At 36.0% G+C, this 144,179-nt stretch overlaps 4 protein-coding genes across 11 annotated transcripts in view; 2 read left to right on the forward strand and 2 right to left on the reverse strand.

The window, feature by feature from the left end:
- Nucleotides 1–1,218: 1,218 nt before the first annotated feature.
- Nucleotides 1,219–71,621, reverse strand: LOC128224159 (uncharacterized). Of its 3 annotated transcripts, none has more exons than XM_052933879.1 (25): nucleotides 71,319–71,621; nucleotides 69,633–70,243; nucleotides 66,520–66,638; nucleotides 65,942–65,998; nucleotides 64,632–64,791; nucleotides 63,666–63,784; nucleotides 63,380–63,436; nucleotides 58,929–59,088; nucleotides 57,310–57,434; nucleotides 56,190–56,298; nucleotides 52,194–52,304; nucleotides 48,857–49,010; nucleotides 47,825–48,031; nucleotides 47,286–47,355; nucleotides 46,346–46,426; nucleotides 44,986–45,129; nucleotides 20,423–20,583; nucleotides 16,535–16,649; nucleotides 13,806–13,888; nucleotides 13,442–13,510; nucleotides 12,909–13,011; nucleotides 11,890–12,296; nucleotides 9,366–9,484; nucleotides 7,072–7,208; nucleotides 1,219–3,940 (listed from the first exon to the last, which is right to left on the reverse strand). In XM_052933879.1, exons 1-25 carry the CDS (start codon nucleotides 71,489–71,491, stop codon nucleotides 3,428–3,430), a joined length of 4,164 nt encoding a protein of 1,387 aa, XP_052789839.1. In that variant the 5' UTR covers nucleotides 71,492–71,621; the 3' UTR covers nucleotides 1,219–3,427. The 3 variants fall into 3 exon arrangements, with proteins under 3 accessions (XP_052789839.1, XP_052789840.1, XP_052789838.1); XM_052933880.1 differs by having other exon boundaries at nucleotides 7,132–7,208; nucleotides 52,164–52,304; XM_052933878.1 differs by having other exon boundaries at nucleotides 52,164–52,304.
- LOC128224161 (E3 ubiquitin-protein ligase TRIM56-like) lies at nucleotides 30,695–42,504 on the forward strand. 4 transcript variants are annotated; one of them, XM_052933881.1, is made up of 2 exons: nucleotides 30,695–31,126; nucleotides 38,400–42,504. In XM_052933881.1, exons 1-2 carry the CDS (start codon nucleotides 31,042–31,044, stop codon nucleotides 40,664–40,666), a joined length of 2,352 nt encoding a protein of 783 aa, XP_052789841.1. In that variant the 5' UTR covers nucleotides 30,695–31,041; the 3' UTR covers nucleotides 40,667–42,504. The 4 variants fall into 4 exon arrangements, with proteins under 4 accessions (XP_052789841.1, XP_052789842.1, XP_052789843.1 ...); XM_052933882.1 differs by lacking the exon at nucleotides 30,695–31,126 and adding an exon at nucleotides 33,249–34,301; XM_052933883.1 differs by lacking the exon at nucleotides 30,695–31,126 and adding an exon at nucleotides 36,631–36,770.
- Nucleotides 71,622–73,995: 2,374 nt separating the features above from the next.
- On the forward strand, nucleotides 73,996–77,698 carry LOC128222912 (tetratricopeptide repeat protein 19, mitochondrial-like). Its single transcript, XM_052932086.1, has 2 exons — nucleotides 73,996–74,119; nucleotides 75,548–77,698. The coding sequence occupies exons 1-2, from the start codon at nucleotides 74,001–74,003 to the stop codon at nucleotides 76,560–76,562; spliced, it is 1,134 nt and encodes a 377-aa protein (XP_052788046.1). The 5' UTR covers nucleotides 73,996–74,000; the 3' UTR covers nucleotides 76,563–77,698.
- A 17,043-nt stretch (nucleotides 77,699–94,741) lies between these two features.
- LOC128224130 (regulator of G-protein signaling 3-like) overlaps nucleotides 94,742–144,179 on the reverse strand; it is a 59,288-nt gene continuing 9,850 nt past the window's right edge. For 2 of the 3 annotated variants that reach the window (XM_052933818.1, XM_052933817.1), the window contains 5 exons: nucleotides 110,707–111,438; nucleotides 107,021–107,154; nucleotides 103,094–103,251; nucleotides 101,663–101,826; nucleotides 94,742–99,506 (listed from right to left, as the gene is read on the reverse strand). In XM_052933818.1, coding sequence (XP_052789778.1) covers nucleotides 99,321–99,506; nucleotides 101,663–101,826; nucleotides 103,094–103,251; nucleotides 107,021–107,154; nucleotides 110,707–111,438 — 1,374 coding nt within the window. In that variant the 3' untranslated portion in view covers nucleotides 94,742–99,320. Of the gene's footprint in view, nucleotides 99,507–101,662; nucleotides 101,827–103,093; nucleotides 103,252–107,020; nucleotides 107,155–110,706; nucleotides 111,439–112,368; nucleotides 112,505–144,179 lie in introns of those variants that run through there. The other variant, XM_052933819.1, reaches the window with a different exon arrangement.

Genomic DNA, 144,179 nt, shown 5'->3' on the forward strand with positions numbered 1-144,179 from the left:
AGGCCTTCTTAATGAAGTGGACATTTGTGGTCACTGTGTCTGTCACTGTCACAGTACTGAGAATGGCAGTGACCCTTACATGTGGCCTTGACCTTTGAGTTACAAGTCTAGAAGGCCTTAAGGTAGTGAACATTTGTGGTCACTGTGTCAGTCACTGTCTCAATATTGAGAATGGTAATGACCCCTTACATGTGGCCTTGACCTTGAGTTACGAGTTTAGAAGGCCTTCTTAATGAAGTGAACATTTGTGGTCACTGTCCGTCACTGTCTCAATATTGAGAATGGCTGTGACCTCTTTCATGTGGCCTTGACCTTTGAGTAACAAGTCTTGAAGGCCTTCTTAATGAAGTGAACATTTGTGGTCACTGTCCTTCACTGTCTCAATATTGAGAATGGCTGTGACCTCTTTCATGTGGCCTTGACCTTTGAGTAACAAGTCTTGAAGGCCTTCTTAATGAAGTGGACATTTGTGTTCACTGTGTCTGTCACTGTCTCAGTATTGAGAATGGCAGTGACCCCTTACATGTGGCCTTGACCTTTGAGTTACGAGTCTAGAAGGCCTTCTTAATGAAGTGAACATTTGTGGTCACTGTCCGTCACTATCTCAATATTGAGAATGGCTGTGACCTCTTACATGTGACCTTGACCTTAGAGTTATGAGTCTAGAAGGCCTTCTTAATGAAGTGAACATTTGTGGTCACTGTCCGTCACTGTCTCAATATTGAGAATGGCTGTGACCTCTTACATGTGACCTTGACCTTTGAGTTACAAGTCTAGAAGGCCTTCTTAATGAAGTGAACATTTGTGGTCACTGTACGTCACTGTCTCAATATTGAGAATGGCTGTGACCTCTAACATGTGGCCTTGACCTTTGAGTTACGAGTCTAGAAGGCCTTCTTAATGAAGTGAACATTTGTGTTCACTGTGTCCGTCACTGTCTCAATATTGAGAATGGCAGTGACCCCTTACATGTGGCCTTGACCTTTGAGTTACGAGTCTAGAAGGTCTTCTTAATGAAGTGAACATTTGTGGTCACTGTGTCCATCACTGTCTCAATATTGAGAATGGCTGTGACCTCTTACATGTGACCATGACCTTATTAGTTATGAGCCTAGATGAAGTGAACATTAAGTAGAAGCAGGATTAAGAAATAGTTTAGATGCTTTAGTCAAAGGCAACGTACAATTGGAAAGAAAATGAATTCGAACATTTTTAATTTTTATTAAAAATTCAACAAACTTTTCAAAATTCTTAACATGTGAGTATTCAATGATTGACTCCAACTGTTGCAAAATACGCCTGACTTATTTTAAGCATGCAATGTTTCGTGTTTATTGGTTTTACATAAGCCAAATTAAGAACAGATACTGTTAATATGGTTTGTGCCAATTTTGTGATGATTGGACAAAGGCTGCTCGACAAATTTTAGAAAATTTCTGTAGGCCACAGGTGAAACTCAAATACTTTTGATCTATGAAGGGGCTTATAAACATAGCACTATTTTCAACATTATCATCCGAGTGCACTAACAGGATTAACACAGTCTCACTGTGGAACAATTACAATTAAAACTAAAAACAACATAACAGTGTACCAGCACATATAATACATGGTAAAAATAGGATTGAAATGAAAGACAATGATTAACTACTGCTATCAACAAAGTAAAAATGTGGACTAGCTTTGTCCTAGCATGAGGATTAGCTAAAAGATTCAAGAGCAGGAGGTAGTTTACTTGAAGATTCAAGAGCAGAAGGTATTTTGTTAACGTTTCAAGAGCAGGAGGTATTTTGCTAAAAGATTCAAGAGCAGGAGGTATTTTGTTAACGTTTCAAGAGCAGGAGGTATTTTGTTAACGTTTCAAGAGCAGGAGGTATTTTGTTAAAAGATTCAAGAGCAGGAGGTATTTTGTTAACGTTTCAAGAGCAGGAGGTATTTTGTTAACGTTTCAAGAGCAGGAGGTATTTTGTTAAAAGATTCAAGAGCAGGAGGTATTTTGTTGAAGTTCCAAGAGCAGGAGGTATTTTGCTAAAAGATTCAAGAGCAGGAGGTATTTTGTTAAAAGATTCAAGAGCAGGAGGTATTTTGCTAAAAGATTCAAGAGCAGGAGGTATTTTGTTGAAGTTCCAATAGCATGAGGTATTTTGCTAAAAGATTCAAGAGCAGGAGGTATTTTGTTAACGTTTCAAGAGCAGGAGGTATTTTGTTAACGTTTCAAGAGCAGGAGGTATTTTGTTAACGTTTCAAGAGCAGGAGGTATTTTGTTAAAAGATTCAAGAGCAGGAGGTATTTTGTTGAAGTTCCAAGAGCAGGAGGTATTTTGTTAAAAGATTCAAGAGCAGGAGGTATTTTGCTAAAAGATTCAAGAGCAGGAGGTATTTTGCTAAAAGATTCAAGAGCAGGAGGTATTTCAATAATGTTTCAAGAGAGTAAGACCAAAAAAGGATAACTTAAAGCTGTCACAGGAGAGGCAAAAACTACTTCCCTACTACCCTTAATCATAATTTTTTTACATTTGTAATATAATTTGAAAAAGGCATTTAAGTGGAACTTGCCCTGTAATGGTTTTAAAGATGTGTACCCAAAACTATTGGAATCCATAATTCAAAATCAACCCACAAGCTCACCCTAATATACCCGGAAACTTTGATGGGGAATAGTGATACGTTGGTAATATCTGTAATGTTAGCTTTCAACTCCTTTTATAATGTAAATATGGTCATCAATTTTAGTTTTATTCAAGAAATGTTTTGTTATGCAATACTAAAAAACAGAAATGACAAACATAAAAGATAAACTAACTAAAAAACAACTGGATTGTCTCTTCATCTTTCCCAATCAAGATAAACACTTTAAAGCACATTTGAATACTTTCAAACATAAAAATCACAAACAATTTAAAAACAAATGACGACTATCAGATCGTACAAAGTGATAAACCCATGATATACAGGTCTTAGACCATATTAAAAAAATAAAATTTCCTGTTTTATTCTGATTCAAGTTAAACTTAAGGAAACTTAAAAAAATAACACACTAACAAAAAAATGGTTAAAAAAACCAACACGTGTGCATACATACAAATGAAGAACAAACTTAGAAGACATTCTTTCTAAAAAAATATAATGATTCCCTGAAGTCATGGTTTAAATACTTCCATAGATACATCTTATTCCTGGGGCTATATTTCCAAAGCATCCAAAGTTAATCTTTCATCAAAAGTGACATTCTCAGTTCTCACAACTGTTGTTTTCAACTTACATTTTTTATCAACTTTGTTGAAACATGTAACAGTAATCATTTATTTGACATCTTGTTTTTGACAGTTTTTTGAAGCAATTTAGTTAAAAATTATTTGAGGATATTCCGCAGATGCTTCTTGAATACAACGCCCAGGTTCACTGAACAGATCTACTGATCATGATTGTTACATTGGTGCTCTGGGTGCCCCGCTGCCACCCTGTTGCCATGGCAGGTTCTGTACTGTGGGAATTAATCCTGGCAAGATGCCAACATTGGCCATAGGCTGACCCCTACCAAGAGGTGGCAATGGGCCAAACTGACCAAAGTTCAATGGCATGGAAGGTATCAGCTGACCATTGAACATGGTTGGTATTGGTTGAAACATTAGTGGGTTCATTTGTGGCACAAGTCCCATGTTCATCTGTGGCATAAGTCCTGGATTAGCACCAAAATTGAAGGAAGGGATAGGATTTAAGTTAGCGAACACAGGATTCATGGCTGGCTGACTAGCCGGGACAAGATGGTTAAAGTGGATGTTATCCATGCTTCCTGGAATACTTCTTTGAAGTCTTGTTGTAGACTGGGTCATCATGGGGAGTCTTGACTGGCTTGCTGACTGGGTAGAAGTCATTGGAGGAGGAGTGACCACCATTCTGATTCTTCTTGGCTGCGACACGATGTTGGCTTCAGCAATTGGCTGAAATAGGTTACTCACAATATACTTATTTTATTTTTTAGGTTAGTGTTTATTACCTGTCTATTAAACAATTAGGTGGCATTTGTTACTGCTAAATAATTAATAATTGCTAAATCACCCTCTTAAGGAAAACAATTCCATGTAAGCCTTTGGCCTTCTCCTCAATCCTTTACATGTACATTCATGTTGTAAATATTTCATATGTTAGAAAATAAATACTGTTTAAACCAATAAAGTCATTCAAAGACAAAACATGAATAGGACATTCAAAGACAAAACATGAATAGGACAAACAGCTGTGTCAGTAACCTAAATTATTAAAGTGACACTCGTATTCAAAATCAATGCATACACATGTATAACAAACATCAATTTTGACTGATAAACCTTTAACTACTTATTAAACAAGCAAATTCGTTGAATTGATATCCCCCTCCTGATTGGGCTAAGTCAAGGAATGGAAATCAATTGTTGATGAAATATATATATATATGAGTTTGAGTTTGATTGCAACTGTTTGCAATAAAAAAAATATATTGTATATAATGTAACATTTAGAATTGACCAAGAAACCTAATTTATGACTCCATGTTACCCAGTTCCAAACAAATCTAAGATTTCATCAAGGCAAACATTCTGATCAAGTTTCATGAAGATTGGTCCAGATATATGCAAAAAATATAGCCTCTAGAGTGTCCACAAGTTTTTTTTTTAAGATTTGACTCAGTGACCTCATTTTTGACCCCACATGACCTACTAGTTTCAAACTATTCCAAGAATTCATCGAGGCATTCTGATTAAGTTTCATGGAAATTAGAGCAGATGTATTGCCTCGAGTGTTTCCAAGATTTCTGTAAGATATGACCTAGTGACCTAGTTTTTGACCCATATGACCCACTTTTAAAACGCAGTCAAAATTTAACCAAAGAGAACATTCTGACCACGTTTCAACTTAATCAGACCTCTCACCACCATAAAATAGTTTTGGACAAGATTCTTGAAAGATTTGACCTAGTGACCTTATTTCTTATCACATGTGACCCAGTTTAAAACATGCCCGAGAGTCCATCAAGGAAACATTCTGATCAAGTTTCTTGAATATAAGACCATACATATTGCCTCTAATGTGTTTCAAAGATTTTTCTAAAATTTGACCTAGTGACCTAATTTTTGACCTTAAATGCCCCACTTTAACAAGCGGTCCATATTTCATCAAGGGGTACATCATGACCAAGTTTGAACATACTCTGACCAATCATTTCCATTCCGGACAAAAAATTTCAAAGATTTGACCTTGTGACCTAATTTTCGATTATATGTTACCCAGTTTTAAATAAGTCCAAGATTTCATCAAGGAAAACATTCTGATTAAGTTCTATGAATATTTGACGATGTATAATGCCTCTAGTATGTTCTAAAGATTTTTCTAAGATTTGATCTACTGACCTAGTTTTTGACCCCATGTGACCCACTTTTTAAAGTGGTCCATATTTCTTCAAGGGGTACATCATGACCAATTTTGAACATAACTTGTCTAATCATTACCATGATATGGTTCTGGACAATTTTTTTCTATGATTTTGACCTAGTGACCTTATTTTTGATCATATGTGACCTACGACCAAGACTTCATCGCGGAAAATATTCTGATTAAGTTTCATGAATATTTGACCATGAATAATGCCTCTGGTATGTTCCAAAGATTTGACCTACTGACCTAGTTTTTAACCCCATGTGACCCTCTTTTTTAAGTGGTTCATATTTCTTCAAGGGGTACATCATGACCAATTTTGAACATAACTTGTCCAATCATTACCATGATATGGTTCTGGACAAGATTTTTTCTAAGATTTGACCTAGTGACCTGATTTTCGATTAACCCAGTTTTATTTAGGACCAAGAGTTAATCAAGGAAAACATTCTGATAAAGTTTCATGAATAGGAAAACATTCTGATAAAGTTTCATGAATATTTGACCATGAATAATGCCTCTAGTATGTTCCAAAGATTTTTCTAAGATTTGACCTAGTGACCTAGTTTTTGACCCCATGTGACCCACTTTTAAAAGTGGTCGAGATATGATCAAGGGGAACATTCTGACCAAGTTTGAACATTTTCTGATCAATGCCTACCAAGATGTGGTATTGGACGGACGAACGGAATGACGGACGGACAACCCCAAAACAATATCCCCTTCTTGAAATCTTTGATTCGGCTGGGGATAATAATGCATTTATGGAAATTATTAATTACTGATAACAAGTTGTAACTGTGTATTTAATAGCTGAAAGCCCAAAAATATTAAATGATTGGTGAGTGCTAGAAGATTTACTGTGGTCTACTTTAGTCTCATAAGGTAGAAACACTGTGTTTTCTGCATCTTTGAAATAAAACTCGGTATCCTTCATAAGAACCAGTTTTCAACATTTATTCCTCATTTTTGGTATATTCAAACATTTGTAATAATTGTGGTAAACCTTATTAGGGAATAAGAGTGCATGTTTAAATTCTATTTCCTTCGGACGTGGTGCCATTGAGGAGACATGAGCATAAACACTAGACACATTGAAATGAGACTGGGAAGAACTGATTACAATCAAGTGAAAATGACTTAAACAAAACCTGTCACAGCGACAGCGCGCTCGACTATTCCGCCACTTTAAAGATAAGAATTGCAAAGATTTAGTGAACCATGCATGGTCACTGTAAAATAAGATTAAATGCAAAACCTTATCCAGACTTTCTAAGCCAAAAAAGGCCCATAATTTGCATTATATTCAAATAAGTGTTATCTAATTTGATTCAAGTAGGTTGGATAGTTGGGAATTAATATATTAAGTTTCAATGCAATACAAGATGCATTTGCTGAGATAATGACCTATAGGTGCTTACATGCAAAACCTTAACTAAGGTGTGATGCCGACGCCTTGGTGAGTAGAAGAGCTCTCCTTATTCTTTGAAAAGTCAAGCTAAAATCAAATCCCTGAACTTTATGCTAGGGGTCCAGCCTGTGTGATAACAACTCTTGGCAGGTCTAGTGCAGTGCCTTGGTGAGAATGACAGGGACACCCCCACCCCCAGATATTGGATACAAGCAGTTTATTTTTCGACATGAGAAGTTCAATTCCTACTTTTCTAGATGAAGCCAAGATGTTTCTTATGTGTCTCTGATTCTCCTCATTCTGTGCTACCTGTCTCTGCTGCATCTCAGAAACAGTTGGTCTGGTTTCTCCATTCCGGTCTGTCCTGGACTGGTTGGGTTCTTCTTCTGAAATATGAATGCAAAACTTGGATAGCAATACTTGTAGCAAAAATATGATAATTTTTTTATGCCAAGATGAATTTTGCCAAGCATTATCACATTATAGTTTGTAATAATGCAGAGATAAGACCTTCATTCTCAAGTGAAATCAGATCAGATTTTTATTGATTCAATGACAATGTGTACTGGAAAAATTCTAAGTGGTAGGAACCACTTTGCATCTAGTTTTACTTGGTAACAAAATGACTTGCATAAAATCTAGGTTTGACTTCTTTTTTCCATTTGAATGAAATTGGTCAAAATTGCAATTGAAGTGAAATTTATGCCTTAAAATTGAACTACAGTTGAAACTCATTGGCTCGATATTGTATGGCTCGATATCCTTGTTGGCTCAAACCGGATTAACAGGACCAATATTTTTTTTAATTTATGCTCATATAAAATTTGATCAGATGGAGCGATATCTTGAGGTTTGATATTTTCCACGCTCAATGTCATTTTTGCGGCCCCTAAAAGGAATTTCACACTTTGTTTTGTTTGCATGGCTAGAAGTTATTTTCACGGACTTAGATAAAAAGAATTTTACACCTTGATCTGTTTGCTTGGCTTCCTTTAGCACAATGCGGCAATCAATTAGATTTGCTTAGTTGGTATCATAATTACTATCAAATTAAAATGGTTTAACAGTTTTTAGCAAACATGCCATCACTTTAATTTCTTTCTTTAATTGGCAGGAGTTCAAATGTCAAAATTATGTGCATTTTTATAAGGCATCATTTACATAACTAGAACTCTGCGAGTCGGATGTGTCGATTGACAAATTATTTACTGTCAACACTATAGCCGTTAGTTTGGCATTTGATTCATTTATAGACAATGATGTTGCCATTTAACTTTCAAGTGTAGGTGGCATATGAAAGGGCAGTAACTCTTAACATACAGATGCAAGAGTTATGGTTCTTGTGCACTGCACTTGCCCTCAATGAAATCTATCTAGCTATAAAGTTTCAAGTGGATACCTCTTATATTCTTCAAGATATGCCTCGGACAAAAAGCATGAAAATTAACAAAGTGCAATAACTCTAAAACTAAGAAAGGAACAGTTACTGTAATTGTGCACTGCACTTGCCCTCAATGAGATCTATCCACATAAATTATGAAGTTTCAAGTTAATAACTCTTATATTCTACAAGATATGCCCCATACAAAACTTGCACTCTCACAGATTGAACGCTTTGACAACCATTTTAACAACTTTTTTTTTTTTTGTCTTGGAACGAGCCGATTTTTGCGAAAATCCATTGAAACCAGTTATAAAACCAGCTGACAAAAGGTAAAATCGCAGATTTTTATATTTAAGTTAAAAAATAAGTGTTTTTTGCATTTTTCTTAAACCGTTAGTAACGGTTTAAGCCATGAAACATTAGTTTTCGAACGGAAATATGAAAATCTACGATCTGATTTTTTGTCAGCAATCTTATATCATTGGTTTGCATATATTTACGCAAAAATTTGCTCTTTCTAAGACAAAAAATAAAAAAGTTGTTAAAATGGTAAATCTGTGAGAATGCAGGTTTAACAAAAGGCAATAACTCTAAAAATATGGAAGCAAGAGTAACAGTTCTTGTGCACTGCACTGGCACTTGACCATCTATCTTCATATGAAATTTCAAGTTGATACCACTAATAGTTTACGAGATATGCCCCGTACAAGTGAAATTGGGAAAAGGACGCCACCACCGCTGAAAAAAGTAACCCCTATATGTTGCCTAATCAGGCGACACAAAAATATTGCACTGAATGTTTCTCCAAATGGAAGAGTTTCACTTTGTGTTTTCATAGCTTTCGTTTTATTGGTTAAATAAATAATAAAAACAATCAAATGATATTTTCATAGTATTGAATGTGTCATGTTGCAAACTGTATGATAACTATGTCCAATAAATACTCTTCTCTTGCGGAGATATCGTAGCAAATAACAAATGATGTAAACAAGATATTCTTTAAGGTATCAAAGAGAAATACACATTCAGTAAGCAATCCCGCTTGGCTTGATATTCTCGAGGCTCAAAGTATTTCGGCCGGTCCCTGGAATATAAAGCCCCCCTACCAAGATTTTTCTCGTAATTCTGTGAAAGTGAATGTAAGATTTCTCTCCCCTACCTCTGTGGTTAGCAAGCGCTTCTCTAGCAACCACAATCCGTTCTTCACAGTCATTGAGTTGGTTGACCAGCTGCTCTGTAGGACTCGAGGTAGTCATTAACTGGTCAAGAAAATGCTTCCTGGAATGAGACATTAAGGATTTACTAGAGATTGCTTTTTTGACAAAGCGCTTGTCTCCCCTATTGTGTGCTCGTATCTGAGAAAAAATAAATGATGGACATAAAATTTGTAATTTTGGACTGGAGATAACCGACAGTGTAGTTTGGTTTATTCACCCGTATTAAATACTGAATATCTACTGTGACCTTGACCTTTGACCTACTGATCTCAAAATCAATAGGGGTCATCTACTAGTCATGACCAACTAGCATACCAAGTATGAAGTTCCTGGGTGCAAGCATTCTTTAGTTATTGAGCGGAAACGAAATGTGACGTACGGACTGACTGACGGACAGGGCAAAAACAATATGTCTCCCCATGAACGGGGAAGACATAATTATCTAAGTGGATAAGCACAAAAAGGGAATGTTCAATTTAAAAGGCTGGCACCTATACCACTGGACTACCTTGCTCTTACACATATCAATATATAACCACATAGATGAACATCAAAAGGCAATGCTGCACACATCATGCTCATTCTTTCAGATCTTTTTCTGTATAGTATGGAGTATGGTCTGTTTCCCCTCTAGGCTGATCTGTGGTAACAGGCATTTCACTTCCATTCTTCTACCCCTCCCCTCTCTACCCGCTCACCCAACCTCTTTTTCTAAATAGCCTGCAGTATGATTTGTTCCTCCTCCAGTGAGATCTGTGGTACCTAGTATTCAACTTCCATAATTACCCCCACCTTATCCCCTAACCCTTTTTTCTGTACAGCCTGCAGAAGGGTCTGTTTCTCCTCTAGGGAGATCAGTGGTACATCAATATCCGCTTCCAATTATCCACCACCTCCTTCTAGACACACCACCTCACCTGATAACAAAATTGTCATACATCTCCCTCTAGCAACACACCTCCTCACCTAACAACAACATTTTCCAACATCTCCCTCAAATGAACCCCCTCACTTGACAACATAATTATCCACCATCTCCCTCTAGTGACAACCCCTTCCCTTTACCTGACAACAATATTATCCACCACCTCCCTCTAGTGAAATCCCCACCCCATCACCTTACAACATCATTGTCAATTACCTCCCTCTAGTGACATCCCCTCCCCCTCACCTGACAACATAATTGTCCATCATCTCCCTCTAGTGACAGTGACACCCCCTCCCCCTCACCAGACAACATCATTGTCCATCGTCTCCCTATAGTGAAACCCCCTCCCCATCACCTAACAACATCATTGTCAATCATCTCCCTCTAGTGACACCCCCTCCCCCTCACCTGACAACATAATTGTCCATCATCTCCCTCTAGTGACAGTGACACCCCCTCCCCCTCAACAGACAACATCATTGTCCACCGTCTCCCTCTAGTGACATCCCCTACCCCTCACCTGACAACATCATTATCCACAATCTCTCTCTAGTGACAGTGACACCCCCTCCCCCTCACCTGACATGATTATCCATCATCTCCCTCTAGTGACACACCCTACCCCTCACCTTACAACATCATTGTCCACCATTTCCCTCTAGTGACACCCCCTCCCCCTCATCTGAAAACATCATTGTCTACAATCTCCCTCTAGTGACATCCCCTCCCCCTCACCTGACAACATAATTGTCCATCATCTCCCTCTAGTGACACCCCCTCCCCCTCACTGGACAACATCATTATCCACCATCTCCCTCTAGTGACATCCCCTCCCCCTCACCTAACAACATCATTTTCCAAAATCTCTCTCTAGTGACATCCTCTCCCCCTCACCTGACAACATCATCGTCCACCATCTCCCTCTAGTGACACCCCCTCCCCATCACCTAACAACATCATTATCCACCATCACCCTCTAGTGACATCCCCTCCCCCTCACCTGACAACATAATTGTCCACCATCTCCCTCTAGTGACAGTGACACACCCTCCCCCTCACCTGACAACATGATTATCCACCATCACCCTCGAGTGACATCCCCTCCCCCTCACCTGACAACATAATTGTCCACCATCTCCCTCTTGTGACACCCCCTCCCCCTCACCTGACAACATAACAGTCCACCATCTCCCTCTAGTGACACACCCTCCCCCTCACCTGACAACATAATTGTCCACCATCTCCCTCTAGTGACACACCCTCCCCCTCACCTGACAACAGAATTGTCCACCAACTCCCTCTAGTGACACCCTCCCCCTCACCTGACAACATAATTGTCCACCATCTCCCTCTAGTGACACCCTCCTTCTCACCTGACAACATAATTGTCCACCATCTCCCTCTAGTGACACCCCCTCCCCCTCACCTGACATCTTAATTATCCACCATCTCCCTCTAGTGACACACCCTCCCTCTCACCTGACAACACAATTATACACCATCTCCCTCTAGTGACAGTGACACCCCTTCCCCCTCACCTGATAATCCCAAGAGCAGTCAGCATAGTCCGTTTTTCTTGTAGAGTGTATGGAGTATGATCAATATTCAAATCAAAGATTCCTGCGGTTGCCCCATTCTCCATAGAGAACTGTGGTCTATTGTAATCCACTTGTACATTTCCTGCGGTTGCCCCATCCTCCAGAGAGAACTGTGGTCTATAGTTATCCTCTTGTACATTTCCTCTGGACGCCCTTTCATCTAGAGAGAACCCTCTAGTCGCCCCTTCCTCTGGAGAGAACTGCAGTCTATTGTTATCCACTTGTACATTTCCTCCGGTTGCGCCTTCCTCCAGAGAGACCTGCAGTCGATTGTCAAGCACTTCACCAATTCCTCCAGTTGCCCCTTCCTCTAAGCCATCATCATCCACTTCCATGGCATCACCTCTCTGTAGAAGACAGAAAATGCTATGACTGATATCATATCAATACAAGACTTCACCAATCATGGGCTCGTCATGACCAACCTCCCTACCAAGTTTGAGAACCGTAGGACCAAGTGTACTCCAGTTATCAATCAGTCAAGCTTTTTGTGCAAAGGTCACCACAAGTCTGACCTTTGACATCAAAATCAATAGGGTCATCTTCTGGTCATGACCAATCATCCTTCCAAGATTGAGGTCTTTAGGCTCAAGCCTACTCTAGTTATCAATCGGACAACCTTTGGTCTACCAGCCCACAGATAGACATGTACAAAGCAATACACCCCAACTTTTTGAAAGGGGGCATAAATAAATATCTTGAATGGTTTTTTATGTAATGGCCAAAGTTTTTGCACTAAGGATTACACAAAAACATGCAGTTATGCTATAAAAGCAGAGAATTTAAGAGAAGAAATTGATTATGTAACTGTAGATTGCTTAAAATTTCTGCTTATATAAGGCCAGTTTTGGAATGTCAAATAATTGCAACCCCATTATGCAATGTTAAATTTGAAACCTGATAACTTACAAAAAATCTCAAATATTAAACCCTTGCAAAATTAAACCAGGTTACAGTACCTGCTCTAAGGCCCCGCTGGGATCAAATGCTTCCACAAACTTCTGGACAGCCGTCATCAAGACCTTGTCCTTACAATGACATACTTCCAGAATCTCGGGCAAGCTGAAAGTAAGTTTTACACAAGTTATGGTTCTGGTCAAACTTAGCCACAATCTGCTGGACAGTGGTACTAAGGCCTCATCTTCACAGCCAATTATCTGCAGGATACGCGGCAAACAAAAGGGTCCATGATTCTGGTCAAAATGGGTGAGCCAAAAAGCCCTGCTTGGCGGTCATCAGCACTTAATGTCAAAACATCACTTATCCACACAAAAGGTGTATGAAGAGTTAAACAAAACGACACATCAGCAGACAAGAGAGACGTTGTATGTCTTTCATACATTCTGTGAGGGCAACAAGAATACAATTTCAGGTACATACAATGAAAAAGATTAGAAATATATTAAAACAGTCTCCCAGACACAATACCCCTCTTGTATTTTCTTCCACAACCAACAAGCTCAAGTTGTTTTCCCAGTGTTTGTATACTTACTCATCTAGCTTGTAGAGGGTGAGATACTGCTCTTTAAAGAAGATGCTCTGTGGGGCGACCACCTTCATCCTGCAGCATATGGATGTGAAATTAAAACATGACCTTCATTGAACTAGGGTCAAGGTCAAATAATGATCATTGAGTTGTATGTGGCACATAAACCCTAACTATTACAATATTTGAATATAGGACTGAACAGTTATCATTAACTTTATAAGCGAGGTGTTATACTCTATATTTACCATAGAAAAACCTTATAAATTAAATTAAATATGTACCAGTACCAGTACCCATACGAGATTCAAATAGCAACTTTAATTTTCAACAAAAAAGCAATTACTTCTGAAAGGAAGTTATATCTTACTCGGTCAACTCCTTGAAGAGGTTCTTATGTTTGTCACTGCAGATGATACGTTTAGCCATTGTTTTAATGCCCCATCTTTGTAGCTGTAAGAGAGGCAACAAGACGGAGTTGTTGGATTATGAATAACTTTGGTTTGTTAAAATAAATCTGTCAAATTCTGTACTAAATTTTAAAATAAATGGTAGTATTTTATTAAATTTCTTGTTTACAAATCTTTCTTTCAAAGGAAACAAAAACATAACAATAGATGCAAAATACAGGTTGTTTTTGGGAGTGGTGCTGTGAAGTAAACACACTTTGGGCCTCGATTTTCCTTTGGGGCAATACCTTTTTTATTATTCCACATGCCTAAATGCTCTCAGTTTCAAACTGCCTAAATGCTCTCAGTTTCAAACATCATTTTAAGCAGACTTTGATACAAGCAAATGTTCTACTAATTGGTTTGTTATTTTGTGTCTAAGAGAAAATTCTAATTAGAGCATAATAAACTAGAAGCGCCGCAATGCGACGAAACCAGGTTTTTGTTATGGGCAATCAGAAATTATAGCCAATCAATTTGTGTATGAGCAAGTTCAATCTGCAGCTTCATATAAGCTATATTCACACCAAGATTCATCACTATCCATCAATTCTAACTAAGTTGTTGGGCAGAAAAATATTTTTCTATTTTTAGGAACAATGACCTTGACCCATCTCCCAAGCTAGCTCTTCCATAGAGCGAAGGTCGCTACCTTCGCTCTAAGTTTCATCAATATCTATCAATGCTAACTAAAGTTATTGGGCAAAAACAATTTTTCTATTTTTAGTAACAGTGACCTTGACCCCACCCCCCTCAAAAGAAATTCCAAGCTTGCTCTTCACATACATGTAAGCTACTAGTACCTACTCACAAAATTTCGTCAATATCTATCAATCCTAACTAAAGTTATTGGGCAGAAACCATTTTTCTATTTTTAGTAACAGTGACCTTGACCTTAGCTCCACCCCCCTCAAAAGCAATTCCAAGCTAGCTCTGTACATAAGCTACCTACACACCAAGTTTTATCAATATCTATCAATGCCAACTAAAGTTATTGGGCGGACACCATTTTTAAATTTTTAGTAACAGTGACCTTGACCTTAGCCCCACCCCCCTCAAAAGCAATCCCAAGCTAGCTCTTTACATAAGCTACCCACACACCAAGTTTCATCAATATCTATCAATGCTAAACAAAGTTATTGAACAGAAACCAATGTTTGACTCCCGCCCGAGAATGACAACCTCATTCTAATAACCCGGTTTTCGTTGAAAACCTGGTTAACAAACAAGAGGACCAAGATGGCCCAAAATTGCTCTCCAGCAGTGTGTTCAGTAAGGCAAGTGTTTACAAAAAGTTTGCAAACGTTTTGTTTTGTATCCCTCTTGCAACACAGCACATACACTGCAAGCAGGGAACCAAACAGCAAATGTTCGCCGCAAACATGTTTACTGAATTGCATGGCTGATTGGACAAATGGTTCTTAAGTTATTCATTGGACAATAAACTGGACACCGCCCACCCAAACATTTACCCGTATAAAAACATGAAAAAAGGTTATTAGTTAAAAGTTACAAAGCCCAGAAACATTTCTATGAATTTTTTTTGAAATTGGTCAATGGTTTCGGAAAAAGATTTTCGAAGTTTTCCATAAAGACATATAGTGGAAAATAACACTGCTCCTTGAAAACATGTTTTTTATGAATCAACATGGGGTGAAGATATATGACGGAGAGTTAATTTTACATCTAGAGTGTTAACAAGGTTTTTCCATATTTGTGCTCTGTGACCTAGTTTTTGACCCCAGATGACCCATATTCGAACTTGAGCTAGAAATCATGGAAACAATTTTTCTGATAAATTTCCAAGGTATTCGGGCTGAAAATGTTACCTCTAGAGTGTTAACAAAATGTTTCCATATTAGGGCTCTGTGATCTAGTTTTTGACCCAAGATGACCCATATTCAAACTTTAGTTAAAAATCATTGAAACAACATTTCTGACAAATTTCCAGGATATTTGGGCTGAAAATATTACCTCTAGAGTGTTAATAGGGTATTTCCATATTTGGGCTCTGTCACCTAGTTTTTGACCCCAGATGATCCACATTCAAACTTGAGCTAGAAATCATCGAAACAACCTTTCTGGCAAATTTCCAGGATATTTGGGCTGAAAATGTTACCTCTCTAGTGTTAACAATGTTTTTCCATATTTGGGCTCTTTGACCTAGTTTTTGACCCCAGATGACCCATATTCGAACTTGAGCTAGAAATCATCGAAATAACCCTCCTGACAAATTTCCAGGATATATCGGCTGAAAATGTTACCTCTAGAGTGTTAACAAGGTTTTTCCATATTTGGGCTCTTTGACCTAGTTTTTGACCCCAGATGACCCATTTTCTTAAGGTAAGCTAAAACTTAACATGGGGTAGAGAAATATGATACAGCGTCACTTAAAGTGACTCTTATTCAAAATCAATACATACACATGTATAACATTTATGGAAAATGTCAATTACTGTTAACAAGATTGTTACCGTGTATTTAATAGCAGAACATGCAATAATATTAAATGATTGGTGAATGCTTAAAGTTTTACAGTGACCTACTTTAGTCTCATAAGGTAGAAATATCTTGTTTTAAGCACATTTCTTTCCAATTAAACTCAATATCCTTCATAAGAAACATTGTTTTCGACATTCTCTTAGGTTACCTTGGAAGTAAGAATGTCATCTTCCCATAATAAGGCAGAGATCTCTTGAGAGGCAAGATAACTCGTCATCTCCATACATATCACGTGGATCGAATGGTCCGCTGTCAGTCCCTTCCTAAAGAAAAAATACTGATAATATAGTATTAAGGGTACAATTCCTTATATTTAATCAGTATTCAAGGTATAATTCCTTATAATTATACAGTATTTAGGGCACTATTCCTTATAATTATACAATATCTAGGGCAATATTCCTAATAATTATACAATATTTAGGTCGCAATATCATATTATTAAGGCACTATTCCTTATAATTATACAATATTGAGCTCACAATTCCATATTTTTTATGCAGTATTTAGGGAACATCATATTTATGCAGTATTTAGGGAACATCATATTTATGCAGTATTTTGGGAACATCATATTTATGCAGTATTTAGGGAACATCATATTTATGCAGTATTTAGGGAACATCATATTTATGCAGTATTTAGGGAACATCATATTTATGCAGTATTTAGGGAACATCATATTTATGCAGTATTTAGGGAACATCATATTTATGCAGTATTTTGGGTGCAATTCCTAATATTTGTACAATATTTAGGGTACAATTCCTCATAAAGATACAGTTTTTAGGGTACAATTCCTCATAAAGATACAGTTTTTAGGGTACAATTCCTCATAAAGATACAGTTTTTAGGATACAATTCCTAATATTTATACAATATTTAAGGTACTCGTCTTCTAATCATTCAGTATTTAAGGTACATCTACCCCTTCTCCAAAAAAACCCCAGAAACTAGAACTCCGCGAGTCGGATGTGTCGCCTGACGAATTATTTACTGTCGACATTATAGCTGTTAGATTGGCATTTTATTCATTTATAGACAATGATGTTGCCATTTAACTTTCAAGTGTAGGTGGCATTTGATAGTTTACGAGATATGCCACGGACAAAACCTAAGCAAGAAAATTAACAAAGGGCAATAACTCTAAACATATGGCAGCAAGAGTAACGGTTCTTGCGCACTGCACTTGCCCGCAATGAGATCTATCTAGCTATGAAGTTTCAAGTTGATACCTCTTATATTCTTCAAGATATGCCCCCGACAAAACTAACAAAAAGCAATAACTCTAAAAATATGGCAGCAAGAGTTACGATTCTTGTGCACTGCACTTACCCTCAATGAGATCTATCTAGCTATGAAGTTTCAAGTTGATACCTCTTATATCCTTCAAGATATGGCCAGGACAAAACTTTAAGCATAAAAATTAACAAAGGGCAATAACTCTAAACATATAGATGCAAGAGTTACGGTTTTTGTGCACTGCACTTTCCCTCAATCAGATATACCTACGGAATAAGTTTCAGGTTGATACCCCCTATAGTTTACGAGATATGCCACGGACAAAACCTAAGCAAGAAAATTAACAAAGGGCAATAACTCTAAAAATATGGCAGCAAGAGTAACGGTTCTTGTGCACTGCACTTGTCCTAAATGAGATCTATCTAGCTATGAAGTTTCAAGTTGATACCTCTTATATTCTTCAAGATATGCCCCGGACAAAACTTTAAGCATGAAAATTACCGAAGGGCAAATACTTTAAAACTAAGAAAGCAAGAGTTACTGTTATTGTGCACTGCACTTGCCCTCCATGAGATCTATCTACATATGAAGTTTTAAGTTGATAACTCTTATATTCTACAAGATATGCCCCGGACAAAACTTTAAGCATGAAAAATAACAAAGGGCAATAACTCTAAAAATATGGAAGCAAGAGTAACAGTTCATGTGCACTGCACTTGCCCTCAATTAGATCTATCTACATATGAAATTTCAAGTTGATACCACTAATAGTTTAGGAGATATACCCCGGACAAGCGAAAATGGGACGCGGACGTCGCCGCCGCCACCGCCGCCGCCGCCGCCGCCACCGCCACCGCCGCCGCCGCCGCCGCCACCGCCACCGCCGCCGACAAAAGTAACCCCTATATGTCGTCTTTTCAGGCGACACAACAAGAGCTGTCACAGTAGGTGACTTTTGCCCCCGAATGTGACATTGACCTATGAACAAGGTCAGTACATGAAAAATTAATGATCAAACAAATACATATGGCAAGTTATTTTAAATTGCCTCTGAACATAAAAAATACCACCCATACTTGACAACCTACATTCTTATGTCCTTATATTCAGCATTCCATTGTGAATAAGCACTAAGTGTATCTTTCACCTTAGAGGTAGGGACACGGGTCTTGCACGTGACACGTCGTCTTGGTATGTCGAACACATGTGGCAAGTTATTTTAAAATCTGTCCATACAAGAAAAACTTACTGCCCGGACACAACAACTAATACTCTGTGTCCTTATATGCAGCACTACATTGTGAATAAACACCTAAGTGTGACCTTGACATTAGAGGTAAGGACACGGGTCTTGCACGCCACACGTGGCCTTGGTATGTCGTACACATGTGGCAAGTTATTTTAAATTCTGTCCTTACAAATGAAAGTTGCAGCCCGGACACGACAACCTATACTCTATGTCCTTATATGCAGCATTCTATTGTGAATAAACACCTAAGTGTGACCTTGACCTTAGAGGTAGGGACACGGGTCTTGCACGTGACACGTTGTCTTGGTATGTTGAACCCATGTGGCAAGTTATTTTATAATCTGTCCATACAAGAGAAAGTTACAGCCCGGACACGACAACCTATACTCTATGTCCTTATATGCAGCATTCCATTGTGAATAAACACTAAGTGTGACCTTGACCTAAGAGGTAGGGACACGGGTCTTGCACACGACACGTCGTCTTGGTATGCCGAACACATGTGGCAAGTTATTTTAAAATATGTCCATACAAGGGAAAGTTACAGCCCGGACACAACAACCTATACTCTATGTCCTTATATGCAGCATTCCATTGTGAATAAACACTAAGTGTGACCTTAACCTTAGAGGTAGGGACACGGGTCTTGCACGCGACACGTTGTCTTGGTATGCCGAACACATGTGGCAAGTTATTTTAAAATTTGTCCATACAAGGGAAAGTTACAGCCTGGACATGAGTTATTGAGCCGGACGCACGCACGGACGGACGGACGTTGTGATTTTAATATGCCCACCTTTGGGGGGCATAAAAATCCACGTTTAATGCAGATTAAATGTGCTTTAACACAGAAAAAAATTTGCTTTAAACGCAGGAAAAATGCGCATAAGCGCATTAATGCGCTTTTAGTCGAAAATAAATAGGCTTCAAGTTTAGAATAAATGCGCTTCACTCAGAAAAAAAATGCACTTTTTTAGTTTTTAATTCACTCATTAAGAAAAATATGCTCAAAATATGTAGCCAATACCACTGTGTTTAATGCAGCTTAAATTGGCATTCAAGACACTTTTTTGAGAAGACTGTGATTTGGTTGCTTTTCTTTTGGGTGCTCCACTGCTGAATAGAGCATGATTTGTTGTTAAATATATCTTTATATGATGGTAAAACGTTCAAATAGTAATATAATTTAGCAAAGTTCATCATCAATCCTTTTCAAGAAGGAAAGTAACAATGAAATGAAGACCGAGTCTGGAGTCTGAACTCAACCTTGAGACTGTACCTAATTACTGCTCTCGATGCTTTGAAATTAATCTCTCAGATTAACTGTCTCTGAACTCCAATGCTCTTTTCATTGGTAAGAACTCTGCAGTTAAATCCATTTGCTAATTTTTTATTTATTTTTATAGCTCAGAACTTGTAAGTGCAACAATGTTATCACAGACGCTACATACAATTTGTGAATTTTCTGTGAAAAGCATTCAAGACTTTATTATTCATCATATTATTTTCCTTTTCAGTATATAAGCATAATGGTCTGTTATATACCCTCTGATGCAAAATGGGGGTTCCCTTTCAACAGGTGTGGATTTTGACATATTCCCAAACTGCTGTGTCTGCCTAACAAGTTTAACCTCGTGGTTTGCCACCTCCGGCAACCTCGGTGTGTCATAGTAGTTCCGGCCAAACACATACTTGTAGTCTGGTGCCTGGAAATACATAAATTAATACCATGTTAAAAGAATTACAGAATAATTTCAGAATTTTTCACCAATCCTCATGTCCGCAAAACCAAACATAACAAGATTGGAGCAAATGCCAATAACAGTCTGTTGTATTGTTGCTTTTCAAGTTAAACAAGGGGAGTAACTAAACAATAATTAAAGTATGTAGCATGCTTGACGCATGTATTTTGTCTCTGGCAACATGTTTGCCAATATCTTGAACAGCTTTTCAGTTATGGCCAAGGTAGAAGTTTTTTTCACAAAGGTACTACCTCAAATGTCTTCAAGGATATAACAATACCAACAAGAGCCATCGTAAGACAGCGCGCTTGACTACGGCGCTTTGACTTAGAATACAATAACGATGTAATAATACCAAGTTTGGTCTCTTTATGTCAAACCTAACTAAAATTATTCGATACATAAGGTGACGTTGATGCTGCCCTCTCACCAACCCGCCCAAACAATGATGCAAGTCATTCAAATAACTTGATTTCCCATTATGAAAATGTGGTTAAGAATATACAAATATGCCTTTCAAAGGAAATTGAAAAAAAAAAAAATTGAAAAAAAATCAATGGCCATAATTTGTATTTAGGCTTAAAACGGAGTTATGTTTCTTGTTGTAAGATGGTTGTAAATAATTTTGAATTTTATTAAGTGCATATTATGAACGGTATTGAAGTTTTCTTATTGAAATCCCAACTTGCCCTTAACTTTTACTTGCCTAAAACTTAAACCTAAGTTAATCAGGGGCCATAACTTGTATTAAGGATATGGAGTTATGTAACCTCATTGGGTGATGGTCCTGAACAATTGTGTGAAGGGTATAGAAGTTATTAAACAATAACCAAACCTGCCCTAAAACTTTAACCTAAGTTCCATAGTCAATCAGGGGCCATAATTTGTATAAAAGATAATGTGGAGTTATCTAACCTCATTATGTGATGGCTCTGAACATCTGTGTGAAGTATTAAGTCAATTGAATGAATGGTATTGGAGTTTTAAGTGAAAATCCCAACTTGCCCTAAAACTTTAACCTAAGTCAATCAGGGGCCATAACTTGTATTAAGGATAATATGGAGTTATGTAACCTCATTGTGTGATGGTCCTGAACAACTGTGTGAAGTATTAAGTCAATTGAACAAAGGATATAGAAGTTATTAATAAATATTCCAACTTGCCCTAAAACTTAACCTAAGTTCCATAGTCAATCAGGGGCCATAATCTGTGTAAAGAATAATATGGAGTTATCTAACCTCATCATGTGATGGCCCTGAACAACTGCATGAAGAATTAAGTCAATTGAATGTAGGGTATTGGACTTATAAGTGAAAATCCAAACTTGCCCTAAAACTTTAACCAGACGCCGACGCGAGTAGTATAGCCCACCTATTCTTCGAATAGTCGAGCTAAAAACTAGTTTTGTTGAAGATGTTAAACAAGAGCTGTCTTAGTATGTGACGAATGCCCCCGAATGTGACATTGACCTATGGACATGGTCAGTACATGAAAAGTTGATCTTGCCTTTAAAGTTATTTTAAATTGCCTCTGAACATAAAAAATATACCACCCATATTTGACAACCTACACTCTTATGACCTTATATTCAGCATTCCATTGTGAATAAACACTAAGTGTATCTTTCACCTTAGAGGTAGGGACATGGGTCTTGCACGCGACACGTCGTCTTGGTATGTGGAACACATGTGGCAAGTTATTTTAAAATCTGTCCATACAAGGGAAAGTTACAGCCCGGACAAGACAACCTATACTCTATGTCCTTATATGCAGCATTGTGAATAAACACCTAAGTATGACCTTAACCTTAGAGGTAAGGACACGGGTCTTGCATTCGACACGTCGTCTTGGTATGTCAAACACATGTGGCAATAATTTTGAAATCTGTCCATACAAGAGAAAGTTACAGCCTGGACATGACAACCTATACTCTATGTCCATATACCCAACATTTCATTGTGAATAAACACCTAAGTGTGAGCTTGACCTTAGAGGTAGGGACACGGGTCTTGCAGGCGACACGTCGTCTTGGTATGTGGAACACATGTGGCAAGTTATTTTATAATCTGTCCACACAAGAGAAAGTTACAGCCCAGACACGACAACCTATACTCGATATCCTTATATGCAGCAGTCCATTGTGAATAAACACCTAAGTGTGACCTTGACCTTAGAGGTAGGGACACGAGTCTTCCATGCGACACGTAGTCTTGGTATGTGGAACACATGTGGCAAGTTATTTTAAAATCTGTCCACACAAGAGAAAGTTACAGCCCGGACACGACAACCTATACTTGATATCCTTATATGCAGCAGTCCGTTGTGAATAAACACTAAGTGTGACCTTGACCTTAGAGGAAAGGAAACGGGTCTTGCACGCGACACGTCGTCTTGGTATGTGGAACACATGTGGCAAGTTATTTTAAAATCTGTCCATACAAGGGAAAGTTACAGCCCAGACACGACAACCTCTACTCTATGTCCTTATATGCAGCACTCTATTGTGAATAAACACTAAGTGTGACCTTGACCTTCGAGGTAGGGACACGGGTCTTGCACGCGACACGTCGTCTTGGTATGTGGAACACATGTGGCAATTTATTTTAAAATCTGTCCATACAAGGGAAAGTTACAGCCTGGACACGAGTTATTGAGCCGGACACACAGATGGACGGACGGACGGTGCGATTTTAATATGCCCACCTTCGGGGGCATAAAAATGTTACAGGTTTGCAGTTACTGTCCAGGTAAGCATAACACATCTCTGCCAAATCTGAATAAACAAATATGTTTTTTGTTGGGCACCCGAAATTTTTTGTTGGGCACCTGAAAACAGACTTCAACACAAAGTTATACGGGGTTGGATAAAGAGTCAAAAGTAAAAAAACAAAACAGGACCAGTGACAGAGCTGTTCAGTGACGAAGGTGAAACCTTATAGAAACCAAGTACTTATGGATCCCATTTTGAGAGGCTATGAGAAAGAACCCCCTGGTGGGAATTGAACCCACAACCTCTTGCGTGAGAGGCAGACATCTTTGCCACTAGATAACTCTTGCCTAAGATTTTTGTAGATGCAGAAAAAGAATTCAGAAAAGGCGAAACTTCCTATGTCAAACTCTGTTATCTTGATGATCTGGTTATGTCAATCTTTTTTTCAAAAGTGTAAGGTTTGGTAAGACATGTTTTATATAGAATGTTGAGTCGTTATCTCGAAGTATTATTTCCCAAGGTCCCAATGACTTCAGTGTAGCCAGGTTTGACTATATACCAAGAATTGTGTTTAACACCTTGATAGATGATGTAACAGATCTTGAAATTATGACAACCTTGGGCCTTTTGCCATTCATTCTAGACAAAAATATCCAACTGAGGACAGTTATGACGAATAGGTTCTAATTACAAAGGAGAACGAAATGAAGCGAGAAGCCATTCCAAAATCAAGCAATCTTTCATAGCAATAATACAATATAATCAAACCCAATAAATCAATGATGTTATGTACTGTAGATTGTTTCATTTTAACGAGGGATTCATTTTCACACTTTTTCATAAGTTGATCATGTCTCAAAATCAAATGATTAAATCCACTGTTCTTTTCCATTGTAATATAATGGTGTATCAAATTTTATTCTCTCAACTTGTTGACTGAAGCTAAAAAAAAAACACGAAAAATAAAACCTCACAAACTAAAGCTATCTGCTGTACTTAGTAGAGTGATACACATAAAAATCATCAGCCAAAAACAATTAATTAATTTCTGACGATTAGACAGATACCACGAAAAATAAAACCTCACGAAACTAAAGCTATCTGCTGTACTTAGTAAAGTGATACACATAAAAATCATCAGCCAAAAACAATTAATTGATTTCTGATGATTAGACAGATACTACACAAATATTTCTTTTGTGCCTCTGTGAGATATCAAATGTAATGACTATTTGACATTAAAACTCCTTTGTTAGGACAATCTTAATCAGTAGAAAACTTTGCTCCAAATTAACTTTAAGAAAAATATACTTTACAGAAAAGATAGACGTAATTATTAAAGCTAATATACAAATTCACAGATAAATTCAGTGGCCAATGCCAGTGTGTGTATACCACATGATAAAGTATCTTCACTATTTCTCCACCATTATTAAATAAAACAATAGCGCTGTCTACTACGCTTACTGAGCCCTGCCTTCAGTCTTATACCAGAGTTTCCTTGAGAATTTAATTTCTTAAAACACTTCAACAAACCTTTTCACAATACGGCTGTCTGACGGAGCACTGTCAAAACATTATTTTGGAAAATGGTTTGTCTAAGTGTTTGATGAAACAAATCACCTAATCAAACTTTGGTAATAAAACGAAGGCGGGGCTCTTTAAGCGGCATTGACTGCCCTTTGTTTTATTTATAATGGTGAAGTTAAAGGAGAGTTGTCTTTGATTTAAGTCTTCATTTTAAGCAAAATGTTGCCTTCCAATTTAGCATATATGACGTAATTTATCACGTGGTATATACACACTGAATGCACTCCCTTCACACCAAGTTCTTTGTAATGCTCTCATCCTTTGCTCATTTCTAGGTAACAAATGTAACAGAACAAACTCAAGCAAAGTGAGTTCAAAAGCCAACCGAGTTCGACTGTATAGACTAATAGGAGCATCCTTTGAAATTTTGTACAACATTTTGACCACATTATAGAAATTTTCCAAAGAAATTGAGATATGTATATAATCAGATGTTTTTCCTTGTTTCCGGTTTATTATAACCATCAAATATTTTTTGTATTACGCATGTGATAACAATAGCACTCTCACAAACAATTCAATTGGGAACAATAATTGCTTAATTGGTAAAATTCCAGCAAGATATTAATAATAAACAATAAAAATGTTTAAGTTTGTTCTGTTTCATGATAAGGGTTTAATTAAATAAAGTAGTTCATTATCCATTTCAATAACAGTAAAACATGATATTTCCTCTGGATTCTTTGAACGTTCATCACTTTCTGTATTTCAAGAGGAAATGACAAAAGTCCCCAAAATAAGGCAAATTTTGTATAAAAAAAATGGGAGTTTTTGTTTTGATATTTACTGGATATCATCTTAGTATTAATGGAATTAAAATTGTCAGATATATATTAAGATTTAAAATAGTTTGAGTTCTACATCTCTGCAATGCATGTAGTGCAAGAAAAGACATTGATTTTGGGTATTCAGCTCATCATTAGCACAGGTTAAACAGGTAGGTCTTCTCTTTTTATTACAGAAACAAATCATGTGATAAAAAGAATCTGACACTCGTCATTATATAATGCACTCATCCAGGAGATTGTAAAAAGCCAAAGGCTCCACATACTAACAAATTTCCTGAACTGATTTAGTGTATAATATGATAACACATGACATATCCCATAATTATGTAAATAATGATATTTCAATTAACAGCACATTCAGTAGAAGTCTCACTCTTCAGCTAACTGGTAATTTGACAGGTGCTTTTTTTGGTTATATTCAAGATGTATAGCAAATGCAATTCAAGCTGATAAAGAGCGCTAAACAATGACATACATGGCTCAGGAAAAGTGATAAACAATATTGACTTTTAACAAGTTTGATGTTTCAATTCTCATGTTGTTCAGTAAAAGACAACACACCATGCCTTTCATTCAACAATGCACTGAAAATATCCCCAAGACACGAAGAACATCCCTGCCTATATCATGACTGATTTTTCACTGTAGTATAGTCACATATCCAGTGCTTCGGCACTATTTGCCGCTATTTGTAGACAATTGCCTGACAGTTGTTAATAACACACTATCTGAGCCCTCACATCTTTACAGGCAAAAGTCGCATTGTTATTGAAGGAGGTTTCTGTTTTTGGATTCCTCTTTTGTATTGTGAGAAACAAACCTTTAGTAATTATTTTAATTAGACAATAATTGCATGTGTGTCTAAATTTATACTTTTGAATTATTCTTTGGACGTTAAAATTAAAATTTTGTTTCTCACCAATACTCAGAGCATACTATCAAAGAAAACATTTAAATATTTCTTAAAAGCTGTGAGATAGGCTTTAACATAGAGACATGGTGAGTGATTTTCTTAGTTAACATTTATTATATGAAAAAAATTCATTTCCATCAGCAGTTTGTTCGTTTTAAATACATTTCAAAGGGCAGATAATTATTGTTTATTTAAAGAATACTTAGTAAACAAATTCCCAAAATAAAATGTATAAAATGTTGACTTTCAAACCACTGTAAGTAAATATTCAACGATATAAAAGATGTTAAAAAAGTTTGAACTACAAACACTTGAATATAATTACAGCCATTAACTAAAGCTCATCCCATTGTTAGGTAGGGAACTTGGAAGAAAAGCCATGTTTACTCTTGATAATTGAAGTACAATATCAAAGTCAGGACCTTTTAAACTAAATGTTAACTACAAACACAACTTCTGCTAAATTTTGTAAAATGTACACATCTTCCTTGCAAATTATAAACTGAATAATGCATTCAACAAGACAACCTTAAATAAGAACACTGCAAGCAGACATATTTGTCTATTGTTAAAGGGCCACAACTCAAAAGTATTATAACCAGAGTGATGGGCCTTGCTTTACATTACACAACGCCATTGTGAATTTTATGTCTTTTTTGTATAAATGGTAGACATAATAATGTCTTCATTAATGATGGTGTCTAGATTATGTTCAGAGGTCAAAATATAAGATTCTGCACGCAAGCAATGCACATATAAAATTCTGTTTTCCAGGCTTGCTTAAATTTTGGATTTTATATAAACAGGCTTGTTGAAATAGTTTAGGCCAAACACAAATGTCAGAATTCAAGCTTGCTCATTCAAAAGTCTAATTATAATGAGATCTAAAATTTCTCTATGTTTATGGCAGCAGTGTTCCACCAGGTAGGGTCAGGTTGCACAAAACCGAGGATTACTGTATATGTCCACAGTGTGGAGGGGGGTCATTTCGAGGGTATATTTTATGCTCTGGACAAAGTTCTCACACGCGCCCCATGCGTCTAATACATTTACGGTATTTTCTTTAGGCCATACTAGATGTACTCAAATCTTAGAGCCAAGCAACTAAGTACAGAGTTGCATTGGCCTCAATGTTCTTTGACAGTAGCAGGGTATTGAAGGCACAGCCACAATCTATCAATATTTTCTTGTTTCTTGTGAAATTGGCACAATAAAACTGGTGAAAACATTTACTCACATTGGATAACAACTTTTAAGAATGTATTGAAGGCTATGATCATATTTGCTGACCAATTCAAAATTGGTCATTACATATTTGACTTATCTAAAGATGGTTATTATAAGGAATTAAAATGTTTAAACTAACATTTTACAAGGAAATCATTTATAACACAACAGCTAATTCAATAAAGATTAAATATCAATTTCTTGAAAATGGATATTTATAACAGCAAGTGATGAAAAGGCATAATGATGTTACGTCTGCTTATAATGGACCTTAAATATTTTTAATAAAATATAGGGTAAGTTTTTGCATTTTTAAGCATCAATAAATGGTCAAATACTAGTAAAATATTAACACAGAATTATAAACCATATTTTTCAATAGTTACATCGTAGCCAATGCAAAGGCTAGGATAGTTTTTCACATAAAAATATGGAGTCAAAACACAGCTATTTTTAGCAATCCTTCACAGATGGATTTTGATATATTTTCTTGACGATATACAATAGACACTACAGGCCAGGGGCCATGATTACAGAACAATTTCAAGTCTGAGTTTGGACTCAAGAGACAAAACTGCAAATCTTCGTCTCATTATAATTATTTAAGCTTGCATGATGAAATTTGCTGAATTTTATAACCACTTGAAAATGTACGATTATTCACACTTATCTATGTAAAACCAAAGGCATAAAGATGATTCTTTGCAGCTTAATAAAAGTGCTTTTCTGAGTCAGGTCATGAGACTGTTCATAATCATTGCTCCAGGGTCCATTATGAAAACGCCAACACCTGTCTGTTCCTGTTTGAGTTCTTTTCCAATTAAGCAAGGGGCATAACTCATTAATCATTAAAGCCAGAGTTATGTTCCTTGCCATACATGTGCATACAGTCTCCTGCAACATGTGAACCAATTTACATTTTAATACCTGAACATTTATTTAGTTATGGCAGGTCTTTTAACAACAATGCAGCCTTCAATGGCACCATGGCTATGGCATTAATTATCTCCATTTTTTAATTTCTTTAAAAAACAGACAAGCTAAAAGACCAGAGAAAGACACCACATTATATACGAGGTTTGAACTTGTATAGGAACCACCTCAGAGGAAAGCAACAATGGGTCTTCTGATATGCTGACAATATAAAATGTCAGCGTATAATAAATGGTCAAGTTTTTATCTCAATATGACAGGTTTTTCAAGTGGCCAGAAGCCGGCAGTTTACCAAGACTTATATGTCTCTTGGTTACATGATAGACAATGTGTTGACTTGCCTTGTTCAGAAAGATCTTGGCTTAAACATGGGACTCAGAGAAATGATTATGGTCTCCCAGGGGTTAATTCAATCTAACACACAGATTTAGTGGAATATTTCTTTTGGAAATGTTCAGTACCAGCCTTGTTTGTGATAAACCCTTCTAGTGGTCATTTATCAGTTTAGTTAATCTTTCTTATTTTACAACAATTGTGAAATTGTGAAACTATTTAACCATTACATAAATTTCTTTTGTTGGCACATTGTACAATGTTGGCACATTGTTACGGAAGACTGTGGTCTTTTTATTGTGGGGGGAAACCCCATGGAACCTATCTGTCTGGCTTGGTGACCACAAACCAAACTCGCATACACCCTGAGTGGGAATAAACCCAAGCCACCACGGTGAGAAGGGAGGGCCCTAACCCCAGTGCTACAACTGGTAATAATAATAATGGTGCCATATAACTGGACCTTGTGCAAGTTGTCTTTTTCCTTGGTCCGTATGCAGACTCAGAGAGCAAATCTTTATATTATTGTGTTAGTGCTCAGTCTGAAACGTTTATGGTGAAAACTGCTGTTTATGTGACAAATAGCATGTGGAACAATTATTGACACATCATTTAACAAAAGATTGATTTTTTAACATACATTAAAAATTATGCAATTTCGATCCTCACACTGACTCATGACATTAGTGATCATGAATGGGATAGTTTCATGGGATTTAGCTTTGTCAGTAAATCATACACATGAAATTTACATTTTATCATGACATCTTAATAATTAAAAGATATGAAGTAAATGACTGTACATGGCGTTATCAAAGGACTAGTATTACAAGCAATGAATAATAATAAATAGTCAGTACTGTAACATAATTAAAATCAATATCAAGCAAAAATTAAATCAAACATCTAAGTAAAGAAAACACTTAAAGAATGCCACAGGGATTAAACATATTTCAAACTTAAATTTCATAAAAGCATATTATTTTTCAGGTCTGGTTTATCATTGTTCTTTGAATTTGTATGAGATTGGATACATCATGGGAATATTTGGATGCATTAGGATTAGATCTGTGACCATCATTGCGTTGGACCATGCATACCTATTACTGAAACTAAGATGAATACATTAGATTTTTTTATAAAATGTGTATCATTATTACTTACAAGAAAGCTAGAAATGAACACCGAGGCTTGTCTGTTATATTAAAATAGTAGAGCAAGGGGAATAACTCAACAATTATTAAAGCTAGAGTTATGGGCCTTGCTATACATGTGCACCAAGTTTCATTCAAATATTTTGAAACCTTTTTTTGTGTGATGGTCCAGGTTTTTGGCACTGTGACGATAATGACACAGACACATTACAGCCATCACAACACCTCAATGCTTTTTCTTCGAAGCTAAAAAGGGATGAAAAGGTTAAGAACCTGTGTGATTTGTTTTTGCAGATGTTGTACAGAGGATTGCATGGTGAAGAACAGCATGGAACTGTGTTTTGGAAAGGTGAAAATTGAACTGTTACAGAAGCCTACATAGTGAATGCAGTCTTTACAACTTCTGTTCCTCCTTTTCTTGGGAAGGTGGTGTCAAAGTCCTGTTCCAAACCTCACTCAAGTGCAATTCTATCAAAACATTCAAAGGAATACAAGACACAGATTTCAAGTAAAGATGTGCTAGATTCAAGGCAATTAGAATTAACTTTGAAGGATTTTAGTGTTAAGGGCGTGTATTTGAACTACAAGCTAAAGAAATCTCTCAAAACTCCACAGAAGCCAATGAATTTGGGTGATTTTAATTGCACACAGGACCTAAGAAACACTCAGTTCACAACTAGAACCTTAAAAACCTCTCCCGACTCTTGGGAAGTCAATGAATGTGTGAGGAATTTAGTGCACAAATAAATAAGAAACCTCTCCAAACTCCCCAGTATGTCATCCCGTGACCAGGCATGGGCCACAGGAAACTCGGGACTGAAGATCGGGGATTGGAAACTGGAAAAGAAGATCCGAAAAGGTGTGTAACCTTTTTGTAATACAGTGGAAACTCATTAAACCGGACAAGGTCCGGACTGGGCAAATATCCGGTTTAGTGAGGATTCCGGTTTAGTGAGGATTTGATGTACGGAGTAAGTTTACTCAAAATTTAAACTGAGTGAACCTTCAAAGGGAAGTTGAAAACTGGAATTAAATAAAAACACATAATTTAACGTAATTAAAACAAATTTAATGCTTGTTAAGTATGTTTGATAGTTTAATTAACGCACCACTCTAATTTAATTCAATCATAGAAGTCTTTAGAAATAAAGGAAACTTGAAACTTTAGATAAAACAACCCTCCAAAATGATAACTTAATAACACTTATTTTCGGCAACAAACAAATTAATGGTTTAATTAATTTTCTTTTCACAAGTTTGATTATCGCGCGACAGTCAATCCACAGCGCAATCATCATTATCGATTATCGAGTTAACACAACATCACAGGTGCAATATTTAACAACGCACCGGCTGTCAAAACAAAGTGACACGCGAATTCCTAATACACAAAATCATTTTGACATGTTTGAACAAATATACGTCCGGTTTTGTGAGGTAAAATTACGTTGACAACTAACATGTTTTCTCGATTTTTTTGTCCGGTATCCGGAATTCCGGGGTTCCGGTTTTGTAGGGATCTTTTTACATTGAAAATAGATGGGAAAAACCGGGACTCTGAAAAAAGTCCGGTATTCCGAGGATTCCGGTTTTGTGGAGATTTTCAATTAATAAAAAATAGCCTTGGCCAGGGTCCATTTCAGTATGAGGGATTTATGCTTCAAGAACAGAAAAGGGGCAAAGATCCCTTTTTGAAATGGTTTTCAAAGGCATTTATATTCATTTCAAGGTACTTCCTAGTGAATTTGATGCAAATATCCGAGAGAGAGAAAATCAACCTTTACAACTGTACAATAGCCTAGAGTTAAATTAGCTCTCTATCCTGAACTTTAGAACATGGCAGTCTCAACCATGGCAATAAAACAGGCAGGGTGAAGGTTATCTATAAAACTGCTTACATTCAACCCTATGGTAGTATTACTATGTCAGTGAAAATGTTAATATATATATGGAGTGTATATATTGCAATATGGAAATACGTAAACATAGTTTTAGTTTTTGTAAATATCTTGTCAATACCTTACTTTCTAGAGGTGAACTGCCGTTTCTTAGTAATCTATGGACGTTTGAATCCTGTGGACATTCAAGTGTGCTTTAACTTCTCAAAAACTCCCCTTCTCTTTTCGTTGTCAAGCTGATTCAGGGTGAAGTTAACACATGCAGAGATGGCCATTATTAATGTAAATAACATGTTCAAGTTAAAACAAGCAAATATTGATGTTCTGATCTGCTCGGTTCTGTTCTATCATTTCCAGATTATAATGCATTTAATAAAAAGAAGGGAGATAAGCAGAACCATGATAAACCCTTCAACCACCAAGATATAGAGTTACTTCCCTTGATTATATATGCAGCACTTTACTTTTATGTCTCTTTAACATGACATGACAAAATAAAAGTCAAAACTAACGTCTGAATTTCCATATAAAAAGTCTCCTTGAAAAGTAATTTGATATTCTTAATATTGACCTTGATGGCTTGCAGAAAATTGGAAATGAAAAGGCACTGACACAATTACTGAATTAAAACTTAATTAGCCTGACATGTATTGGAACTTTTCAGACCATAACTTGCACAAAGTGTCTTACATTACGAAAATGAATTGGCATTTACTTATATTTACTTTTGATTCCATAATAAACCAGCCATAGAAATAGATACATGTTAGTCTCCTTGATAATTGAATACAGGGAACAGTTAAGTGAATGTACATTATATTGAGATCAAACATCAGATTATCCGACAATCTGGATTAAATTGCAACTTTAGTCAACGTTTAAGGACAAAGCTTACATAATATTAAAGGATTTCAAAGGCTTAACAAAAAGTAACAACTATAAAATCATGTAAGAAGGTTGTAATAATAATAATTGGATTATCTTAATAAAAGGATTACAAAGCCTGCACAAGTTAAATCCAGTCTGGAAATTCCATTGATTCAATAAATTTCATTCAAAGACAGCTTAGAAATTTTACAATGCTGATAGAAAGAAATGAAATCAATTAAAATCAAATTCAAAAGGAATTATCGCTGTGTTTCTCACCTATGGAAATAAAATTGATTTAATAAAGAGGAAAGACTGCAAATTCAAGCCAGGTACGGCGGCAAGCTCCACTGCAGCCATTTTCTGCTGAATTGTTAAATGTATACACATATGGATTTCGTGAGAAGAAAAGTTATGAAAAGTGTTCTCAGTTAACAGATAACAACTCAGCCCTAGTGTGATCATAATTTATGCATTACCAAATTAAATACAAAATGTAACTCTAAAAGATCAGCAGTGCCATACAAAGACTGGATGAACATTTTATACAGAACATTCAATACAGTTCAATGTGACAAGAAATTTTACGAGCTGGACACATCAATAATCTATCATTAAAAGGCTTTCCGCTCCAGAGGTCTGACAGCCGATGTTAGAGACGCTGATTGATGTTAGTCCCGTAATATCCAGAAACATATCCAGGAGCATGGTGACAATCACAGGCGTCACTGGGTCGTGATCTAACGGCACCATAGGCTGGTGATGTGGAACTGTTTCAGATTTTAATGTTAGATAAGGAAGCGAAGAGGAAATTAATTATATTGACTGGAACAAAACGATAATAAAATAGACCTTTCACTATCCACATGTGATAAATAATAAAGCTGCAAGTCTATAGACAATTTAAGTTACAAACAATATTCAAGAGCAATTTCAGTCTAAAATCAAATATGTACAAGAACTGAATACCATACAAATATAAAAGAGGCACAGATTGCAAAAGCTGATAGAAACATTTAACAGCAGTTTATATTTCAAATATGTTGCAATGACAGATAGTTATATCACAGACTAATCACTGAAACATTTACATGACAATTACCATTCTGAATATATACATCTTAAACCAAACCTCATAGTCAAAAAGGGGCAGTAGTACATAGCTTAAAACCAACAAGGCTAAGCAGATAAACAAGCACAAATTCAACTTCATGATCCAAGAGTTGCTTAAACCATCAAGACTTATGAAGGAAAGTGCTGAAAGTGAAGGTAGGTGATTAATTTGTTAAAAAGTTACATCTCTCTCCAATTAGGTAATCATTGGGAACATTTAGTGTTTATGCTCATGTCTCTGCCATGTGATCGTGGGACTGAGGCTGATTTAAAATTATTCAGAATTTTTCCTCTTAATCAACCTTTGATCATTAATGTTACTATAAAGTGTGTGATTCTCTTGCATGCGTGCTTGCTCGGATAAAGACCATGATTTGCAAAAACACTAAATAATAAAAATGATGTTATTAATCATTTTTGCTTTTCTAAACAAGTAAATTGACAAGTTGTCTGCACCCAACTACTTTTTATTCAATGGCTTAAAGCTGCACTCTCACAGATATACCGTTTTTACAACTTTTTTTATTTTTCGTCTTGGAAAGGTCAAATTTTTGCGTCAATATCTGCAAACCATTGATAAAAGATTGCTTACAAAAGATCAGATCACAGATTTGCATATTTCCGTTCGAAAGTTAATGTTTTATGGCTTGAAATCAACAATAACTTTTACATATAATACGAATATGTACATATAATATGAATATGTCTATATAGACACATTCACAATAAGATTGAATCATATCTTACATAAAAAAACTTAGCAGAGCATATAACTGACATTGTTGAAGCCTAACTACAGCTGCAGTTAGTTATCGAGGTACCTGTAGGCTAGACTGCTATTGATCGGCACTACTTAAAGTCACCAGATTAAAATCTGGTCACACCAATCATAATAATATCAACCGTCAAAGCTTAGATTTCAAGGAGACAAGCAACTGAACTGTTGAAATTTTAACCTTTCCAAGGAGTGATCTTTCTTGGATGTATACATTGCAGATTCATTTCTTGATTTTCTAAACAAGAAACTTTTGTTTTACAACAAACATAATTCTAAAAAAAACATGAAAAATAACCATTGCCAAAACCCAAAATTTGTGGCGGCCAATTAAACTAGACAATTTTCAATAACTGAAAGTGATGCACTTATGTATATTTCAAGGTGCATCATTCTAGCAATAATTAAACCAGAGTTCCATCACTTATTTTGGCCAGCTTTAAGAAATTAGTCATAGTTGGAACAAACAAAAACACCCTTTCACCTACAAGGACAGAAACGGTAATTGAAAGAGATGTTTTAATGTATAAATGTGCATCGCTCCGAGAGTTATTAAACCAGAGTTTTACCACTAATTTTGGCATGCTCCTTTTAGCAACATTACCAAACTAGCCTTACTTGGAACACACAAAAACACCACCTATAAAGACAGAAACGGTAATTAAAAGATGTTCAAATGCATAAAGGGGCATCACTCTCGAAGAAAATTAACCAGAGTTATGGGCAGCACATCATCTGCAACATTACAGTACCATATTTGGAACAGAAATGTATGACAATTCTGTTTACATCGTATGTCCAAGTTATGAACACTCCACTTCTCATGGCAGTGTTCCAACCTATTTTGTTAGCATTCCAACAAGTTGAGAATAAACTTTGTTTGCAAAGCAATGATGAATAGATCAATCAGTTTAAATACCCATTCAGAATGCAAACACACCAAAGGTCTAACCCCTATAAGGCACAAAGCATGGCAAGATAGCATTTAAATTTGATTTTAGAACCGCTTGCAAAGTCAGTCCACCTTGAATTTTGTAAACAATGAGACATGTTATTTCATTTTTACATACCTTCAAACATGCATACAAAACAACTGAATAGATAGATTATCCCCTATAAAAGGTTGCACAAGATTTGACGGACTAAGAAAGTAAACCTTCCAGCTTGCATATAAAACAACTGAATAGATAGGTTATCCCCAGTTAAAATTTAACTTTTTGCAAAAAAGATTGATCAAACATAAAGATATTTTTTTTTTTTTAATATCATTGGCAAGATAATAGAAGTGAGTGATGGGTCAAATTGGCTTGCAATTTATTTTCATAATGAAACTGTGAAACTAAAAAGGTCCTATCACCTTCTTCCTTAAATGGAATCTTTTGGAATCTGTTCATTCCTGCAGTTCTTTTTGAAAACTAATCAGCTGCAAACATATTCAATCCCATTTGCAATCCAATCGGCTGAATGCAATTATCGCAATCCTTCACTTTTCAATAATCGCCACCCACCACTGGGCTGCATCAATAAAACCGTGCTAAATCATTCAATACCCGCAGGTCATTACATCGGTATTGCATTATCTATAGATTAAGGCTGTTCACAAATATTTGATTTCTAAACTTTCATCCAGCGCTCAATACTACCTAGCGGAATTCTTGCCAATCGCTGTCACAGAGCATACACCACTTAAGCCTGTTTATTCATCTTATATATCTTTATTAAAATTTCCGATATGATACGCACTTAAAGCTTTAAAGTAATGTACTCTTCACATGAAATTTAAAATGCTAAAACTTGTGGATATTTAAAGTGTGTTGATTAAAATCGGAATGTATGTAGCTGTTTGAAAGGTCAGTGCTTTAAAAGCTCTTACATTTGATTTTCTTGTAACTGAAGGAGATAAATTCTCCTATATTTTAATAACTTACAACGCATTAAGGCTTTCAAAAGGCTTTTTTTTTCAAACTATTTAAAGATCTATAATCTGTCCAAAGCTTTTTGCATAGAGATAGAAGCTGTTTCCTACTGTAAATTATGTTGAAAGCTCTTTGTAATCAGCAGTACATTGTCGTAAGTTCTTTCTAACAGTCAACAATATTAGCAACTGTCAAACAATTGACCAGTCATGCCAGCAGTTATTGCAACTTGTTCAAATCATCTACCATATAATTGTTTGTATCATTTGCAAAATGGCCAAAGATGCCAATTTGCCAATAAAACTTGCAAACTTGTATCCGAAGTGTCAATCCATTTGGTAAAGCAATGCTTATACATTTACAAGTTACTGGTCAATGAATTGCATAGCTATATTAGCAACTTTTCAATGACCATTTATTTGGTATAAGTACGTACTAACAATCTTTTTAGTGGTCTACATTATACTGTGTAAAATTCCCACTAACTGGACCAGTCACTGTTTTATATCTACCGCTTCACCCGATTAAAAATCAAGAACGGCTGACTGCTGATTAACTGAATTAAATGTTTTGGAAGATTTGAGAAATACTGCCTTCTAAACATTTGCCATGAATTTTATCAGTTCTTTTAAAAGGGCATGGCAATATGCGCAGCTTACAGCCCTTTGATTACCTTAGGAGATCAATGTTGAAATGACTATTAAAGGTCGGAACTTACAACCACCTTTTATTTTCAAACTTAGAAATCATTGTTTATTGAGCTAGCAGACTTTCAATCATTTTGGTCAGCTGAGAAATCAATGGAATGCACTTAAAATGCGTTATTTCCAAACTTTGTATATTTAGAACCTTTGGTCAGCAAAGGCAATTAATTTTTAAGTGACTATATGTCAAATTAACAACAGCTAATTTCTAAACTTTAAAAGTAATAGTTGTATATTAAGCTTGCTATTTAAAACATTTCGTCCACCAAGGAAATCAATATTAAAGGGAAAATACAGGTTAAACTGACTATGTGAAATTTACAAACTTAGTAATCGTAGTATAATATTAAGCTAGTTCTTTTAACAATTCGGTCAGCTAAGATTATCAATGTTAAGCAACACTAGGTCAACCCTGCAACACATAATTCCCAACATTATCTACCCAATATTTCCTCAGTGTGAAGATTCAACAGGGATTGTCCATTGCCTTCTCCGATAATTGAGAAATCATCCCTTCAATTATCAAGACTATCGGAAATATAGAAGGCATTATAGTCCTGTCAATATTTGGATAATGACTTTTCTTCCATTGTTGTATCTACTGTTTACTATTGAAAAGTGTTTCCAAATAGAACCTTCAAAATTTGTTATGTTCCTGTTATGGAGTTAAATATATAAAAGTAGATAAACTTGCTGGAATTTAAGAATAAACTGTCAAATTTATTGTGTTTGATAAAGTTTTAAAAGTATTGTGCTGGATAAAGACAGTTTACAGTAGTTATTACAAAATATATATATTTTTTTTTCGTAATTATATTCAAAATTAAACTTCACAATAATCAACATTTTCTCGTTTCAGCGATGATGGACGTGCAGAGTGAGTGTGAGGTGATTCCACGTGATTTCCTCTGTTGTAAACTCTGCGAGGAGGAGTTCCGGCAGCCCAAGTACCTCACCTGCTTCCACTCTTTCTGTCAGGCGTGTATCCAGGGTTACGCCACCCAGCGTGGAGGAGCTAACGATGGGAACGAATCTTACTGGTGCCCTGTCTGCGGTACAGAGACGGCCGTTGATGATCACAGCATCAATGCATTGCCAGATAACATTCTCGCTCAACGGCTTGGAAGCCCCTCAACAAACACCCAACAGAAGGACACGATCTGTACTATTTGTAAAAATGGCGGGAATTTCATAGACGCTAAGAATTATTGTTTAAACTGTGAGGAGTTTCTGTGTAATGAGTGTACTGATGTGCACCTTGAGCAGGCTGACACAATGGACCATAACCTTGAAACAATGGAGGAGTTTGGTATACGATCTGAGTACGAGGAATCAGCAAAATCTGGGCATGTAATTCCACGCTGTTGCTCGTATTACGACCCTCTTGATATTGGAGCTTTATTTTGTGTGGACTGTGATATAGCAGTGTGCGGTGACTGCCATCTCTCGTACCATGAGGATCATAGGTGCGCAGAAATGGTGGCAGTGGCTGAGAACTTTCAAAACAAGATCAAACAACCACTTGAAGAACTCCAGAATGATGCTACACAACTACAAGAGGCCATGATAGATTTGCAAAAAGCTGAGACGAAAACCATTGAGCAGCAGAAGGAACTACACAAGAGCGTAAAGAACAGAACCAAGTATCTGTACGAACTGATAATGCAGTACGAGAATGTACTACTGGAGGAAATCGACCGCAGACATACGCAAAACCTTGACGACATTCATGAACGCAGGAAAGAGCTTCAGATGCATTTGGCAGCCATTGATGGTGTCAATGACTTTACCGAGAAACTAATGACGTACGGATCATGTGAGGAGAAAGTGTTAATGAGAAAGAAAGTTGGAAAGCGTGTAAGAGAACTATGTGAGGAACCTCTTCTTACAGATCAGTTGAGTCCTCCAAATGTCACCCTGACAGAGCCCAATGTAGCAATCCCTACAGTTTGTAACATGTTCGGTGAACTGAAGGACCCTGATATTACCAAGATTGACAATGACATTGTTGATGTAGTCACTGATCAGGTCAATGTCGATTCTGGACATGAGAGCGAACCACATGAAAACAATGAAGTGGAAACTAACGGTCATGTTCTTCTGAAGAGAAGTAGTACAATTGAGAGCGAGTCAAGCATTCTTGGATCAACCACTGAGAGCGACGTAAAAATGCTCACAATGAGTAACAACAGTGAAACATTCCGGGGAGTAAAGTTCAGTGATGAAGTTGAAGAGACTGAATACATAGCTGACAATGTCTTCACTTTGGAAAATCCCAGAAGGGAAATAAATCTTCCACTGACAATTCAAAAAGAGTGCCTAAAAGGAATCGGTGTGAATGAATTTGGGGACATTATTATTGGGGCCGCTGCGAGTAATTATCAGATGGTGTATCTGTTGGAAAAGCGTGGAATTATTCGAGGGCAGATTCCCGTGCAGGCAGGCTGGAACATTCACACCGTTGCCTGTGATGGAAAAGTTGCACTCACCATTGCAAGGGGAGATAACCGATACAAAGTGAGAATCATGAAAAATGATGGTTCTGGAAAAATGCTTTGCAGCATGCAGATTGAAAACTATGGACTCAATTTTGTAACTGCAGACAACACCGGGAACTTGATCGTGGCCTCGAACCGCTACTCTCATGTGACAAACTCGGGCAAAATAACTTCAAAAGCTGGTGGCAACATCAGCATCTATGACCAACGTGGGATGTTGAAACGCCGAATCACAAATGAGGATTACCAAGATCTTGGCATGTACATCCTAGAAAAGCCCCACTGTATTGTTGTGGACAAAGTGGGCAACTTCTTTGTAGCCGATCCAGGTAACCACAATGTTACAGGGTTTGACAGTTCTGGAGAACTGCTGTTTGAATATGGAAACAATGACCATGAACCAGAAATCTACGATGGTCCTGATTTAGTGTGCACGGACACCAAGGGGAATGTTATAGTTGCTGATAAGCGCATGGGAAAAATTGATGTGATTTCTATGAAAGGGGACCTGAAGAAATCCCTCTTCACCGAGGATATAATAAAATACATAACCATCACCGCTGATAAACTACTTATGGTTTCAACCGCTGAAGGTAGCATCAAGTTTTACGAATACTTGAAGCTTTAAAGAGTGATGGCAGATGAGTAAACTTGTTTTTAACATTACATAAAAATATACAATTTTTCAAAAGAAAATATAATGAAAATGTTTGAAATAGTCCAAAGAGTAACAGCAAAGACTGCTCTAAAAATATTTTTAAAACCACATGTTATGAACAAAAAGTACTTGAAATTGTGAACAATTTGTGGCAGAGCGGTAAAAAACAAACTGAGATATTGACAGATATTTTCATAAATGTAGTTTAGCTCCATGAATAAGTGAATAAACAAGCGTTCTGTTGATAATGTGTCATAAAATGATGAAGTATGATCTCCCGTCGGAGGCGTATTTACTTAACTAATATACATTCAATATTCATATCGAAAATTACAGTGTTTCAAGAAGAAATCCAATAAAACTTGAAGTAGTGGCAGTAAAACTGAGTTCATCATGATATTTCAAAACTGTGTCATATGGGTATTATAAAAGGCATTTATTATTTATGATATTGTTTAATTCATCATGTTGTTTGCTATAAAAAGCTTGTTGATGACTTTATTTTTCTACAGCATCATTAGTTTTGTAATATACAATTTATTGACTTGTAGCAATTCTTGTTAAGGATTAGTCAATTAGTATTTAGAGGTAAGAATGGTCTAGTGTTATGATATAAGCCTCTCACCAAGAGGCCGTAGGCTCCATCCCCAATGGTGGGAATTTTCTTATGGCCCCTCAAATAGGACATAGTACTGGTTTCTTCCCAGAAAACAGACTTTAGAGTTGTTCTATAAGCTAACTTTTCCATCACACTCATGCTAGTTAGAATTTGCTATATTATTTATTGGTGGGCTTCATCTTTTTCAACCTCTAAACATAATGTAAGGTAGATGCCAGTCATTTCAATCATCACAAGAGATCTGTGTGTCAACATCATTGTTTTCATTTTTTATCTCCTGAGTAAGACCAAATTAAAAAAAATCTTTGATTCCACTAACATCTCAAAATGAAATAGAGTTGGTTACAACGTAGGCATACTTTTTTTTCTTTTTTTTTGAGAACCCGGATTATAAACCATACTGACCTTTATCAGGGTATATCATTATTGTAAAAAATTAAAAAAATGGTCAAATCTTAACATGTTCACTCAAAAAATGCACATTTTTTAGGAATTTACAGGAAAAAAATCCACACTTCGGCAAAGAAAGCAAAAGGGTGCGATAAAAAATTAGGGTGGTTGGATTAGTGGAAAAAAGTGCCTATTGATTTTTTTTGCATTAGTCAGCTGCAGCACTGGAAATTTTACTAAAATTATATTTGCTCTGTTTTTATCATCCCAAAAGAGAACTATTTTGAAGAGATCTGTGGTAACTTCATATTTTTATCATTTTTCATCTCAAGTTTTGTTTCAGTATGCACTGTAAATTTTATCAAAATTGTTTTAGCTCAGAATTTCCCTCATTCTGACCAGTAAGCATTTACATATTTGATATTTTGTTCCATTTAACAAGTTGTTGTTTTTACAAGAATTATGGATTTAGCAAAAAGATGACTAGAGAAAACACTATCTTTTTTGTTCCCCTTAATAATACAACTATTTCAATAATAGAAATAATTGAGAATGATTTTACAAACTCAGCTTAACCAGCCATATCATACTAGAACTACTTGTAGTCAATATTTTGCTAGATTGTACATGAAATTAATTCCCATAATAATTACTTTTCTTATAGAAACTAAAAAAATGAGCTGTATTACTATTAAACGGTGTTTGCTTCATACATTTAGCTGTTCATGTTTTAACAGTACTATTATAACATTTTTCATAAACCCTTGTTAGTTTTTATCTTAATAAAAGTTGAAATTGAGTAGTTGATTATTTTCTTGTTAATTGTTTGGATTCACAAAAGACGATCATTATGTTGGTAAATCTTCAATGGTGACACAAAAACATTGCTAGGATATAATGAACACACTGTCCATTTATGGTAGGTATAAACAAAGAATTGCAAATGGAAACAAATATTTAAATATTAACAATAAAGCCAACAAGCGACCTATGATTGGCAATCGTCCAATGAGATATCAGGTGACAAAACAAACGCTACTCATATCTTGTTACAGACAAAGATATTGGTCCAGATTTGGACTCTCAACTGGCAAACAGCCAATCACATTGACAGATCATTTTTCAAATTATATTGGCAATTGCTTACTCCAAATCTATGAGAAATATACCTTCACACCTATATAGGAGATCACAAAGACATCAATGTAGTTGTCCTATTAGCGGTTAAATTGACACCAATGTGCATTTAATTTAATTATAATATTGGTATTGATCAGTCGTCAGAAATCATAAAAGGAAACCATAGTGCAAAAGTTTTTGAATTTATAATTGCTACAAGACAGCATGCTTTCAAGTGAATCAAATTTAAGCAACAAAGTTATGTCACTTTATATACAAGCCAGAACCATTGAGACAAAAATTCCCAATACTATACTAATTGTACTCTGCAAAATTCCGATGAACACTGCCTATAAACATGCCATCACAGACCAAACGCCTACACCACTTTATTGTTGTTGTTAGTTCAGCCAAATAAGAAGCATAACACAACATTTATTAAAACCATCTAGCATTGAGTCTTGCATTGCATGTGTATCAAAGGTTCCATTTGAATATCTTGAACTGGTTTACGTGTATGGCAGCTTTTGCTCAGAACAATGACGCTGACAACAACAGCACCAACACTATGTGACAACAACAGCACTAACACTATGTGACAACAACAGCACCAAGGCTTTGTGACAACAACAGCACCAAGGCTATGTGACTACAACAGCACCAACACTATGTGACAACAACAGCACCAAGGCTATGTGACAACAACAGCACCAAGGCTATGTGACAACAACAGCACCAAGGCTATGTGACAACAACAGCACCAACGCTATGAGACAACAATAGCACCAAGGCTAGGTGACAACAACAGCACTAAGGCTATGAGACAACAATAGCACCAAGGCTATGAGACAACAATAGCACCAAGGCTAGGTGACAACAACAGCACCAAGGCTATGTGACAACAACAGCACCAAGGCTATGTGACAACAACAGCACCAAGGCTATGAGACAACAACAGCACCAAAGCTATGTGACAACAACAGCACCAAGGCTAGGTGACAACAACAGCACCAAGGCTATGTGACAACAACAGCACCAAGGCTAGGTGACAACAACAGCACCAAGGCTATGTGACAACAACAGCACCAAGGCTATGTGACAACAACAGCACCAAGGCTAGGTGACAACAACAGCACCAAGGCTATGTGACAACAACAGCACCAAGGCTAGGTGACAACAACAGCACCAAGGCTAGGTGACAACAACAGTACCAAGGCTATGACATTACCTTGACCTTTCTCTTCGGAAAACTGACAAGCTAAAACTATCTTTATTTCTAAGTTTGATATCAAATAGATGAGCGTCAATGTTTAGCCCTATCCCTGCCTTGAAGGCACGAGTATGTGGCAGAAAGTCTGATTAGAATTTATTTTTAAAATCAATATTTCCGTGTAGTTAGAATACCTATTTCCTAAGTAAAAATTGCATTTGTCAGTTCAAACATTATTTATTTCATTTTCCAAGCCAAACGTTCTCTTTAATTTATAACACCACTTTCATATTGAACTGACATTCTTGATCATGCAATATTTTTAGTCGTCCGCACGTGGATAAGACATGTCCATTATTAAGATGGTTTGTCCAGTTAGCACAATGGTTAAGCAGTCCTAGGTAAGAATCGTGGCACTGGAGCATGTGTTTTGGGTTGGTGGTTGCCAAGGCAGACAAGTGTGTTTTCTCTGTAGTTTCCGGTTTCACCAACATCACAAGATCACACTCTCTCAACATTGTGTCAACAAGAGTGATATAGAGTATGTTAAAATAAAATTTTCTTCTCAATTATTGTAAAATAAACAAGAGATGTTTGTCAAACATTATGGAACCCTATAAACAATAGGGATTATCTACTGGTCAGGCCCAACCTTCACATCAAGATATCTGTACGTCCAGGAATTGTTGAGTTATCACTCGGACAAGCTTTGGTGTACCGATGGATCGACCGACAGACCGACCAACATGTGCAAAGCAATATATCTTTGAAGGGGGTCATAATAAAAATGTCTATTCTCCCTACTAATTCTGGTCCATAATCCCTGCTTCTCCATTAGATTTGTCAACAGGGAGCCCTTCAAACATGAGTATATAGTTCAAGTGTTTGTCGATGCTGAGATAGTAAGTGACTAGGGAAAATAACTTCTGCATAAGACTTCAGTGCACATACCTCTGTGAACACTTGGTCCAAGAGCTCGGTGTTTTTATCATCAGGTTTGTTAACAGCCAGCCCTTCAAACACAAGAATGTCATTCAAGTGTTTGTCAACGTTGGAGTCACTTGTGTCCACCAACATCAATGACATCACCTGATTCTGAAACATGAAAAAAGTTACCATGAAAACATAGTTACGCTTATTGTCAAGCATTATTGCCTTTAAGTTATCCCATAGCTCATTCCTTTAATTTAACTGTGTTGGAAACATTTGAAACCATCAACAGCAGTGTCGTTACCTGGTCCTAAAATATGGAAAGTGTTTCCATGGAAACAAAGCCACCTTTGGTTTCAAGGTTTTTATTTTTTTAACAGATATTATCTAACTTTTAGTTCACCCAAAGATCACTTATGTCAAATTTGTTTTGGTGGGAAAAAACACAAAATAATTACTATATGTATTTAAACACACTCCTAGCTTAAAATATTGAAAGCCTATGTTATCAAATCACTCAATGCACACTGTTTAAATTCATACGAGTGCAATTTTAAGATTTAAGAAAAATATGTAGTTAATCATAAAGATAATAATTTTTTATGACACACAGTTGAATCCTGTTGGCTCAATCTTGCTTGTCTGGATTTTCTCGTTGACTTGATTTTTGTACAATGGACCTCTTTTTATTGCTTAAATTTAATATGTAATTAGGTCTGCATGGTTCAATCTGGCCTATTTTTATATTTTCCTGTCTGGAAAGTGATTTTTCTGGTTTTCTTACTGTATTTTGTTTGCGTCGCTAAATCCAACAAGAGGTTCTAATTGATTGGCTGTGCTCGATTGGTGTGGTAAGTATTATCAGTTGATCTGACTTTTTTTAGCAAACATGTCACCAGCTGACTTTAAATACAAGCTATCTTTAATTGACACAAGTTCAAATTGAGGACTGCCTAGACGGAAAATCCGGTAGTCCGAGCCGAATTTTCCGAATAACTCCCGTTAGTGTCGAACGCTGCCATTTGCTCATATGTTACATGGTAGTGGTTATAATGATTCAAGTGGACGAAAATTACTACAGCTGATTTCTGTTTGAGCCAACAAGAATCAACTGTAGTTATTTTCATGGGCACTTGTAAGGTTGGGTGACAGCAACAAAAAATTGATATATCTATTGTCGGTCTAAAAGCTCTGTAGAACTATTACTGTTTATAACTTGATGACTTTGGGTGGTATACGGTAATCAATAAATAACTCCGATCGAACTTAAATTTAAGAGTAGAATCTGAGTGATTTGATTGGACTGTAAAAATAGCTGGCCAATGGAGTGAATGGATTCAGTAAGGCATGTCTAATCTTACCCCCTTGAAACTTCACCTACCCTGATTTCACAGATGAACGCCACCAGGGCTTTCTCTCTTGTCAGCTCGATAAGGCGCTTGTGGGTTTTCAGTTTCCAACTCTGAAGAGACACAATTGTAAAGTATTACGTGAAAAAATTACATAACTTGCAGTCAGCATGTGCCCCTTTAGCAATTAAATGTTTGTACCAAAAAGTTGCATTACCAAAATGTATACTTTTTAATACTGATGAACAACAGTGTGAAATATTGATGCCTGGTGACCCCATATTATGTTGGTATCATTTCAAAACATTTAAAGTCTAAAGGAATATCATATAAACATTATACTGATAAAAATACTGCAAACACACTGTTTTGACCTTGAAAGATTGAAAAATTGGTAGTTTCACTTCCAATTTTAGATGAACTAAAGAACTAAAGTACAAACTGGCATAACTTTATCTGTAATGACTGTTTGTTCATCTATTTTACATATAAGTAATCAGAATTCAATACCCTTCCAAATAGAACCAAAACTACATGAAATTACCAGGTATTGTAATTTAACACAATTGCCAACAGCTGGATAAAATGATTATTTGTACATCTGATACCGAAGGTTGCTTAAAATCTCGAGAATGTTCTTACTTAAACAGGCCTTGTTCAAAGATTAAACTGTACTACAAAGCTGTCATGGAACTAATTGATGAGAGTATTATTGTAATAATATCAAGGATAATATTCTCTTGTTAAAGTATAAGGATATTTTGTCATTTTCATTTCCCAATGTCAGTATTCAACATCAAATATTTAATCAAATTTAGTCAAATTTCATATATCTACGTACGATACTGACAAATTTCGGTATTACCTGAATTTGAAAATTCTGCATTGTAACAAAATCTGTTTGTACCGAATGAAACTATAGATCTTGAAATCTTTTGATGTTAGCATTTAAACATTAAAACTACAACTCACAGATCCGTTAGGCTGTATGTGAGCCATTCGACACTGGATGGCCTGCGCTGGCAACACCATAAACTTTTCCCTGAAACCAAATTATAACAATACTTGTAATAAAAATATTTCTCGAAACATCTTAGATCCCTTAAAATGTGATTGGTATAATTTGTGTAATATTTACAGTCATAAGAAAATTTTAACTTTAGAAGGAAATAATCTTAAAGGTAATCAAAATAACACATTTTTATTGAGTTATTTCAAGATTTAAGTTTGAAGTTTTGCTCAATAAAAAAAACTACTCAAGCTTGTTATGCTTAAGATCTTTCAACAAAATGTGGTCTAGCCGTTCATCAAATTATATTGAGGTTTTAGGCCAATGAACTTTGTGAACAAGTTTGGTAAAGATTCTATAAAAAAATGCTCATGTTAGAAAGCAGGCAAAGTATGATGCTGCACACAGCACTGAAAGAAAACATAATACCCATATGCCTGTCATGCTATGCAGGCTACAACATTGTACAATAATATATATTATGCAAACAAATCAGACATACTTGAGGAACTTGAGGGTGTTGATGGATACAAAATTGGTGTTGCCGTAGTCCACATAGTAGACCTTGACAAGGCCGGCCATACTCTTCCCAAGAATCACACCTCGATGCCAGTTGTTGTCCTCGGGAAACAATGTAGCACACACAAGGCCTGGTTTGATTAACTCCTCTGGTATTTGGTATTTGTCCCCACAGTCTCGGTACTCTTCTCTGTACAATAAGTAACCACATAATTGTACATGTTGTTTAAAGGGGCATAAAATAGGTGTATAAAAAACCCATATGATTTATGTACAGATATAAGCGATATTTTGATGCTAAGTTTTTCAACTGGGGAATTTGTGGCCACATAGCTAAATCATATCCTTTATTTTTTTTTGATCATATCAATTCCAATCAGTTCAACATTATGATGCATTCAAATAAAAAAGAACTATTTTTGCATCAATCTATATATTGTTCTCCTTTAAAGTGTAACCATCTCTCTGATTAACTATTATAACAAGAGCCTGTGAACGCCAATGCTCGTCTTTTGAGGCTTTTTTTTCAAAAGAACAATGGCATAACTCAATTATTATCAAAACCAGAGTTATGGGCCTTGCTATACATGTGTGTATTGTCTCTGGAAACGTCTGCACCCGTTTCATTCGATTCATCTACAGACAAACCTGGTTGAATGGTCACCTGCTTTAAAAGGCCACCTGCCTTATCGGGCCACTCCTTATTCCCCCCGTAAATTTTTACTATATAAAGTATGTGCAGGCCACTTATCCCTTGTCACTGACACTCGCAGAAATTTTGAATCTGGTTTAAGTGGCCACCTGCTTTAAGCAGCTACTTTGGACCTTTTCCCAAAGGTGGCCTCTTGATACAGGTTTGATTGTGCTAAGTTTTTCAGTGTGAGTGTTTTCATCTTGTGTAAGCAGACAAAGAACAGCCCGGGATGGGATATGTTTGTTACAAATAGTTCCATGTATTCATGGGCATTTGGACACTTTACATGCACATAGTGGCAACTGGATTCAAACTACTTACTCTAGTTCATCCATAAGTTCTTCAAGTGCGATGGATTTGTCCTTGTGTCGTAAGTAAACCCAGAACAACCCAGGGTGGATGACGTTCGTCACAAATAGTTCCACATAATCATTGGCATCTGGACACATCACAGGCACATAGTGGCAGCCAGCACCTGGGAAGTACAGGACAGTGGATTATTATTAAAGGCACTAACTCATTTTTTATCATTTCTTTTTATGAATTATAGATGGAATGCTACAAAAGCCAAATACAGAGAGCCAACATAACAAAAAGGCTTCTAAACAAGAATAGCTTTAAAACTGAAGTTGTCTTCTTGTCCATATCATGTTTAAGGAATGTTATTTGAAGTGAAAGCATTCATCTAAATCAAAACCCTAGATGCACAGATTCACATGCTTGTTAACAGTCCTCTAAGCTTCATGACTCTACCTCATGTAATTATTGAAAAAGGTATGACATAAATTTCCATGCTTTACAGTAGGCAGCCACTAACTTTACTCCAGGTGCAAAACTTCGTATGTGCCACATTGCATGCTCTATGGACTACTTTTAACTACATCAAGGACCATTATTTTGCTCTTATTTGGCAAAGGAACACACAAAAACCCAACAATTTCACATGCTGCTTAACATTTTCATCAAGTGTTTGGCTCTGGCTGATACAAACTTGGACATACACATTTGGAGATAGGTTTGAATGCTCTGCAGGCTAGTATTGAGGCAAATCAAGGGTCATAACTCTTCATTACTTGGGGCAACCACACACAAAACTTGAGAACCGTGAGACATGCCTGCATGCTCTGTATGCTATTTTTGGCCAAGTCAAGGGTCATAACTGCATTTTCTGGGGGCAGCCACACACAAAACCCAATGAGTGTAACTTCATATGCTGCCTAACATTCCTGTCAAGGTTGATCACTCTGGCTAAACTACTTTTGGAGATGTGTGTGACACAAGATTGCATGCTGGCTAGGCTATATTAAATCAACGACTTAAACTCTTTAACTTACTGGGTACAGCCAGAGACCTTTTTTTAAGACCGCAAATGAGGATGCTGCTTATCATTCCTGTAAAGTTTTGTCACTCCGGCTAATATACTTTTCAAGATATGAGTGACACATTATTTTGTGATGACACGTGACTGACAGAATAACAGACAACAATGGCAAAATATATTTGCCTTCCTTTAGTCCAAGGGGAAACATAATTACAGTAGGTTTTAAATTTACTTGAAAAACTGACTAGATTATCCAATACTTCAATCCGCCTAAGTTCTTTATCTTTTTATCTTTTAATCTTTATAATTGAGCAAAAACTTCATTGAAATATGTGTTTAGAAGCATCAAAGGATTTCAAAAGCTGCATAGTGTTTCTTTGATATATACATGGTTTAATTCCACCAATAGGCCATCTTGCTTACCGACTAAATTGTCTATGCCATCTTGCTTACCAGCTATATGGTCCAGGCCATCTTGATTACCGACAAAATTATCTAGGCCATCTTACTTACCCACCAAATTGTCTAGGCCATCTTGCTTACAGACTAAATTGTCTAGGCCATCTTACTTACCCACCAAATTGTCTATGCCATCTTGCTTACCAGCTATATGGTCCAGGCCATCTTGATTACCGACAAAATTATCTAGGCCATCTTACTTACCCACCAAATTGTCTATGCCATCTTGCTTACAGACTAAATTGTCTAGGCCATCTTACTTACCCATCAAATTGTCTATGCCACCTTGCTTACTGACTACATTGTCTAGGCCATCTTACTTACCCACCAAATTGTCTATGCCATCTTGCTTACAGACTAAATTGTCTAGGCCATCTTACTTACCCACCAAATTGTCTATGCCATCTTGCTTACTAACTAAATTGTCTAGGCCATCTTGCTTACAGACTAAATGGTCTAGGCCATCTTGCTTACAGACTAAATTGTCTAGGCCATCTTACTTACAGACTAAATTGTCTAGGCCATCTTACTTACCCACCAAATTGTCTATGCCATCTTGCTTACTGACTATATGATCTAGGCCATCTTGCAGGCCATCTTGCTTACTAACTATATGGTCTAGGCCATTTTGCTTACTGACTATATGGTCCAGGCCATCTTGCTTACTAACTATATGGTCTAGGCCATATTGTTTACCGACTATATGGTCCCGGCCATATTGCTTACTGACTATATGGTCCAGGCCATCTTGCTTACCGACTATATGGTCTAGGCCATCTTGCTTACCGACTTTATGATCCAGGCCATCTTGCTTACCAACTATAAGGTCTAGGCCATCTTGCTTACCAACTATATGGTCTAGGCCATCTTGCTTACCGACTATATGGTCTAGGCCATCTTGCTTACTGACTATATGATCTAGGCCATCTTGCTTACTAACTATATGGTCTAGGCCATCTTGCAGGCCATCTTGCTTACTAACTATATGGTCTAGGCCATTTTGCTTACCAACTATATGGTCCAGGCCATCTTGCTTACTAACTATATGGTCTAGGCCATCTTGCTTACCGACTATATGATCTAGGCCATCTTGCTTACCGACTATATGGTCTAGGCCATCTTGCTTACCGACTATATGGTCTAGGCCATCTTGCTTACCGACTATATGGTCCAGGCCATCTTGCTTACCGACTATATGGTCCAGGCCATCTTGCTTACCGACTTTATGGTCCAGGCCATCTTGCTTACCGACTTTATGGTCCAGGCCATCTTGCTTACCGACTATATGGTCCAGGCCATCTTGCTTACCGACTATATGGTCCAGGCCATCTTGCTTACCGACTATATGGTCCAGGCCATCTTGCATACCGACTATATGGTCCAGGCCATCTTGCTTACCGACTATATGGTCCAGGCCATCTTGCTTACCGACTATATGGTCCAGGCCATCTTGCTTACAGACTATATGGTCCAGGCCATATTGCTTACCGACTATATGGTCCAGGCCATATTGCTTACCGACTATATGGTCCAGGCCATCTTGCTTACCGACTATATGGTCCAGGCCATCTTGCTTACAGACTATATGGTCCAGGCCATATTGCTTACCGACTATATGGTCTAGGCCATTTTGCTTACCAACTATATGGTCCAGGCCATCTTGCTTACTAACTATATGATCTAGGCCATCTTGCTTACAGACTATATGGTCCAGGCCATCTTGCATACCGACTATATGGTCCAGGCCATCTTGCTTACCGACTATATGGTCCAGGCCATCTTGCTTACCGACTATATGGTCCAGGCCATATTGCTTACCGACTATATGGTCCAGGCCATATTGCTTACCGACTATATGGTCCAGGCCATCTTGCTTACCGACTATCTGGTCCAGGCCATCTCCCTGACCCCGGGAGTTGGATGGGAAACTGTTCTCCATCTTCGCCACATGATCCACATCTGATGTTACAGGGAACAGCAGCATTTCACCTGGTAAACATAGACAGAGTCAAAGCTTATTCTTCAATTAGGAATGCATGTTAACACAATCTCAATCTACCTGCTGGCTGGGAATGGTCTGGTCATAAATCTCCACCAGACCACCATATATATATATATATTATTTTCTTACTGACAAATGAAATAATTTTTATTATTTCTTACGTATCATTTTAAATAATAATTAAAAAAAAAAATGAACAGAATTTTAACAAAAGGAAGTCAAGGGACACACACAGAAAGTACTCAAATTTCACAACTTCTGATTGAAGTCAGAAAGTCACACAACTCCCACATCCAGGAAATTACACAACTCCTGAATCCATCAGTAAGTTAACTCTCGCAGCTAGATAGCATGATATACTGTGTATAGCAGACTCCCAACATTGAATGGGTTATCCTGTCTTTATATATATTAGTGTAAAGCTTATTGTTGTACCTGTATGGCTTACAGCATTCACATGTTATGTAGTTCTGAATGTGTGTTTTGTTTGTTAAATCACATAATTCTAGCTGACGATTAATTTTTGTACAATAGTTAGGAGAAATAATAACCTTATAAATACATAACAAAACTTTTCATATGAAGTGACCAATGCCCCAAAATGCAATCAAGTTCAAAAGATTATGCAATTCCTAATATATCTGAATTCAGAGCCATCATAAACTATAAGCATTTGCCAGTACCCATGATGGATGATGTGTCTCGGAGTCAATAAGAGGTAAGGAAGTGTGTATTGCACACAACACATCTTCCTTATGTACCAACCACATGTGTCAAGTAATTTTAAAATCCCTCTGTTCATGACAAAGTTACAGCATGGGCATTACCAACTTTACTGCTTAGGCCTAAAAAAAATGTTTGGTTAGGGTTACAGCCTTTTTGAAAATAGGTAGGGTAGGTAGGCTTTATAATCTTTTTAATTTAAATTTTTCATTAGGCTTTAGAATGTCATCATTGGATAATGGTGTTAAAGTAACCTTCTGTATAAAGCAATCAAGGTTTTAAACTTCATATTGAAAAGCAATAAAAAACAAACAAAAAATGTATTTATTTTTTTCATTTTTTTTTTATTTCAAACTGACTATAAAAATTGTAGGGTCGGCGCCTATTTCGTAGGTGGGCTCAGGTAATGCAACCAAATGTTGTTGTTTTTTAGGCCTTATTGACCAACCTGTTAATAAGGTGACCTTAACCTTTGAAACTTGTATATTGCACATAACACATCAGTTTTATGCATCAAGTAATTTTAAAATCCTTTCCTCAATGACCAATGAAAGGCCTGAAACTGACGGACTTACAGTCTGTTTCAAAAGAAAAGTTGCCAAAAGGAAGTCAAGGGACACACACAGCAAGTAAGCAAATTTCACAATTTCTGTTTCATATCAAGGTTGACCGTAGTCTAGTACGTATGATATACTGTGTGCAGCGGACTCCCAATACTGATTGATTTCGCTGGTCAATATATACTAGGGTAAAACTTGTGCGAGCCAGTATGGTTTAGAGTATTTGCATTTTAAATAGTCCTAAATTTATGATTTGTTTGTTAAATCAAATATTGTGCTCTGACAATTAAGTTTCAAACCATAGTTCAGATTGATAATATTCTTATCAACTGTTTCAAAAATTAACGATTACAATTGCCAATAAAAGAGTTATTTGATCAGTTCATAAAATTGTGAACAAGTTATGTACATGTATAAATACTAAGGCAGGCAATCCGGCAATCCGTATGCCATGCTCCAGTGGTTATCATATAACTAAATGAAGGGAGATAACCTGTACATAAACTATGCATGAGGCTGCAGATACATTGATTTGATTTGATAAATACTATGGTATACACTTGACCCTTTATTTTTGTTACTTGCATGTATCATAAACCTGAGACATCTTTTAATGAGTTGATGGAAAGAAAAGTAAGCAAGATTTTTGTTGAAAAATATGTTTTCTCAGGTAAAAACAAAACTATGTGATATGTTCCCCTAACATCTGTTTACATTAAGACATGAAACATTGAAAATGCAAGGCACTCACTAAACATGATAATAATTATTCAGTATTTGTACCAGATGGCAGGCTGTAATTACTAACAGACTCTCAAGCCAGAGTTCAGACTCAACACTCAAAAAGGCAGATCTTTATTTAATTGTAACTTTCTTTTAAGCAGTGCATACACTATGGAAAAATGGTTGAATAAATACTATTTGAGAATAATACAATTTTTTACAGAAATTATGTAAAAAGAATGCAAGACATCTTATTTTTTTGTCATCTGAAAAAGTTAAAGTATTACTATTTACTATTTGTAAATAATACAGTTGTTTACACAAGTTGATAACACATTATTTTTCATCTAAAAAAATGTTTTTCTGAGTCTGAGTCTGAATTCAGTCTTGTTACTGTTAGTTATCATGGACCCTCAAATATTCCAAGTAAAAGATGATAGCAGCTCTACTTCCTGCAGACAGCATCACAATAAGTAACTCAGTTTTTTGCAATACTTCAGAAACAATAATACAAAATAACAAAGACTGTACAGGGCTTTCTCTGCCCATTTGGGGAAAAATACCCTAAACATTTTGGGAAAATTTCTGTCAGGAATATGCCTTCATTGGGAAATTTGACAATTAAAAGAACAAGCTTTTCAGTCTCCTGCTAATGAGGAAATAATTAAATTTAAGTTTCTTTTCACATAGAAAATACCTAAAATGGCTGGAATACCAATCCTTGGGGTGTAAAAATCTATTGCAATAAATCATGACAGACAATATTTCATACTGATCTCTGAATGTGATGAAAATCAATGATTTATGAATTCAATTATCCCAAAAAATTTACATCACATAATTTATTAGGATGTTGAATGAACCAGTACAGGTAAAACTAGAGCTGTCACAGGAGTGACGAATACCCCCAAATGCCGCCTGGACACAGGAATGGCAAACCATTCCTTTGAAAAGAGGCCATAACTCCAAGGTTACTGCACACTGCATCTTCTTTTATCATGCATGTATTGTTTTATTTAAATCTGTTGAGTAATTTAGAAGTTACACTGCTGACATGAAAAACTAGCTGATGCTCTAGCTGATCTCTTCTGGAATAAGACATCTAGAACATTCACCAGCTTTTCTTCCAACACGATCATCATCAAATTTTACAAGTACATATCTGGGCTTGAATGCATCCTTATCCACCTGGGAATAAATCCCGGGACTGTTCCTGTAGCCGAATTAACTAGTCCATCTGACAGGTCAATATTTGTAGTAAGCACTACTGTGGCAAATATGCCATACTTAAGTTCTGCTGGTATTCCACTGGCATCTGGTTCAAATGAAGCATGCTGGATTTGTTTTGTTTGTTCATCTTTCCAAGTGTCAATTACTTTTAAGGTAAATATTTGCTCATTTAGTTTTTGAAGGATCTATCGAACTTGACCTGTATCTTCTGATGTTACACCTGTGTACCAAAAAATGTTCAAATCTGTCAAGCCTTTCATGAGTTATCGTCCGGAAACCATTTTTCTATTTTAAGTAACAGTGACCTTGACCCCACCAGCCCCAATATCGAATTTGATCTGTATCTTCTGATGTTACACCTGTGTACCAAAAATTGTTCAAATCCGTTTAGCCTTTCATGAGTTATCGTCCAGAAACCATGAAAACCGACAGACCGACCGACCGACAGACAGACCGACCGACAGACAAGCTCACTCCTATATACCCCCTCAAACTTCGTTTGTGGGGGTATAAAGACTCATAATTTTTATTTTTATTTTTTCTGAAGATTGGGAAAAATATATTTTGCTTTGGGAATGGGTCCGATAGTAGGACCTGTGTGTACTATAGAAAAGCCCTGCTGTAATATGTATGTACCATTGTGGGAGTATTCTATCTGAAGTATTGAGTCAGCGAGACTGATGTAGAGGTCTATTGGAGAGTTAAACCCTAGCTCCTTTATTGGCAAATCCTGGCCTGTACACTCCTGAAACAACACAATGCATAAGAACAGAACAGAACAGAACATTTATGTAGATACAAGCATATGCAACGCATGATCATTTAGAATTATTACCCTATGAATATGATAATAAAAAAACAGAATGTACATGTAATGTTTTAGCACATGTGTGCAAAATAAGAAGTTGGTTTGAGGTCACCAAGCCCGAAAAGTGGGTTTTCTCCGGGTACTCCAGTTTCCCCCACAACACAAGAGCACACTCGCGCCCAACATCGTGCCAACAAGAGTGATTAATATAAGGTTCAATGATTGTTTCACAATCGTTGTAAAATTAAATAAGTTTAAACAAAATAAGAACAAATAGCTCCATAAAACCAATATTTTCTTAACTGTGTATTTTCAACAAGTAAGATATATTTACTATAAAAGCCATAATCACAAGCATAACCATCAATCAGAAAAGCTTTAATTTCGGAGTGAAATCTTTTTTACGCATCAAATGTGGGATTATTTTCAGAAATAGATCTGTGATTTATTTAAAATTTTTTAAATTACCCCCCTTTTTTCAATTATACTTTTAAAAAAACACATAAACATGATTTGTTTCATTAAACTTTTTACCATAATGTTTAAGCTTACGCCTTTATCAGTAGAGAAAAATCATTGTGCTTTTCTTCACGATTTTGTAAACTGTTTATAAAAGCCATACAATAAAACAATGATTGTCTCACTCATTTGTTTATGTTTCTTTTCAGTTAAAAATGGGTCATAACTAAATTATTATTAATTACTATGCTAAAATTCATCTTTAGAACGGTTTTAATTCAGGCAAGTCCATTAAGAATACAATGGTGGATAATGAAGCACTATACAATAATTTCTTAATTATCTTTACACAAAAATGCTTTAGGAATTGTAAATGGAACCAACTTGGCTACAGAAAAAAGATCTGAATGCCCTGACAAAATTATGTAAACCAATGCACATTGTATATTATATGCTTTTAAGATGGAGACATGAAATCGATATACACACCTTGTAGATAATGGGAAACTGCTTAAGGGGTATACCACGGTGTTTGATAAACAATATCTTCTTCACATTCTCCCGCAGTTCCCTCTCTACGCGCTCATCGTTGTGATGCTTCAACAATGTCTCCTCTACAACATATTTCAGTTCATGAGTGCCCAGGAGCAAACACCAATGCTTATGTTTTTCAGTCGCAAAGGGCTTAACTCAGGAGTTATAAAACCCAGTATCATGGGCCTCACTCATAGTTCAAATTGAACTTTTTACACTATGACAATGACAACGACAACACCAACCCTAAGATAATAACTAAACCAGCCCCATTACAGCAAAGAGAACAGGTTTCCAATTTGCATAGTAAGAGGGTTTGTGCAAATGGAACAAGTGATGTATAGGCATACAGAGGGACAAGGGTAACTCTTTATTCCCTTAACATGCTAAAACTCTGTCGGCAAAAAATTCACATTTTAGACCACTGCTTAATGGAAATCATAAAACAGATCTGTGAATAGGTGCTGAGGTAAATATCAGTGTTTTTTATGAATATTAAATGCATCTTGTTATATTGATCAGCGCATTCTTCAGGGGAAAGGCAACCTCCTCAACATGATTACAATTACGCGAAAGTAATTTTATTTCTAAACACATACAATTATTTTTTTCCAAAGACCCTTAATTGTGACCTTGACCTTTCACCTACTGACATGGATCTTGCATGTGACATGTCAACTTCTCACCGTGAACATCTGTGCCAAGTTGAATAATATCTCTCAATGCATTGACATGTTTAAACCTGGACTAGCAAAATTAAAAGGAATTTGGACCAAGACTTTTAAGTGTGTTTTAAGGTAAACATTTGTACCAAGTAATTCAAAATCCCTTAGCATGGCCTAGTTACAGCCCAGATATGCCAAATTGTACGAGCATTTTGACAAATGACACTTAAATGTGAGCTTAACCTTGACCAACAGACATTGGTCTTGCATGCATTGATTGAACAACCCTTGAATGTACGGGAGTGGCATCTTGACAATGCCAGAGTCCTAGGATGTTGAAGTGCATATCAACACGAGAGCCAGGATGGCTATTTATGGCTCACCTGATTGGACAACATACTAGCGCAGTCCGCAGAAATGCTCCCCCATATAAAAATGAAATATATGCATTTATCTAAAAAGTTACTAACCGCCATAACTCTTACAAACCATAATGGGGTGAAGGAATTTGAAAGAGGTACGCTTAAAAAATATTTCTGTTAAATAATGTTGAAATCGGGCAAGTGATTTCTAAAAAGTTATTCCTTTAGGTTGGCATGGAAACCAGAGTTCTGCTTTAAACAATCTTTAATGAAAGAATCTGGAAGAGGAACACCCCTGTGAAGTTTGGTGGTTGAAATTGTCCCAGTGGTTTTGGAGAAGGCATTGAAGGAAAATGTTGATAACGAACGACGGAAAATCACCCAATCAAAATAGAAGATGCTCTTAATTCATTGTCATGTTAGAACAAGCGGGCATCATACATCATCCAGCCACTCAGAGAATAGGTAAAACAAACTTTGACCAAGCCTAGAAAACTCCCTTTCATGTTGAAATGCTTACAAAACAAGAATATAATATTAAACTTACCCTGTTCATCGTCAGATAAGGACAGGCGGGCATCATACAGTATCCAATCACCCTGCGCGTTGGGGCGACGGATCTTGACCACATCTGGGAAACTCTCGATCATGTTTATCACACTCAGGTAACCGCTCTCCCGGAAATCAAAGTCCTTCTTGTGCATCTCCTATATATACATATTACAGTGTTCTGCCAAGGATTGAAAAAGATGGGGCTGAATGGTCCAGCAGGCATGAAAATTAGGGGCCATTTTCAAAAGTGAAGGCCCATGACCTTTGCCAGGGGAAAAATGAAAACTTGTAAATGAAAGTGTTTTATTTACCCATTATATACATGGTGTAACATCCACATGACATCAGTATTCTCAAATATTGGACAGAACCATTTAACATTTAGAACAAAACTATAAACATGGCACAAATGAGACACAATGTTATATGTTAATAAACAGTTTCACATGTCAATGTGTTGTTATGCTTTACAACCCTCCCCACCCAGGAACATTTTCATCTGTTTTGCATTCCTCCAATGATGTCAGACAGGAGTTTGTGATATTTCTGTGTTTAAATTATTTTACTACTGTATATCATTGTATATAGGACACACATTTTTCCCCAGATAATTATAAATAAAATACCTACGTCTTATATATCATATTAGGCTATTTTTTCCAAAGTCAAATTCAGGCGGAAATATGTTTGTTCACATTTCACTTCAAAATAACGCGTCTTACATCAATTGATGGATTTAGTTATAACGGCAGTAGAAAATTGGGTACAGCTAGCATCAGCAGACAACAACAAATAAAAGTAGTTATTTGTAAGTTTCTAAATTGTACGATAGTTCTAACGTAGTACTTGTATGATTCTGTATTCAAAACAAATACAGTGTACGAAATTCGGATTTGAATCCACTAGCCCACTCAGGCTACCAGACAGGTATTTTTACTAGCCCGAAAACCAATTTCACTAGCCCAAACTAAAACACCATAAAGTATCACTCTTTTTAATTTATGGAAGTTTGAATGCAATTCCCTTACGATTCTGACCGTCTTATTGTGCAGTCTCTCATACAGTTTCTATAATTCAATAAATGTTCCTCAATCTGGATGATGCATCAATAATTCAGTGTAGAGGGCTCATCCTAGGTCGAAATTTGAGGGAGCAGTGAACTTCTCGCAGACTGACCCCCCCCCCCCCCCTTTAATATTTTTAAAGGAGATAAATAATAGTGATACATATAATAATGTAGTCATCAAAAGTTCAGAAAATAAAAACAGTATTTCTTATATTATATTTAATAAAGCTTTCAAAAAGGTTAAAAAAAAAGAGAAAAATATTTTCTGACTGTTAAACATATCATTTATTTAATGGTTGATAAGAATTGTGCATGCACTATTAGTTCTGTTATCCAATGCATCATTGTCAAATCCGATATATATGAACCAGCGATTGTGCTATGACATTTTTCTCTTTTCTACTTTCAGTTTCACTTTCAAATTACGGAATTAAAAACAAAAACGCTCGATGTTTATATTGCCAATATTCCTATAATTGTTCTTATGCAATTAAAAGGTATAAAATAGAACCTTACTGTACTGTACACTGACAACGATTTAACCATGTCCAACAGTTCTCCTTTCACTTTGATTAAAAATTTGTCAGGAAGTAAACGGGCACCTGTTTCCCGCGCATTTAAGATGATGTTTGTACAAGGATTATCTGTTACGCATTTAAACCCTAAAGATCTTTCTTTTTATTATAGCTAATAAATAAACTATATTAAAACGAAATATCAAATTTGATATTGATAACTTAGCATTGTTGTTTTTCACAGCCATCGTATTTTAATAGCGAAAAGGTTATCCGTCAATTTACATAATGGGCGGAGTTACTGACATCATCGAGTTTGACTGCTGCTTATAGGTACAGTTACTGGTTACAAATCGATAATCACTTGTCACCTCACGCCTTAATTATTCCTTCTCTTTTCATATAAAATATACTGACAATGGAGAGAAACCTAATAAATCGAGGACTCGAGCACTATTGCCAGTCACAGATACACAAATCAGGTGCAAAACCTTGTTTACCTGAAGGTCATAAGTTCACGCATTATCTCAAAAGCGTGGACAATAGCCAATTGTTACAATTTTCGCAAGTTGTAAAAAGTGCACTGACATATGAAAAGAAATTTGATAAGGTGTGAAAAACTGATTATCACCATTTATGCATGACCACTTTTAATTGATATAGGCATTTGAGAAGATAATTGGGTGAAGTTAATAACAAAAATTTATTTGTGAGAAATGTAAATGAGTAATAAACATGTGAATAAAGCACAACCATGATTGTCCAACATCAAAATCTCTGAAAAGAATTCCTTCTTGTCACTTTGCTTTGGCAAATGAGAAAAAACTAATAAATTATCAAAAACCTGAGCAATTTTGTGCCATATTTCAATGTTGATTGTTAAGAAAATGTGTTTTTTTGTAAAAAATAAAGTTAGCTGTTTATTCACTGTTAATTTTTTTTCATTAACATTTTTATATTAACCCTTTCCCTGATACATACGCCATTCTACTCCTCTATCGATAGCATGATAGATAAGCTTTTCTTCGCCTCTATCGATAGCCTCATACATACGCTATTCTACGCTCTATCGATAACCCGATAGATACGCGATTCTACGACTCTCATTTTCAATTGTCAAAATAAACATCATCAACGATCAAAAACGCCTATTAAATGTTACTTATATTACTAATGATACAGAATAAAGTGAATTATGCAATAAAATAACCTTGTCATTATGTAAAGTTGTTGAATAAATTAATCCATTCGCGACATGAGTAAAATCCATACAACAGCACTAAAACATCGATGTTTTCTTTCAGTCTCGTGCCTTTTCCGCATGGTTGACCCATTTTTGACCAACATAATGTACAAGAGATTGTTCGTATTTATAACGACCAATAAAATTCGCGGAAACCATATATCACGTGGCGAGGTCATAATGACACAGGTAGTGTCTTTGGGTTTCAGAAGCGACCTAAATGAAAAAAATACGCTGGCAACTTCTATTCTTGATAAAGCCGTTAATTGTTTGTTATTCTGATATAATCTGATGCATTTATGTTAGCACGTACAGTAATTAATCATATAAATAATGAAAAAAGATGATGTTACTATTCAAGATTTTCGGAAAATCGCGACTAAAAGAGACAGAGGTCAAACACGCCTTAAAAGTTCACAGCGCATGCTTGACGCATGCTTGTCTCGTTTTTTTTAATGGAAAATACCCATACACGTCACTAGCTATTTAAAACTACCAATAATTAATATCATATAAATATATCCTATTGATCACGCGCTAATGACGTCACCTGTCATGGTTTAGAAATGTGTCAAAATGGCTGATTTACGATGTAGTAAACAAGAGTCTGGCTTGAATAAACACATTTCATTTGTCACTTCTGTTTCCAAAAATGGAATGTTAATCCGGTAATAAAAATGTCCCCTTACGTCTGTTAATCAAAGTTAGTATTTTGTTGTGAATACACGGATAATAATAAACTTATATGTGATATGACAATATGCATCTGCAGTGAATTTACTTGTAGTAAACGTTTTTATAGTTTTAAAGTCTTGTTCCTTCTTTTTCACCCATGGTCAATTATGTAAGAAACCCCAAAAATAATACAGCACAGTTGTTTTTTTAAAATGTTTTAAAAGCAATATTTACAGTCTTATTAGTCTGAATTATTCATCAAATATGCAGTTATATACAGCCAAACATGCCTGTAAGTGCAGATTTGTGATAGAAATTGGCTAAAAAATATGTTTGAACAAATGATATTATGGAACTATACATCTGACAGAAATAAAATTTATATCATAACAAAGATAATTTTATGCTCTAAAAATCATACACTCACATCAAAATGATAAAATGATTCCTTCTACTTCTAATTATGATCTTAGCAGAGCAGGTATCAATTTCTTACTGAATTTTCCAATACCTCTATGGAGATAGGGTTCTGAAAGGGGCCAGCTCCCTATTAGGTACTGATAAGCATTTTACAGATAAGGGCATGCACTAGTGGTAGCTTATATGGTCACTTATCTATCAGGGAAAGGGTTAAGTATCAGACTGCCTTTTGAGCCATTTCCACAACGCAATACATACTTTAGAAAACAATCGGTATTGATGAATTCAAATTAAAAAAACAAAAACATTGTCAGACTAAAATGGAAACTTGATTTTTCTCATATTTTTTCTAGCATCCTATATATGATAGCCCCCTATACACAATGATTTACTGTAACTGAGCCTTTCAACTAGGCAAATATGCTTGATAAGGCCTTAAACATGATTTTTGACTTTAAATGTTCTGCTTTTTCGTTATGTTACAATATATAAAATGTGTAAATACAGACTATTTTTTAAGGTCTGACCTGGAACTCGGCTGGGAATCTAGCTGCCCATACACCATGAGGGTGCTTCTCTAGCACCTAAAACGATCAAACAAGGTACACTATAAAACCAAGAAATACATACAGTGAGTTCATGTAGAATATTGTTTACTTATGTTTAAATACAGATCATATGTGACACCAGTTTCATGTAGTAATAAATAAAATTTAAGTACAACTGAACATAAAATCAAGGATTTTTCTCAAATAAAAAAGATGATTTCAATCAGCCCAAAATCCCCAAAATAAGCCTAAAAAATACCCTGACCTCTTGTATGTCTCTTTCCAGCTGTTCCATATGACTAGACCTATGAGACTTCGATGAGCTGTGTTCACTTCTGGATATTCCCACTTCAGGGTGTCCACTTTGCTGTGAATGATGTTCCTCTGGAAAAGGAACAATAACCAGGCAATGAAAAACATGATTCAGTTGATATATCATTTCTGTTTCCAGCTGGTCCATATGACCAAGGCCATATGAATGGATGAGCCGTGTTGACTCCTAGATTGGTCCACCCAAGTATCTGCACTCTCCTGTAAACAACACTTTACTGGAAATAACAAGAGGCCCACAAGGGCCAATTTTCTACTGGCATTACTTTTTTTTGTACTGTTCACATTCAAAGGGAAGCAATAAGTGAACCACACATTTCACAAATACTTTGCCATTGCAAGTTCTGCATGGAACCACTTATCTTGAAGGAATCTGGGAGAGGACCACCTAAGGAACATTACTGTGAAGTTTGGTTGCAAAAATCCCAGTGGTTTAGGAGAAGTTGTTTGAAGGAAACTGTTTACAAAGGATAACAAATCGTTGCCCCCGGACGGAAGACGGATAATCAGCCGAGCACTTTGTGCTTAGGTGAGCTAAAAACCCTTTTATAAAGGCTAATATTTTTTGTCTGTACCTAAATCATATTTTTTTTAAACAATAATGCTTTAAAAAAAATAAAAAATGCTGGCATCAACCTATAAAGTGCCTCTTTAAATGTTTGTATGTTTGGTTTATTCCAGTTGTTTCCATTTTATTAATGTGAAAATATTTTGACTTTCAGTATGTGTCACATAACTTGATGAAACCACCCCTGATTGTCAGGGGCAGGAAACCTCATCATGATGCAAGGACATGCGGGAATCATAAAGCATTATAACACCATAAGCATTTACAGGACGTCTATTCTCAACCAATTGTAGGAAACTCCCAATAACTACATAACAAGAATAACAGACTTACCCTGGTCATCATCAGATACACACTGGCGGGCATCATAGAATATACAGTCACCCTCAGCATTGGGGCGACGGATCGTGACCACACCTGGGAAACTCCCCATCATGTCCAACACACTCAAGTAATGGTTTTCCCGGAAGTCAAAATCCTTCTTGTGCATTGCCTATATATGTAACATGTTAAATATACATGATTATAGGAAAAAAGATTTACTAAATAAAGTTTTTCTCATTCAAAGTTAGGTAAGTAAAATTTAACAAGTTCAGCCATTTTTGAGTGTTAAGAAATTCCCCTCAAGACTTACCTACAGGAACAAAATACCCCAAAATAAAAGTTCTACATATGAAATAAAAATCAAATTCCTACACAGATAAGAAAAATTATCTTAAAAAAGAACTTCAAAGGACAAATTGTTCAGAACTTTGTTATAGTTCACGATGTTGTAAAAGGTACCGTTGTTCGTTAACTTTCAAATCTTGATTACTCTGAGAGTTTGATGTGCACACTTGTTTTTTTGAGGAACTACTCACAAATTAACTGTTTCAGATGCGCTTATTTAATTCGAATATATCAACATACACAATAATGTGTATTTATATATTTCTCCTTAAATATACAGCAATGTCGTTAACAAAGTTTTAAACAATTGACCAAAAGTTGTTTAATAAATCAGACTTGGTTGCGGTCTCATGTCTGTTAAGTCAGATTTGGTGGGGTCTATCATCTGTTCAGCCAGTTTTGGTGGGGTCTTGGTGGTAGACTTAAAAGTTTTTAGCCAGATTTGGTGGGGTTCTTTTGTCTGTAAGTCAGATTTGGTGGGGTTCTTTTGTCTGTTCAGCCAGTTTTGGTGGGGGTCTTTCGTCTGTTAAGCCAGATTTGGTGGGGTTCTTTTGTCTGTTAAGCCAGATTTTGTGGGGGTCTTTTGTCTGTTCAGCCAGTTTTGGTGGGGCTCTTTTGTCTGTTAAGCCAGATTTGGTGGGGGTCGTGTGTCTGTTAAGCCAGATTTGGTGGGGCTCTTGTATGTAAAGCCAGATTTGGTGGGGCTCTTTTGTATATTAACTCTTTTGTATGTTAAGCCAGATTTTGGGTTTTTTTCTTGTATGTAAGCCAGATTTGGTGGGGTTTTCTTGTATGTTAGCCAGATTTGGTGGGGGTCTTTTGCATGTAAAGCCAGATTTGGTGTGTTTTTTGTATGTAAAACAAAATTTGATGGGAATCTATTGTATGTAAAACCAGATTTGGTTGGGTTCTTATTTTTTCTCGTCTTTTTTCATGAAATAAATATTTAACTTTTTTTTTCATGAAGACCTGACCTTGAACTCAGCTGAGAATCTAGCTGCCCATACACCATTAGGATACTTCTCCAGCACCTAAAACAAATCAAATGGGGAACTTATAGATATAAGAAGAAAAACAAACGAAGTATACACATAACCTTTTTTAATTATGTTCAAATTTTGAGCATATGTGAAAGTAGTTTAGTGTAGAAACATTAATGCTTCCAAAACATGTTTTTGGCAGGAATTTGGCTCAAAATTCCAAAATCAGTCCAAACTACAACTATCATTTAATGTGATAAATACACTCCCAAATGCTGCCCTGTGATAGGAAAAGGCAGGGTTATATTTAGAAATCCCACCTAAAATGACAATGCTGATGATAGAGTTATGGTTCTTTTTCACTGCAGTTCCTCTCATTGTGCTTTTAACCTTTCTATAAACTTTTTATGAGATTTTGCATAAATGTATGTTCATTTATGAACATATATCTATTGTATTCTATTGATAATTTCATTATCAATTTATATTAACTATATAATAATAAATTTGTATTTCAACTTTTCTTAAATGTATAGGGGGTGGATTAGGGTATGGGTATAAAAATGCCTTACCTGTTGTATTTCTTTCTCTAGCTGGCCAAAAGGATCAGAGCCATGGGACTGAGGCAAGCTTTGTTCGCTTCTGGACGAGCCCACTATAGAGTCACCACTTAGTTGTGAAAGACGTTTCCCTGGAGGAGAAACAGAAACCAGTCAAAAAAACATGCTTAAGTACATATTTCATTTCTGTTTCCAGAAGGTCCAATGACTAAGATGAGCCATGTTGTCTCCTAGACTGGCCCACTGCAGTATCTGCACTTTCCTGGTAACAACGGTTTTCAGAAGAACAAGAGCTGTCACAGTATGTGACGAATGCCCCCGAATGTGACATTGACCTACGAACAAGGTCAGTACATGAAAAGTTGATCTTGCCTTTACGTGTCAAATACATATGGCAAGTTATTTTAAATTGCCTCTGAACATAAAAAAATACCACCCATACTCGACAACCTACACTGTTATGTCCTTATATTCAGAATTCCCTTGTGAATAAACACTTAGTGTATCTTTCACCTTAGAGGTAGGGACACGGGTCTTGCACACGACACGTCGTCTTGGAATGTGGAACACATGTAGCAAGTGATTTTAAAATCTGTCCATACAAGGGAAAGTAACAGCCCTGACACGACAACCTAAACTCTATGTCCTTATATGCAGCACTCCATTGTGAATAAACACTAAGTGTGACCTTGACCTTTGAGGTAGGGACACGAGTCTTGCACGCGACACGTCATCTTGGTATGTGGAACACGTGTGGCAAGTTATTTAAAAATCTGTCCATACAAGGGAAAGTTACAGCCCGGACACGACAACCTATACTCTATGTCCTTATATGCAGCACTCCATTGTGAATAAACACTAAGTGTGACCTTGACCTTTGAGGTAGGGACACGGGTCTTGCATGCGACACGTCGTCTTGGTATGTGGAACACATGTGGCAAGTTATTTTAAAATCTGTCCATACAAGAGAAAGTTACAACCCGGACATGACAACTTATACTCTATGTCCTTATATGCAGCACTCCATTGTAAATAAACACTAAGTGTGACCTTGACCTTTGAGGTAGGGACACAGGTCTTGCATGCGACACGTCGTCTTGGAATGTGGAACACATGTGGCGAGTTATTGTAAAATCTGTCCATACAAGAGAAAGTTACAGCCCGGACACGACAACCTATACTCTATATGCTTATATGCAGCACTCCATTGTGAATAAACACTAAGTGTGACCTTGACCTTTGAGGTAGGGACACGGGTCTTGCACGCGACACGTCGTCTTGGTATGTGGAACACATGTGGCAAGTTATTTTAAAATCTGTCCATACAAGGGAAAGTAACAGCCCGGACACGACAACCTATACTCTATGTCCTTATATGCAGCACTCCATTGTGAATAAACACTAAGTGTGACCTTGACCTTTGAGGTAGGGACACGGGTCTTGCACGCGACACGTCGTCTTGGTATGTGGAACACATGTGGCAAGTTATTTTAAAATCTGTCCATACAAGGGAAAGTTACAGCCCGGACACGACAACCTATACTCTATGTCCTTATATGCAGCACTCCATTGTAAATAAACACTAAGTGTGACCTTGACCTTTGAGGTAGGGACACGGGTCTTGCACGCGACACGTCGTCTTGGTATGTGGAACACATGTGGCAAGTTATTTTAAAATCTGTCCATACAAGAGAAAGTTACAGCCCGGACACGACAACCTATACTCTATGTCCTTATATGCAGCACTCCATTGTGAATAAACACTAAGTGTGACCTTGACCTTTGAGGTAGGGACACGAGTCTTGCACGCCACACGTCGGCTTGGTATGTGGAACACATGTGGCAAGTTATTTTAAAATCTGTCCATACAAGGGAAAGTTATAGAGCCGGACGGACGGACGGACGGACGGTGAGATTTTAATATGCCCACCTTCGGGGGCATAAAAACAATAGTAACCAGTCAATGAAAACATATACTTTCTGATCATCATCATCCTTTCTAATCTGTAACATGGGAGAAACAAAACATACTCATGATCCAGTATACAATAGTTAACAGTTACATAATACGTTTCATATCATATCAATTTATCCAAACACCCGTAGAAAACAACAATCTCATAGGACAGAGGGTTCAGCGCAAGAAGCTTTATAAAATTAATATCAGGGTTTAGGGCAATGGTTCCAAATGATATTAAAACTTCAGGTAGGAGCAATGCTACCTATGAAATTTCGTATTGTGTATTAATCATTTAATACGTTTTTTTCTGCCCTAATGGGGCCGAAATTTGGCCCAATCCGCTACTGATAAGGTATATATTTTTCCTCATCCAAGGTAAAAAATCTCCATTAATTTTTTTTTCAGAAATCTAGAAGCCCAGATAGAAGTATCCAGTATGTGGCCAGTTTTGGCCCTAAGGGACTGCATGGGACTACATACTCATTATCATATGTCTTGACTTCCATTCAGTCCTATGCATTCATACCAGATGCCTCCTGAGTTTCTGCAATGGCTTATCAGCTAGCCAATCACTTCCCATTAACATGACCCTGGCCCTGAACTGAGAAGGCATACCATCACTTATTGGATCTCTTTGATTTTATCTGGGTTTCTGAATTTCCTTTAATACACACAGTTTTCACTCTGCTTAGTTGTTTCCAGTTACCTGACTCATCATCTTTAAAAGGTTTAATTGGTGCCACAATGCAATTTAATTGCGATAACTTGCAGTTGTACTGCATGCTACCATCAACAGCTTAAAAAAGTTTATTCCACACAGCAAGACCATCGGCAATCTCACCCTATCCCTGTCATTAATTAAGTTCAATCAAATCTTGGGTTTTGGACAATCAGCTTACAGCATCTAACCTTGCTGGATTAAAAAAATAATGGCTTCCAAAAATTTTATTTCACAATTAAATTCACATCAACACCCAAAAATAAAGTTGTATATAAAAAAACATGGCATTCATAACTTGTTACAATAAGAGCGTGTTGTTTCTGTGAGGAAGTTTAGATAGTATAAATTTGATATCTTGAACGGCTGAAAAAATGTTGACAGACGAACAGGGTGATTACTTTAGGGCACAGAGAATTTTTAACGTGTAACTTATTATTTCCTTACCTCTTCCTCTTGAACGCCGTCTCACACCACCATCCCCAGTCTCTGTGGGTAAGATGTTGCCATTCACACTGACCATACTGTTAGAGTCCCTTGCGCATATATCTCTGCTCCTTTCAGGGGATGACACAATGTTAACAGGTGTCTGTATTGCAGGAACCACTCTCAATTCATTAGTTATTTGTTCAAGCTTCACAATGTCTGAAACTGACTTGAGAAATTCATAGTGGTCGGGAAACCCATACTGGCGGTAGTTGATACCTGTCCCATACAGTTTGCAGAATGCTGTGTCAAACTGAGTTAACCCTATTCCAGTAGGGAAGGATTTGAACATTTCCTTCAGTTTGATTCTGAGATTGGCAGGCACCATCGGTGGTGGGGGGACCATGTGCCGAGGCATCGGACGCTGACTTGGGGCAGGACCAGCAAAGCGAGAGTTGATCACATAATGGCTGGATCCTCTGTTCCTCTGTCTGTTGACAGCAAACTTATTACGATTTCTCACGTTTTGTTTTGACACCAGCCGTACTATATGTTGTGTTGTCTCATCTGCTTTAGCCTTCAGGGTCATCATGCCATTTCTGTAGCCTATCTGCACAGCATCCTCAATATCCCTAAAACACAATTTTAGCAAATTTTGCAAATTTACATTATTAAGAAACAAGATACAAGACGAAAGAAAATTTATTTCATGTCAGATATACATAAATTACAACACATTACAACTGCGCTATTTTCTGACAAAATGCAAATCAAATCAAATATCAACTAGAGATTACTTTTTTTTTTTAATAGAGCTCGTCTCCCCCATTGTGTGGTCGAAGGGAAACAAATGAAAAAACATGAATAACGCACAAAGGCATCGAAATCAGAAAAAAGTATTATGAACCTTGAAAATCTGATTTTGACACTCGGAACTTAAGACTTTAAGAAGTACTGACTTCTGGGTTTCAGACTCTTTCGAAAGCCCTGTTTAAATTTGTCACCATACCAAAACAGATGGCTGCACCCACTATGATGTTAAAAGAGAAAAATGTCAACAATTTGCTGAAATAATAAAGACTGTTAAGGTACTTCAGCCAATATCACCTACATATAAGGCCACTGCTGCAACAAATCCCCACAAACATTGAACAAATTGGGTCTGTACTGTTTCTTGCTTTTTTTAGTAAGGGAAGATTTTCCCCCTCTATGCCCACTGTCATGATGAGGCATTCAAAAACCAGGAAAGATTACAGCGGGCATTTTGTGTATATGTAACTGAAAAATAACCTGATGGGGCTATCATACATTTTTAGAACTTTGATTTTACCACTTTATTAACTTTCAAAGAAGAAATATTTTATGATGTTCAAAAATATATGAAACAACATTTGACATCTATTTTACATGTATCTTAATAGATTTATGGAGTTTGTTTGGCACAGGTCTCGAATCGATGATGATGCAATCAACAGGTCCTGGTGTTGACTAGGTAATTCATCACATTACTTAGTCTTCAATGTCTACAAAAGATTTAAACAATCAGCCGAATGATCAAACTTTATTCAATGGGCCAAATGTTCAAAACTTTGTTACCGTTATTCCAAATCAAGTTATTATAGAATTCAGAGCATTAATATAAAGCTGTAGATTCTATAAAATAATAATAAAAAAAATAAAAATGTAAGCATTCTGTATAACATTTACCTCAGGAAATCTTCACAAGTTGAGTATCCCAGTGATCTGAAGTCCAGTGGTTCTCCAAGGAAGTTATGGAAATCTCTCCTCAATTCGCCAACTGTTAGTTCAACCGGGGACGAAATGAGTAGAGCACGAACATGTTTCTTTATCTGATCTATTTTTTCGGCAGTGTTACTCATTGTCAGTCTTTATAACACTACGTTTACATGAATAAAAGTAAAATCTAAGATGTTTATATGATGCAATTTAAGAGTACATTCGTTTTAAGAGAACATTTTGGCAAATCTTTTGCACATTGCAGAATCTCGATTTTTCGCAGACTTTTCGTGACAGACATGCATTCGAATTAATTTTTCACAATATAGCTGCAAATGCATGTTTTAATGCATTTTTAATTTACATTTCCATTTGATGTAAAAAAAAACAAGTTTCATATATACTATATTCGGATATAAAGATGTAAAAAATAATAATTCGAAGTTTCGACCATCACATTGTTAACGTGGTACATCTAAAGTGCGAAAAGCCACGAAAAGTTATTAAAAGCCGTATTAGTAAGGGATGCCTTTTTGTCGAGAAATAGAAGTTTTTCTCGAATAACTTGAAAAAAGCTGACTTGTAAGTCCCTGATCTAAAAATCAGTATAATGATTTTATAAATAATGCTTATATTTAGACCAAATTCACGTGCCAAACATATTCAGTAATCAGTATTTGAAATCCGTCTTCAGTATCTTTTATTAGCCCTCTTTTAAAACAATCTTAAAATGTTTCTGATTGGCATAATCATTTGTTATTTCTGGATATGTTTCATAAAATTTAACATAATGCTGAAACGAGTGGTTTATGTGGATATATTTTCAATCTTGGGTGGTAAAAAGCGATAGACCTAAACCCTTTAAGTCATTGGAATCACATCTTGATGGCGCACTTTCACTGAACCATTTAATTAAAACAGTTGTAACGGAAACAAACAAATATGACAATCCAAAGTTTATTTCAGAAAGCAATCAGCACCTATAAGTACATATAAATATTCACATTCAAAAATTAACAAAAGTTGCATGAAAAATTGTCCGCGATGTCCTCAAATATGGTATGTAAAAAGTTAAAACAAACCGTGAGTATAATTATAATTCATGGTCCGTAATGTCTCAAAATACGGTACATTATAAGTAAAAAACCCCCAAAAAACTGTGAGTTCTATTATAAATCATTGTCCGCAAATATGGTATGTTATAAAGTTAAAACAAACTATGAGTAAAATTATTATTCATGGTCCAAAATGTCCCGAAATACGGTACATGATAAAGTTAAAACAAACTGTGAGTTAAATTATATATATATATATATATATATATATATATATATATATATATATATATATATATATATATATATATATATATATATCCTGTCTTTTCTAAGCCATAAACACCGCCAGGGGGCTTTGCGGGCAGATTAGGAGCTGCTTAGCCGAGCGGGTTGTCTGTCAATTTGCAGTCCGGTTGAGTGAGATACTATCCATAATTCATGTTGCCACATTATGATTGAGGGTGGAGCAACAGACGACTTGTCAGGTCGACTTGGTGTAGATGTCAATATTAGTTAAATGTTTCTTTTTGGATGCAGAGAATATTGCGGCATTTGTCATCGAAATGTAGGAGTGTCTATGAATGATCGGTTTTTGCTATACGGCGGTCAGTGTGCCATCGCCTGCTGTCGGAGTACACATCGCATCATCAAGATCGGAGCGCTGCCCTTCGAAGGCGCCTGACGCGTCGTTGTAAGTTTGTTAGACGGCTCACGGCGAGCACACTGTACTATTCCAGGATTTAAAATTCTCTCTCTCTCTCTCTCTCTCTCTCTCTCTCTCTCTCTCTCTCTCTCTCTCTCTCTCTCGCTCTCTCTCTCTCCCTCCACTACAAGGGCGGCTGAAAGTTCTTTTTTGACATGGTCCGAGCCAAATTTCCCTGTTGTCTTTAAACGGACTTGCGGAAGCGTTTTCCTGGCTTCCCGTTTTTTTAAATGATAATTCTTGTTTAGACTGACATTGGATCCCTGAAGTTTATAGGCATTTATCGCAATATCATGTTGACCTGACCTGGGTGGAAGAAACACACAAAGACCAACCTGTCCTGTTGTGTAAGTCACTGTCTAATCTGTCTATTGTCAGCGCTATAAAAAGATACGTGTGATCTGTGAATAGGATTGGTCCAGGTGTAATATATTAAAATCTTACGGCTTTTCGTGTCATTATAGAAAAAAATATTGTTACCTTTTTCAGACGAATTTATGGTATATTTTGGACCTTATGTATGATCTGGGAGTAAGATTACTGGTCTCAGGTATGATACATAATTACATGGACCTTTATAGGTCCGTGATAATTATTAGGAAAAATACGGTCACATTTGTCTTACACTGGAAAGCTACATTCAAAAATAATTGCTTTCAAATAATTGCAAATGAATAACATAAATGTCTTTATAACCTACTGGAATAAATTTCCTTCTTTATCTGTATTGGCCGCAGTTTACAAGGCCCTTAATGTTAATGTCTGAACTATTCAACGCTTAAATCTAAATATGAATCTATGCCTGTATCGTCCGCAAATTGGACCGCGTTTTAGAACTGCCCCATTTCGTGGCGTTTCGCAAGTCAGTCAAACCAATGTAAACAAAACAACATGGCGACCTTCGGTAGATTTGCTTTTCGTCGTATTTCGGCACCATCTCGTCAAGTGTTGAGACAGTTATCCAATAAAAGCAATGGTTCACAATGGACTCAATATTTTAGGAAATCAAGGTACTCATGTCGGTGTAAATATATTAGTAATTCTTAAATAAAGGACTCAATGTCAAAAATATGGCCCAATAAAGTGAATATCATGAAAGAACTTTGACAATCTCAGTCTTAGGTCATTTTACCACATAACTGCAAAGAATGATTCAAAGTTGAAATGTGTGTGGGTAAGAACCAGCCACCTGTTGGTTAGAGAGCTGTGCTAGTGTTCCGGTGGTGGTGGGTTCGAGCCCCACACTGGGCACACTTTTCCTCCCAGGTTTACTTTAATGGAAGCAGTGGTAAATGGCAACAGTGCCTTTATCGTCTTTAAAAGGTTAATGGAGGAAGGAGTGTAGTGTGTTCAACCGTCTCCGTGGCCTTGTGGTTAAGCGTCCGCCTACAGAGCGGGAGGTCGTGGGTTCGATCCCGGGCCGCGTCATACCGAAAGATGTTAAAAGCTGGTACAAGTAGCTCCCTTGCCTGGCGCTTGGCATTTAAAGGGTAGTGCTTGGGAAAGTGGTGTACTCAGTACTGGTTCTACCCAGGAAAGTTGTATCCCGTGTATCGGAGCTTTACACCGAGCACGTTAAAGAACCAAGAGGTCTCTTCGCAAAGAGCTAGGGTATCGCACCCGGATTTCTTGTATCTCACTCTGTTTCTTCAAGTCTTCCAATGTCTGGATTTGACTGCGAATTGCTGTCACTTCTATCTCATGTCACTTATGGCATTTAAACACAATTTAAGTCGTGATGGCGTCACGGCGGGGTCAAGCCATAATGCAGCCAATGGGCGCGGGCAGACCTTGATAAACTCAAATAAACATAAACGAGTGTAGTGTGTGTGGTTAAGACCCCACTAGCGAATTCAGGGGGTGGGGCGTGCACCCCCCCCCCCCACTAAAATTGTCCAAGTTTACTGTTTATTTCAATATAGGAGAAGAGGAGCATTAAAATACACTCAAAATGCACCGTTTCGACTAGAAACTGTTAAAACCTTCTTGGGGGAGGACCCCGAAACCCCCCTTCCAACACTTTAAACCTAATAATCTTTACTGAGGGAGGGGCGCAAGTCAAAAGCGTAAGCCCTTAAGTTACGCCCGCTCTAACGTTGAATCCTGGGTCTGCCCATGCTAGTGTTCAGGTGGCCGTGGGCTCGAGCCCAACACTCTGGGTACACTTTTCCTCCCATGTTTCAGTGGTCGAAATTAGCACAAGCCGCAAGCCCTGCAGTGGTAAAATGTCTTTCGGGCTTACTCAAATTCTGAATTTTATATAGCAGGGCTTGTTAAAAATTTGATGCCAAGCAATAGTATAATAATTCGGGCCTGTTGATCCAAAAGTCTAATATCGATGACTGATGTTCACTTTAAGTTTATCTGGTGTGCTCATTTAAGAAGCTTATTATCTCATAGATTATGTTGATAAAAATATGTATCTTTAATTATTTCAGGCTTCCATGGCTTGGACCCATTGGGGCTGGTGTGACACTTGGGTTTCTGGGTCTATTCAACACAGAAGAAGTGCTCACGGATAAAGAAAAAATCCAGAAAATTGTTGCCCGTGGAAAAGTAGCTTGCCAGAACCAACAGTTTGACCAGGCCAGAGAAGCCTTTCACGAGGCACTGAGAACATCATCCGATTTCAAAGATGAGAAAAAAATCACTGAAAATGAGCATCTTAACCACAGAGTATACATTTATGATCAGATAGCAAACATGTTGTTAGACACAGGAGATTTTGAGAATGCTGAAAAAGTTTTTAAGGATACAATGAAGCTTGCTGTGGCATTAGGAATGGCCTTGAATGACAATGCAATGATTGAAATGTCTCTAAAGCTTGCCACTATATATTTATACACAGGTAGATTTAATTTAGGAGTGGAAGGAGTTAGGTACTGTATAGATGAACAGGAAAAGAAGTTGCAAGATCCTGTTGTGGAGAAAAAAGATGATATTAACAATGACTCTAAACAAGTTGATACAAAAGCTCTCAAGGAGGAAAACACAAACACTAGAGTGTTACTAGGGAAGGCATACCGTCATCATGCAAACTTCTACATGCAGCAGAGGCATTTCAAAGAAGCTAAAGATATAATGGTCAAAGCATTGGAAATGTCAAGGTCAGCTCTTGGTACAGATGATGATAACTCTTTCGTTATTATGAACGATATTGCTACCTGTGACATTATGCTTAAAGACTTTAAAGGGGCAGAGATGCTCTTAAAAGAGGGCATTGCAAAGAGCGGAAAGGCAAAGAGCCTCATTCAGTCAGCATTTTATTCCAATCTTGGAGCTCTGTATATAAGAACGCAAAAATATGAGGAAGCGGAACATGCGTGTAGGAGCGGGTTGACGATTGCCAAAAGACACAATGATCAGACATTCATTATGCCATGCAAAGCTTGCCTAGTACGACTAGCCCAGATCCATAAGAGCATTCTTAAGAAGGAAGAAGAGGAGGATTAGATGGAAAAAACAGTGATAAATGTTTGCACCATCTTAAATTTATTATTTGGATATTAAATACTAGTACATTACTAGTATATTTTACATAACTAAGACGTTTAACTGATTTAATTGAGTGTGGCTGTAAGTTTGAACGTTAATTTGCTGTATGTTTTTTTGAAAGAGGAGTTTGACCTTTCCAAACAATTCCAAAATTTAACATTTTTAAAGAATTTACAACAGGAAATGTTTATACAAGCTGTTGAAAATGACCCAAGTTATGATAGTGATTATGTCAGAGGTTATTTGTTGGATTCTCTAAAATTACTTTTCAAAAATTACTGTTCAATGAACTGATATATTGAATGTATGTCAAAATGCCCTAGTCCTTTATATTGAATGTATGTCAAAAGGCCCCAGTACCTGAAAGGACAAGTTTAAAAGAGGCTCAGTCAAAAATGCATACTTTTTAGCCAGATATTTTGTGATATATCAAACTTAATTACGGGTTATACATTGGCAAAAACTGAGCATGCATGCATGTGTTCCTGTGTCTAACAATTTACGATAATTCCTTTTTACTTGTCATCAATACAGAAGTTTTATGTGATTTTCATGAAACTTGGTTAGAATATTATTTCATTCATAAATTCAACAGTGTTCGTTTTATTATCTTCAAGAATCTAATTCTGAATATCCTCAGCGTGAAAGAACAAGTGTGAAAAGTGGTCAAATCGGTCAAGAACAGGTCACTAGGTCAAATCAAGAAAACATGTGTTCATGAAACTTGGTCAGATTATTTGTCTATATGATGATTAAGAACATCGGAATATTGATCATCTCAGGTTAAAAACAAGGTCACTATTTCAAATATTAAGACAAAAAATTAGACATAACATCCTGCTGTCAAAATGAAAAATCTAGCTTCATGTGGTTTCTGTATTAACCCCTTGTTGTTGCTTTCTGGTGATAATTCAATCTTGTAATATGAATTCCCACATTTCAAACCCTATAATATACACGTAAGTATAGCTATTTAAAGAGTTTAAATTTGTGTTCCTCTGTTGCCTTTTTCTGATGTCTTTGTTATTCTTTGTTTTTGTTCATATTGAATGAAAATTGCTGTTCATTTCACAGAAAAAATAAAATTTAGTTAAGATTAACCTGACTGTTTTTTTATATTTGTGAATGTTTATGATAGCAGTCTGTGAAATACCTTGTTGTCAGCTAGGACCAATAACAAAATACTACTCCCATTGTCAGAGAGCGTGATATTACTAAAATTAGATCACTGCCCATGTTCACTAATGGTCTTATGTCTGTGCTCAGATTCAGGCTCTCTTTTTATACAGATTATTTTATTTTATTCCATTTGTTTTACAAAATATTGAAAGAAATAGTAAATTTGCAATATGTTTGTAAACATGAGCACTGGGTTTCAAAACAGTTTGAATTCTTTGAGTCTGGTCGAGTGTTGGATTTTAAAAGCCTACTGTAACTTAGTTTGAATGAAATCGAAATAAAATCATATTTCTAACCAAACCAAAGTGACCATTACATGCAAATTGACTTGATTCCGTTCACAACCTTTTAACGGAATTAATTTTTTTTTTTCATTTTGACAATTGGGCCGATGCCTTATTGATTGGAAAAAATGCATTATTTTGACTAAAACTGGAAATTCAATTATTTTCTAGATATAAACAGGAAAAAACCCAACTTTGTCTTACACAAATGCAAAAGTGTCCTGCTTTGTGTCAAGGATAAACTTGCGTAAATAATCAGTGATCAATCTTATCACAAAACACCTGTTATAAAACTATGACAGTAAATCGAATGAATTAAATTAATTTCCCATACCAAGACGATGTGTTGTGTGCAAGACCCATGTCCCTCCCTCTAAGGTCATGGTCACACTTAGGTGTTTATTCACAATGGAATGCTGCATATTTAAGGACATAGAGTATAGGTTGTCGTGTCCAGGCTGTAACTTTCTCTTGTATGGACATATTTTAAAATATCTTGCCACATGTGTTCGACATATCAAGACGACGTGTCACGTGCAAAACCCGTGTCCCTACCTTTAGGTCAAGGTCACACTTAGTGTTATTCACAATGGAATGCTGCATATTTAAGGACATAGAGTATAGGTTGTCGTGTCCAGGCTGTAACTTTCTCTTGTATGGACATATTTTAAAATATCTTGCCACATGTGTTCGACATATCAAGACGAAGTGTCTCGTGCAAAACCCGTGTCCCTACCTTTAGGTCAAGGTCACACTTAGTGTTATTCACAATGGAATGCTGCATATATAAGGACATAGAGTATAGGTTGTTGTGTCCGGGCTGTTACTTTATCTTGTATTGTCAGATTTTAAAATGACTTGCCACATGTGTTCAACATACCGAGACGAAGTGTCACGTGCAAGACTGTATCCCTATCTCTAAGGTCAAGGTCACACTTAGTGTTTATTCACAATGGAATGCTGCATAGATGTCATAACCAGGCTGTAATTTTGTCATGTATATGACAGTTTTACAACAAAAATTTGGCACATGTGTTTGGCATATAAAGTTTGTGTGTCGTACGCAAGATCCACATGCAACACAATCATATTGGCAAAATAAACGCCAGTGCGTTGAATTAGGCAAACTAGTGAAACACTTCAAATTTATGTACAAGAATGTTTAATTAAATTACCACAAGAGGCATTTGTCACATACTGTGACAGCTCGTTTTAATATAAAACATAAAATATGAAATATTATCAATGACATACAGATGTACATACTCCGCACTATCCTCTATGATTTTGTTGGTAATGCTGGAGCACGCTAGCGACGCCAGCCTCGCTGATTCCTCCAAGGCAGTGGATTTGGCCTGCATATCTATGTACAAAATGTAAGAGCAGGGCTCACAGGACCTTGAGAGCTGTTCCAAGGCCTTTCGCCACCTTTCTGTACGTGTCTTGGCTGATGCCAGTCACATACTCTGTCGTGCCATCATTCAAACAACATAAATTTATACTACAATTTATAATTATTGTCACTTTAATCATTCAAAGACATTTGACTATATGATCTATTTGTGTTACAGTTACAAAACAGTTATAGCATTAAAAAGTATTTTGGTTTTAGTGGGGTTCCAACCCACGCCGGTAAAGTCAAGAAAAAGTTAGAAAACAGTTGACTAGTCCACACGGCCACCAGGACTTTAACAAAGGTGGTTGATATGTTGACCTATTAAGGATACATTGATAATGTCAATCAACCACTCACGCAGCACCACAGCCGTAATTAATTTTCAATCGCTTTATTAACGCTTATGCAAATTGTGGTCTTCAAAGACGATATTTACACAAATATCAACATTTGCTGAAGGGTTGCAGCTTTTGATATTTTTGTTTAAACACTCCTTATGATTTGCCACACTTTATTTTGTAATTAAAAAAGTGCATTTTACGAACCATAAGGGAGATACTTTAAGGAATCCAACCACATATAAGCTAGTTCTAAAAGCTCCATTAACCTTTAACTTAAGTTTTTATTTTGGTGACCGATCCAAGTTTGGTATACTTTGAGAGGTATTTGCTTATTTGTTATATATTTCAGTGATTTTTTTACCTTTTCTTTTTCTGCACACAAAACCCTTTCAAATGATTTCAAAACAACTATAGATGAGTTACCGGACTTCCAAAATCCACATATTCGTGGGACGGATAGTTTGAAATCCTTACAAGAATGGGAATACACGTGACATAAATCATATGTCACACTATGATGCAAAACTCCAAGGATAGAAAATACATCTAAACTGAATGGTTTATATAATATATTTGTGTGTGTTTCAAAAGTTAAAATAAAAACTTAACATATATATACATGTATATGAAAAAATGTTTTCATTAAATCGGTTTTGTATATTAAAGCATCTGTGTCCAGGCTGCAACCTTGTCATACACAGATGGATTTCAAATAAATTGTCAGATGGGTTCGGTCAATAAAGGTGATGTTTCGCTTGCAAGACCCAGACCACCTCAAAGTTCAAGGTCACATTTGGAGTTTAATCATTATTGAATGCTGCATATATGCACATGGATAAGGTATATAGCCATGCCCGGGCTGTAACTTTGACAGGCAACGAGGGAAATAAAAAACTCCCTGCCACATGTGTTCAGTAAATAAAGTCGATGTGTACCCTGCAAGACCCACGTCGCTACCTCTTACTTCATCACTCCCCGACTCTTGAGGTTAACCATCATTCGGTCTTGCAAATGCTTATAGTTTATTTATTGCTCTTCTTGAACATAGACATATCAGAAATTGATAATCAAATGAAGTTGACAGAGGCGTAGCTTCCTATAGGCCGTGTAGGCCGCGGCCTACACATTTTTCAGAAAAACCGAAAAAATAAAAATGCCAAATCTGCAATAATAACTGAAGGCATATAGGGGGGTGAGGAGTTAAAATATGAAATTCCGACAAATGCGCTTTAATATATAGGAAACCTGGTATTTCAAATAAATCGTAGTCCTTTGCTCTAAAATACATTTTCACGCGACATTAATGTTTCGTATATAATTTATCGGAAGTTGCATACCAGTTTTCTGCGCGTTTACGCCGTACATTAAACATTTCCAATCGGCTTGGTAAAATTTTGCGGCCGCTTTATTATTTGAAATTGTAAAAGGTCTGGCGCCAATAATGCCGAACATAGTCCTACATATCCCGATTTCGATAGTGTCACTTTGACTTCAATAGATGAAGATACCAAACAACAATTGCTAGAAGGAACTTGGCAATCATGCCTCCAGTACCAGTTTCCACCCGAGTGTCTGAACTATGATGGACACAGTTCAGGACATTGGATTCTTGTTCAATTATTCAGCAAATCGTCTAGCAGCGTTCCAGGACGAGCTTTCTAGAGGAGTCGCAACGAACGAGGAAATGAACCGGCGCACTAAACTTCGCTAGTTATGTGAGACACGATGGTTCAGTCGTGCGGACGCACACGAAACGTGGTCCACGCACTTGAAACTATTAATGAAGACGGAGACGAGAAGGCCAGCCAGTATTTGTCCGCTGTACTGCGCTTTGAATACATTATCTCACTTGTAGTGGCGCAACACATTGGGTACTACCATGAACCTGACAAATCTTCTTCAGAAGGAAGGCAGTGATCTACTACATGCCGTTGAAGAAACCTACGTCATTGAACTGGAAGTTCTACTGGACGACATGCTGCCATCAATTTATGCTGCTTAGGCCCCTGATCGCCACGAAACATTTGACACATTTAAAACAGAATAGAATGTGAGATGGAGCATCACAGCCGCAAGATTATAGAGACTACAAGAGACCACGAAGCAGACCAACAAGAGCCTGTATCCGTGCATATTTACAATATTCGAGGTTCTTCTTACTATGCCACCTACATCAGCCTCTTGTGAAAGGTCGTTTAGTGGAATAACGAATAAAAAAACTTCCTGCGAACGACAATGAAACTTAATGATATTGTTGCTCTCTTTAATGATTTTACAACAAGAAAATATACGCCAAAACGCACCTACAATCACCTAGCTATGCAAAGTTATCGGGGGTGGGGAGCATGCCCCCGGGCCCCCTAAAACGTGGCCTACACATATATTTTCGTCAAGCTACGCCCCTGGTTGATGGCATTTCGGGAGCATTCATCCCTTTCTACGACAGTTCTTGTTATTGAATCAACTTTCTTTAATAACCTTAGCAATAGGTTTTTAAACATTGTATCACTGACACTATATGATTTTAATCATATACAGGGTAGGACCTGGTATCCAATTGTACGGTAATATGATATCAGTTCTGTTTGTTCCTTTATAGTGATAATTGAATCAATACATGCTTTGCGGAACATGAATCTTTAATTCTGAAGTTATGGCAGTTTATAATCATAAACTTAAAAACTGGGGATTTTTATTGAAGAGATTTGTGCAGAGAAACAATATAGATCAAGCGTTTATTTTCCAACCAAAAGGAAACAAACATGGGAATTTGGGGTAAGTGAAACATGATTGTTACACCTTTAGGAATTGTCACAATCATGAAAGCAAAGGTGGGTTTGATCAGGACTCAATTAAGAATTGTTTCCAGATATTTTTAAAAAGTTTTATGTCAGTTTATATGTAAGGCTCAATATCAAACAAGCATAACACATGTATGCTTAATGTATTGGAAGGTGTCTTTACTTTGAGAGGTTTATAGCAAATTTGATGAAAGTAGATGTCAACAAAATTGTTTTAATATGCATTTTCAGTCAAATACGTCCCGAGTGCTAAAGAATAGGAATAGTTTAACATGTAGGTGCCAAAATGCTTACCACTCTTATCCAATACACAATGTATTTATGTCTCCCCCATTCATGGGGAGACATTGTTTTTGCCCTGTCCGTCAGTCTGTACGTCACACTTCGTTTCCGCTCAATAACTATAGAACGCTTAGACCCAGGAACTTCATACTTGGTATGCTGGTTGGTCATCACTAGTAGATGACCCCTATTGATTTTGAGATCAGTAGGTCAAAGGTCAAGGTCGCAGTTACCTTCAGGTAAAAAACTATATGTTGGTGGTGTTAAGCTCAAAAATGGTTTCTGCTCAATAACTAAAGAATGCTTCTACCCAGGAACTTCATACTTGGTATGCCAGTTGGTCATGACTTGTAGATGTCTAGAGGAACCCTATTGATTTTGAGATCAGTAGGTCAAAGGTCAAGGTCGCCATGACCTTGAGGTGAAGAAACGGTTACCGCTCAGTAACTACAGAACACTTGCACCCAGGAACTTCATATTGATATGCAAGTTGATGACCCCTATTGATTTTGTGATCAGTCCATTAGTCAGTCAGTCAGTCTGTACGTCACTTTTCGCTTCCACTCAATAAATAAAGAACGCTTGCACCCAGGAACTTCATACTTGGTATGCTAGTTGGTCATGACTAGATGACCCCTATTGATTTTGAGATCAGTAGGTCAAAGGTCAATGTCGCAGTAGATGTTCACTATTTAATACGGGTGAATAAATCAAACTTCACTGTTGGTTCGTCTCCAGTCCAATATTACAAATTTCATGTCCATCATTTATTTTTTCTCAGCTACGACCACACATTAGGGGAGACTAGCGCTTTTCAAAAAAGCAATCCCTAGTTTGACTTTGTGCTTAAAGGATAAGAAATATATTTTCTTCAGGAAAAAGACTACGGGTCCTGCTGCATTTGTTATGGCTGGTGCCATCCTAGTTACCGGCGATGACTATGACTCCATGTTGATCAACTATCTACAAAGAAGAGAAGGATTGTTTGAAAAGAATAAACAACATTGTGGTATTTTAATTAAGCTGGCATATTATGAATTGATGATACACAATTATACTTTATCTGAACAATTGTTTTCGTTGATCATCAATCAGATGAATAAAGGCGAAGGATATATATCCACAATATATCTATCAGCCTTTCTGGGACTCGCTAACAATCATTACTTGAGAGGACATTATGGATTGGCTCTAGCTTATTGCCATGAAGTTTTAAGGTTAGGGGAAGAAAGTCTTGAAATCGGAATGGCAAAAAAGCTTAAAGGAAAGATTGTGAAAAGAATAGTTCTCATTTTTGGAGTGATCATGCTTATAGTAGTGGTAGCAGTATTCTGTATAGAATTGTTTCACCCCAAGAGATAAGCATGAAACAGTGACAACTGTGTTTTGAATATTTCTTTTTAAAGGTGAATTTCTGAACATTTGAGAACAAGGGTTACGTGTTTATTTCTACGCTCTCTTCAGGAACAGAGCAATTGTGGTATGGTAACAGGGGTGGATCCAGGAATTGACGTTAGAGGGGCGTGACTTAGGGGCGCAACTTTTGACATGTGCCCCTCCCTCAGAACCGAAAGTATATGGCATGAACTGTTTGTATGGGGATTGGTGGTTACTCCCTCGTTAAAATTTTAACAATTTGTAGTCGGAAATGGTGCATTATGAGCTTATTTTATTACCTTTTTTCTCTCTTATTGATGAAAACAGTAAACTTGGATGATTTTAGAGGGGGAACACGCCGGGTGCGCCCCCCTCTAAATCCGCTAGTGTGGTTACGTCACCTACAACCTGAGTTATTGAAATTATACATGAGCGGTTTAGCGTGAGCACGAGGATAGTTTGTGACGTAATCGTTTTGTACCATGTTAACTTTGTTGTCAATGACAATATTCAATAGCTAGCATGTGGTATGAGTGAATACGTTTTTTTATCCGCATGCTAGTTACTGAAAGGTTAAACACTGCCATCTTATTACCATTTCGATACGAAAAATCAACGGAAACACTCTCAAACATTGTGCACGTTTCTTTATCATAGAACTGCAGACGGATGTCAATTGTCGTCTGTTGTTGAGTTGAAAAAAAATACTACACATGGCCCATTGTCAAGAACAAACAATATGTTTAATATTTATTTACGTTAAGTTATTGCGCTGTTATAATAAATGTTTCAAAGGTAAGTAAAACACTTACAACATTACTAACAGAAGTCATATTCAAGGATTCCGACTTAAAAGCAAATCCGCAGAGCTCAGTAAATAACCCTTTTGTTAAATTCTGATGCCCTGTGACTCTAGTCCACCTAAATGGCCGTCAACGAGTCTTTTGACGATTTATTTTTTACTATGGCAGACTTGTGACAGTGATACATATTAAGAAATGTCAAAATAATAAAAAAAAGTATCCCTAATCGCTCACCCCAGCATCCCGAGTTGGTGATGCCTTTTGTTACTTTTGTAGAGAGAGAAAATTATCCTTAAAACATAGTTGTTCCAGTTCATGTTATCATGCATATGAATAATGCGTTGTTTAAAAGTTAAACAGTTTTGAGTCTCATACTCATTTTTTTTTTCATTGAAAAGAGAAGATATAGCGCCACTACATAATTGCCTCCCTTACATCGTAGACAATGATTAGAAATAAACAATTGTTACTTCCCTTGTTTCGCAATTTGCCATTCCCAGTTAGTAAAAATTGTTACAGTTATTAAAAAAAGGTTAATCGTCTATTATTTGCCTCGTGTGGTGTCTTATTGGCGATGGCAGTTAACGTTCGCTTAATGAAAAATTGGGGATTTTTATTAAAACGATTTGTGCAGAGAACGCACAAAGCATACACTCATGGGAAATTGGGGTATGTTAAATATATAAATCAACGCTTCTTAGACTCTTATTTGCTCGAAACGGCAACCAGTCATTTAATACGGAATTTATTGATCGAGTTTGTTAAAATTCATACCGTTAAAGCGAGCCATTGCGTAAATTTTGTATTGGATGACCAAGAATGTGAGACTAGATTCATGTCATAGATAATTATGTGCCAATTTACAGGGCTAAATACATGAGACGCCTATTACATGAGCCAGCCACTTTCAACGCTATTTATTAAATGATGTAAGGTCAGACTTTTTTTGATAGTTATTACACTAGTAATGATTAATATATAAAAAAATATATAATGACGTAGATGTATGCCATCACAGTCATTATTTTGTTATAAAAAAGCTATACAGTACATATGATAATTACGACTAGTGAAACATTAGCATATTTTAAAGACCCATAAGCTACAGTATTGAAGAAATCAAAAATATTTATATAAAAGATGAACAAAGTTTACAAAAAAAAAATTTAAGAAAGAAAAAAAAGAAAAGAAAAAAAGTTAACAACGAACAATAGAAAAGGATGTCTGGACTGATACGAGGTTGTTTCTGTTGGACCACTGAGGCCTCACGATGTTTCAAAGCAGGAGTTTTATAAAAAGATAAAGATATTCTTTGTTTATATTATTATTTGTCAACGCCGCGAAATTTAAAAACATTCAAATGATTTTTTTACACCTTTATAACAAAGTTATTTTTTTTTAATGCTTTACTATCAGACAAAATCTTTAATTATAAGCATTCAAGAGATGAAACATAGAGTTTGTTTATAAACAGACAAAACCCAAGATGGTGGCTTTAACTTCATAAACATCTTGAATAAATCCACATGATTTAATCTATTGTCCACCTGTTTTCATTTGTTGTAAACATACTTTGAGCTATAGTAAACATATAGATTTTAGAATTATCCACACAGTCATCGAAATTAGTCTTTTGGTCATGTACTACTAGTTGGCATTACATGCTACATATAAAATCCAGAATTTGAGCCAGCCCAAAAAACATTTTAGCATTGCAGGGCGTGCAGGCTTGTGCTAATTTCGACCAAGGTCCACATACATGTAAACTAGAATCTGATGTTCACGTTTTTTATATACATGTAATGTCCACAAATGTTTTGATTGATTGACATTTTGTTTCTATATGAATATAATGTAAATATTGAATATGGGTCATCTCATTCACTAGTGAAAAAGATAAAACAGTGCAGGCCACATTTTGTATCCAATCCTTATGAATGTTGTTAAAAATTGTGTTCAACCATCTTCCTTTCTATGTTCAACCCCCGGTGAAAGGATTTTAATTATTGTAAAGGAATTGTTAAAGTGCAAAAGCGGATTTGAATGTCAAATATTTAATATATTCAAAGTCTTACTAACTCAAACTTTTATGTCATTTTAAGATTCAATATATATAGCAAGCTTAATATGTGAGTCATTTAGGCACTTGTAGGTGATTTGAGAGCTTTGTACATTAACGAAAGATGATATTGTCTGATTTAGGTCCAAATGGGTTTGAATTTTTATGCAAAAGGGTTACAAAGCTAGGAATGGTTTTGCCCTCAATATATGTTTCATAGAAATGAATTTATGTCACAGTTTTTCCCTTTTTATACGCCCGAAGGGTCGTATTATGTTATGGTCTCCATCGTCTGTCCGTCTGTGTGTCCGTCTGTCCGTCCGTTAGCAATTCCGTGTCCGGGCCATAACTTGGTAACTAATAAAGCGATTTTCAAATAACTTTATACAAATCATCACTACATTAAAAGGATGTGTCGCGCGCAATTTCCAGGTCCATACCTCAAAGACTAGAATCACCATGGGGGTGCGTTAGGAAATCCGTGTCCGGGCCACAACTTGGTCACTAATAAAGTCATTTTCAAATAACTTTATACAAAGCATCATTACATTAAAAGGATGTGTCGCGCGCAATTTCCAGTCCATACCTCAAACACTAGAATCACCATGGGGGGGGGGACGTTAGCAATTCCATGTCCAGGCCATAACTGGGATACTACTAAAGCAATTTTCAAATAACTTTATACAAATCATCTCTACATTAAAAGGATTTGTCAAGCATGCTTTCCAGGTCCGTACCTCCAAGGCTAATTTCACTGGGGGGCGTTAGCAATTCCGTGTCCGGGCCATAACTTGGTAACTAATAAAGCGATTTTCAAATAACTTACCAGTATGTATGTTGTTTTACAATTATTCTATGTTGTAAAAAAATACTGTTGAACAAAGGTTTTTATTATCACTGCTAACTTAAGTATCATTAAAGTTTCAATATTGGAAGTTTAAGCCTTTGTTGTAAACACTTCACACCTAGTAAGCAGTATACTAGCATAACCTAAATGTTTATTAAAGACCTCAAGCCGAATCTTCTTCGGGCGTATAATGCTCCGTTTCGCGGTGCTCTTGTTTAAATTTAATATCTTTCTTATTTGAACATTTATCAATACTGAGCAGCACAATATTACTGACTTTATAGTCTGAAACATTTTGACACAATAACAAATTCATTTTGTCAAAAGATTTTTCGTAAAAATGCAAACGGAATTTTAACAACTTTGTGATAAAATATTTCCCTTGTATGATTTTCTTAACTTATTATTACACCTGTCTTATTATGTTGGTAGGTCTTTTTTTGGCCTACCCTACCTATTGTTGTATTGTGGAAGAACCTAAACAGATACGAGTCTTTTAAAAAAAAAATTGTAAGGCGTATTTATTCTTGATTTTATTCCTTTTTTTTCCTTTGCTGGCTTTTTGTTAAGTTATTCACTTGTTTTCATTTATCTTACAAAACATTTTTAATCCCCCGCCACGGAGTGGGGAGGGGATTATAGGAATGCACTTTGTCCCTCTGTCTGTCTGTCTGTCCGTAACATTTCGTGTCCGAGCTATATCTTACTTATGCATCGATGGATTACCATATTACTTGGTTCAAATGTTGTCATCATTGAGACGATGTGCAGTGACTTTGACCCCGGTCCATACCTCAATGGTCAAGGTCACATCTGACATTTAAAGGTCAGAGTCCCCATGCTCGTGTCCGCGCTATAACTTACTTATGCTTTGATGGATTACCATATAACTTGGTACAAATTGTCCTCATTGAGACGATGTTCAGTGATCTTGACCCGGGTCCATACCTCAATGGTCAAGGTCACATCTGACATTTAATGGTCCTACACTACACACAATATGAATAACTTTAACAAATATCCTTTTATAATATGTTCATATATAAATATCCAAGTATTCATTTAATATAACTGCTCAGGCTTCCAGAAGTCTGAGACATACAAGACCTGTTTTTAGCTCTACTGGCCAAAGGCCAGAAGAGCTTAAGCGATGGTAATGTGTATGTAGTATGTGTGTCCGTGAGTCCGTGCGTCTGTAAAAAATTTCTTGTTAACGGATACAGTTTTCAGTTTTGATCTCAATGAAACTTATACAGTCAAATTTAGATACCAATTAGAGCTCGGTTCCTTTAGAAAACCAGCCAAATCCGCCCATGCATGCCTAGATTATGGGCCTTGAAAGTTTTAAAGAAATGCTATTGTTAGTTAACCTATTTTTAGCCAGGTCTGCATGAGTGAATTCTATTTTTAGCCAAGTTTACATGTACATGTTAAGTCAAGTCTAGGATTAAGGGAGACAATTTGCTTTTTGGTTCTGCAGTTGATTTTGTGAATTACTCTGCCTTGTTCTTGTTGAAAGCCCAAAGGCCATTTTTTAGCTCTTAGTGTCTGTAGTTCGTGCATTCATCTTAACAAAATTGATTGTGAATGTTTGTTCAAGTTATGCACCTGGGGTCATTACAGGCCACGCCCAGGGTTCACAGGTTTGGTAAACTTAAATTGGGAAAGGTTTGAAAATCTTTTTGTGTGTTCGTGCATCCATCTCAGCACAATTGCTTGTGAATGTTTGTTCAAATTATGCCCCTGGGGTCATTACTGGCCATCCCCTGGGGTTCACAGGTTTGGTATACTTAAATTGGGAATGTTTGAAAATCTTTTTGTCGGAACCAGCTTTGCAAACACTTGCTATTTTGAATAAGGCACCACAAGGGTCAAAATATTCCCCTGGCCCCACCCCTTTTTACCTTCTTTTTATTCTTAAAGCTTCAGCAATGATATTTAGACCATGTCTACAGTTTTGCAAATGAGCATCAATGTTGTCCTTGGATGCCCACGCCTTGGACCTTTTGAACAACTTTTTTTAATTTTTAAAACTACAGAAATTTTTCAGCATAAGTACAGTTTTGAAAGCATTTTTTTTGTCAGATGACCTTTACTTGGCACATATTAAAATAGTTCATGCAACTAATTTGCCTAAAAACTTTCTGGGCTCAGATGTTGAACGTGCAACGTTTTCAGGTAACCCAAACACAAAACGTGAACTATAATTATGTCTGTTGCCTTTTACCCATACATACATACTCTGGATTAAAAATGACCACAAAAGTCATGCCAGTAGAGCATAGGCCCTTATGGGCCTCTTGTTTCATTGTTTTGTGCAAGATGGCTTCAGAAGAATGTATGTTTTTGCATTGTTATGATTTTATTGCCAAAAATAGAAGCGGTCGCTTGCATTTTGTACAATATTGTGCCAAAAATCTGACAAACGAAATATCTATTTCATAGTGATATGCTATAAGTTATGGCTATTTTATATCAATAAGTGTCTTATATTCTTTCCTTCAGAACAAAGACTACGGCTCCTGCTGCATTTGTAATGGCTGGTGCCGTCCTGGTTACTGGCGACGACTATGACTCGAAGTTGCTCAACTATCTACAAAGAAGAGGGGATTTGTTTGAAACAAATAACAAACAGTTTGATACTTGGATTAAACTGGCGTATTATGAATTGATGATTCACAATTACACAGCCTCTGAACAATTATTTTTGACGATCATTGCAGAAATGAAGAATAGCAAGGGATATGCACTCACAATAAATGAAGGATATTTATTCACAATATGTCTATCAGCCCTTCTGGGACTTGCTAACATTAATTATTTGAGAGGAAACTACAAAGAGGCTCTGCGTTATTGTAATGAAGTAGTAACGTTAGGGGAAGAAACTCTTGAAGTTGGAATGGCAAAACAGTTAAAAGAAAAGATTGAGAGAAACATTCAAAATTCAGGAATGTTTATTTGTTTTGTTGCAGTGGCAGTTGGACTTTGTAGTGTTTTCATTCTGGGCTTCCGTTAAAGGAAGTTTGGAAGTATATTACTCCCTAACAAGAGGGCCAAATGGCCCTGAATCGCTCACCTGTCATATATTGCACATTTTTCCATTATATACAAATATTGAAAACCTAAGCCTATGAACACGGGGCGTGGCCAATTTTGACCCCAGGGCTAAAGTTTGAACAATCTTAATAGTGGTCCGATAAACGATGCTTCATACCAAATATCTAAGGCCTTCGCCTTTTGGTTTCGGAGAAGAAGATTTTTTAAGTTTTCATCATATACATATATAAGGAAACCCATGACCGCCCGGGTGGGGCCATTTTTTGACCCCAGGGCCAAAGATTGAACAATATTGGTACAACTCAACTAGATGATATATCATGCCAAATATCTAAGCTCTTGTCACTACTTGATTTTAGGTGTGTATCTATATATGTATATTTGTTATTAATTGTTGTATGTGGCCCATATTGAAAATTGGTATGTGTACTAAATATGTTATCCAGTTTAAATTAAGACGTTACTTGTCTTTGTGAGTTCGGAGAAGATTTTTTAAGTTTTCACTATAACACATATAGAGAAAACCCATCAGCCCTGGGGTGTGGCCAATTTTGACCCCAGGGCCATAATTTGAACAAACTTTGTAGAGGTCCACTAGACGATGAATCATGCCAAATATCTAAGCTCTAAGAAACGTAAGTTCAGAGGAGATGATTTTTGAAGTTTTCACTATAAACATATAGAGAAAACCCATGACCCCCCAAGGGGGCAGGGCCAATTTTGACCCCAAGGCCATAATTTGAACAATCTTTGTAGAGGTCCACTAGACGATGAATCATGCCAAATATCTAAGCTCTAGTCCAAGTAAGTTCAGAGGAGAAGATTTTTTAAGTTTTAACTATAAACATATAGAGAATACCCTAACCCCCCGGGGCGGGGCCAATTTTGACCCCAAGGCCATAATTTGAACAATCTTTGTAGAGGTCCACTAGACGATGAATCATGCCAAATATCTAAGCTCTAAGCAACATCAGTTCAGAGGAGATTTTTTATTTTTTTTACTATAAACATATAGAGAAAACCCATGACCCCCCAGGGGCGGGGCCAATTTTGACCCCAGGGCCATAATTTGAACAATCTTTGTAGAGGTCCACTAGACGATGAATCATGCCAAATATCTAAGCTCTAGTCCAAGTAAGTTAAGAGGAGAAGATTTTTGAAGTTTTAACTATAAACATATCACGTATACCAATGACCCCCCGGGGAGGGGCCAATTTTGACCCCAAGGCCATAATTTTAACCATCTTTGTAGAGGTCCACTAGATGATGAATCATGCCAAATATCTAAGCTCTAGTCCAAGTAAGTTCAAAGGAGAAGATTTTTTAAGTTTTCACTATAAACATATAGAGAAAACCCATGACCCCCGGGGCGGGGCCAATTTTGACCCCAAGGCCATAATTTGAACAATCTTTGTAAAGGTCCACTAGACGATGAATCATGCCAAATATCTAAGCTCTAGTCCAAGTAAGTTCAGAGGAGAAGATTTTTAAAGTTTTCACTATAAACATATAGAGAAAACCCATGACCCCCCAGGGCGGGGCCAATTTTGACCCAAGGGCCATAATTTGAAAAACTTTGTAGAGGTCCACTTGACGATGAATCATGCCAAATATCTAAGCTCTAGGCCAAGTAAGTTCAGAGGAGAAGATTTTTTAAGGTTTTCACTATAAACATATAGAGAAAACCCATGACCCCCCGGGGCGGGGCCAATTTTGAGCCCAGGGCCATAATTTGAACAAACTTTGTAGAGGTCCACTAGACGATGAATCATGCCAAATATCTAAGCTCTAGGCCAAGTAAGTTCAGAGGAGAAGATTTTTTAAGTTTTCACTATAAACATATAGAGAAAACCCATGACCCCCCGGGGCAGGGCCAATTTTGACCCCAAGGCCATAATTTGAACAATCTTTGTAAAGGTCCACTAGACGATGAATCATGCCAAATATCTAAGCTCTAGTCCAAGTAAGTTCAGAGGAGAAGATTTTTGAAGTTTTAACTCTAAACATAAAAAGAATACCCATGACCCCCCAGGGCGGGGCCAATTTTGACCCCAGGGCCATAATTTGAACAAACTTTGTAAAGGTCCACTAGACGATGAATCATGCCAAATATCTAAGCTCTAGGCCAAGTAAGTTCAGAGAAGAAGATTTTTTAAGTTTTCACTATAAACATATAGAGAAAACCCATGACCCCCCGGAGCGGGGCCAATTTTGACCCCAGGGCCATAATTTGAACAAACTTTGTAGAGGTCCACTAGACGATGAATCATGCCAAATATCTAAGCTCTAGGCCAAGTAAGTTCAGAGGAGATTTTTTTAAGTTTTCACTATAAACATATAGAGAAAACCCATGACTCCCCGGGGCGGGGCCAGTTTTGACCCCAGGGCCATAATTTGAACAATCTTGGTAGAGGATCATTTGGTGATCCTACCTACCATATATCAACGGCCTAAGCCTTGTGGTTTGGGAGAAGAAGATTTTTAAAGTTTTTCCTTTTGTTTGCCATGGCAACCAGAGTTCTGCATGGAATTGAATTCTTTGAACAACTTTGATAGAAGACCACCCAAGGAACATCCCTATAAAGTTTTATTAATATTGGCCCAGCGGTTAAGGAGGAGATGTCGTTTAAATTGTTGACGGACGCCGGACAAAAGGCGATCACAAAAGCTCACCATGTCACAAAGTGACAGGTGAGCTAAAAATGGGACAAAACTTCCAAAATTGATTTCTTGGAAGTACAAAAACTTCCATAATTTTTAAGAAAACTTCCAAAGTTAAAAGCTTGGAAGTTCAAAATATCAAAACCTTGAGTCAATTTACGTTTATGGTCACAATTTCAATCAGTCTCTTAAGTAAAATGAATTATTATAAATTTATAATACAAATCTGTAAATTTGGCAAGTTAAAGATGCAAATTATTTGATTTTTAACATACTAGTTCAGAAATAGTGGAAAAAGATATTGTATTCGGTAGAATTAAACTTCTATATTTCAGTGAAAAACTTCCATAATTGATGGACAGGAAGTTCATACTTACAGTTTCAAATTCTTAATGGAAGCCCTGTTTATTAACCCCAAGAGATAAGCATCAACATAAACAATGTACATTTATGTATGTGTTGTCTTTATATGGAATGTGTTTTAAATGTTTAATATAAGAAATTAATAAACATTTGACATGTCTTTTGAATACATTTTTTTAAAGATGCACTCTTACTCCCGAACAAGATTTACCACAATTAATACAATTATTTTAATATACCAAAAGGATGAATAAATGTCGAAAACAATGCTTCTTATGAAGGATACCGAGTTTAATTTGAAAGAAAGATGCAGAAAACTTGGTATTTCTACCTTATGCGACGATAGTAGATCACAGTAAATCTTTTCACATTCACCAACCAGTTAATATCTTGGCATTTCCAGCTATTAATTACAAGAACAGTCTTGTTATCAATAGTTAATATTTTCCATAAATGCATTATTTAGTGAGTAGTTAAAGGTTTATCAGTCAAAATGTTTATTAGTTATACATGTGAATGTATTGATTCTGAATCAGAGTGTCACTTTAATAAACACCTTTAACAAGAGAACTGAAGACTGATGAAAAGTCTCATTTGTTTTTGTTTTTTTTAAAAAGGCTGTACTTAAAAAACAACAAAGCAAAACAAAACTTTGCTACACATTGGCTAATGGGTAAAAACAAACAATATGTTTAACATTTATTAACAAAATTATTGCACAGTTATAATAAATGTATTGCAGAAGTAAGTGTAATACATAAAAACAATGATAACACAAGACATTTAAGGAATCTGACCCAAACATTCGCTAGTTCTCGTAGCTCCATTACTGTAACCATTTATCTAATTTAATTTTTGAGTTTGGTAAGGCAATCTGCTCTCTCTTTATTACCATTTGTATATTTGCTCTATATTCCATCTAAAATCGGACATAAATGACATTGTTTGCTATCTTTGAAGTCCAAACATGTACTTTTTAAATTTTGGGGGTAAATGTTTTACATTTTCTTTCATTATGGAGTCACAAACCATCAACAATTGACATATATGTTGAGGTCAAATAACTTAAAAAGATTACAAAAATGGGAATACATATAATGGTGGCATCATTTTTTCAGTTGACATATATCACACTATTATGCAAAACTCCAAAATACTGAAAATCAATCTAAACTGAAAAATTCATATAATGCGAAGTGAGCTTCACAAAATACTAAAACTTAACATGTAATAATTATAATTCTTTTTGATCACACTTATATTAAATCAAAATCATCATAATTTTGGTTTCGTTTAACATTCATGTACAAAAAGGTAGTATAATTTTAAAGGCAGTAAAATGGTAAACACTATTATAAACTTAGGAAAATAATGTCAGCCTTTTAAAGGGATTCCTATCATCATGATCTGATATATATATATATATATAGATGGACTCCTAACATTTGGTTACATAAATGTCTATTAAACTGAATTTTGAATTCTAATGCTGCTGTTTTTAAATTTTCAACACAATATCCAAATATCAAATCCGCTATATCCACAGGCTTATTTCAATTTTAAGTCAATCTTAGTCACCATATAAAAATATTTTGGTGCCATAATAAAAATATTTTTGTGCCATAATTATGCTAATTTGCAACAGATTTGTGTTAATTGTAACTTGACCGTGGACAAAAAATAAGAAAAAAGGATTGACCTTGACCTTTAATGTACAGACATAAATGTTGCTGATGGCAAACAGTCTTGTCATGATGAAAATGTGTACCAAGTTTTTGAATTCCCAAAATGCATGCCCAAGTAACAGTCTTGAGAAGAAAAAATACAAGGTATGTTTAGCCATTACTATTCTGTTTTGTTAAGTTCTTTAAAATCCTCAATGTATGGCCAAGTTACAGCTCAGACAAGCCTGAATACAAGAACTATTGACCAATGATACTAAAGGGTGACCTTGACCTTTGACTTACATATAAATGGCTCTTGCAGGCCAAACATTGTCTAGTCATGGTGAATATTTGTTTCAAATTATATAAATTAAATGCTCAGGACACTGACTCTAGTCACGGTGAACATTTGTGCCTTGATATTTTAAAATCCTCCAATGTATGACAAAGAAACAGCCTGGACAAACAGGAATACAAGGCATTTTAACCAATGACCTTAAGTGTTGCATTGACCCTTGATGTGCAAACCTGAGTCTTGAGGTGACACAATGTCTTCAACTCTTGTCATTGAAAATATTTGTGCCAAGTTATTTTGAAGTCACTCTTTGCATGAAAACTTACAGAAAAAAAACAAGGATTTTTGACCAAGGATTTTTTTAAGTGTTACCTTCAACCAGGGGTGGTATTCAATATAGTTCTTATCCTTATTCTTAGACATGCCTCAGTGATTCTATTCAGTTGATTGGTCAATTTATTTTACAGTCCAATCAAAAAGCTTAGATTTCACTCTTAAATTTAAGATTGATCTAAGTTCTTTATTGAATATGGCCCCTGGACAAGCCAGAATGCAAGGCAAATACAATGACCTTTAAATGTGACTTTGACCTTTGACATTCAGATCTGATTCTGTCTTGTCATGGAGAACATTTTTGCCAAGTCATTTTGAAACCCCTCAAAGCATGTCAAACGTGCAGCCCAAACAAGAATTGTTGATGTACCTCATTCTAATAAATGAGGTTTCCCTTCAGAAAACCTGGTTAACAAAATTTAAGGGCTATTTTTGTTAACTGTAGTGAAAATAAATTCATTTTCAAATGACTGTCAATAATATGCAAGAAACCTGAAAATGTAACCTCCTATCCCCTCCTTTTTATTATTAACTCAGGGCATAGAACTGTCAGACATACTTGAAATCACAACATTGCTATCATCTTAAACTAAAATATAAATGATGACAAAATATACATTTTTAAAGTGTTTTTACAGTTTCCTAACAAGTGAATATGTTACACAGAGGTTAAATCAAACACTGACAGTATGATGATGATTACAGAAGTAATTAAAATGAAAAAATATATGATAAGACAATCAAAATAATAAATGTCATTCAGGCTGAAAGAGTGAGTCTTATAAAGAAATATGTGACATTCAGGCTGAAAGAGTGAGTCTTACAAAGGAAAATGTGACATTCAGGCTGAAAGAGTGAGACTTATAAAGAAATATGTGACATTCAGGCTGAAAGAGTGAGTCTTATAAAGGAAAATGTGACATTCAGGCTGAAAGAGTGAGTCTTACAAAGGAAAATGTGACATTCAGGCTGAAAGAGTTTGCCGTATGGAGGACAATGTGACATTCAGGCTGAAAGAGTGAGTCTTATAAAGAAATATGTGACATTCAGGCTGAAAGAGTGAGTCTTACAAAGGAAAATGTGACATTCAGGATGAAAGAGTGAGTCTTATAAAGAAATATGTGACATTCAGGCTGAAAGAGTGAGTCTTATAAAGAAATATGTGACATTCAGGCTGAAAGAGTGAGTCTTATAAAGAAATATGTGACATTCAGGCTGAAAGAGTGAGTCTTACAAAGGAAAATGTGACATTCAGGCTGAAAGAGTTTGCCGTATGGAGGACAATGTGACATTCAGGCAGAAAGAGTGAGTCTTATGAAGAAAATGTGACATTCAGGCTGTAAGAATGGGTCTTATGGAGGAAGGAGGAAAACGTAATATTCAGGCTGCAAGAGTGGGTCTTATGGAGGAAAACCTGACATTTAGGCTGCAAGAGTGGATCTTATGGAGGAAAATGTGACATTCAGGCTGCAAGAGTGTGTCATATGGAGGAAAAAGTGTCATTCTGGCTGTAAGAGAGGAAAAAGTAACATTTAGGCCACAAGAGTTGGTCTATGGAGGGAAAGGTCATATTTATGCTGGAAGAAAGGGTCCTATTGAATAATATTAACATTCAGGCTGCAAGAGTGTGTCATATGGAGGAAAAGTGTCATTCTGGCTGTAAGAGTGGGTTTCTGGAGGAAAAACTGACATTCTGGCTGTAAGAGTGGGTTTATGGAGGAAAAAGTGACATTCTGGCTGCAAGAGTGGGTTTATGGAGGAAAATGTGACATTCATTGCTGCAAGTATGGGTTTTATGGTCAAAAGTGACATTCTGGCTGCAAGCGTTGGTTATTGGTAGAAAAAGTGACATTCTGCCTGCAAGGGTGGGTCTTATGGAGGAAAATGTGACATTCTGGCTGCAAGTGTGGGTTTTATGGTCAAAAGTGACATTCTGCCTGCAAGCCTGGGTTATTGGTAGAAAAAGTGACATTCTGCCTGCAAGCATGGGTTATTGGTAGAAAAAGTGACATTCTGGCTGCAAGAGTGGGTGTATGGAGGAAAATGTGACATTCTCGCTGCAAGTGTGGGTTTTACGGTCAAAAGTGACATTCTGCCTGCAAGCCTGGGTTATTGGTAGAAAAAGTGACATTATGCCTGCAAGTGTGGGTCTTATGGAGGTAAATCTGACATTCTGGCTGCAAGTGTGGGTCTTATGGAGGAAAATGTGACATTCTGGCTGCAAGAGTGGGTCTTATGGAGAAAAAAAAGTGACATTTTCTTCATATTCTTTACCAAGTATTGTGCCTTTCAGACAGCAAACTATATTTATTTTAAAATACATTTAAAAGGAATTGCAAAATCAATTATGTACATCATGATACATGTTTGAAAATCAATCCAGTCACATTGATAATTTTTTTATAAAAATAATTACTCTTGATACTTGGCATCCACCAAAGGACTAATTTATGCCGATGATGTCAAAATTATATGATTTTCAAAATTATTTTGAGAACAATAACACTAAAAGAAACAAAAAACCCAGAACACTGCACGCGGATTTTAATGCTTATCTGTTGTTGTTTATTTCAATAAAAAGAGGCATTACCCAACTATGGGTCTTGATAAACATGTATGTGCCAAGTTTCATGTGAATATCTTGAATGATTTAAGTTTAAGATTTTGCACAACGAATATGCTTTCAAACTGACACCAAGGCCATAAAAAAGTATTGACTAGATTTCTTTGAGAAACAGATGACCTAAAGATCAAACTAAATCAAACGGAAAAATCTTCATATGAAATCCTACAAAGACTCATTTTTGCCCATAACGTCCTAAACTCTGAGACATTGAAGATTGTTCTGAGATGAAAAAATCTTAACCTAATGAAAACTAGCTCATTCCAAGGGCTTATTACAAGACAAATATAGCGCCTTCTATTTTCATGAGTTACAGAAGTTTTTGCCAAGCCCTCAACATTGTTGTGTCCATCATCTGCCTGTAGGGAGCGGCTGGTTTCCTAGCAACTGTCTATAGGGATCAGATTCAAGAAATCTTTTGTAGGAATCATTCTCCATCAGGTACTGTATACGTTTCTGGGCCTGCTTGAACATGTCTCGTGTTGGGCTTTCCAGACTCGTCACAGCGCCAAGCCGCGTCTTTGAGTCCAAGTTCACCTGCAAAATATATTATATAATTGCTTTTTTTTTATGAATTAATTCATTTTCTCAATTATTTTTTGTCATTAGAAATAAGTTTCAAAGATTATAGATTTGCAATTAGCAAATCCGTGATTTCCCTTGACGAGCAGAGATCTCAGAAACTATGAAGCAAAAATAAGACTTGATTTTCAGCTTTGACACTGTAAAGATAAAAAAAAATATTGAAATAAAAAATAAATATTTTTTTAATGACGACATAGGTTTTCATCATTGTTATGCGCTAGAAAACGAACATAATTTTAATCAATGCACTGGCCAAAAATCTACCAGGCTGTCATAATTAACCTTCTGTTATTTTACAGAATTCAATTTTTCACCTAGTTTTAAGCTTGTACAATTATTCTTCATTGCTATGGAAAAAAAACAATGATCTTTTTTTCTCAGACAGAGACCATGCCTGCTTCTATTCCATTATTGAGAACAATCTTAAACAATCAATCACCTATTGCCTGACATGACCTATTGTTCTCTACCTGTGTAACCCACAGATAAGGGGATAAATGCTTCCCTGTTGTGAAATAATACCATGCAATGCTTCATACAATGAATATCTTTTATCCTCTAATTCATTTCAAATGACTACTGATTAATTCTTCTCAAGCTGTCTGAGCTAAAGTTTTGTATCAGAAATGTTACAGTTTGTGAAAGGACTTCAGACTGCAATATCAGTACACCACTATCTATAGCTGAGCATCAGGCAAAGGAACCACTGATACCATTTTCATGTTTTCTTTGGTAAGTACAATGGTGGCTTTATATGGTGGCAACAGTGAGTTAATGTTATAACTTGTATCTTGGCAGAAAGGTCTGTTTTAGTCCCCTAAAGTATTCCCTTTTGGCATTTGCAACGCTGAGCTGTTAAATCTAGATTGCAAATTCCTTTGCAAACTTTTCTTTGATATGATGTTTATGAAGTGGCATAAGGCACTATCAACGGCACTGCACGTCTCAAGACTACGTGCAGACATGACTTGATGTGGGATTAAACCAGAAGTCACAAGGTTGGAGGTCCGAGCTGTAAAGTGTTGGGGATGATGCGAATATCCTAAGTTAAGAAAGCATGGTCCCTTTAAACATATGCCTGTTACACTACTGCCCTATTGAGACTCAGACTGCAATCCTGTCGCTGTCAAGAAATAAGTGCGTACATGACCCGCCTGACACTTTTGCTTGGTCTAGCTATCACAGGATGCTCATTATTTTCACCAACCACATTTTGTCATTTTCATTTTTGCCAAGCTATAAAAAAGAGCCTTTTTCATCACCCATGACAACCTCTCATAACTGTCAAGGGTCCTTGTCTTTTGATTTAAAGAGCAATGCTGACGCTGTTTGAACATGTGCAAGCTTCTCTTCTGGGGTCAACAAATGTGGTATCCACAAGTTCAATCCTTACAGATTTTAATATTTCCATTAAAATCAAATACATCACAGACAAATACTCTATTGTGGATTTGACAGTATCATCATCAGAACTGCCGAAATTGGGTGGCTGGGCCTGGGCTGATCTTTCAGGTTCTTTCTTTCTTCCTTAAACAAGGATACCCATCTTGCAACAGTACAGTAATGAAGAGCCATTTCCCCATACACAATGTCTAGATCTGTTTTACTTTCTTATAAAGTATGCCACAAATCCTACAGTCTCCCCTCTTTGCACTACTCTGATATTTTGCCAGATTCAGCCATATTTCAGTCAGAATGAATTCTTTTGTTGCCTTTGAAATCATATTAAACTACTTCTGCATGTATGCATTGGTAATTAAAACAGTAATACATGTATGTGCATGAGGAAAAAATAATTTTGCAGCTATGTTCCTAACGCTCCTTCTAATAACCCACCACATCCTGCACCAGAAGTGGTCACTCTACCACTGAGCTATTGAGGCCTAAAGTTTGCAAAGCAGGCGCCAGGCCTTCCCTGTTTCATTAAAGAGCTAAGTCATTAGTGGAAATATTTATTTTTCACTTTTTCATATTTGTGTGAATTAAATCTCCAAAAACAAAATTTTTGCCAACATATAAAATGGAATCAAAAGATTTAAGATACTTATTTACGACTAAGATCCATTAATGAAACTGATCCCAGTTTCTTATTTACAAGACAAACTAACCTGTTTGGGTGCTTTGATTGCGATGAAGTCGCTGTATATTTTTTGTGCACGTGCAGCGAGCTTGTTTGTCCGTATGTTTTTAAACTCCTCACATGCGCTCCAGAATTCAATGTTTTCCTCGCTGAACTCTGACTTCAGAAAGCTCCGGAACATTTCTATTCCATCTGGAAAAGAATTGCAGGAGTACAAATAACCACTCCCCCTCTCACCTTATTAAACTAAATATTTGCTTGGCTACTTATTTTTCTATTGCCCAACTGCATACAAAAAATGAGTGCTGCAATTGAGACACATTTTCTCTTTATGGTCCGTATCTTTTTAATTTTCTTCACATTTAATTTTTCCGAAACGAAAGCATTTTTTATTTCATGAATTCTAATTGGATACCCGTGATTGTTTGTCCAATTGCTGATAGGATATCTAAAACTAGGACTACCCAGATGTATACACCATGCTACAGACAAAGTTGTGCAAATTGTAAAAGATTTTCCTTCACTTTATAAGATACGGTAAGCCATTCCAGCTTAAAACTTGGTTGAATTTTAGCTTAGAATTGTATACATCAACAATATAATCTTAAAGCGTTTTTGTTGGTAAAGCTAGTTTAGGTTTCACAAACTGTGCATTGTTGTGAAAGCATCCACTAAAATGAAAACAGTTTTATCGTTAATGTTTTAAGAAAATCAAAAAGAGCTAGAAATTAATTAAAACACTGATAAAACAAGCTTAAGATGCATGACTCCATTTTTGAAAAGAGATCCTACAAAGTATGAAACTAGCAGTTCAACAACAATAAATATTGCTCTTTCACCATCCCTTAAAGCTGCAATCTCACAGTTTGACCTATATTACAACTTTTTTTATCATTTGTCTTGAAATGATCCAATTTTTGCATAAATGTCTGAAAATTAGCGACATAAGACTGCTGTCAAACGATCAGATAGCAGTTTTTCATATTTACCTTTGAAAAATTATGTTTTATGGATAAAAGCATTACTTATGGTCTATAAATAATAAAGTATTTGGTAGTTTACCAAACAGTTGAGATTTCTTATATTGTGAGTTATCTTATATGACTGAACTGAAGGGATTGATGCCAAATCAGCTGGTTTTGAGACAAAAAATAAAAGCAAACATGTCAAGACAGTCTTTAGCTTTAAGCACCAGCAAGTTTTATTTTCAATAATAATTAGGTCAGAATTAATGATTTACAGTGGTAATGGATTTCACCTCTCACCAAAGAGGTTGTGGGTTCTACTCCTTCAGAGGTACTTCCTCAAGCCCTCTAAAAATGGACACCTATACTAATTTCTTTCCCTAGAGCATGATTCTGTAAGTTATAGCCATTGGTTTTCATCTCAATCAAACTCATAGAAATTGGTATAAACTAAAACTACTGAATCAGAATTAAAAAAAAACCAAAAATCATACTTTTATCTGACAGCAGAGATTCAAACGAGTTTCCCCACTCCACAGCATCAGACTGCGTAACCTTGCTAGTTCCACGCACTGTCATAATGGCTGCCCCTAGCAGCGAGTCTGTGTTCCGTCGCTTCAACGCCTGCAGTTTCTTCTTCATGTTTCTGGCTCTGAAAGCAAAAATTTAAGTTGAATACTATAATTTGACGAATTGAATAAGTCGTCTGCTTGAATTGTCCACTTTTTAAATATATATTCAAGGGCCATTACTCTGAAGTGGAGATACAAAATACCTGTTCATTAAGCTTGGACTAGATGATCATGTTACGCACAATAATCACATTGTGACTTTGTTTGGTAAAGAATTGATGAATAATTATAATGCTCAAATTATAGAGAACATACATAAAAGAATGAAATTGCGGAGGCCGACAACTTGTCCCTATAATTATGTTCACATGTTCTCAAAATAATATTAAATCACTGTTAATGACATCTAAATGTTTTAGTTGAATATCTCTCAAGTTAGTGAAATTTGATATAATTCATAATTATCATATTATTTGATTCATTTTTTTCTCTCAAATATTTGTAAATCAAGTAAGACATCAATGCACTGAATTATCCCAAATCCTAATTTTATAAATTGTTTTCAGATATATCCATTTTATATGAAAAAAATATAAAATCAACCTATCCACCTTTTCATATGTCCAAGTATTAAACACAACCTAGCTCTATCTCACTGATGTGAACCTATGAATGATTCTAGGATTGACGACTGTCTGTATATAGGAATGAAATCCTCTCTACTTCAAAAGTATTAACAGCCCTGTGGAGCTCAATAAATCAACTTTTATGAGTAACAAACTGCCCAAGCAAAATGACATATTTCCAAAATTAAGGCGAAAGAAAGAATGCAATAAAGTATTCTGTATTATTTTATTCCTTTATCAAAATGTCATACTTCCAAATGCAAAGGAATTTTGCCAATTTGTTGTTTGTAATAAAATAATAATTGGTTGTTACATGAAATGCAATAAAATCTGCCTTATTTATTCGCCCTATTTGAGCTTGTCTGTTTTTTAAAGACTTGACCTCATTGACAGAGGCATCAACATAATTCAAAAACTGTAACATTGGCACTATATGAAAAACGTTTTAAGAAATTCAGATGAAACATGGTACACATGTTTACAATACATGCTGTGTGTAGGGACGCTCATAAATCCATTTTTTTTACAATATTTTTTTTTTTTTAGTTTTTCATTTTTTTTTCAAACTGACTATAAAAATGGTAGGGTCGGCGCCTATTCTGTAGGTAGGGTCAGGTAACCCGAACCAAATGTATATTTTTTTTAGGCCTTATCACTCTATATATTTGAGGATTCTGAAACATTCTAAACATTGAAATATCAACTGCATGGAAACCATCTATATTAACAACCAATTTCATTTGAATTTGAACATACCTTTGACCTGAAAAACTTTTTTTTAAGTTAACCTGGATGCATAGGACACTATGATTGTCGAATACATAAACAGTCAAAACCCATTGGCTTGAGCTCATAGGGATCAGCAAAAACACCTTGAGTCAGGGAACATTAGAGCCGAGTGGGAATGCTAATTCAGTATAAAGAAATCGGTCTTTTACATCCAGTTCGTGTCAACGAGGATATTAAGCCAAGGGAGTTCGAGCCAATGGGGTTTGACTGTATATCCAAGGGAGTTCGAGCCAATGGGGTTTTACTGTATATCCAAGGGAGTTCGAGCCAATGGGGTTTGACTGTATAACCAAGGGAGTTCGAGCCAATGGGGTTTGACTGTATATCCAAGGGAGTTCGAGCCAATGGGGTTTGACTGTATATCCAAGGGAGTTCGAGCCAATGGGGTTTGACTGTATATCCAAGGGAGTTCGAGCCAATGGGGTTTGACTGTATATCCAAGGGAGTTCGAGCCAATGGAGTTTGACTGTATATCCAAGGGAGTTCGAGCCAATGGGGTTTGACTGTATATCCAAGGGAGTTCGAGCCAATGGAGTTTGACTGTATATCCAAGGGAGTTCGAGCCAATGGGGTTTGACTCTATATCCAAGGGAGTTCGAGCCAATGGGGTTTAACTGTATATCCAAGGGAGTTCGAGCCAATGGGGTTTAACTGTATATCCAAGGGAGTTCGAGCCAATGGGGTTTGACTGTATATCCAAGGGAGTTCGAGCCAATGGGGTTTGACTCTATATCCAAGGGAGTTCGAGCCAATGGGGTTTGACTGTATATCCAAGGGAGTTCGAGCCAATGGGGTTTGACTGTATATCCAAGGGAGTTCGAGCCAATGGGGTTTGACTGTATATCCAAGGGAGTTCGAGCCAATGGGGTTTGACTCTATATCCAAGGGAGTTCGAGCCAATGGGGTTTAACTGTATATCCAAGGGAGTTCGAGCCAATGGGGTTTGACTGTATATCCAAGGGAGTTCGAGCCAATGGGGTTTGACTGTATATCCAAGGGAGTTCGAGCCAATGGGGTTTGACTGTATATCCAAGGGAGTTCGAGCCAATGGGGTTTGACTGTATATCCAAGGGAGTTCGAGCCAATGGGGTTTGACTGTATATCCAAGGGAGTTCGAGCCAATGGGGTTTGACTGTATATCCAAGGGAGTTCGAGCCAATGGGGTTTGACTGTATATCCAAGGGAGTTCGAGCCAATGGGGTTTGACTGTATATCCAAGGGAGTTCGAGCCAATGGGGTTTGACTGTATATCCAAGGGAGTTCGAGCCAATGGGGTTTAACTGTATATAGCACTAAAGCAGTATCCTTCTGGGATCCTTTTTTTTTTTTGATTGATATTGATTCATATTAAAACACTCAATATTATGTACACTTTGTAAAACATAACTCATTTGAGTAAATTTTAACATTAAAATATAAAATTAAAATAAAAGTACTCTCCAATATATCTCAGAAGATTACTGGGACATGCTACAGGCACGATATTTAAAAGAGTACAAAATATTTAATAAATTTTAGGACTAAGAACTTAGAAGTTTTAAGTTGGGAGCTCGACTTTTAAAAGTATATTTTTTAATAACCTAGGTCCTTATGTACCGGTATATTATTATATCTAAAAAATATTTATTGTCCATCCCTGACCAATACTGCCACCAACGATCGTGTGCGGAAAGCCCCGGAATATCAGAACCATGTCTATCATCCTTTTCAGTCTACTTACAGGGCCTAAGTATGACAAGGTTGTCATTACCCTTAATTCCTTTTTATATAATGATACTTGTATAAAAGTGACAGGTGATTCAACTTTGACAGAGTACAAATCTAGAAACTATATTTTGACCTAATGGATGTGAAGGGCGGGCGTGAAATTTACAGTATTTAAAGCCAGAGAAGCGCACTTAAACAATATGCCCAAACAAAGCTATCAGTCAAAAGATAACATAAACATTTTGTAAGTGCTGGCTGAGCCCAAAACAATCTATTTTAAGTTAGAACTGTGATTTAGACGGCAACACATTGTGCATGGGAAGATCATGATCTGCATCCATACATGAACACCGCTAATGACTTTTGTTCATGTTAACAAAAAAAGTTAAGCCACTAACTACTTTATAATTGTAAAAGAACATAATTATCTGGGTCATCGTTATAACTTGTAATCAAGTTCTAATTATGAACCAAAATTGTAATATTATAATTTTAGTTTTGTGTAGCCTAACAAAGAATAATAGGGTAGCTGGTTTTATAAAAGATATCAGCAGGTGCACTGAAAACCAAATTGTGGTATACAAGCTTACATAAAAATTAGCTAAACTTTCACAATTCTTATTTGTTCAAGTCCCAGAATCAGCCAAATATCCCAAAAGACCCCCTGCATGTCTATTAGGGCGTTTACATCTATAAATACAAACACAGTTCTACTAGCAAATCTTACATGGATGACTTCTGTTTGGATCTCACAAGGTCCTGAGGGTCGAGAGGAAGAACCTCTCCCGCCATCATTGCTGCATCTGCACTGCACGTTTTGTGTATCATACGCCGCGCAGGGTCAGCGTTGTCTGTGTCTGTCTAGAAATAAAAAAATGGAAAGGGTTAATCTAAAGTTGGTGTTAGACATTCCCAAATCTATTAATCTAACATAAAGTGTTGGTACTGCATGTCTAAATGTTTATGATACCACATGCTGGCTACAATTGTGTACTTTGGCTGGAAATAGAACAAAGCCAAAGAGATTACTTTTAGAATTATAATTGGGCACAAAAATTTGCTTATTTTACAAGCAACTTCAGTATACCCCATCTTGGGACAAGAGTAAACAATTGTTACTGAAAAATGGGAGAATCATGTTAGATGTATATACCTCCTGAATGAAATATGTGACATAATGGACATGCGTTTCTGAGATTTTACTGGGCCTGAAAATTTCTGTCTTACCCTTAGGTTAGACGACTCAAGTTCATCTACGTGCCATTTCAGGTTATTATTTTAATGAAAATGATATAGAAAATAGAACGATTTAGAAGAACAAAGTATATCAACAGAAATGAAAACCTCAGAATGGCGACACTGATGGGGAACTAATTAATGTTCAAATTACCAAACAAATAAACAACTTTGCAAGCACAATTTGCTAAAAAACAAAACTTACTCCTCTGTCAAAATTGCGCTTAAATTTAAATCTTTGGTATGCAAGAAAAGTAATTTTTACATGTATGTGAGGCAGATGAATAATCAGATGTTTGAGCACACTGTATGGGTGGTAACGTGTCAAGCCTCATAACCGGCTTCTGCAGGTGCCCTAAGGTTTGATTTTTTCCATCTACCCCACGTTCATGTGAAAGATACCTTAAGACCTTTTGTTGAAGCACTTACTAGTGCTATTCAAATCGTGAAAGACAATATTTGAGCATATATCAACATTTGTTGAAAGGTTCCAGCCATCAGTATCTTAGTTAACACTCCTAATTTGCCACGCTTTATTTCGTCATAGAAAAAGTAAACTTTAATAAACATGAAGGAGTCCCTTTAATGGCCCCACTATAAATATGCGTATTGTTTCTTGCATCATGTATACTGCTGATGACAAAGACTATCACATTATCTCGGACTTAATTGTCTATTCCAAAGAATTCCAATGTTTTGCAAATGAGAAAACATTGGTATTTGCTAAGAAATCATAGGAATTGTTAGGATTTGAAAAAACATTGAAATAATTTCTGCATGGGTTGTCTTCTCCAAAAATCAGATGAGCTACAAGAACAACTTGTACAATTCAAAGATTGTAATCTTGTATTGTGTTATAGTCCAATCAGTAGCGCTAAATTCCACTGTCGTAATCACAATGTTCTTGCCAAGTTCTGAATAACTAATGTTTTCATGGATTATTTGTTCACCTCTAATAAGAATCAAATCTATAATGCAATAATGCAGCACCGTCTGTTTGGTTCAATTTTAGTATAGAATTTGATGCTTAAGCTTTGTCAGGACCATGTTTGTGCAATAAAAATGTTTAAACACATTTCTGTAAAACCTCATTTGTTTGTAACTTTGTATTAGAAGATGCATGTTAATTCCTCTCACAACTAGTTTTCCAAATATTCTATTTTCAAGGTATGTTTCTTGTCTATCATGAATGATAATAGCAGCAACTAAACTGCATGAAATCTTATTGTCAGTCCAAGCCGGGAACACTAGCACACAGCTGAAGCAATTGTTTTAGCACACAGCTGAAGCAATTGTTCTAGCACACAGCTAAAGCAATGTTCTAGCACACAGCTGAAGCATTGTTCTAGCACACAGCTGAAGCATTGTTCTAGCTCACAGCTGAAGCAATGTTCTAGCACACAGCTGAAGCATTGTTCTAGCACACAGCAGAAGCATTGTTCTAGCACACAGCAGAAGCAATTGTTCTAGCACACAGCTGAAGCATTGTTCTAGCACACAGCTGAAGCATTGTTCTAGCACACAGCTGAAGCAATGTTCTAGCACACAGCAGAAGCAATTGTTCTAGCACACAGCTGAAGCATTGTTCTAGCACACAGCTGAAGCAATGTTCTAGCACACAGCTGAAGCAATTGTTCTAGCTCACAGCTGAAGCAATGTTCTAGCACACAGCTGAAGCAATTGTTCTAGCACACAGCTGAAGCAATGTTCTGAACATCTCACGAGCAGATCAAAAGGGGTGTGCACACCTACTCAGCCATTTAAAGAAAACATGCATACATGTATGTATAATACTGCCTTATTCACATTTTTAGACTAAAATGTGTCAAAAACCATGAACAATTTTTATGGCCTATATTTTTCATTATCTTAGAAAAAGGGGGTGCATTTCGCAATTTGCACCGCCTCCGTTATCAAGTTATGGATACCCCCATGGGAATATATCTACTTAGCTCGGAAATAAGTAACAGTGTCATGAAGGATAATGTGCACATCATTATCAACAAATGCTATTAAATAGTCTACTGATATCTAATTAATTAATAACTGGAATAATTACGAGATAAAAGCTGCACGTCATCATCGCACACCATTAACATCATTAATAACTATTAATGTACGCTTTAAACATTTCAACAGTTCTGAAAAACTGCATTATCTACTTATAAACTTTACGAAACAAACTTAAAATGTATGTACCGGTATGTACATTAACCAAACTTTTGATCAAGGGCCATAATTTGCATTTAGGAAAACATGGAGTTATGTAACCTAACTTTGTGATGGCTGTCAACAATTGTGTATTTAGTATGAGGTGAATTGAATAAAGGTTAAGGAGTTATAAGTGAAAATCCCAACCTGCCCTAAAAATTTAACCTGAAACAACATGCCCCAAAACTTTAACCTTAGTTCCAAAAGCAATCAGGGGCCATAATTTGTATTTAGGTGGACTTTTGGAACCTAATTGTGTGATGGTCTTGAACAACTGTTGTAAGAATCAAGTGAATTGAATAAACAGTATTAGAGTTATAGGTGAAACTTTCCCTAAAACTGTAACCTGAAGCCGAGGCAGAAGTCAGCACTGGGGCTAGTAGGATAGCCCACTATTTTCATCTTTAAGTCGAGCTAAAAATTCAATTTACCGCTGCTTGCTTAAGCGTTAAGAATGGTGTCACAAATGGTTGCCCTCATTCACACCATCCCCCGCCATCCCCAAACCGAAATTGTAAAAAAAAAGATTGCATGAAAGCAAAGCAATCTATCGAGAAATATCTACCCAATAAACATACTCAAGCCCGATTGATTTAATGATCTACTTCAAGAGCCACACACCAAATGATCTGAAATAGCTGATCATAGGAGTGATTATTATTGAGATATAATTGTTGCTGCTGTTATAAACTTCAAGAGTGATTATATCTGTACCCAGTTTCAGAAAAAAGATCCCCGCTTCACAATTTTGTGCACTTATTTCTTCTCACCATTTTGCAAAAGGGGCCATTTGAAGCCCTTTCAATTTTGAATGAAAAAGGTGACAAAATACACAAAATGATTTTTTCTAAACAAGGTGGAAAGAGCAAACTGTAAATGGGGCATTAAACTTTCTGCACAATGGAAGGAAGTGTTATAAAACAGTTTAATAATTATGTTAGTGTTAACATTTAAATAGTCACCAACTTTGTTTTGCTGCAGGCCAGGACAAGACTGGAGGAATAACGCGTGATCAGGGGCCATATCACTCTCACACCCTACGCTCTGACTACGCTTTAATGCTGGTAACAGGTCACGAAATTTACGCTTTTTATGTTCTCTGTGAATCTTATGAGGTTTTTGCACTGATTTAGATCCCGGTGATGTCTGGTCACTAGTTTCACTACATCCACCCACTATCATGGAATTTTCGGCATTCTCACTTTCCGCGTCTTCACTTTCGGCATTTTCGCTTTCGGAACTGTCCTCCGAGGAATCTTCACCACTCTCAACTTTCAATGTGTCCTTGTAAGAGTTGTCACCCTTGCTTGGGCTAGAGCAACTGTCCCTGATTTCTAAGCAATCATCCTCATCTGCACTGACCATGACCTTGACATCGGGAACAGACTTGTCAACATTTTCGGATGTGTTCACTCTTTTTGGCAGTTCGTCATTCGATTGCTTTTTGCATAGTTTTAAAGACTCAGTTTTATCCGTAATGGAATTCACATTATTTCTGGTTAACAAATTCTCCGGTAAAGTTCTCACACTTTTAATGTCTGAGGACATGTTTCGTTGTCTCGGGGAGTTAACCATACTAGAAATTTCGGACGAGTTTGGTTTTGGAATTTTTGTGATGGTCACGCCATGCCGCTTAGAGACAACCTCCTCCTCGGGTTGCTTGGCAACAGGATAGCTCGGCTCATCCAACTGGATGCCCTGAAATACATAAGATATACATGCATGTAAAATATCATATCATTGTATACCATAGTGTTTTTATTTCTGCAATTACAAGCCAATAAATACATCAGATCGTGAATTTAAAACCTTTGAAATAATCAATTTGTAACCATTGTTTTTTATAACTATATTATTGTGTATCAAACTTCAAACTTCACAAAGTTGCCTAAAACCAACACATAGCTGAAAAAGAACCACTTGTTAAACCATATGCAGTAATATAATTTTATACTAACTTAACTTTAGTTTGATTGTTCTAGGAAAGGTGATAGCTTATAACATGATGCCGAGATGAAATATACAGGTATATTAGACTGCTTTTATTTCACTACATAATGTTCCTCTTGTCTGGCAAAATTATGGCAAACGTTTATCACTGAAGACAAGAGCATTGCAGGTAGATGCTAACGCTCATCTGTTTTTCTTACTTAATTTGATTATATCTAGTTATACTTATTTCTTTAAGCTTGATTGCGACTAAAGCTTATATATTACAAAATGGATCCAAAATCATAATCGATTATCGGAAATTATCTGTCATTTTTTTTATTGAAACATGATGTTTGAAAAAAGTGGTATAAAAGAATAGCAAGCAGCAAGCAATTTTTCAATGACAAGTTTGAGTTTTAAGTTAAAATACCAAATGATATATTATGTTGATCTACACTGTTTTTCTACATTGTTTTTCTATTTTTAAAGAAATTTTTGAATACTAACACATAGATATTATCGATTGTGAGATGTTGCAAATCGATTACAAGCAACCTAAGCTTTATCGATTGTGAGATGTTGCAAATCGATTACTAGCAACCTCACGTTTAAACGATCAATTTTCAACAATATCAAATCATCATTTTATCCCAATTATCAGATGATAAAACATTTTAAATTGCAAGATGAACTTACTTTGAAACAAGTTAAACAGCCCATCATGAACACTTCTCACTGGACATGCTTCGACTTATGCATTATCACACAAATAAATAACATCATTAAATAAGTGACGTCTTTATTCAAATATTTTGTTTTTTTTATTCATGCAGTAACGAGAATACCAGCAACAATAAAACCCCAAACAATGTAGTTATTTTAATGGGCTGTGGCTACTACTTACATTATTTTCATAACAAGGTAATGAGAAAAATTGTAAGATTTTCATCCCAATGAAACTGTTGTTATATTTCCTGTAAATGGAGTTTTATCAAATAATTCTAGTCAAAGTGCAATATAACTACAATTCCTCCATGGGTTGTTTTATGTTTTTTTTGGTTTTTTTTAAACTGTTTGAATTTGATATCATAGAGTCAGGACTGAGTTTTTCTTAATTAAACGGCAACTGAAAAAGAAAATCAATCAGATCGTCTAGGTGCCAATGCTCATGATGATAGTCTGTTTGAATTTTAAGATGAGAAATCAACACATTTTTTAGTATACCTATGAAAGCCAGAGTTATGGTCCTTGTTACATGTATCAGTAGTGTAGCAAAATGTGTACTGTTTTTCATTTGTTTATCTTTTTTGAGATAACAATGCCTTAAAGTTTTTGCCGTCAACATCCTTGATGCACCAGTCAATTGTAACCACGTCTGGGGGTATACTGGGGATAGCCGGGGAAATGGGCCTTGTTTTTACCTTTCCGACGGCTCTGCAGTGCCGGGTGAATGCAGTGGTTTTGTCTTCGCACTAAATATAGCGAGGAATGAGCCTTACTAGGGTCCCTGGGGTGAGGGGGCATTTGGCGGGATTTTACTTCAAGTTCGTCTTCGAAGGGCGGGGATTTAACCCGAGCTTGGCTGGACCGATAAAGTCAAAGTCCCCGCTATTCCCCGGACCTGGGGGGGCCATGGTTACAATTGACTGGTGCATAACAACCAGACTGTCTATCAGAATACCTCAATTAATCAAACAGACAAGCGTAAAATGTCTAAATTCTGTATAATTATATGTATGAAGTTTTTCAACAAAAAAACAGACAAGCTATATATCATGATAAATGAAATACTTCTTACTTGGCCTCAGATTATAAGACCCGAGGATCACTCAAATCTACTTCATATCGACAAGAGCCACTAAACTTGAGAGACCACTTCCTGTAAGAGTGTGTGGCTTTTCAATGAAAACACAGAAATTATATTTCATTCATATATTGACAATGTTGACAGTGTTTATTAAAACAGAGTAATATCCTGCAAAGCACAGTATGTCAATAATCAACATTAAAGCATAACATCAACTCCTCTGTAAATAACATCTACTATGTTTCTTTATACATGTATTAAAAGAGGCCCATACAGGCTTCGGCGTAAGGAAGATTCCCAACATAACAATTGTAATGATTCTTTCACTGTACTATTCTATTTCTATTATGATTGTGTGCTTATTTTCCTTTGATGTATTATGTTTCATAATATAGTTTCTGATGACTCCACTTAATCTTGACAGACACGCCAGCTAATTATTACCTATCTTCACTTTACCAATAGAGGGGTGAATGTGAAAAGGTTCTAAGTGACTTAACTCAAGAAGATAGAACCTTTTTGCTTTAACCCCTCGCTGAATGTTTTCCAAACAAACATAATTAGTGGGTCCAATTTTGTTTTCAAAATATTTACCACCATGGTATAAACAATCATTAAAGAGTGTTTTCCCTGACATTTATGCTTGGAGTTCTCCAAGGATGTATAAATATTACACTAATCAAGACCAATGATTTCTGAGAACAGTTCTCAGATTATTAATTGTGATATAATCCTCTCCAGAAATGTGGCTGAGTGCAGGGAAACCAATCATTAATCACAGCATGTATCACATATAGAAAATATTCCCCAACAAGAGCATCGAGGAGGGTACCCCACTGCTCATCTGTTATTTATTTCCAGAGGAACAAGGGACATGACTCAACAATTAATTAAGCCAGAGTTAGTTTAAACTTATTTGTTTTACAACGATTGTGAAACAAGTTACTACAACATAATATTAATCACTCTAGTTGGCACGATGTTACGCGAGATTGTGGTATTGTGTTGTTGGGGAAACCGTAGTACCTGGAGGGAACCCACTTGTCCGGCTTGGTGACCACTAAACCGAACTCACATGCGCCCAGGCCGGGAATCGAACCCTAGGTGAGAAGTGATCGTGCTAACCACTGCGCTAGCCAGAAAACCATAAGCAAGAGTTAATAGCCTTGCTATTTCCCAGTATCTGGAAACATGTGTACCAAGTTTAATTTGAATATTTTGAACAGTTTCTTTAATTATGTTAAAGGTAAAAGTATTTGCACTATGCCGACAAGGTCGCCACTGATAAAAAGGCTATGAAAAAATAGCTCATTTTTTTCTGAAAAAAAAGGACAAGCTTAAAATGGTTCGTAGATTGAGACAAACAGAAGCAGTAACACATGTGAAACACGATCAACAGCAAGTAAATGCTCCCAGCAGGTATAACTGCAGCAGTTACAGAAACATCAATCACAGCAAGTATATTGCTTACAGCAGCAGCAGCAGCAGTTTTTTTCAGAAACAACAACAAAAACACTCTTGGCAGAAGAAGCGTTTCACCAAGTGACACAGTGACAATATGCCTTGAGTTCTCTATGGATGTATACAATTTGTTAAATCATAAATGACGTCATCATCATCAATAAATAACAGCATCACATATTTTTTTTACATTTGACATAACTTTTTAAATGAATAGCGTTGAAAATGTGCATGCTATATAGTGAAGTTTTCTGTATTTAAGGCAGTAAATTAAGAAAAAGTAATTAAAATATAACTAAAATATCACATAAAAAAATATTTGGTCCATAAATATATGAAACATATTAAAATTGTTGTATCAATTGTAGAAATTTTGAATGTTTTCATATTGAATGAACACTCATGTTATATATCCACTCTATATTTGATACAAATCATGACCAGTTGTCAGATTATCCATTGTGATAATCCTCCAGGAATGTGGCTGAGTGCAAGGAAACAACTCATTAATCACAGTATGTATCGCTGTCTGACAAAAATGAATGAAGTGGATTGATTCACACTGATGCACCAACAAAAGCATGGGGGCAATGCAGCAAGCAGCAGCTGCCTCAACAGCAGTACTAGAAGCAGCAGTGCCAGTAGTCAAAACAGCAGCACAACCAAGAGCACTACAACATCTGCCTCTGCAGCAATTACAGGAGCAGCAGCAGCAGCAGTTAGAACAGCAACAACAAGAACCAGAAACACTACAGCAACTGCCTGAGCAGTAGCAATTACTGGAGCAGCAGTAACAGTCAGAACACCAACATCAAGAATCAGAAGAACTGCAACAACTGCCTCAGCAGCAATTCCAGGAGCAGCAGTAACAGCAGTAAGAACAGCAACACCCAGAACCAGAAGCACTACAGCAACTGCAGCAGCAGCATTTATAGGAACAGCAGTAACAGCAGTTAGAACAGCAACACCAACAACCAGAAGCACTACAGCACTTGTTTCAGAAGCAGTTACAAGAGCAACAGAAACAGCAGTTAGAACAGCAACACCAAAAACCAGAAGCACTACAACAACTGCCTCAGCAGCAATTACAGGAGCAGCAGTAATAGCAGTCAGAACAGCAACACCAAGAACCAGAAGCACTACAACAACTGCCTCAGCAGCAAAAACAGGAACAACAGTAACAACAGTAAGATCAGCAACACAAAGAACCAGAAAGGCTACAACAACTGCCTCAGCAGCATTTACAGGCACAGCAGTAACATCAGTAAGAACAGCAACACAAAGAACCAGAAAGGCTACAACAACTGCCTCAGCAGCATTTACAGGCACAGCAGTAACATCAGTAAGAACAGCAACACAAAGAACCAGAAAGGCTACAACAACTGCCCCAGAAGCACTTACAGGAGCAGAAGTAATAGCAGTATGAACAGCAACAACAACAACCAGAAGCATTTCAACAATTGCCTCAGCAGAAGTTACAAGAGAAGCAGTAAGAGAAGTCAGAACAACTTCACCAACAATCAAAATACAAGAATTTGTGAAATGTTCTCAGATTATTTATTGTGATGTAAGTTCCTCTAGAAATGTGTCTGAGTGCATGTAAACCAATCATTAATCATTGCCTGTATAACAGGTATAGAAAATATTCCCCCAATAAAGTTCAATAATGCAGATTTAGTCATTAAAGAAGCAGGGTCACCAAGGACAAACTGCAGCGAATGCAGCAGAAGCAGTATTAACAGAGGTAACAGCAGTAAGAACATCTTACAGTGACTATTTGTCATTACTGTCCTGGGACATTTAACCTTTGACATTTAGGTATGACCTTGGTCATTGAGTATTTTGTTAGGTGTTTTTCTCAGCTTAATTTTTGTATAAAGAAAAGGTCACAGAAACTTTCCTGAAACAGAAAACAACAAAAAACAATAAAAAATATCCATACATAAATGGCTTGTCAGTAGTTCCATTAATGCTTCAATTTGTATAATAGCTTTAACAGTACAACAGCTAGTAAACTGTAATCTTGACAAGGAAGCAATCGGGTAACCATGGGGGACTTTATGTTGATTCATAAAAAAATTATTCCATGCTGTTGAAAAAAAAAAAAGGACCAAGTGACCTAAACACTGGCATTCAGTGAGTACATCGACCATGAAACTATACAAACGGCAAAAGGAAATATCCTAACTTATTGAAGTTCATTAATTCCAACAAGCCAATCAGAGCCAGTATTTTGTGCACTGTATCGTCAATTTATTCCTTTTGCCATGCTTGAGTCTCAGCCTTATGTTATATAGAGAATAATTGTTTGGTTCATTGCAAGATCGTAAAATGTTTCAATAACACTTATTGCATAACAATTGAATACCATATCATAACCATGTAATAGCCAAATCGCCCATGGTACACAACGAAAGCATAGCGCAGTAGTACATCGAAGGGGTATTGGGGGTATCTGACGATGCTATAACCCATACATAAGGAAGTCTGTTTTTCTTTTAACGGCTCATCAGTAAAGCCGTTTGTTTATGAGCCCATACCGTTCTCTCATATATCACGCCTGTTGTTAACACTTTATGACTGCCTAAAGTAATAAGCATCAAGTACATACATATTGAAGCCCTGGGCGGGGATACATAAAAAACATCTTAATTCATTTCTGAACTTAAGTCATTTTCCTAATTTTAGTATCTCACTGGTTGTATTATTGATGTAATTACTGGATACCTTCTAAAAGACTATAATATTATTTTCATTCACTTTATTTCTAAATACACAGTTAAATGATAAAAGCACTTATATACATCATTGTATTTGACCATATAAAATTCAAGAGATTGCCCGAAGTTAGGGAATGCTATGTAATTATATATGATATGATTGCTGGAATGACAGAGAGACTCTCTCCATTATTGCAAACCATTCGTGAATTGTGTAGTGCTTTATGTGTATCCACCTCTCGTGGGTCGAGCCCCACCAGGGTTACACTCTCTTGGCCTCCTAAAAGACCCAGAATTGGTTTCTGCTAAGGAAACACAAGTTTGATAACAAGAACAGAACCCCACTTGTTGAACTGTCTGCACCCTTATACTCTATATTTCTCTGTACTCTTGCTTGTATTAAAACCACGATATTTCAAAGATTGCATCAAGTGCCATTCATGAAAATAAGAGAAGCAGCGAATAAAAAATGTTACCTAGCAATTTTCTTCAAGGACTTAACATCAGGAGGTTGTGCGGGTGTTTTTTTTTACATATTATAAACAATTCCGGCAATTCAATTAACGCCACTGCATAAAGAGACATTTTCAATTAACACCACTGCATAAAAGTGACATCTTCAATTAATGCCATTGCAAAAAGCAACATCTATAAGCAACATGTCATGAATAAAGGACCTAACTCTGAAAGACTTGTAATAAATAAAAGATTAAACTGATTTTAATGTATGAATGCACTTGTAAATATTTTGCTCACTAGAATCGCTATCCAAGAGGCAGCAAGTTTTAGCCATGAACAACTAAAAATCGCTATCCAAGAGGCAGCAAGTTTTAGCTATGGGCGACTAGAATTGCTATTGCCAAGAGGCAGAAAGTTTTAGCTATGGGCAACTAGAACTGCTATCCAAGAGGCAGCAAGTTTTAGGCATGTGCAACTAGAAATCGCTATCCTAGAGGCAGCAAGTTATAGCCATGTGCAACTAGAAATCGCTATCCAAGAGGCAGCAAGTTTTAGCCATGTGCAACTAGAAATCGCTATCCAAGAGGCAGCAAGTTTTAGCCATGTGCAACTAGAAATCGCTATCAAAGAGGCAGCAAGTTTTAGCCATGGGCAACTTAGAAATCACTATCCAAGAGGCAGCAGGTTTTAGCCATGTGCAACTAGAAATCACTATCCTAGAGGCAGCAAATTGTAGCCATGTACAACTAGAAATCGCTATCCAAGAGGCAGAAAGTTTTAGCCATGGGCAACAAAAAATCACTATCCAAGAGGCAGCAAGTTTTAGCCATGGGCAACTAGAATTGCTATTGCCAAGAGGCAGAAAGCTTTAGCCATGGGCAACTAGAAATCGCTATCCAAGTGGCAGAAAGTTTTAGCCATGGGCAACAAAAAATCACTATCCAAGAGGCAGCAAGTTTTAGCCATGGGCAACTAGAATTGCTATTGCCAAATGGCAGAAAGTTTTAGCCATGGGCAACTAGAAATCGCTATCCAAGAGGCAGCAAGTTTTAGCCATGGGCAACCAGAAATCGCTATCCAAGAGGCAGCAAGTTTTAGCCATGTGCAACTAGAAATCGCTATCCAAGAGGCAGCAAGTTTTAGCCATGTGCAACTAGAAATCGCTATTCAAGAGGCAGCAAGTTTTAGTCATGGGCAACTAGAACTGCTATCCAAGAGGAAGCAAGTTGTAGCCATGGGCAACTAGAAATCACTATCCAAGTGGCAGCAAGTTGTAGCCATGGGCAACTAGAATTGCTCTCCAAGAGGCAGCAAGTTTTAGCCATGGGTAACTAGAAATCACTATCCAAGAGGAAGCAAGTTGTAGCCATGGGCAACTAGAAATCGCTATCCGAGAGGCAGCAAGTTGTAGCCATGGGCGACTAGAAATCGCTATATGCTTATATACTATTGCATTTCAAAGTACCCAAGAACTAACAGCTAATGTAACGCACCCCTGACCAACCTATTGGGACCATCATCAAGGAAATACCGTAGTTGTTCTATAGACTTGTAAGCTCTAAAGGAATAGACGAACAGGGGGTCTTTCTGTCAGTATTTCGTCTGATTCTGAAATTTCATCAATCATTCACTTGAATAAAAACTTGTAAAATTGCCAATTTAATTCTGATGTAAACAATGTATCAGCCACATGTGGTGACAACTTTTTATAAAAACCCGCAAACCACAATAAATTTTGGTTTCCTGACAATTACGCAAGCTGTTAAATCTGACAACTACCCTGTGCAACTATTTGCACAAATACCACAGATCTAGACTTGGTTGGATTGCATTATGATGCACAAGACAACTCCGATCCAAGGGATTTTATTGAACTTCCCAGCTTCAAGGACAACATTTAGATAGCATAATTTTCAGTTTGCCTAAATCCAATGGGTGTGACCGGCCATCACCCAAATTATACAGCTGCACCTTATAATTTTATCATATTTAATTAGGATAAGCCAATCTGATGAAGTGAAAATTGGACAAGAGTCAATCCTATCTATAATTTCAAAGGTAGCCAAAATATCAAAAAAAAAGATACCTTTGGAAATGTATGAAGTATTACAAAAATACAATAATATATTTTCTAAGCTGGCCAAATTCCATCTGAAAACAACAACAGAGTTGGTTAACGAATACAGCCCATCATGGACATACCGTAAATGACTGGTTATAAGACGATAGGGGTTATAGACGTGTGAAAAACTTGAGAAAAACACTTTTAATCTATGTTTTGGGTTTTAGGACGTATAGAAAAAATGTTAAAATCGTCTGCCAATATCTGCCACAATGTTTGTTGACAGTGACAAAAATTTTGTTTTTCGTGAAAATGGTGATGGTTATTTTAAACCATACAATACTAATACAAAGCAAAATATTCTTTCTGACAGTGTATCGTAAACGATGACCTGTCAAGTCGTAATGAAAAGTTTTGTAAAGCAAAAACCTTAAATTGTACGTGTTTCTTCTCAAAATGTCAACACCTATAGGAAAGTATAAAGAACATAGCAAAGTGCGAAAAAACAAGACTCTTATCGCAACAGTTTGTACTATTGGTATGTTAAGCGGCTTAGGCATTGCGAGTTTTTCGCACCAAAATATATTTGGACAGTGCACAGCTATCCTTCTTTATATGCATGTTTAAATATTGTTTTATACAAAAAATATTGAATAATTGTTATATTCAATAATGAAAATTTAAAATAATAAATGTTTTACGATACACTGTATCCCGATCTTCAACTGCTGTTTTAACCTGTATAAACTCGATTGAGATGACGTGAGTGACATCCCTTTCTACATAAATCTAAACAAACTAGTTTTTTCACCATTTATTTCTCTTTAGTTCTGGCTTCCATAACTTTAATGTAGATATTTTTTTATGTTTATTACACATTAAGGCGTCCCAAAATGTAATTGATAATGTGTTCGCTGAAGTTCTTTAGCCAATTTTGGCCTGAAATCAACCTCAGAAAAATGTCAAAAGCTTGTTACTGGTTGTAAGACGCAGAGATTTTTTTACATCGAAATCTGAGGGAAAAAAGTGTGTCTTATAAACAGTCAATTACGGTAGTCTTGTGCAATGTGGACTTTACCCAGGAAACTCCACAAGCAAAACCCCTGACAAATGGACTGGCCCCAATTTCTCCAAAGTTCTGAAGCGTTACAAGCTTTAATAGCTTATTTCGTTAAGCTTAATTTCTTCCTTAATCTTGATTTATGTTTTTGGCAAGTTTTGACATTACATATTCCATATAATATGTGACTTATGTGACACACCGTAAGACCTTAAATTATATTATAGCTCCATCCCAGTCAACATTTAGGACAAGATGGAATATGTTACGCTGCCTTTTTTAACTTGGTTCATAATATGTTTTGTTCCTTTAAAGCTGCACTCTCACAGATTTACCGTTTTTCCAACTTTTTTATTTTTTGTCTTGGAATTAGCAAATTTTTGCATAATTATCAGCAAACCAGTAATGAAAGACTGTTGACAAATGATCAGATGGCAGATTTTCATAATTCCATTTCAAATTTAATGTGAGGAAATATGAACATCTGCGATCTGATCTTTTGTCATCAGTCTCTTTTCACTGGTTTTCAGATATTAACGCAAAAAATTGCTCGTTCCAAGACAAAAAATAAAAAAGTTGTCAAATTGTTCAATCTGTAAGAGTGAAGCTTTTAAAGTAGTAAAAGCTTCATATATCATTATTCAAAAGAGGTGTAGAATGATTAAGCTATACCCTGATAAATTTATAAGAAAACTTGTCATGATTATCAGAACATTAATAAACAATCTGAATTAATATAGATAAACAAGAAACAAGTAAACAGAAGAAAATGTTCCAAGACAATTATCAGTGAGAGATCATAATTCATTTACCATTCTGAAAATGCCAAAGTTGATTTTATTTACAGCTGAAGCAGGCATGTAAATATGACTGGCAGAGTGAAAACCGGATTCTTATATAAGGCCAAAATCAATAATATGTTTGTTTGGCCTGGTTGGGTTTCTCATTACAAATTATTTTAGCGAAAGAGAGATCCAGTCAAACCTCCCTTATTCTTGGACTACATTTACTCCCAAATTTTCAGATGCGCCTTTCTAATTTTATGAACTTGACTATTTAAGAAGAAATCTGGCAAAGTGGAAAAAAACAAGCATGAGTTACTACTGCCTATTTCTGATTCAAAACAAGATCATTCACAGTTAGCAGATCACAACAATTATCTGTTGTTGTTGTTTTTTTTCAGTTGAAAAGGGGAAATAACTCCACAATTATTCAATATTGAGTTATGGACTTTATAGCTTCATAGGTGCATACAGGTGAATATTGTTTTTTTGGCAACATATGTACTAACTTTCATTTCAACATCTAGATTGTTTTTTGAGTAATGTCAAATGTTAGTTGTTTGCACGCAAACGATGGCAATGCACCAACACCAAAGACGACGCTTAGGCAGTCAAAATGCCAAGTCTTTTTTTCTTCAAAATACTGACAAAACATTACTCTTAGTAGAGTAAACCATGAAATGGCAGGGTACACGACAATCTGACATCCCATCAAGCTCAAAATCTGGCTATACACTGTTAGATAATAAACAACAACTTCCAACATGTGTATAATAATATAGGCGCAATTGACTAACATGACACAGTACTACGGAGTAAATATATACCCGTGTTTCTGTCCAGTTTTAAGGGAATCGTAATGGGCCCCTTTTATAGGGAGAAAAATAGCGCTGTTTTGACAAAAAGGGGAATAATACTAACATGATTCATATAATTCATATAATGTTCAACTGGTTTTAGTCAACTAAATTATGAACATAAATTATTCATGAGTGGCACTATACTGCTGCAATTGCTAAATGTCAATTATCCTTTTAAAAAAATAAAAAAAGTTTTTTAACTGGGCAGGGGAAAAATATGTACTTTTAAGGAGGGAAATGCGGCTGAATTTCGGCCCCAAAAAGGGCTGAAAAAAACCTGAGTGCTGTGGGTATGTGGCCTTAGAAACATAATTAATTTCCATTTGGCAAAATTTGACAGGTACATATTTTTTATATCACTTTTTTCCAATTCATGTATTAAATAAAACATATTTCTTGCTGCACTAAATTGCCTGGGTAAACATTAAGAAAGGGATGGACAAGAGTTACACAGCAAATCGTTTTAACTTGGTCATTAAATTGGTCAAAGGCAGAGAAGCTAACATCATTATTACAGTGACATGTAGATATAGCCACACCCTGATAAATGTGACTTAGAAAGGATTGTAAGAATTATCATGATAATAATAAATAATCTGCAAAAATATAGATAAACAAGGCACAAGCAGATTTAAGGAAATATTCCAGGAAAAATATCAGTGCAAGATCATAATTCATATACCATCCTCTCTAAAAGAGGGGGACTTTTGGGGGCAACTGTGGACTTGCACCCCATCTCCCAGAAGTTAACAGTTTATCTGTGAGAATATGTATATGGGTTAAAGTAGGTAAGGTCTTTTAAGTGACACCCATGAAAATGTCCCCCCCCCCCTACCCCACCCAAAATTGACTAGTGATTTGAAGATTGCCAAAGTTGAGGTTATTCACACTGGCAAATATGACTGTCAGAAAGAAAATCAGATCCTTATAGTTAGTGTTTTTTTTTATTTTGGCCACTAAGACCCTGGTATGATTGGGAAAGACAGAGTAATATTTGTGTTGGCAAATGTTGAGACAAGTATCAGCAAGTCTTCCCGGAATATGAAAACACAGCGCTTTTTAGAATCCACATTGCATTGTTTTATTAATGAAAAAAAAGATGGAGGTCAGTTTAATAGTTAGCCTGTTAAGGCTTATAATTACATAGAAAGCTAGAAACACAACATATGACCATCATTTCTTTAAAAATCTCCTATTAAATTGATCAATTTATAAAAATGTCACTGAAAACCAAAAACCTAAAATGTTAAGGTAAAATTTCATAAAATTCTTGAGTTTAATAATTACTGTGCACTTAAACCTTGTTATCACTACCTTCTGATTAAGTTGAAATTTAATAATCATTATTTAAATTTTAGTTTAAGTTAATTCTGTGACTAAAGAGATGGTTGTAAACTTTTGAACGTGAATTATTGTATGATGTGCTCATTTATACAAAACAGGTACAGCTGAAACAATCGTCTACAACCTAATATGTCAATAAACATTGCAGTTTACAAAATTAATGTACACATAAAGGTTCCAGAGCAATATGTATTTGAAAGTTAACAATGATGTAGCTAAAAACATTGTTAACCTTTACAAACTTCTGAACAAACAGCACAATGAGTATGATATTATTTGATATAAAAACACTGCAGAAATTGTCATGTTTGTTGTTATTTTCAGTCAAAAAAAGGGGCATAACTCAATAACTATAGAATTTGACCTTTCTATACATGTGCATATCATCTCTGACAACATGTGTATCAAGTTTGATTTGAATATTTTGAAAAAAAAAAGAGTTATGACTGCAGCTGACAACAACATCGAGGCTAAGACAATATGTTATTTTTTTCTTTGCAAAATAGGTGAGAGATGAATAACATGTTTACATGTTTTGTTGATTATAATACTGTTGTAGGTTTTTAATGCCTGCCAGTTGTTCAGCTAGGAGAAATTTTGTTTGGAAAACATAACCCAAAAAGAAATCTCCATAGAAATAGCAGTATATTTCATCTTATTTATGATTGTCTATATGTAATACAAATGTCCAAGGTTGAGGAAATGTAACTATTGCCTGGAACATTGCTGACATGTTTGGCAGAGCGGATAGAAAACTAAATGTCATTGTCTATTTATCACAACAGTGGCAGCTTCAGTGGAACAATGCAAGCTTGTATGATGTTATTATTCCTGAATAAAAACACTCTCTCTCTGATCCAAGATTGCACAAAATCACATGTCCACAGTACGATGTAAGTATAACATAATTATACAACTGTTTGCCAATGAACTTGGCAATTCAAGTCTTCACTGCATGGAATGATCATGACTTTAAGTCCACTTAATTCAGACAAGTGACAAGTTTCGAATCAGTGCAACATCTATAGCATGTTGATCCACTTTCTACATCTAAGGACTGCAGTCATCAGCTATTTGGCATATACCCTGAACTAACTACTGAAGAGGCAGCTCATATACTGCAGCAAAACATCCAAACATGTACAATTAGGCGACCAATGAAATCAGAGCTTTAAATTAAGCTCACTAAGAGGGCGCTAGCGCTGTTAAAAGCGAATCTCTTTAAAGAAAAACTTATAGTTCGAAATCTCTTTTGGGGAGGTACAAAATTGACTGTCTTATGGTTGAAAATGACATTGTAAATGAATTATTAAGGGTGAGACAGAAATGATTCTTGGCAAAAGAATACCTGGACAAATTGGAGCAACACATCGATCATAGTTCATGTATTGTGAAATTCAAAAAAAAAAGATTCTTGTTAAAACTCAGGAAAGTAACTCATTAAGGTCCTGTGATGGCCCAATATATGAATCAACTGGGTCACAACAACATCAGTCAGGCGCGTAGCTCCCTTGCGGCTGAATCCACATGATTCTGACCAATTTTTTTTTTTAAATTAGCCAAATTTGCAGTATGCGTACTAGACTTCATGATCCTAAAACTGTCCATTCCCCCATATGAATAGAGGGCTAGCTACCCCCCTGACAGTGCATGAAATACTTGGATCTGGTTGGCACCTGACTTATATGTCTTAGCGATGGCCCATAGGCTCCCATACATAAAGTCTTGGACCGATGATTTTTGAAGCTCAACACATTCGTGTCAGAGTTCTGGCATAATGGTAATTATAGTAACAAGGGCCATTCAAAAGATATGCTTTCTTTATGACTTATTAGGATTTTGACGTTTATGCATGCATATAATGCAACCAAACTTTGTGACTGAATACACTTGCATGTCATTGGTAAAATAAAAGATTAATAAACAAATTTGAACCAAACTGTTCAAAACTATTGAGTTTGGTAATAGAAATGGATGACATGGAATTTTTGACAGAACAGAATTTTTTATATAAAATCTCATCTGTTTAAAAGTGCTATAATATTTAACACACACTGGTGCTGAGAAAACCCCTTGATGTTTTCCGCTGATATATTATGCGATTAATGTAAACAAAATTGACGCTGTCATTAACAATTCTTGCTCTTTTATTTCCATCTGAAAAGCGACACCCCCAGTGTAAATTGAAAAACATGAAATAATTATGTTATCGCAGCCTGCTGTGCTTGAGTTGGAAACATGCTCAAACTCATTAAAAAGAACAGAACTATTTGTGTTATTTTGCTGCAAATCTACATCTATGACTCACTACCAGGGTTGTACAAATGTCTTTTAAGAATAACGGAAATAAACATATTCATTTTAAAGCTTAATAATGGTCTTACGTAATATGTCTTTTGGCACAAATAAAAACCACATCATTTGACGTCATTGGGCCGTGCCGTTTCTCTACTTCACCTGCATTCAAATATTACTACATCAAGATTACTCAATGAATCAAGCTGAAATTTTGCAAAAAATTGAATATTTTGGCGAGATACATTTTCAAATTAATAAGGCCCCCCCAAAATAATCTTCGTTTCCACTTACATCTAAAAATAATAATAGGGTAGATAGGTAGTCAAAACTTCTTTTTTTCCTATTTATTTTTTTTTGACCGCTGGGATTCTGTACCAAACCATGAGATGAGATCTATATCAGGGTAATGGACTATGGTATAAAAAATTAAATACAAAATTCATTTAAATAAATTCCTTTAATTTGGAAATTTCTTAAAAATTTCTTTTATCAATCAAAAAAAAAAAAAGGATTGGGTTGGGAGGTAAAAATGGGGTTGGTCAGGTTGGTCGAAACAAAGATTTTTTTCTTATGCCTAAACTAAATACTAAAATTTAATGGTTTCATAAGTAAGGCCATACCAATTATAACATTTTTTGCATTGTTTGATGCAAAACATATTTGGTATTTTAAGTGCTTCATGATATTCAAACTGATTTTTATCTCAAATATTTTCACGAAAAATAAAAGCTATCGCATGAAAAAAATATTTTGGCATTTTCGGAAAAAAAGGTGCAGTTAATCAGATGAATAAAACATTAATAACACTGAACATAAATCATACAATCCCTCCCTTCGGCAAACATTTTCAATGTGAATATTAAAATTCAAGAATCTTATCTAATTACAAAAGATGCATGACAGTTTTGCAATAGTTTAAAAGTATTTTTGCCTTCCCTTCACTAAGGCCTTTAAAATATTGTGTCGGTTTCTGGTTTCATCCCCCCACACACACACACAAAAAAAAAAGTATGTTGGAAATATTTTGGATTATTTTTATGAGCCATTTTTTTCTTGATATATTATATATTCATTTTTTTCAGTTACCAAAAATTATAGTTTTAATGCTTTAGAACACATATACACTCAATATTTGCATCGTTGGTATTGTTAAAATCCGGAAAAAAAATCATTTTTAATCTAATTAGATTTAAATCAAACAAATGCAATAAATTATTTCTAAAGGCAATAAAAAACTTCTTGGGTCAGAGCAAAAAAATAGGGTAGGTCGGGAAACTGTGAGTGAGCAAATATACATACTGTTGTTTTTTACACCTAATCACAAGGACTAAAAATTTAACAAATATTCAAGCTTCAAGTGTTTAATATTTTAACAACACATGCATTTTGTTATAATTGGTATTACCTTCGAATTCCTGCAAAATTTAATTCTTTAATTTCAGTGAATTATAATTTCTCTTATTCTCTCCATTGAAGAAAATGAAACTTATTTCCAAACTTAACACATCAGTATATGACAAATTTCCGCGGGCAAATATTTACAACATGGTATCTGGACATAAAGATATGTCAGTTTTTGAGGGTTAAGAAAGATTGCTAGAACTACTTCCATTGATTACCAATGCCTGTGATCTATTTATGACAACAATAAACATCTCAATAATTTAGCCAATCTCTGAGGTCCACACCATTGACATTATCTTGTAGCTTGGATTCCACTATCCCTCAACATTAGGTAAAATGCATCTACTTGATAAAATGTGTTGTTTCACCAATAACAAGGCCAATGAAAGTGATAATGTAACTTAATGAAGCCAACCTTAATCTAAGAAGCATGGCTCAACTGAGGTGTAGCTACTAGACCTTATCTCAGAAACATGGCTCAACTGGCATTGCAAGACTGAATGGCTGTGGTGTAGCTAGACTTAATATCTGAGGCATAGTCAGACTCAATGTCTGTGGTGTTTCTAGACTTAATATCAGAGGCAAAGTCAGACTCAAATTTCTGTGGTGTAGCTAGACTCAAGATCAGAGGTATAGCCAGACTCAATGTCTGTGGTGTAGCTATACTTAATAACCGAGGCATAGCCAGACGCAATGTCTGTGATGTAGCTAGACTTAATATCAGAGGCATAGTCAGACTCAATGTCTGTGGTGTAGCTAGACTTAATATCAGAGGCATAGCCAGACGCAATGTCTGTGATGTAGCTAGACTTAATATCAGAGGCATAGTCAGACTCAATGTCTGTGGTGTAGCTAGACTAAATATCAGAGGCAAAGTCAGACTCAATGTCTGTGATGTAGCTAGACTTAATATCAGAGGCAAAGTCAGACTCAATGTCTGTGGTGTTTCTAGACTAAATATCAGAGGCATAGCCAGACTCAATGTCTGTGGTGTAGCTAGATTCAATGTCTGTGGTGTAGCTGGTTGGCCTGTCCCTCTATCATGCTCCCTAGAAGCAGCTCATCCACAATCAATAAAATTGACAATAATATTGTGGGCAATATTAAAGACTGATCAATAATATTTTGACAAAATCAGAAAGCGTAAACATTAATGGACAAGTTGACAATATTGTTAGTATCATACTACTATACAATGGTTGTTTGAATATAAATGAATCAAAATATAAAGTTAATTTTTTGCGCAAATGTGGTGGCAATTTTATTGACTGAATATTTTTGTCAAATTTACAATCAATTTAGTGGAATGGCCACTTTAGAATTGTTTTATTCTTTAAATAATACTGGTAGAAGACTTTCAGGGTTACATGCAGTGCCTACATGGAGCTACGCCTGTTACTCGTGAAAGTTATATATGTTATCAAAATTTGATAACAGAAGAGCATAACATTATACTTTCAGGCCACAGAGTGATATTAATTACACTTTCAAACCAGAAAATGCTAAAAGGAGTAACAGTTTAGCATTGTTTTGCACGGTTTAATCTATAATTCAATGGAGGAATCATTTACTATCAAGAAATTCTCAGGTAATCTGATAATTAATCCTTATGATGTGATGATGAAGTGCCATAAACCCAGTAACCTTCTTTGATGGTGCTGTATATCAATATGCACTTTACAGAACTGTTGTAGCAATTATCAGCTCCAACATGATAACTTATGCAAAACAAACTAGTGGTTTTGTGACAATAGTGATAATATCATTTGGTATGCCATTAGTGGTTCAAATATATAGTGTTCCAAGTGGTTCTAACATATAGTGTACCATGCAAGTGGTTCTAACATATGGTGCACCAAGTGGTTCTAACATATAGTGTACCAAGTGGTTCTAACATATAGTGTTCCAAGTGGTTCTAACATATAGTGTACCATGCAAGTGGTTCTAACATATGGTGCACCAAGTGGCTCGAACATATTGTGTACCAAGTAGCTGAACACCTATGGCTCAACTCTATGGTGTACCAAATGGCTAAACGTATGATGTACCAAATGGCTCAAATATATGGCATACCAAATGGCTAAACGTATGATGTACCAAATGGCTCAAATATATGGCATACCAAATGGCTAAACGTATGATGTACCAAATGGCTCAAATATATGGCATACCAAATGGCTAAACGTATGATGTACCAAATGGCTCAAATATATGGCATACCAAATGGCTCAAATGTATGGCATACCAAATGGCTCAAATATATGGCATACCAAATGGCTAAACGTATGATGTACCAAATGGCTCAAATATATGGCATACCAAATGGCTAAACGTATGATGTACCAAATGGCTCAAATATATGGCATACCAAATGGCTAAACGTATGATGTACCAAATGGCTCAAATATATGGCATACCAAATGGCTCAAATGTATGGCATACCAAATGGCTCAAATATATGGCATACCAAATGGCTCAAATGTATGGCAAACCAAATGGCTCAAATGTATGGCATACCAAATGGCTCAAATGTATGGCATACCAAATGGCTCAACCCTATGGTGTACCAAATGGCTCAACCCTATGGTGCACCAAATGGCTCAACATATGGCACACCAATGGCTCAAACATATGGCATACCAAATGGCTAAACGTATGATGTACCAAATGGCTCAAATATATGGCATACCAAATGGCTCAAATGTATGGCACACCAAATGGCTCAAATATATGGCATACCAAATGGCTCAAATGTATGGCAAACCAAATGGCTCAAATGTATGGCATACCAAATGGCTCAAATGTATGGCATACCAAATGGCTCAACCCTATGGTGTACCAAATGGCTCAACCCTATGGTGCACCAAATGGCTCAACATATGGTGTACCAATGGCTCAAATGTATGGCATACCAAATGGCTCAAATGTATGGCATACCAAATGGTTCAAATATATGGCATACCAAATGGCTAAATGTATGATGTACCAAATGGCTCAAATATATGGCATACCAAATGGCTCAAATGTATGGCATACCAAATGGCTCAAATGTATGGCATACCAAATGGCTCAAATGTATGGCATACCAAATGGCTCAAATGTATGGCATACCAAATGGTTCAAATGTATGGCATACCAAATGGCTCAACTGTATGGCATACCAAATGGTTCAAACATATGGCATACCAAATGGCTAAACGTATGATGTACCAAATGGCTCAAATATATGGCATACCAAATGGCTCAAATGTATGGCATACCAAATGGCTCAAATATATGGCATACCAAATGGCTCAAATGTATGGCAAACCAAATGGCTCAAATGTATGGCATACCAAATGGCTCAAATGTATGGCATACCAAATGGCTCAACCCTATGGTGTACCAAATGGCTCAACCCTATGGTGTACCAAATGGCTCAACATATGGTGTACCAATGGCTCAAATGTATGGCATACCAAATGGCTCAAATGTATGGCATACCAAATGGTTCAAATATATGGCATACCAAATGGCTCAAATGTATGGCATACCAAATGGCTCAACCCTATGGTGTACCAAATGGCTCAACCCTATGGTGCACCAAATGGCTCAACATATGGTGTACCAATGGCTCAAATGTATGGCATACCAAATGGCTCAAATGTATGGCATACCAAATGGCTCAAATGTATGGCATACCAAATGGCTCAACCCTATGGTGTACCAAATGGCTCAACCCTATGGTGCACCAAATGGCTCAACATATGGTGTACCAATGGCTTAAACATATGGCATACCAAATGGCTAAACGTATGATGTACCAAATGGCTCAAATATATGGCATACCAAATGGCTCCAATGTATGTCATACCAAATGGCTCAAATGTATGTCATACCAAATGGCTCAAATGTATGTCATACCAAATGGCTCAAATGTATGGCATACCAAATGGCTCAAATGTATGGCATACCAAATGGCTCAAATGTATGGCATACCAAATGGTCCAAATATATGGCATACCAAATGGCTCAAACATACCAAATGGCTCAAAGGTTTGGCATATCAAAGGGCTCAAATGTATGGCATACCAAATGGCTCCAATGTATGGCTTACCAAATGGCTCCAATGTATGTCATACCAAATGGCTCAAATGTATGTCATACTAAATGGCTCAAATGTATGTCATACCAAATGGCTCAAATGTATGGCATACCAAATGGCTCAAATGCATGGCATACCAAATGGCTTCAATGTATGTCATACCAAATGGCTCAAATGTATGTCATACCAAATGGCTCAAATGTATGTTATACCAAATGGCTCAAATGTATGGCATACCTAATGGCTCAAATGTATGGCATACCAAGTGGCCGAAACGTACAAGATACCAAAAAAACTTATAGCTGCATTAATATATAGCTATTTTTTTTAATTTGAAACAAAAGCTTATGCAGTGAATGTATGTCTATAGCTGTAATTTACAGCTGTAGCTTTGAATAAAATACAACAGCAGTCATAAATAACAGCCTTAGCTTTATCTCTGGACATCAGGGGCAGATTTAGGTGTTTGACATTTGTGCCCCTCCTTCAAAACTGTCATTTATATGGTTAAAAGTGTTGGGAGGGAGGTTCATTTTGATTTTATTTTTGTACTTTTTTCTCTATGATATTGACATTAAAGTAAACTTGGTGAGCAGGGTATTTTAAATGTAAAGCTGTATTTGTATTTGTGGTGCCAGTATAGTAACGGCTTCATCTCTAATTTACATATATAGATATAATATACAGATGTAACGGTACTTGATACACAGCTTGGAATACTGTAGATTGGTTTGATTTCGTAAGGGTTTAACTTGAATGATTTTTTGCATATCGATGAGATTGTGAATTTTTAAATGTAACAAAATTTTCTATTTAACCTTCTTTTCTGGTGATTCAATCTTAATGGCGTCATGCATATTAAAATTTGTGAAATTGGCCAAACCTTAAAAAAAAAAAAAAAAAGGACCTCGCAAAATTAAAGCAATCAAGAGTAATATGCACTTCACAGAATGGTACTGTGAAGCTATTATCAGGTGGAACATGTGTAAAATCAATCAGCTTTTTGTTATGGTACTATTTTTGGGATAAAGACAGGATTAAAAAAGCACAGGTGCTGCAGAAGACAGACAAAGTGCTAAGAGAAAAAAGGGCACCCTTTATAGGGCTGAGAAGAAGTCAATATTACTGGTATGCATTTGTCAAAAAATGTTGGGAATGGTGTTTTATTGAAATAATAATAGGTTTCATCTGCCAAATATTTAAAGTTTATATGTATTTATAAAAATCTTATACATCTTAATCAAAATGAAATATATATTTGACAATCTTTAGTATTTACGTCTATGAAGGCAGAAGGGTGCCTATGCTCGTCTCCATGAGGTTAGAAGGGTCACTGATTTAGTTTGTCCGGTTAGCGCAGTGGTTAGCGTTTCCCTGGCACATGTGAGTTTGGTTTGTTGTCACCAAGCTGGACAAGTGGGTTTTCTCCGGTTTCCCCCACAACACAAGACCACACTCTCGCACAACATCGCGCCAACGAGAGTGACTTAGTATAAGTTATCATAACTTTCTTAACAATCGTTGTAAAATATATACTGTTTAAACTAAGGGTCACTGATTCCAAAAGAGGCCAGGCCACCCTTCCAGAACTCTTCAGCTATAACCCTAGGTAGCATTAAAGGGCTTAAGACGGAAAAAAAAAAGGTTGATATTTTTCTATTTTTCATTCTTATGCATTATCGTGTTTAACTCATTTAACTTTCATGATCAAAACAAAAAAAATGCATATGATTTAGGTAGAGATAAAAAATATTAGCGATATTTTGGCACTTTTTTAACTAGAGAATTTGTGGTCATGTAGTTATTACTACAATAAACCCATTTATAAAGGTTAATCTTTTTTTTATCTGTACCTTAATTAATCATGTTTTTTTTAGATTTAAAATATTACATTTTTTTCATCAACCTTGTGCTCCATCATTAACAGCCACTTCACCTTCAGAATGGAGTTCATTCTTATCTTAACATTTACTTGTGATTTTATCCACTGCATAACCCCTTAATGAGGCCCCCACACGAGAGAGACAACGCAGCTATTTCGGGATAAGGCTTATCAGCAGCTGGGAAGGCAGAACAATTTTAACTCCCTAAAGATTTGATCGTTTACATAAAAAGTTATCTACTATTATTTTGTTCTATTCATTGCAATGAATTACTTGGGATGCCAGCCATGAATATCCCTCCTTGTAGCCAATCTTTTAAAGGAAAATCCAAATGAATTTTGTAACATAAATGAGGACAGTTTCATGGATTAACTGTATTTCACCCATTCAAATATTTAAGGACCTGAAAGTTGACTTTTCAGACGTCTTTCCATATTTGATAAGCAAGCCAATCTCTTATAGAAAAATCCAATCGTGTTAGCCAGAATGAGGACAGTTTCATGGATTAGCTGTATTTCATCCATAGTTGAATCAAATATTTGAGGCCCTCAAAGTTGACTATTCCAATATCTTTCTATATTCGATAATCAAGCCAATCTCTTACAGGGAAATCTAATGATGTTAGCCAGAATGAGGACATTTTCATGGATTAGCTGTAATTCACTCATCTCTGATTCAAATGTTTGCAGAGGCTCTGATAGTTGATTTATATTATACAATTATGACAGTTTATACTGTCAATGACTTTTAGAGAAGTTAATCCAGTTATTTTTTATTAGGGCCTCATGACACAATTATGATCTTGCAGTCACTTTTTCATTGGATATAGAAACAAGAGCTGCTAATGTAAGTGACCCATAATCTTGATATGTGGATAACATGTGGCAAGTTATTTTAAAATCTGATCATACAAGACAAAGGTACAGCCAGAACATGACCATCTATACTCTATGTCCTTATATAAGTTACAGACCGGATACAAGAAACTGAATCGGATTGGACGGCCTAAAAACTCAACCTTACAGAATATTTCCTCTAAGTACAGGGCGGGACAATTATCATTGCGTCTAAAATTTTCCAACATGTCTTCCCTTGTAGTGTCAAAATGATTGGAAAATTGTCATCAACAGTGAGTATTGTTGCTTATTTTTTTCTTTTTAGAGATAATTATATACAAGTAAATTTAAAAATTAGGGAACAATACCATACTCACTGTTTACATACATTTTCCACTGAGACATGACTTTGCTAACATTAACTGATTGACAACAAGGATGATGAGTAAATATCACGAAGCTCCAGTACATATATAATTATAATAAGCATTCATGATCTATCAGCTAAGTTCTATTTGTTTATATATGCAAGAAGAATTCTATGGAGGCCATGTTTAGGTCATATTGCGAGCATTTCAAGGGTGGATGTTATCCTACGGCCATTAAAGTAGACAATGCTATGGCCACAGTGGATGTCTTCAAACTGCCACAATCAACCTTTTCCTCATAATGGGCTCAGTATCATGTAATGGACCTTACCTATTTGGCAACAAATTAAAACTTAGTATATAAACCAAGCCATTCCCTGGAACAAGGAGAAATATAAGAACTTTTTAGGATTTTGGACCTTAAGTTACAGACTGATAAGAACTTAAGAAATTGAATCCTGTAAAATCTTTTATAATCGTGGCTAGAAAGTTCGTGGATTTTCATTTTTTTTTGGAAAAAATAATTAATCGAAACTGCGATCCTAAATCGTCTGAAAATTCTCCATGCGCCAATCTTGTGCTATGTATCATCTACGTCATGCAGTTTATGTAAAAACAGTGGGACAGTATGTCAATTAACGCAAATACCCATGTCAATTATCGCTTGATCGCTTAGGGTCATAAATACAGATGCACCCACATCAAGGATATAAAATAGTGAAGCCAATGGATGTCAATTAAGTAATTTTTGAAACTGTGAAAACACAGTAAGGGTGTTTAACTAAATCATCGATTAATATTTAATCAAAGAAACAAAATCAAGTGACACACGTTTTACACATGCTTTACAGGAGGTTTATTGATAATCAGCTTGTGTTCCAAAAATGCAAGTAATAATGGTTGACATTGATTTAGTAACATTGAGGTTAAATAATATATCATAAATAAATTAAAGAATTAAGGTAAAAAGATAAAATTTTCATTGGGATCATGAAGTCGACTGGATAAGCCCACCCACGAAATGCACGAAACTTAATATCCCACGAATATTTATGATTACACAGTAGTTTAATGATCTTTAAATGATGTTTGAAGGTGAAGAAAATAGGTGAACCTTTGTTTCTTCATTAATTTCTATAAATTCAAAATTATCTTACATAGCACAAGGGGAATATAAAACACCAGAAATAAGATTTAATTAACTACAGAAGAAAGCCAAATGAAGTTATATATACACAAGCATTGTGGTAGCACTGATAGGAATTGAACAATTGTGAATTGGCAACCCTGGTAACACTGGTGAAATTGAAGTTTTATGCATTTTGCGGGGAAAATGTGACAATATCTAAATCAATAATACATAATTATTTTCTTGGAAATCTGATCCAAGTTTCAGTATTTCTTGAAATAGATATGGACTTGTCAATTAACACACACGACTGGTAAACTGGTAATTACAGTATTTGTTCCAATACCCCTTGTTTGCTGATTATGAACGAAAAATTAGTTGTTCATCATATATGCCATAGAACATTATTGAAGTGGGTTATCTAAGTCATGGAACATTAGTGTAGTTGGTTATCAAAGCCATAGAACATTATTGAAGTGGGTTATCTAAGTCATGGAACATTAGTGTAGTTGGTTATCAAAGCCATAGAACATTATTGAAGTGGGTTATCTAAGTCATGGAACATTAGTGTAGTTGGTTATCAAAGCCATAGAACATTATTGAAGTGGGTTATCTAAGTCATGGAACATTAGTGTAGTTGGTTATCTAAGCCATAGAACATTATTGAAGTGGGTTATCTAAGTCATGGAACATTAGTGTAGTTGGTTATCAAAGCCATAGAACATTAGGCTAGTTGGTTATCAAAGCCATATAACATTAGGGTAGTTAGTTATCAAAGCCATAGAACATTAGGCTAGTTGGTTATCAAAGCCATATAACATTAGGGTAGTTGGTTATCAAAGCCATAGAACATAAGGCTAGTTGGTTATCAAAGCCATATAACATTAGGCTAGTTGGTTATCAAAGCCATATAACATTAGGGTAGTTGGTTATCAAAGCCATATAACATTAGGCTAGTTGGTTATCAAAGCCATATAACATTAGGCTAGTTGGTTATCAAAGCCATATAACATTAGGCTAGTTGGTTATCAAAGCCATATAACATTAGGGAAGTTGGTTATCAAAGCCATAGAACATTAGGGTAGTTGGTTATCAAAGCCATATAACATTAGGCTAGTTGGTTATCAAAGCCATAGAACATTAGGCTAGTTGGTTATCAAAGCCATATAACATTAGGCTAGTTGGTTATCAAAGCCATAGAACATTAGGGTAGTTGGTTATCAAAGCCATATAACATTAGGGTAGTGGGTTATCAAAGCCATAGAACATTAGGCTAGTTGGTTATCAAAGCCATATAACATTAGGGTAGTTGGTTATCAAAGCCATATAACATTAGGGTAGTTGGTTATCAAAGCCATATAACATTAGGCTAGTTGGTTATCAAAGCCATATAACATTAGGGTAGTTGGTTATCAAAGCCACATAACATTAGGCTAGTTGGTTATCAAAGCCATAGAAAATTAGAGTAGTTGGTTATCAAAGCCATATAACATTAGGGTAGTTGGTTATCAATGCCATAGAACATTATTGAAGTGGGTTATCTAAGTCATGGAACATTAGTATCCTTGGTTATCAAAGCCATAGAACATTAGGGTAGTTGGTTATCAAAGCCATAGAACATTAGGGTAGTTGGTTATCAAAGCCATATAACATTAGGCTAGTTAGTTATCAAAGCCATATGACATTAGGCTAGTTGGTTATCAAAGCCATATAACATTAGGCTAGTTGGTTATCAAAGCCATAGAAAATTAGGGTAGTTGGTTATCAACGCCATAGAACATTAGGGTAGTTGGTTATCAAAGCCATATAACATTAGGCTAGTTGGTTATCAAAGCCATATAACATTAGGCTAGTTGGTTATCAAAGCCATAGAACATTAGGGTAGTTGGTTATCAAACCCATAGAACATTAGGGTAGTTGGTTATCAAAGCCATATAACATTAGGCTAGTTGGTTATCAAAGCCATAGAACATTAGGGTAGTGGGTTATTTAAGCCATAGAACATTATGGTAGTGGGTTATCAAAGCCATATAACATTAGGCTAGTTGGTTATCAAAGCCATATAACATTAGGGTAGTTGGTTATCAAAGCCATAGAACATTAGGGTAGTGGGTTATTTAACCCATAGAACATTAGGGTAGTTGGTTATTTAAGCCATAGAACATTATGGTAGTGGGTTATCAAAGCCATATAACATTAGGCTAGTTGGTTATCAAAGCCATATAACATTAGGCTAGTTGGTTATCAAAGCCATAGAACATTAGGGTAGTGGGTTATTTAACCCATAGAACATTAGGGTAGTTGGTTATCAAAGCCATATAACATTAGGCTAGTTGGTTATCAAAGCCATATAACATTAGGGTAGTTGGTTATCAAAGCCATAGAACATTAGGCTAGTTGGCTATCAAAGCCATAGAACATTAGGGTAGTTGGTTATTTAAGCCATAGAACATTATGGTAGTGGGTTATTTAAGGCATAAAATGTTAGGGTAGTGTGTCATTTAAGCCATAAAACATTAGGGTAGTTGGTTATCAAAGCCATAGAACATTATTGAAGTGGGTTATCTAAGTCATGGAACATTAGTGTAGTTGGTTATCAAAGCCATAGAACATTATGGTAGTGGGCTATCAAAGCCATAGAACATTAGGCTAGTTGGCTATCAAAGCCATAGAACATTAGGCTAGTTGGTTATCAAAGCCATAGAACATTAGGGTAGTTGGTTATTTAAGCCATAGAACATTATGGTAGTGGGTTATTTAAGGCATAAAATGTAAGGGTAGTGTGTCATTTAAGCCATAAAACATTAGGGTAGTTGGTTATCAAAGCCATAGAAAATTAGGGTAGTTGGTTATCAAAGCCATAGAACATTAGGGTAGTTGGTTATCAACGCCATAGAACATTAGGGTAGTTGGTTATCAAAGCCATATAACATTAGGCTAGTTGGTTATCAAAGCCATATAACATTAGGGTAGTTGGTTATCAACGCCATAGAACATTAGGGTAGTTGGTTATCAAAGCCATAGAACATTAGGCTAGTTGGTTATCAAAGCCATATAACATTAGGGTAGTTGGTTATCAAAGCCATAGAACATTAGTGTAGTTGGTAATCAAAGCCATATAACATTAGGCTAGTTAGTTATCAAAGCCATAGAACATTAGGGTAGTTGGTTATCAAAGCCATATAACATTAGGGAAGTTGGTTATCAAAGCCATAGAACATTAGGGTAGTTGGTTATCAAAGCCATAGAACATTAGGCTAGTTGGTTATCAAAGCCATATAACATTAGGCTAGTTAGTTATCAAAGCCATAGAACATTAGGGTAGTTGGTTATCAAAGCCATAGAACATTAGGGAAGTTGGTTATCAAAGCCATAGAACATTAGGCTAGTTAGTTATCAAAGCCATAGAACATTAGGGTAGTTGGTTATCAAAGCCATATAACATTAGGCTAGTTGGTTATCAAAGCCATAGAACATTAGGCTAGTTGGCTATCAAAGCCATAGAACATTAGGCTAGTTGGTTATCAAAGCCATAGAACATTAGGGTAGTTGGTTATTTAAGCCATAGAACATTATGGTAGTGGGTTATTTAAGGCATAAAATGTTAGGGTAGTGTGTCATTTAAGCCATCAAACATTAGGGTAGTGCATTATGTAAGCCATAAAACATTAGGGTAGTGCATTATGTAAGCCATAGAACATTAGGGTAGAGTGTTATTTAGGTCATAGAACATTAGGGTATTGGCTTATTTAAGCCATAGAGCATTAGGATAGTGAGTTATAGAAATGACATACATGTAAGCAGGTAAAAAAATGGCTGCCAAAAGGATGGTAACAGAAGAAGAGAATTACATGGCATGCTTCTGGAGACAATCCCGAAGGCTTGACATTTTTGTTCTGAATTATAGGGGAATATGACATTAAGACCAAGGGATTTTGATCAATCAAAATATCGCTAAAGTGTGAGCATCTTTTCATTTTAGTACATCCAGAAGTATCTTTTATGCTTCTTTATAAATCATCTCATTTCATGAGACACTGTGATGTTATATGTAAATACTGTTCAATGAACTTGCAGAACAAATATTGTCATAAAAAATATAGTTGTTAGTTGTCCCGGGGGGGGGGGATGCATCAAAATTCTGGGGGATATTTCTGACCCCCTCATTATGGCATGACTTGGAAGAGGCTGCTTCTTTACAAGTTGTCAGTCAGGTGAAGCATTGTTCAAATCCCAGAATCGAACAAAGACCCCCTGCGATCTATTAGTTTATACTCATTTATGCCTACCTAGATTGTGAAGACAACTGAAATCTGATAGGAATCAATCCCTTTAGTGTATTTCCTGGGTAGAAACCAGTACTGGTGTCCATTTTTAGAGGCCATGAGAATACCCCTGATTTGGATTGAACCCACCACTTCGGTGAGAGGCAAACAGCTACACTTGGGGATCCAGGGGATTACGTCCAAGTTTACTTTTTATTTTAATATAATATGAGGAAAAAGTAATAAAATTCGCCCAAAATGCGTCATTTTGGACAAAAAATTGTTAAATTTTTTGTGTGGGAGTACATCAAAACCCTCCTGCGAACACATTTTACCAAATAAATTTTAGTTTTGACGATGGGCGCAAGTCAAAAGGTTATGCCCCCTCTAACATAGAATCCTGGAGCTACCCTTGAGCTTTACCACTACAACAATTTCATTCTCATTCTTGTGAGTATCAGGACATGCTTGTCTATAAGGACAAATACGTTGGTAACACAACTGTCAAATATGATCAATAGGCAAGTAGTCCCGGGGTATTTTATATGACCAAGTAATTGGATGACAACATTTTATTGCCGCCAAGAATTTAAATGTGCTAGATCAATTAGTACCAAATTTGGTATTGGTTTTTGTTAACCAATTTCTCACTAGTTAATACAGTCCAATTCAACTGGGAAATAAAATATGCTTCCGTATAGCGACATAGCCCAATTGCCCGACATAGAGTAATTTTCCCTTATTTGTAACACATCATGCATGCTTAATATTACGGAAAAAATGAAATACACAAGTTCCAAAGAATTGTTTAAAACAACATTGACAACAAATGCATAATCCTATCATTAACTTAAAAAATGAGGGTTCAGTATAAGACAGATAAAGCACTCTCTATTATAGTATGGCTTTTAAGTATGTCCGTCCTGCACTTGGGGCATAAAATCTGAGCCCAACATCTGAGCTCATAATCTGAGCCAAAATCTGAGCCCAACATCTGAGCTCATAATCTGAGCCCAACATCTGAGCTCATAATCTGAGCCCAACATCTGAGCTCATAATCTGAGCCCAATATCTGAGCCAAACTTCTAAGCCAAAATCTCAGCCAAACATCTGAGCCCAAAATCTGAGCCCATAATCTGAGCCCAACATCTGAGCCCAACATCTGAGCCAAACACCTGAGCCAAAATCTGAGCCCAAAATCTGTACTTACAAACTGATCTTGCAGATTGTTTCATTGGTATTTCTTTTTCACATAAGTTCTTGTGTATAATCTACATAACAACATAGCCACAGGAATTTACATAACTTTCAATTTTTATTAACAAGTCTGAACAGCATACAAATGTGACAATTATATAAGAATTAACAATATTTTTCAGTCTACTAAAGAATCTATTATTACTACAAATTCCAAACCTTTAAATATGCATACATGTTCTCTGCAATAACTCCTTCACACCTCTTTATTTTTTTCTTGTGACTGATGGCACTCATGCAATTTTACAGTACACTTTTCACACATATATTTGATTTATTTTTCTTTATGTCCAATTAACATTAAACCAAAATTGCAATACGTGAGGAGAAATTATCCGATCACATCATTTCACCTCCAGGCAAGGAAGCTAGAATGTCGTGAAATAAAAATGAGCGACTAATCAATGAGATCTCCAAATCACAATACTGGTAATTAGTGGAGATCATTTCTCAGTTTTCTGAACAATTATATGGAAGAAGGCGGTGATTATAAATGCTTCTCTGCCCAACATTTTCCTTCCAATAGTATCTGGCAAAATTTAAGGTATTTCATTCATCATTCAAAGTCCCATTGACCATATATATTCGTGACCCAATATAAAATTACAATGATTTGAATGGAATGTTTGGTTAAGAATATATAAATAAAATGTCCAAAAATACACCAATGATCATAGATATTGTTTGTTGTTGTGATTTACTCTATTAATTGCAATTGGGCATCAGGGCTAAAATCATCCAGCCAGTAGTAAATGTTTGGTCAGATATTAAACATTGCTCATTCTATACCAATAATATGCTGTGAAATGATATCAATTTCAAATCTTATTTTTATATAAGATTACTTTATAGTCATATCTCTTTCTTTAAAAGCTTTTAAATGATATCAATTTCATATGAAATTACCATATTATTCTTTCTCTGCCAATTAAATTAAACGCTTTTAAATGATATCAATTTCATATGAGATTAGTGTATTGTTTTTTCTCTGCGAATTAAAAGCTTTTAAACGATATCAATTTCATAGTAAATTACCATATACTTCTTTCTCTGCCAATTAAAATAAAAGCTTTTAAATGATATCAATTTCATATGAAATTACCATATACTTCCTTCTCTGCCAATTAAAATAAAAGCTTTTAAATGATATCAATTTCATATGAAATTACCATACACTTCTTTCTCTGCCAATTAAAATAAAAGCTTTTAAATGATATCAGTTTCATATGAAATTACCATATTATTCTTTCTCTGCCAATTAAAATAAAAGCTTTTAAATGATATCAATTTCATATGAGATTACCGTATTGTTCTTTCTCAGTCAATGAAGAGCTTTAAAATGATATCAATTTCATATGAAATTACCGTATTGTTCTTTCTCTGTCAATGAAGAGCTTTAAAATGATTTCAATTTCATATGAGATTACCGTATTGTTCTTTCTCTGTCAATGAAGAGCTTTAAAATGATATCAATTTCATATGAGATTACCGTATTGTTCTTTCTCTGCCAATTAAAATAAAAGCTTTTAAACGATATCAATTTCATATGAGATTAACATATACTTCTTTCTCTGTCAATGAAGAGCTTTAAAATGATATCAATTTCATATGAAATTACCATATTGTTCTTTCTCGGCCAATTAAATGATATCTATTCCAAATGAGATAACCAGACATGCTGATGATGGTTGGAATACCTTTAATAATAATAAGTAGTCATGGGTAAAGTCTGATTAATAACTGATCATTATTATCTGGTTGCCTTTGATGGCAGCATTATGAACATAATTAATTTCCTAATATATAAGATAGTGTAGGAAATCACAACAAATTCAATCTAATTAATGAACAAATAAAAATCGAACATTATTATGCACGTACAAACACTTAATAACTACATATTACTAGTGCATTTTCTCACTAGCATCGTTTCAGACTAAGGGTGCCGTGGGATTGCGAGGACAACATATAGCATTGAGGGACACAAGAACCTTTAAGTCAGGTGTCCTGGCAAACCTCTATAAATTAAGGCAGAAAATTCTTGACAACCAAATGTTTCAATATACAAGCTGAATTTAAGCAGATATTCATCGAACTGTAAGACACTAGAAAAAACTCAACTAAAGAATTGAAGAACTTTTCTATACCAATACTTAATATGAAATTCTTGGAAGAACAGGCAAAAAAGGCTGTTAAAAAAACCCCTGTATGAATAAAAAATAAAATAAAAAATGAAGACAAAGCCAAATTGACAAATTAATAAAAAATAAAATAAAAAACATTTTAACAATATTTTGTTTAGCTGAAGTGGGCGCAAAACCATCTACCTTGCACACTAATGTTAGATAGGTTCATCCAAACGCTCGCCCCACACCCATGCTGCAATCATAAGTATCTATCAATTGTTTCTGGTACGGATAGAAAAATC

Source organism: Mya arenaria, chromosome 17 (genome assembly GCF_026914265.1).
Source record: "Mya arenaria isolate MELC-2E11 chromosome 17, ASM2691426v1".
NCBI classification, from domain to species: domain Eukaryota; kingdom Metazoa; phylum Mollusca; class Bivalvia; order Myida; family Myidae; genus Mya; species Mya arenaria.

What these genes read in the sequence shown, in the direction of transcription:
- LOC128224161 (XM_052933881.1), top strand. Translation starts at nt 31,042, where the DNA reads ATGTCATCCCGTGACCAGGCATGGGCCACAGGAAACTCGGGACTGAAG. An exon ending in GGAAAAGAAGATCCGAAAAG is followed by an intron (nt 31,127 to 38,399) that starts GTGTGTAACCTT and finishes TTCTCGTTTCAG; the next exon opens with CGATGATGGACGTGCAGAGT.
- LOC128224159 (XM_052933878.1), bottom strand. Translation starts at nt 71,491, where the DNA reads ATGAGTAACACTGCCGAAAAAATAGATCAGATAAAGAAACATGTTCGT. An exon ending in ATGACATTCTTACTTCCAAG is followed by an intron (nt 13,889 to 16,534) that starts GTAACCTAAGAG and finishes CCTCTCTTACAG; the next exon opens with CTACAAAGATGGGGCATTAA. An exon ending in ACCCTCTACAAGCTAGATGA is followed by an intron (nt 13,012 to 13,441) that starts GTAAGTATACAA and finishes ACTTACTTTCAG; the next exon opens with CTTGCCCGAGATTCTGGAAG.
- LOC128222912 (XM_052932086.1), top strand. Translation starts at nt 74,001, where the DNA reads ATGGCGACCTTCGGTAGATTTGCTTTTCGTCGTATTTCGGCACCATCT. An exon ending in CAATATTTTAGGAAATCAAG is followed by an intron (nt 74,120 to 75,547) that starts GTACTCATGTCG and finishes TAATTATTTCAG; the next exon opens with GCTTCCATGGCTTGGACCCA.